Source organism: Numenius arquata, chromosome 15 (assembly GCF_964106895.1).
Source record: "Numenius arquata chromosome 15, bNumArq3.hap1.1, whole genome shotgun sequence".
NCBI classification, from domain to species: domain Eukaryota; kingdom Metazoa; phylum Chordata; class Aves; order Charadriiformes; family Scolopacidae; genus Numenius; species Numenius arquata.
In genome coordinates, this window is record NC_133590.1 from 10,185,590 (window position 1) to 10,329,768 (window position 144,179).

Sequence of the window (144,179 nt, forward strand, 5' to 3'; positions counted from 1 at the left end):
ATAGATGCTACCAGCATATCCTCTCCCATTTTTCATTATTTTTAAAAAAATCTGGATGTAGCCAATAACACACTGTACTGAAAATTTACTTCCATTCCTATGGCCTGTTAAACTTCACCCAGAGATGGATTAGGACCTAAGAAAGCAATTTAGACCATAAACATTGATCTTCTATTGTTATGCACATTAGCAAAATTCCACAGTGTAATTATCTTTTGTTATTCCTGAAACTGAGTGTTTAGAGCATGAAATGGGTGCTGCTACAGAAGCACCAGCGTAAGTTCAAACACCACTCCAGAAGAAACCTGCATTAGTAATGAAATCACGTCGCATTGAAAATGAGCACCACCAAACTGGTTAATATACACAGCAGGCAATGTAGTTAAAGACATAAAGGATTTGCATAGTGATGCTGTCATCGGCTTCTGCCTGACGTTTGGTTCTGGGACCATTGAACTCTTTAAGAGACTTCCCTCACATTCCATGGGCCTTGCCAAAAGTGAAGCTGAGTGAAGAGAGTGAAGCAAAGAAGAGTTCACAAAGTTCAGTATTGGGTGACTAAAAGAAAGTGGTGTGTTATGTCATGTGAAAGACATTACACATATAAAAAAAACTTTGTAAAAATGTGTTTCTTGTTCGTTCAATGCACAGTTAATCCCTTTTCTAAAATAGATTGAAAAGAAAAATCCCTACTGATGATGAACAAATGCCACAGGCTGGGTACAACACTCGGACTTCTGTGCAGACAAGAAAAATGAGCAACTTAAATCCCAAATGGTGCAAATTCCTCATTTCAGGAAAAAGAATCAATCAGTGGCACCATTTCGCTGTGGCTGGCCGATGGGGCACACTGCCCTCCTGTTTAAGCGTATGAGCAGTGACTTTTTCCCCCCACCTGTATCTGTTTTGGCACATTTTGGTGATCACACAGCGGTTTTGGCGTGGTAGCCCCGCCCGCAGCTCGGCTCGCCCGCTGCTCGCCCCGCAGGGGAAAGGAGGGGAGTCCCCCGCCCTGCGCCAGCGCTCCCTGGGCTCACACGGGGACCAGAGGTGCCGTCTCCTCCTCCTCCTCCTCTTTCTCCTTCTCCTTCTCCTCCTCCTCCTCCTCCGCGCTCCTGCCCTGCCGGCTCTCAGCGTGCGGCTGGACGGGGGACCTGCGCCGGGAGCCGGGTGCGCTCCGCAGGGGGGATGCGCGGAGCGGGGCTGCGGGGGTTGCGGGGGCCACCGCCCGGGCTCCCCGCCTCGTCCCTCGGTCGCCCCTAATGGCCTTTGTGTCTCTCCGCAGCGGGAGGCAGCGGCGCGGGGCCGGGGAGCATGGCTTGGGGCGAGTTCAGCCTCCTCCGCTGGCTCCGGGAGAGCCGGCAGTCCAGGAAACTCATCCTCCTCATCGTCTTCATCGCCTTGCTCCTGGACAACATGCTGCTGACGGTCGTCGGTAGGTACAACAGCTTTTGGTGTGGTTTTGTTGTTTTGTTTTTTCTTTTCCCCTCCCGGTTTATGCCAGAAATAATCTCCAGTGACAGATGTACTCCCTGAATGCGTGATTAATGCTCTCAAACCAAACATTTTCGAGCACTGATTTTTATTTTTGTTGTTTTTAAGCACAAATGATGTTCTAGGCGTTGCAAACACGCTGCCATACACATCGAAGTCTCGCTTTATTTTTATGTTAATTGCTGAATGAGGAATGGTATCAAAGGGTCTTCACAATTCTCTTTTTTCCCACTAAACGCAGCTATTGCTTTACAGAATGACAGATAAGAGTATTTTTAGCTCATCATCGTTTTTTTTTCTACTGTGGTCATGCAACTGAAACAACAGGCTAGATAACATTAGAGATGCCTGTTTCCTTGCGATAGTTCCTCTTTCCCCCACATTTGTCTTAAAATGATAGGTTAACAAGAAAACTATCTAACTGGGTTTTAAGAAAAGCACTTCTATGAGTTGGTTTAATAAAATAATAAGTATAATAAGTATAATAATAAAATAATAAATCAAAGATGCAACTTTTACTGGCTTCAGTGACATATGTCAAGATTTAGGAATCTACTCAAAATACTTGGAACCTTTTTCACTGGTGGTTTTAGAAGTCCTTCTATTCAAATGTTGATATGAATTTAAAGAAAAAGGTTCAGAGAAACTAGTGGTTCATGGATGCACACAGGCACACGCGTGAACGCACATGCTTCTCTCGGAGGTGAATCGGGCTGTGCAAAGCCAGCTCTCAGATGATGCTGCAGCGTCAGCTTCCGAATCAGACTCCTGAATTTCTTGGAGGACTTAAGCTTAAAAGCTGATGCCATGATGTAGACCTTGGCTAAAAACATATATATATTCTTATCAAGTCGACTTTGGATTTTTTTCACATGAATATACTTTCTTATAAAGTTATTAACATCTAATTACTTAGTAACATGTATGCTAGAAGCCCTAGAAATTATTACAGTTTGCAGACTTACTGAAGGAGTGGTTTTTTTCAGGAAGAGATGCAAGACAAGGAGGGGTGATTCTGTCACTAATATTGAATAAATGAACCTTTTGCAAATGAAACCTTTTTACAAATTCTGAAATGCTAATTTCTGAGTTACATGTTCATTTAATTAAATTGCAGCTAAAATCCTAAAGCATATAAAGAAGGTCCCTTCTGGATGATCTTTTCAATGTAAACTTTTTAAAAATAATGAGATATGCAAGCATCAACACATTAGTTCTGATTACTTAATACAGATGTATTTACTTAGTTCTGATTACTTAATACAGATACTTAATACAGACCCATAATTATGGGGTTTTCCTTATGGTTGTTACTTATCAATATTTTGTGGTTTATTTTAGAAATGTATTTTACTATATTTTTTACATTTTGGTTTAACAATAGTTTCAAGGCTTTTCTCATCTTTCATGTTTCCACAATCTGATAAATGGAATTTTGCAGTTATGTGCAACAAAGAGACTCTTCAGACATGGGTTTTGATACTTCTTATATTTTGCTTTCTGAATGATGCCTGTGTAGAAAATCTTATATTTATGGAAAGTGGCAAAAAATAAAGACTAATGTAAAAGAACCTTTTTTTGGTTTAAATTGCACTTCTGAGTTATGGGTGTGTTTTTTCCCGTGAGCAAACTTCTATTTTATTTCTGTGTTTCCGCTATTCAAAATCCTTCCTAATGTGCTCCGTAGGAAAGCCTTGTATTTCCTAATCTATGGCAAAACAAACAAGAAAATTTGGTGATTCCATTTGCAAATAACCTGATAGTAAGATGCCAATATTATTCTATTTGTTTTTCCAGTGCCAATAATTCCCAGTTACCTTTACAGCATCAAACATGAGAAAAATGCCACACAAATCCAGACTACTAAGCCTAACGTAGTCTCAACAACGATGGACAATTTCCAGAGCATCTTCTCCTACTACGACAACTCCACGATGGTTACTGGAAACGAATCTGATAAGACAGGACCCAGAGAGCTGCATCACACTCAGACAGAACAAATGATAGTAAATGTGACTCCTTCCCCGTCTGATTGCCCCAAGGAAGATAAGGACCTGCTGAATGAAAACGTTCAAGTTGGTCTCTTGTTTGCTTCAAAAGCAACGGTGCAGCTAATCACTAACCCCTTCATAGGGCCACTGACAAACAGGTATGTTATTTCTGCTACGTTACTCAGGTAGGCTTTTGTATTGATGTTTTAGTCTGGACTAGCGTATCAAAACAAGTATTTTTAATTCTATTGTGGCCCTGACTTACTGGCCTTCTCACTTTATCTAGAGGAATATTCCTGTTCCATTTGAGGAACCCATCTTCTAAATGCCTACACCCTTTCTAAAATAAATTGGTAAACTGCACATGAGCCGTTTGTTACGTTCAGTATCATACACTTTTCCTTCAGCTCCTTTCCTGGTTCTTCTAGAAACTTTTTCTGAAATGGCTTTGAAATTTCTTCAATACAGTTACCTGGAGCCAAAAGATGCTACAGCTCAGTATTTATGAAGCACTGTGAATTGATGATGTATCTGTTACACCTGCATTAGGCAAACGTGATGTTGAAGCTGTAGGCAGGGTTCAGATCCCTCCCTTGCTCTCGCAGCTCTTGGTGCCATTTGGTATTCAATGATTCAGAGTCATTTGAGGTAAGAATCAGTGGGAAATACACGTGGACTTCAGTGAAAAATGAGCAAGTGTCAAACTTTCCTGATGCCATGTTCATCTCTGAGTTCAGCGGATCACAGATTTCCATCAGTACGTAATCTAGCCCAGCCTTCAAATTTTTCTTTCTAAATTCTCACATAGATATGATACCTTGAACAAATATGTTTAAATGGTACAATATAGAAAATCTATTTGAGCCAGGTTCAAGGGTTTAAGCACCAATATTAATGATTTATAACCCCTCCCCCCCAAAATCTGAGCATTAATGATGCTTACATGGAGAGTAAGAATTATTTATAATATCGTTTAAATTTCTGATGTTAATAATTAATTTAATTTTATTGTTAGCATTTTGTGTAACTGTTCCCCGCAGAAGCAGCTGCAGTCCTCCCAGACCAAAGATGAGATCAATTTCTCCAAGAAATAAACTCCAAATTGTATTTAGTCAGGTCACTAATTTTCATATTTCTTACTTAAGCTGTTTTATAAAGAGTAAATTTTCCATTGAGAAAATAATATGCTACAGAACTTTGTCCTTGTAAAACAGTTTTGTTTAAGCAGTCAATGCTTACCATATGTGGCAATAACCAAAACAACCAACACCTTTTAATGCTACATGTTTCGGGTTTTGAAGCCAGAACTACCTTTCTTAGATTTTACAGCTTATATATATTATCTGAGTGTTTAATTTCAATCTGATAGAAGAGCAACCAGCTGGGGGCTAAGCGATGGTTTGACGCACAGTGTTATGAATCCAAAACCTGTATTGAATCTGTGGAACTGATCTAAACACAAAAGCTTTAAATGAGACAGTTTCATTCCCCTCTCTCACCTTACCTCCTACTGCATACCGCCTACACAGATATAAGTATGCCATTGCAAAATTACTTTTCCACAAATATTGCTGCAAGTTGAGGGGGTAAACAGATCTGTGTTATCACTTGGATTTCCTGTTTTGTTTTGTGAGGATACGATAGCTCATCTACAGGCAAAGCAACATAACATCGAATAATATTTTCAGAATAGTTCTTTAAGTATTATTCTAGATTTTCCTAATTGTCTAAATTACTGCCCTACTGATATTTACTTTTCTCTGTTGCCACCATCATTTCCCAATCTGCCAAATCATGAGAAAGGCAGTAATACGCTCCACGTTGTCGATGGCTTTTTCAATAGCACGGTTACGTCGTGCTGTAGGTACGATCTCAGCTCTTTCTTTGGTAGACATCTGCCTAAGTTAAGAGGGTGCGTGTCCCTGCCGGTGCCTCTCCGTGTGCCTGCGCATCTCGGGACCGGAGCCTGGTGCTGCCAGTGCCAAGGCAGGGGATAACGCCTCCCCCCTGGAGCCAGCTGCTGGGATGTACGTGGTACATCTTTAGGTTTGGCGGTGGGGCTGTAGATGTTCCTGTAGCGTCTCCCTTTGCTCTTAGGAGCAGGGTTGGCAACGCACCAGTGTAAACACCAGCACTGTGAGCTGAGGTTTCCTCCTGGAAACATCCCACAGGGTTTTTTGCACAGGACTGAGAGTGTGACTGCACTCACAGAGGCAGGGTTGCGAGCTCAGATGCCCAACGAGTGGGAAAGGAAAAAGCAAGGAGCACATCACCCCAGCATCCTGTGCAACAGACTCTTCTCTCATACAGCAGAAATGAGTGCCTTAGTGGCAAAGTGGCCCTAAATTAGATTTAAGGATTACTGGGGGTTTTTTTCATGCGTTATTTGTATCTTGCTGCCAGGGATCTGCCTTTCTTCTGAGAAATGCTTAGTGGGAACTATCAGTTAACACATTTATCAGTTAACTGTAGAAGTCATTGGAAAAAAAAAAACAAAACCCTGAAGTTGACATTTCCTCGTAACAACATGTACATGATCAGTAAAAAAGCAGTGCGAAAATCATAATTATTATAAATGAAACAGAAACTATATGAAACAGAAACTGAGTTATCATTATAAAGACTCTTCCTTACCACTGATAAACTGTTTAGTGATAATTGTTACTGCCATTATTAGTTTTGCAAAATTTCAGCAAAATATTACAGCTTAAGGAGAATTGGCTGCTTAGTTCAAGATTAGTGTGCACAGTCTGTTAAGATGCCCAGTAAGTTTCTTTTTCAAATAGGTAACACACTGTGTTCACGTTTTTTATTTTTCAATCAGGTATAGTTGTTCAGGAGTGGTTTAGATTTTTAATCAAGTATGGAGTTACTGGCTTCCCGTATTGGCTTTGGGTGCTTGAGTTTGTACAGGACGCAACAAGATGTTCTATTCATACGAGTCTGTGCCAATTATTCCTTTATTTTAGGATTTCTGGAAGTTTTGTATGCTGTTTTTCCCTTTTTTTTATAATTCCTGGAGGTGTAGATTTTTAAAATAAATTTCAAAATTGGTTTCATTCAAGAAGTAAGTTCTGCTAAAAATATTTCATATTTAAAGCCCAGCTCTTTCTGTGGAATACGAGGCAAAACACACACCTGGCTTAGTGAACTGGTTTGCAATTCATGAAACAGCACATTTTACCCTTGGTCTAACAAAGTCCTGGCAAAGGAAATGCCAGGTGATGGTTTTGCCATAGGATGTGACCACACACTTCCCACCGTGGCACCACTTTCAGGGCAGAGCTGATAAGACTTTGTGGCTCAGACACACATGATGTTTTCAGTTGTAGTGAAATTGGTTAAGAAATCATACAAAGAGCACAACACTTGATACAGGGCACTGTGAGGAGGTGACACTGGCGCGGGGAGACTGAAGGCTCTGCCTAACCCTTTCCAATGAAGAGAGTAGGCAAATGCTGTTGCGTCCTCTGTAATTAACTGATTTTCACCATTATTTTTTTTCAAATTCATACCCAGCTCTATGAACGAGGCTGTGAGCCCAGCTGTGCTAGCCCTACAATCCGCCAGAGCCAGTGAACGTCTCCCCTGCTACATCTCTCCCTCCCTTTATTTGTTAGTCTTGTGCAAACCCATATTGGCCTCAAAAGTCATTAAAAAACGAACAGATATTTTCATCATCATTTTTACACCATTCTGGCTACAGCTTTGATTTTGCATGAGAGAGGGAGGGGCTAGGACCATGAGCATGGAGATGGAGATTGCACGGACCACGCTCCCTGTCCCTGCACATTCTTCCCTATTTTCACGCACATTCAGTAATTCATTGGTTCATAACCTCTAGGAAAATACTCTTCTTGCCATACGTCCTCCCCAGTCTTCACTGGCAGCGAAGATGACAGCCGGACTGCCCACCAGGACAGACATAACAAGGGGTGGTCACAGTGGTACTGGTGTAGCCAGCGGATTTGCAGCACTGTAATGAATGGATAATTAGGCTCTAATCATCCACAGCTGCTAACCTGGTCAGTGTAACCTTTGTTTTACTGCTGCACAGGACCCATCAATTGGTTGTCTTATTGCATGGTAATGGGTATAATAGATTTCCAAACGGTCCTTCAATCCGGGGTCAATGTAGTGCTGAAACAGACTAATTTAGGCATTCTTCATCAGTGGCAGCCTTTCCTCTTCAACTAATGACTCTGGCTTTTTCAGAGGTCAGAAATACTTGTAGGAAGCAGTTTTATCTGCAGGTAGCCTCAGTGACACATGCTGCCCTCTGCTTCAGGTTCTCTTGGAGGGTTTTGAAAGGAGTGCCTGAGAAGATAACATGCTTGAGCATGGTAACAAGGAAAAAAGAAGAGACAAGACAGGCTATAGTATTATTTTCTGTTGCACACATGCAGAGGAACAAAATGTAGAGATAACTGTGATGGAGCGTGTCATGTCATGGCTGAGAAGTAGGAGCTGCATATTCTCAGCTTTCAGATGGCAAGAAGATGAATGGCCCAGGACCATTCATGGAGCACTGAACAGTTGTCTGTTACAGGTAGGGCCTCTCTTTCTTGTGATTATTTATGTTATATAGTGTAACTGTTCAGCAAAACCTCTCAGTCTGTGCTCTCTAATGCGTGTTGGACACACCAGGGAATGCAGCTGCAGACTAGGCATTTGTGGGGGCACAACTGCCAACTAATTAGTGCTGCTATTTCAGGAGGAGGCAGGGTTTGCTAAGATTATGCAGGAAAAGACAATCTGCATATCTAACCAAATGTCAGCTGGATGTGGGTAAGACTGTGCCCAGAGCAAGAGCGACCATGACTTCTGGAGGTTCAGCAGTCTCGTGCAGGGGCAGCCCACCAGAATCGGGCATCTCCAATTGTGGGTGAAGCTCCAGGCAATTTTTAGCTTTTCAGAGGATTATAATGACTTGTTAAATTCGAGGCAGATGCATGTCGTGCTGACCTGTATATCTTTGCATGGTCTTATATGATGAATCACTGGCAATGCAGATTTTGCACAGCACTAGCCGTGCCCACGCCAAGTCTAGTTCTGAAATGATTAATTCCTGTGTGGAGGAAAAGGTATGTGTTAGACCTCGGTATGTGTGATAAAACAAAATTCACATAAATATTACAATGAGACATATAATGAACATCGAGCCCTGCACTTCAGAGAACTTTCCATTATCAATGGTCCTTACTTGTATAAAAATCATATTAATGAAAAAAAAAAGCTCAGAATAAATAGGTTGGTTTACCTATGTCAGGATTGCTAGTATTAAAAATAAAAAGGAATTACAGACTCTTCCATTGTTTGATTGACCTACTTAAGCCAATGCTTCCAATATAAATGCCCAATACTGTCAAATTGGACACTGGAAGTTGAAGTCAATCAGCACCCCTTTGAAAAGCATCATCCGTTGTTGAAGAATTCATCCATTAAATAATGTCTTTGCAACTACATTTGAGATGCACAATCCCACAAAAAAAAAGGAAGCTGTGAAAAAAGTGTGCGGAATAGATTATACAGGTTGTCTTAAGAGCTACCTAGGTAGTGGTTTTGATTCTAGGGTAGATTTTTAATGGTGTGAAAAATAGTATATTGTGATTTTCTCCTTGAAATTTCAGTTTCAGCTGCTCAAAAAATGCATTTGCTTTCCAGACAGAATATTTTTTATTTCCTGGAAACTTGAAAATACTTATAGGAACCAGGCATTTCTACAGGCTATTTAGAGTCCTAATGAAGAAGCGGGCTGATGAAGAAAGCTCTGATCAGCTCCATTTTTACTCCTAAATCCGTGGAAAGCAAAAATATTATTCTCAGGCTCTTTGGGACTCTTCCAGTGCTCCTGGCTGAGGCAGAACTCCCAACAAAGCAGATGACAAATTTTTCCAGTAAAAAAGCCGTTAGTTTGACCGTGTCTCATTTATAGTCATTGTCTCATGAGGGTGGAAACAGATGACCATTGAGACACTACTGGGGTATTTCAAAGCTCAGCATGCTCAGACAAATCTTCCTTTCTCATATCCTTGGCAACCCCATGGAGGCCCAGAGGGGCTTTATTGGGAACAACTATGGTGGAACGAGAACGGGACAATCAGATTCTAATGAGAGAAGGATTTCTTCCAGGGATTTCAGATATGAAGTCTGCTGTGTGAGATGAAAAGGCATTTGTAACATGGACAAGTTTGATCATGTGGTCCATAATATGCAGTTCAAAGCCTACCAAGGTACTACACGTTGGGATTTTGCAGTGTGTGTACTCATGTGAGTAAATCTAACTCAAAACATCAGTGGGACAATCCCATAAATGTGACTGTTCTTTTTTTTTTTTTTTCCAGAATAGGCTACCAGATTCCACTGTTTGCTGGCTTCTGCATCATGTTTGTGTCAACAATCAGTAAGTGTCCACATCTTATTTGGTCTGGCCCAAGTGCAACTTTTAAATAAATGATCTATAATAATTTTCAGGAGGAATTCTTCATGTTGATGTAGAGGGCCTGATTTCCAAGGAAAATGTGAGGGTGGCTGCACCTTCTGGATGGTGGTACTGGTGGGGTTTGATGAGTATGCTCTTACGAATATACTCTAAGGAATTCACCGCCTTCCATTCCACCTCAGCGTGCCTCTTAGCTGAATCTTTTTCTCAGGTTCTTGTAATCTGAAGTGGTGCTCAGTTTTAAACTGATAGCCATGGGAGGGCTATTTTGCAAGGTCCTTAACAACGAGCTGTCATAGGGGCTTATCAGACAGATCGTGAGGCTGCAGTGGCTCACGAGTAGAATATGAGTCAACAGTATCATAGTGTTGCTAAACATTGCTGGGGGATGTGCAAACAGGAGCATTGCCTGCAAGTCAGCTGAGATAATTTGTCTGCTCTAATGGCATTGATAAGGCTTCAGCTGCTGCTTTATGTTCGGTTTTGGCATGGCACTTAAAATTGTGGCCCAGGTGGAGAGAGTCTATGACAAAATCAATACCAGAGTCTATGACAAAAAGGAAGGGAACGGTTTTCCATGGCCACTGTACATAAGAGAAGGAATAACAAGCTTAAAACTGTATCATCAATGAGACTGAAGTGGTGGAGAACAGCACTTAGAATTTTAGAGTCACTGACAGCTCTCCATGTTAGGAACACGTTGGAAAATGTTGGTTGGGGTGGAGGTAACAACAATAAGCCTAATTCATGGCAGAAGTGAGTACTGTTGATTTGCTGGCATACTTTCTTCCTTTATTTTTCATAATTTTTCTCTCTCTGCATGGGTAGGGATTTTTGTACAAGCTGGTGAAAAGCCTGAGAGGCACAATGCCCAGGGCAGGTGGGAGAAGTGCATGGAGATCTTGGGTTTGGTTGGTGTGTAACAGCTTTCCCCAGCTATAAGCTGCCTGGTAAAATTCCTTAGGTAGCCAACAGATAGGAGCTTTAAAAAGTTGTTAAAAACTTACTGTAGATTTACCGATACTGACCTTGACAGAGGCTCTACAAGCAGAGATGGGCTTGGGTTTCTGGGACACTCCTAATTTCCAGTGTGGCAAAGAGGAATTTAGCCGGACTGATGAGTGCAGCATCCAGGGGCTCTGTTCCCAAAAGGCAGAGTGCAGCGTGGGGTGAAACCTCTTGGGCAGAGATAGAGAGACACCTCCTCAGGTGTGATTTCTCTGGTGGTCAGCTGTTGGGAGGATCAGGAGCTTGTTACAGCCCTTGGATGGGTGGAGCTGGCTTCCCTGCACCTTCAGCCCTTGCAGAGCTGGCAACACCAGGGTAAAACCTCTCTCCACCCATGTACTTACTGGAGGAAACATCGGTGCGTGCACACATGCAGGTGTGTGTGTGTGTTAAATCCAGCGTTCCCTGAATACCTGGAGCTTCAGGCTGGGCAGCCTTAAATGAAGCAGTGGGAAGAACGGTCTTCTAACTCCTTCTGTGTGCAGCTGAATCAGAGCAGGATGTAATCAAATCCTAAGTAATTAGTTAAAACCCCTTGTGCGCTTGCATTCTGTGTTACCAGGAGGCTTAGACACCTGAGAGCAATTCAACACTGACACATCTAAATGCAATAAGAGAAAATAATGCAGTTAGCATTGAAAGTGGCACAAGTCACTGTAAACACTTGACTAAATTGTATGAAGTTTTTGTTATAGTTTCAAGAAATCTAACTTTTTAACCTAGTTAGAGTTAACCTAATTTTAAAAATTTACCTCTGTTTTTCCTGCAGTGTTTGCTTTCTCCGGAAGCTACACATTACTGTTTATTGCCAGGTCCCTTCAAGGAGTGGGTTCCTCTTGTTCTTCGGTGGCAGGTAAGAGAAGAGATGATAAAATATGGATCACTCATCCTGTCATTTTTAGTCATTTTCTAAATTGTGTTTTGTCTGCAGTCTCAATAATTAATACAAAAATATTTAATTAAATCTATTTCACGTTTTTTCTACCCCTTTCATATAAAGTAGCTCAAAAGCAAATGTCTTTTCAGACTTTCTTGATATTTGGGTTGCAGTAAGGTAGAACACTAAATGAACTGCACTCTCCCTGGGATTTCTGCATCTGTGTCTTCAATACTTTAAATTAATTTTTAGCCATTTTAAAGGTCATTGGGAACTTATGTTGATAGTTATTGTCAAAGGGATAGCAGCTCTGTCTCCTACAGAAATTTCTGTTACAAAATGTTGTTTTCAAGGACTTACTATGCCATCTGCTTGTTTGGACTCAGTTTACCTGTACCAGATTTCCAACACAAGGTTATAATTTTCAAATTAGTAGATGAAATGGAGTATGGGTTTTCAGCCCAAATTATTCAACCATGACTGAGACTGGAGAAAATATGTTTTTTTTCACGTTAGAACATTTCACAGTCTTCTATTGGAAAAACTTCCCATGATGGCAGCAGAAATACGAATTTGGCTTGGAAAAGGAGGTGAATACGGTGTTTTGTCAAGAACGTGTCTTTTGGCTTCCTCAGGAAAGTTCCCCCTTCCAAGTCAGACTGCTCTATAAGCAGGGTTCACGTACACTCTGTAGAAAATTAACAAGAATTTGGCAGCTGGATTCCTCCTATGTTCCTTTTGCAGGGATTTTGTTCCAGCCCACATGTGGACAGTGCTGCTTGGGGAAAAGCCCCAGACTGGGGTTTCAAACCAGGAGCAAGAAGATGCTTAAGATGGGTTTGAAGCTGCTCCACAAGCACCAGACCAGGTTGCTCAAAGCCCCATCCAACCTGGCCTTAAACACTTCCAGGGATGGGGCATCCACAGCTTCCCTGGGCAACCTGTTCCAGTGTCTCACCACCCTCACAGTGAAGAATTTCTTCCTAATATCTAAATCCTCCCTCTTCCAGTTTAAAACCATTACCCCTAATTCTATCACTACACTCCCTGATCAAGAGTCCCTCCCCATCTCTCCTGTAGCCCCTTTTAAGTATTGGAAGGGGCTATAAGGTCTCCCTGGAGCCTTCTCTTCTCCAGGCTGAAGAACCCCAACTCTTTCAGCCTGTCTTCATAGTAGAGGTGCTCCAGCTCACATCGGTTTTCTCCTCTCTTGTTTTAAATTGAATGCCCTGCAGTTGTCCCTCACAGACATTTTTCTAAGGCTTTGCTCACCTCATTGCCCTTCTCTGGGTAGTCTCCAGTCACCCTCACCTTTTTTCCTGTGCTGAACCAGAACCAGCACTCAGAAGAAGCTCTGACTCCTCACAAAGGCAGAGGGAGTTACTTCACGTACCTCACAGGCAAAGGAAGTTTTCTGTAGTATTGCTGTCAATCAGTCGTTTACCTCCCCTGCCTTTGTGCGTGTAATCGTTCCTACCTAAGTGTAAAACCTTGTGTTATCTTCTTTGTACTGCTTCCTACTTTTTCCCCCAAATGTTTCTCCAAGTCTCACAAACTCATTGTGAATACTGATACTGCTCTCTAACTTGTTCTTCAACTGTTCATGCAAACAATTTGATGTTCATCCACGGTTTTCCAAGCGTGTTCATCTGCAGAGGACCTCTTCTCTTTTGGTGCACCTGATGGATTGTATTTGCTTAGTGATCAATCATGCAATATTTTGTTTTCTTTTTCTGGCTCACTATATAGCTGGGGACTTTATTTACTGAGTTCTACTTAAACCTTGATTTGAAAACAGAATTATTAATTTCTGTGAGGACTCTTCTGCAGCGCTTACCTCTACAGTGTCTGAATGCTTCGCAGAAAACACTAATAAATTGGGTTTCATGTTTCCTTTTGTGAAATGAAGGCTCATCATCAAATGCAGAAGTGAGGCATGTGAGCATACAGGTCAAAAGAATCCTTTAATTTTGGATGCTGAACTTGAAGTACTCACTTTCAAAGTAATCAGCGCGGCATAATACCTCGTGCCCACAGCACGGCTAGCACTGACCACAGTCACAGCTGGGAGTGGTCACCAGACCTTCACGTCTAGCGCCCAGAGTATAAATAACAGCAAATACTTGTCAAAAGCTTTGTTTCATCTAGTTGAAAAGCATCATCTAAAAGACTTGTGAAAAGACAGGGACAAAGAATCTAGCAAATGAGGGCATCATTAATTTACCTGAGTAATACTGTATAACAGAACATGGTCTTAGAGACTATTTACATTTGCCAAACCTCCTTTTTGTTTCAAGGTGAATTGCATGTGGAGGGGATATATACACACACACATATATATATGCTTGTATTCATATATAGAGAGATACCTGCTGTCATGTTTGTATAATGTTTAGTAGGGCTGGCAAATGAAATTATGACCATAAACTATAGTACACAGCTGCCTAATTTTGTGTTGTGCTCTTTTTTTTTTACTTTAATTCTTTTAATTTTTTATTTTAGGGATGGGTATGCTTGCCAGTGTATATACAGACGATGAAGAGAGAGGCAACGCAATGGGAATTGCACTGGGAGGCCTTGCTATGGGAGTATTAGGTCAGTAAGATGGAGGCTCTGCTGGCAAGAGAAACCACCCTCCAGCCTTCCCCAAAGCGTGTACTAGTGAGCTATGAGAGCAGCAGAAGAGTTTCATCGAATGCAATGTTATCGTGCCATCTCCAGATTAGATTCATGGTGCATGTTAACCACATTTCTTACACGGATACATATGAGATGTTTGGGTTTTATTTATGTGGAAGAGTGTTTTAGGGAGTGAAGAATATGGTTATTGTCATGATCAGTGAGCTTTGTGTTTAGTTTTTTTGTTTTGTTTTTGTTTTTTTTAAAGAGCTTTTTTGGTCACTGAGTGCCAAGAGTAGGATGCCCAAACGCTTGCAGAGCATGTTTGTTCAGACATGTGGCTTCACAACTCTGTCCATTCTTTCTCCCTGGCAGTTGGCCCACCTTTTGGGAGCGTCATGTATGAGTTTGTGGGGAAGAGTTCTCCTTTCCTGGTGCTGGCAGCACTAGCTCTGTTAGATGGAGGTCAGTAAATTCGAACAGTCGGTATCTCTATGTAGCACATCCCTTTCGTATTCTTACCATCTAACCCCCTTCTTGAAGAAATGTTACAGTATTGATTTCTTTTCACAGCTATTCAATTATTTGTTCTGCAGCCATCCAGAGCACAAGCAGAAGTAAGTATTAAGGTAAAACACTCTAGGCAATGGATGACACTTTGCTTTTCCTAATCCCAAGCTTTTGTTTTGTAGAGTCAGAAGGGGACACCGTTGCTGACTCTTTTGAAGGACCCATATATCATTATTGCAGCAGGTACCAGATCCTTTTTGTTCTGTTTTGTTTTGTTTTTCTTTAAACTATCTGCTGATGTTGTACCTGGCACTCTGGAATGCCTCAGGCTGAGCTGATTTAACAATATTGTCATTTTCATTAACATAAAACTCAAAGAAAAAAAACCAAAACAAACATCTGTTGGTCACACAGGATGAATACATCAGTAGAAGTAGAACAGGCAGAAATTTTGAAATGTAGGTGTCTTTCCAGCTGAGAGGACACTAATTACTTGTGGTTACTTGCTAAGGCAATGAGATGTGGCCAGGAAGCTTTCTGTGAGGCAAGTGAATAGGGCCGAGGCTTTCGGAGGGAGGGATTGCTGGTACATTGCAGATGTAGGGAATAACACTCAACTTTGTTTCTGTTTGAAGAGGGGAGTAAGTTTGTTCTCTAGAGCATGGGTTGTATCTCAGGGTTGAATGGTGAATGGCGTTTGGTATTACACATATCATTTTTCTACTGAGTCTTTCTGTCTCAAGGGAAGTTTGCCTTTTTGCATTGTGTTTCGTAGAATGTTTATTCTGAAGTCTGTAATTAAGGCTGCCCCTTTTCAGATATTTTATGAGCATTGGAAAGAGATTGTAATTTTTACAGTTTTACTCCTTAATTCTAACCTGTTTGTCCAAGAAAGCAATTCTTCCAGGCATTTTTTGGGTTGCTGTTTCTTGGTGTTCTTAGGAAATGACCATTACCCCAACTCTTGACTAGAAACTTGGTTGAGCTGTGGCTAAAGCTATTGCAAACACTTTTGCTTGAGAAATTTTTGGGGCGCTAAAAGACCTTTACATAGAATAGAAGTATTTGGGGAAAAGAGTAGTAAAGAGAGTACCTGTCATAAGAGCCACTGTCCCCCTCCCACCTGGCATCAGTGCCCAGGATTTGAGAAAGTCCCCGTGGTGGGTTACCAGTGGGGTTGGATGCTGCACCCAGGGTTTCTGCCTCCTGGGACAGAGACTGCCCAGTGCTTTGACAGTATGGATGATGCTGATGTTCACTAACCGCTGCCTATTCTCCCCACACTTTATTTCCCTTGCAGACCAATTTATATTTTTTTTTTTTCAGAGCTGAATGCAAAATACCAACTATAAATTCAGCCTTTTATCTGGCCTACTAGTGCGCAGGAGTCCAAATGCAGATTTCTTGATGGACTACACTGTTCAGGTGTTAAGTGCCTCAGTTGGGAAGTTGTTGCTTTTTACAGTGGAAAGGGTCTGAAAGTTTCATTTGCTCTCTCACACCCCAAGGAGTTTGGTGTTTTCCTTGCTCTGTTTTCTAAGATGGGAACTTCCGTTCCTGATGTTAAGGGGGAAGAGTGGGTAAGCAGTTGGTTGGGACGGCAGAGTTAGCTCCGTGCTCTGACACCTTGAGGCAATCAGTCAAGGAACCATGTCACATTTCTCCATATCTAAGCCAGGATACTATGTCTTTTGCTTCAAAAGGATGCTGAGAATGTAAATGTCCCACGCTGTGTACGATGTTCAGATATAACGATTAGAGAGAAGGTTAAAAGTCCATTGGGTTTGCACTACTCAGGGAGATCAGAGGGTTTGAGTGGCTTTTAAGCCAGTTAATGACCTCATTAAAAATTTGACTGCATCTCTAGTGGGCTGATTTGTTAACCACAACTAAAACCCAGGGTCTTTGTAGGCACACTGCAAATGGACTAACAGTTTAAGTGTTTCTTGCACTCTCAATTTAGGTACACTAATTTCACGGTATAAATTCAGATTCAATCTCCTGAGCGTGAGTCATACACTTGAGCCATAATTATCTGTATTCTCAAAGTACGAGCCCTTCCTGCCCAATTTGGCTTATCTATAGCACAATATTAGTCTTTAACGCAAGGCGTCTTGAACTCAAGCATGATGTTCCTCTCTCTCTGTGATGTTTTCCCTTGATGACCCATGTTGCCTGTGAGCTAATAGCGTCGACTGTCGGAACAGACTGGAGGCCAGTGCTCTTGTTCACTCATGGTGTGTCCCAGTCCCTATGGCCAGTCCAACTGCCTGGTCCCCTCCAGTGCCAGCTATAGCTACTGCAGGATGCTCTTTGGCCATTCCTGTTGAACATCCACTCACCGATCCAGATGGGGAGGTCACAAAGATGAGGGCATCAGAGGGACAGGACAAGATGATATGGCAAGCTCACATGAAAACCTCTGCAGGGAAAGGAAATATGAGCAAATATAGACTCTGCCTCCTATGGTGCATTGTGTCAGAGGTGATGCTTCAAGGTCAGTGGCACCAGTACTCACTGACTCAGGCTAAAGAAACATTATTGATGCTCTTTATCACTGCTAGAGGAGCTCAGTGAATGAAGTCGACGTCATTCTTGCAGCCAGACCTCACTGACAGGGATTAAAGCAACTTTACCTGCTACCAGGTGACAAAGTTGCATTGACAGGCAAGTTGGTTTAAACTATCAGATCCAAAAACCAGAGTTGAGACAGATATCATCATGATCACATGGGTTCTTGAGAAGGTATAGAACAGCTTTTCACTCCATACCTGCTTTTTCACAGAAAAATACTAGTGACATCTATGGCACTCTGCCAAAAGTTGAGTGGATTCTCAGCTGCAGAGATGGGTCCAGCTGGAGGGCTGCAATTTCACAGCTTCTGACCAACACAGGACATTTAAACAAGATACAATGTAGGATTTACGCTCTTGAGATGTGGCCCTCTAAAGAGAGGTCAGCTCCGTGCAAGACAGAGATAAAAAATATTCTTATCTTCTTTTGGGGAAGCTTTGCGAAGGTAGCACGATCTCTTTTGGACTTTGCTCTGAGTTTGCAGAGTACCAGCTCAGACTCTCACTTTTCTTTTGGGGTATGTCCTCAAGATCTGAAGTACCTTTGTCACCATGTACCAGAATACTTTGGTCAGCTCTGGTGATGCTTCCTGACATCATGAGAAGTAAATGCCTCACATGCATGCACACCTGTTTCTCATTTCTTTGTGAAGTTTGTTAATAAGACCTTTGCTATTTAAGCTGTCTCTGTTAGAAAGGCCCTGCTTCCTCTGGCTGCACTTTGTGTGGCTTGAAATGTTTTTCCAGCATCAAGGAAGCCGCTGGAGTATGACTGATTTTTTTTTTTTGCTTGGAAGAGGGCAGCCCCAAGGTGTTCCACTGGGGCTCCTCAGGACTCTACCCTAGTGGGAGCTTGCACCAGAGTGGAAAGGTTGGCTTCAGATCTAACCTTTCGTCCGTAGGGTAAAGCAGCACTGACCGGTTTCTGCTTGCCCCGGGAAGGGAGTGAGCCATCTGGCCTGCGAGTTCATTTTAGGAATCGTGGATGCACAGTCTAATATATTCTGACAGGTTTGAGCAAAGAATGGCATCAGTGCTCATTTTGTTTTGAACTGTATGATGAGGAACTTGTTCCAGGAGAAATAATGTTTCTCTGACCTCAGACAAATGAGGGTTTGTTGGTCTTTTTTTCAAATGTAAAATTTGGATGGTAAATGACTGTAAGAGACTAGAAGATTTTCTTAAATTTCAGAGATTATAAATATTAGGAAGAAAAGAAAAGTGGTAACACAAGGTTGAGGCTGTTACTTCTAGCAGTGACTTCCAAACTCCCTTGAAAGCCATTTTGTGAGGGATTAGCAGAGGAGAGGTGCCCTGTTGCCCTGCATTAGGCTTTGACTGCCTTGGGGTGTTTTGAGTAAGTGGGAAAGGCATCTCGAATCCAAAGAAATACCTGGGGGTTTAATAATCCCCATGCTAAAGCTGAAGTGCACTCCTGAGGACAGATGGACTTGACGCAAACCCAGTGGAGCCTGGATCCGCAGGCGGTGGAGCAGGGCAGAGCTGAGCCGGCGGGCAGGACTGAATCAGCACTCCACCGCTTGTTATCCTTTGAATCTGGGGGACTGAAGGTCCAGAAACTCAAAAGAGATTTGGAAGCTTTTGAAATTCATAGGGCTGGGCAAGCTCAGCCAGACTCATGCTTTGCTGCGTGGAATTACTGGCTGCCAGCTACAGGATCTCAGCACAAAATTCCCTTTTGTAGGGACAGACAGCTCTGTGGTTGTCTCCTGGTATTTTTAGGATCGAGACCTCCCCATCTCATCATAGTCAGTCTCAGGTGATGGAGGCAGAGGGTCAGAGCCTGTGCCTCTTACACAGCGAGGCTCCGTTTTTGCCCCAGGAGACTAGATAGAGACCAAAATATTGTGGTTTTAGTTAATCATTTGTACAACAGTCAAACCTCCTGAACTTTTTAAATGTCATCAAGCTCACTGCAGACTTTCACATTATGAAATAGCTTAACCTTTATTGTAGGTTTTCTAGGAGAATAGAAATATATATAAAGAATGATTTTACATTCTGTTCTATTTAACATTAATCAACATCTGATGCATGATAAATAGGACTGTAAAAAAGTGCAGTGTTTTATGTAAAAGCATTCATTTTTTGCATGTTTTTTTGTTCATAGTCAAAAGAAATAATTGCTACGTCTTTTTTTTTTCCCCTCCCCCTCCCCTTCATTCTCTAAGGATCAATCTGCTTTGCAAACATGGCGATTGCTATGCTTGAACCAGCGTTACCCATCTGGATGATGGAGACCATGTGTTCAAAGAAATGGCAACTTGGTAAAGTACAGTATATTATTTGCCTTGCTATATTTTGCCTAATGACCTTTTCAGTTCTGATCCTGTTAATGATGGTCTCCTTATACGCTTCCGGGTAGTCTTCTTTTTTAAAATGTCTTTAAATTGTCAGTGTTACACTGACACAATTGCAAACATCAGCTTGTAAGAAAAATAGGTAGTGGATTGACGTTACGTTACTGTAGTAGTGGTTCCACTAAGGGCCAGCACTCACACTACAAGAAGAAATAGGTGGAGGCAGCCATGACTTGTCCCGGCTCCTTTGGGAGCCCCAGCAGCAAATCTAGCCGTGAGTGTTGGTTGGGGCAGCTGTGAGATGGCCGGTGAGCCCCAGAACCAATTTCTTTGGGGTTTTTCCCAGAGGGCATCCTTCCTCAGTCTTAGCTTGAATTGGCAGGAGTAGGCAGCCACAGAAATCTGCAGCGGGTGCAGTACTTTTGGTGCAGAGCACACCCGCTCCAACACATCATCCCTCTACGGCTGTTCATGGCCACATGCGGACAAAGGATGGGCTTTACTTAAAATGTAGCCACTGAGGGCATGAGGAGCATTTCCCCTTGAATCTGAGAGATGTGACATCCTTCCAATGGTCACTTAATCATCCCATTCCACAGAAAGCAATGGGAGACCCCCAGCTTGGATCACCTTATGACCTGTAGTGCAGTCTCGGGAAACCAGTGTCCACAGGCAAACTGGGAATTTGTCCCATGTATCAGGTTAGACCAGAGAGTAAAATGGGGGCAGTTACTTTCTCGGTGAACAAGGAGGGGAAGAAAAACAGACTAACTTCCAGTGAGTGTCAAACTGTGTGCAGGAGGTTAATGTAAATCCTCTTGGGTGTGGGAAAGAGTTACTGTTAAAAACGCAATGTATATTTGATAACATTAACAAATGTTCATGGATGTGACTTTTCATTAAGGTATTTTTTAGTATTAAGATATGGCATTTGAAAGAAAAAGTCCTTCATGAAAATGATGTTCAGCTAGCGTCCAATGAATATCCCTACTCTGCCTTAATGTAGGTGTCCCTATGCCGTATCGAAAGCACAAACCTTAGTTCTGATTAATGCAAACTGAGTTCTAGGGTGGCCATAGGTAGCAGTCCTTGATGTGCTGCTGTGCTGTCAAACACGGTAATGACCGCTAGCCTGTAGTACAGCAAAATTAACGTGCAAACCTAGACGTTTTAAGCCTCACGAAGAAAAAGAAAGATTGCTTATCTGCCTCCCTCACTAGAGTTTCATATCACTGGTGCAATGGAAATGAGATTTATAATCTCTTAGTTGAATAGAGGTTCCTAGAAGGAAAATACCCATTTTAAATTAAGACTACTTTTACCACGTAATGATATAAGTAATTGACTCAATTGCGCTTTGTCTGATTTGACAACATTAATTAAAGTTTTTAAGCCTCTTAAATTATAACTTGAACTGCAGGGTTTTAGGCAAATGATTATCTTATGCAATTTGGAGATCCAGCTGTTTGAAGCATGATCTGAAGAAGGTTTAAAGAACCTTGATTTGATCAATTAATGTTACTGTGCATAAAGCTTATTTAGAAAATTACAGTTCTGCTTCAGTATTCCACATCTTACACACAAACCTGCAAGTCTTATTTAACGAGCCTTTGCGGTATTCTTTTCTGTATTTTTTTACAGCTGTCAAGGTCTGCTGTATGTGCCCATTTGGTATAAACAGATAGCTCCGAGCAGTACTGAAGTAGCGGTGGTTACACAGGTGAAAATGTTTCCCCAGCATCACCATTGTAACCCACAAGGTTTTTAATCACAGGATATTGCTGTGCTAAAAATTACGTCTTGATTTTTTTTTTTTTTTTCCTTATGAATATCAGAGAGATAGGAAGGAAGATGGATAGGCAGGAAATGAGAAAATCTATGTTGTCTTGGTGAAAGATGAGGAGCATATACACTTAAAGGAAATGTTTGATTTTGTACCGTAATGTCACAGCTGCCGTCTAAATCTGAATTACCTGATTTAACAGTGACCGAATGGAAAGCTTGTCGTGGCATGTGCTAATTTGTCAGACTTTCCCAGTTTTGTCAGGATTCCCAGCTTTATTTTTCTTAAGAAGCCACAAAATTTAACAGGAACAACAGAAAAATACTATGTGTTATTTCTTCCAAGACACATGAACCATTCAACACCATTGCACAAGGGTCCAGCATTAGGCACAGCCACCCCCTTCCTCTGCCTCTCAGATATTTTTCATACAAGGTCTTCTCCTCAAGGGCAGTCCCTGCCTGCAGCATCCTCCCTGGTGCTCTCCGGGCGATGGCACACTGCTCTCTATTAGCATTTCTTCCTTTAACATTCCCCCTCCGGCTGGGTCCTGCCCTGCAGCTTACATGTAGGGAGAGGATGAATCCTCAAGTACAGGCTGTAATTGGCTTTGAAACCAGAGATGTTTCTGGCCACTGTGCAGCTGGCATCGACTCCAGATACAGCTGCTGCTGTGGAAATCTCAGGACTAGAGAAAAAAATGCTTGTCCCAACAGGATCTTTTTCCCAGTGGATGTGGGGGAGATGGGAGGGTCTGGGTACCTTTCGATCAAAGTAGGAATGAATTTACTCGGGTGCTCTCATCTGCAAATCATTACAGATAATTATTTTTTAAAATTTATACCAATGACTGATTGTTTTTAAATTAACTTTTGCTGTAAATACATTGCCTAAATAATTTCAAAACTGTGTTTTTAAGGCTTTTTCACCTTTAAATTACTGATATAGGCTTGGCATTGGTTTCTGCTTGACCAAGGACCATATCATGGCATTACAAACTCGCCTTAAGATGAGGGCTCATGGTGTGCAAAGCCACAGCAGCAGTCCTGCTGATCGCTCCTCCAGGGAGGGATTCACCCACCCCTGACCGTTCTGGGCTTGCTGCATGTGCTGAGCATATGCTCCATAAGCCATGCAACCAAGAAAGAGTTGCTTTCCTTGACCTATCCCAAAGCTTACTGTAGTTAGATATAAACTTTGTGCTCTTTGTTGTTCTGTCCCCTCTCCCATACCACTGCTTGTAGCCAATGCTTAAAAAACTCTTTTCAAAGGCCTCACATCCCTCCTGCATTTCATAGATGATGTCCTTAGATTTCATGAAAAGGCTGCAGCAAACCGGATATTTGATTTCATTTTTTTTTTTTCAGGGCTATGCACAAAGACCCTGTTAGATGCGTTCAAATCAAAATTGCAGTGTCTGGAATTTATTAGTTTCTTCTAACGCTTCACTAAAATCATTGCTGATAAAATATCTCATTCATATTTTTCAGGCGTTGCTTTTCTTCCAGCTAGTATCTCTTATCTCATCGGGACTAATCTTTTCGGAATACTTGCGCACAAAATGGGAAGGTATGCTTCATTTAAAAATACTAATAATCTTCCAGTGTGTTCGTGTACCATTTCCAGTGTTTCCCAGGGCAGTTTATTGATGATGGAAATTATTAAAGTTTGTTCTATACTAGCAAAATCACTTTTTTGGAACATGTTGCTACTTCGACTGTGTAACTCAGCAGTTCAGACATGACTCTGAAACATTCGTGATTAGCTCTAATATCTCTGTGTCACCCATCTCTGAGTGATGTTTCTTCTTTGATAGGTGGCTTTGTGCTTTACTTGGAATGCTAATTGTGGGAATAAGTATTTTGTGCGTAAGTAGATCACGTAACTTTCAAACCGTCTAAATGTTCGTGTGTTCATCTTCAAATATGTGTTTTCCCCGTGAGATTTTGCTGGAGTTTCTGCTTTGTGATATGTTGTTAAACAATGTGTAGTTAATAGGTTCCAGATCAGAGTTTTGAGTGCTTTCAAATTTCAGTGCTTCAATTATTTTAAGGAAGAATGACTCTGAAAGGAGGAGGAGGATCCTTTTTTTGAGCTGTCACTCAAAAGTTTATTTTTGATCATAATATTAAGTGTGTCAGTGCTTTAATGGCACAGTTGTCTGAAACTAGCCCAGAACAAGGATCAAACTCTAACTTGCACATCTGTACCAAGCGTGCCATAACTACTCTGAGAATTTGTCTTAGAAAAAGAAAGCTAACCTCGTTAGCATGTGCAGTGTGACTTAATTAACTGCCTGAAATTTCCTTTATAGGTACCCTTTGCTAAAAACATTTATGGGCTCATAGCACCAAATTTTGGAGTTGGATTTGCCATTGGTAAGAAAAATTACAATGACTTCTTACAGGCTGTTGGTTATGTAAAAATGATTTTATATGGAGTTACATGGAAAATTAGTTTTGTTGCCATTCTGACCTGACAGTAGCGAAGCCTGAGCTGTGGCCCAAACTGGAGGGTAAAGCAAGAAGGATTAAAGGAGGGTGCTCAAGGCAGTTTCAACCAGGCTGCTGTTAGATGAGCTGGATTCTGAAGACTGTCCAGAATTGTTCCATCGACCTAAACAGATCTTTCAAACTGTCCATGAATTTATATCTTCTTTTCAGAAATAGAGCAATGCACTGCCCAAAACCCACAAGTCTTCCCTGTTGTGGAAAAGAAGTTAAATAGATACTTTTGTAGAAAAAAACCAAAACAAAACACCAAAACCAGTCTAAAATTTGTGTTCATCGGTAGGAATTCTCAAGCCCACACACACATACTCTTCTTCAAGTGTAATGTGTGAACTTTGCTTATGCTGGACCACGCAGTCAGGCTGGAGCGGGGGCTATGGCTTGGATTTTAGCGCTTGGCTGGTCAGCAAATGTTCTGGGGCATCTTCAGGCACGAGGGATGTGTAGCTGGGAAAGAAGTTACAGACGTGACTACAAATCCCCAGTATCTCTGCAGTTTTTTTTCAGCTGTCTTGTGCCATTTCTTGCTAGCAATGAAAGCGGGGAACCAAAGACATGTTAAAACCACTGTAGCAATTTTGATTAACTGGAAGCTAATGGAGTCTTTTAGGTCTACAGTAAGCATAAGCTCAAACAAAATAACTTTCCTCTAAATGAAAGGTAACTTGGCTGGTAACGTGAGGTAAGAACCTGAGCACAGACGGTTGCTGGGAAGTGTTTGATGTGCTTTAAGCTCACATCTCTCTTGCCCTCTGGCAAGTGTCATGTGTACACATCCATGCGTGTCCATGTGTGACCTCACTGTAAAGATCATAAAAAACATGGATAACAGTTATTGAAGAATAGGATAATACAGGTTTTTAAGAATTTAAACTTATTTAAGAATAAGCATCCTTTAATAAGTTGCCTTTGCATCCTGTTTTAGCACATAGTTGGCCAAGACATTAAAATGAAAAAAGAACCACAACAAACCAACAGTATTTTCCTGATATATGTTTCCTTCCCTCATGACCAGGAATGGTGGACTCCTCCATGATGCCAATTATGGGCTACCTCGTAGATCTGCGTCATGTGTCGGTCTATGGCAGCGTGTACGCAATAGCTGATGTTGCCTTTTGCATGGGCTTTGCCATAGGTAAGTCCAGCCTTTTCCTGCTTATAATGCACAGTTTAAAGAAGAAAATATACCACAATAGTAGGTGTGAATCCCAGCAGCATTCGCAGGCTTTGAGCAGGGGGTTCTTAGTTTGCACAAGAAATCAAAACAGAGGGAATTGTGTTTAGCATCTGTTCCCCTCTGCCGTGCTCAACTTCATTAGCTCTAAGAGGCTTGAAAGTGTCAGGCCCTGAACACAAATAAGGTATTCCTAGGAAAGAGGCATTGGAACATTTAAAACTGACACCACAGCTGTCCTCTGAATAGTCTGCAAGGGGAATAACTCCCCACTGACCCTCTGCCTCCTTGAGTGAGTGATACAGATGTCCCTAGGAACATCTCTAATTTCTTCGATGAATGTGGAGTATGGAGCCAAGAAAGGTTTATGTCGTAATTACAAACATGTCTTTACATTCCTCAAATCAATTTGTAAAGCAGGAGTTTTGTATATAAAATTACTGTGGTTTAAAGTGACTGCTGCGAATTTTGTGTCTGAGCGATCTGCAGAAAAGGGTTTTTATTTATACAAGGTCCCTCTGCTGGCGGTGCCATTGCAAAGGCCATTGGATTTCCATGGCTCATGACAATTATAGGGATTGTGGATATCCTCTTCGCTCCCCTGTGCTTTTTCCTTCGAAGTCCACCTGCCAAAGAGGAAAAAATGGTAAGCATAACATGGTTTCTTTCTTTTGATTTTGGGTCTGTATTTTTTTTTCAGTGAAACAAATGATAACTTATTTCTGCATCTTTGCCTCTAACTTCCCCCAGATGGGCTCAGTACAGTTTATTTCACCCTCCTGCATCATCTTGGGAATGAGCTCCGCCTTCTTTTTATGTCCAAGATGTATAAAGAAAAGCTTTTTATTAGTTACATGTTATAAAAGTGACTGTGATTAACAGTCTTTAACAGACTTTTTTCCCCATTAACATTCACATTTGCTGTCTGAGTCCATGTAAAAGTCTACTTTCCACAAGCCCTGGAGTTTGGAGTTCCCCTGCTTATTCCTTGAGTTCTGCCCCGGGACACCCATGAAGGTGCCTGCAGGATCCTTTCCCTCCAATTGCTCACTGTTTGCTTAGCTTGTCGCCCTCCCAAAAAAAAAAAAAATCCTGCTTTGGATTTGGTAGTCCTTTTCCTTCATTTCTCCTCCTATAACTTTCTCCTCTTTCCCTTTCTTTCCCATTGCTGTAGCTCAATTTACCCTTTATACAATGACCTTTATCTGCTCCCCTGTGCTGCTGTTCAAGACTTGCTGTTCCCATCAGTTTATACTTGCTCAGGTTCGAAAGCTCTCTTGCTGCAGGAGGGGATGCACTGCTTTGCTCACAAGGTTTCCTTCTGCTCAGCAAGAAGATGGGAAACTCCTTCAGGAATGAGAAGGCAGTGCAATCCCTCTTGTGATTCCAGGGATGGGAAACTCCTTCAGGAATGAGAAGGCAGTGCAATCCCTCTTGTGATTCCAGGGCTGGGAAAATCCTGAAAAACAAGCACCAATCTCTGTTGCAACGTCTGTAACCAGCTGCAGGACTAGCCCGCTCAGTGCTCCCTCCTCACTCATGATGAACGAAGTTGACTTGGGTTCAAAATGTAGTTGCGTGTTGTTTATTTTGGTGAAAACGTAATTTTGCATGTGCATGGTCTTACTACGCAGAGCCACATCTCTGCAAGGCAGGAGCAGAACCTGGTGCACAAGCTGCTCACGCTTTGTACCGGCACGAGTAGGAAAGCTGGAAGGATGAGTCTTGCTGAAACATTGGCATATGTGAGGGCAGAGACCTTTCATTTTGCACATATTTGGACTGCAGAATCCCAGAGATTCCAGCTAATCCCTTCTTATGACCTTTGCAGACTGCACCGATTTGTTTTATTTTTATTTTATTTTTTTACACACTTATTAAGGCTGAGGAACAGAGAAGTTAAACAAGTTAAAGGAAAAAAAAAAAAAAAGAGCCGCTGTTTGCTAGAGAAATGAAGTTTATCATATCTATATCTCCCTGTCAGCAACCAGGGAAGAGTCCTTCATTGGTCACTGACAGAATTTCACGTGTACCATGGTGATCACTGGAGGGGCTGGGTCTCTCCCTGGAGCCCAGACCCCTTCCACACTGTCTGCACACACACCCCCTGCACTCGCCCCCCCGTAAATGCAAAGTGACTCCTGTTCCCAAAGCGGCTGGTGGCAGTGAACTGATGTGCCATCTCTTGGGGGTTTGAAAAGAGCCAAAAGGAGGGTCCCAACTTCATGTTCTTTGCGTAACTAATTAAAAAACCAAACTTAATCACACTCAACATGAAATAAGTTACATAACTGTGAGTACAGACCCTGATTGTCCCATGAGAAATTAATCACAAAGGTTGTAATATTGAGGCTGGCCCCTTTTAGCTTCCCATAGACTATCCCTTTTAGCTTGCCATGGGTGCAAAATCAAAATATTTGAGGCACCACTTCCAGTAGACCCCAGTTCTGCTGTTCTGGAGGTCCATGGAAAGGGGCAGGAAAAGCAAAGCTAGTAAGGGAGGGTCAGCTTGAGGCAGGAGGGCTCCTCTCATCCATTCATCCAGCTTTTAATAGGTGATTAAATATAGAAATATAGGAGAGGTAAATTACTGTATCCAGAGAGCAGGTAGACGTATTTCAACTTAATACTGAAATACTGGTTCCTGTAAGGTAATAGAAAGTTGCTGGTGACATCTTTATGGCCAAGATCCCACCTCACACAGACCTATGGACTTGCTTTAGAATCACAGAATTGTCTAGGTTGGAAGGGGCCTTTAAGATCATCGAGTCCAACCATTAACCCAACGCTGACAAGTCCACCACTGAACCATGTCCCCCAGCACCACATCTACAGGTCTTTTAAACACCTCCAGGGATGGTGATTGATTGAACCACTTCCCTGGGCAGCCTGTTCCAGTGTCTGATAACCGTTTCAGTGAAGACATTTTTCCTAGTATCCAATCTAAACCTCACCTGGCGTAACTTGAGGCCATTTCCCCTTGTCCTATCACCTGTTACTTGGGAAAAGAGACTGCGCCCCCCCCCTCACCTCACTACAGCCTCCTTTCAGGGAGCTGTACAGAGCGAGAAGGTCTAGTGGAGTCTAGTCCAGTTTGGGTTCCGCTTTGAGGGAGGCCGGGTGAATCCCTGAGCGGTGGATGCAGCCCGAGGGCTGGGTGGTGGAAGCAACCGCGGACCTCAGCCAGAGGCTAAGCTGCAATGCTAACACTCACACTCTCTTCTCTTTCAGGCAATACTCATGGATCACAACTGCCCTGTTAAAACAAAAATGTACACCCAGAACAACATCCAGTCCTACCCCATAGGTGATGAAGAAGAAGAATATGAAAGTGATGAATAATATTGAAAGCCATATGGCATATTTTGGTGTACAAAATGCAGTGTTTCATGTGAAACATCTCATCTAGAAATAGGTTTCAGTTGTACTGTACATTTAATAGTGAAATGGTCAAAAAAACCAAAGGTATATTATTCATCGCCCATGGTTATAAAGCAGACTGCTAACCGCCTTATAAGGAGGGGAGAAGCTTTTATAGAGGATTTGTATAGTGTTAATCTTTATTTTCTGTATTTAATTTTATTGAATATTACACTATATTTTTAATTAAATGTGTAGCATAAATCTGTATAAATGTGAATTTTAAATATTTGGTTTTTTTAAAGTCAACTCATTGACCCGATATTTCGTATTTTGTTTGGAGTCATGAGTTATTGTCAAGAGCTTGGGTCTTTCTTTTCTAATTGAAAGAAAGGAATAGAGAAAAAAAAAAAGAGCAAAGCTCAAAGAAAACTTACCCAATTTGCATCCTTCTAAACCGTATCCAAGCACGTACACCCAGAGAAACTGGAGGCTGGAATTCAGAGTGTGGACATCACTAAGAGGTTTTTTGATCAACTTCAGATCACGTATTATTAAAATAAAAGGCAAATCTTTGTCGATTTCAAAAATGAGCTCTCCCTGAACCACTCATGGAATGTTGGGGAGAATAGTATTTGAAACAGAGGAGCATATAGCTGTTAGTCAGTACTATTTAGCGAAGTTTTAGCTAACCAGCTGTGCAATATGAAGCCCCAAAGACACATCACCAGGTAAACAAGTAGGTATGAATGTGCACCCGTCCTTTCCCTTAAAGGGAATAGGAACAGCATAAAAATAGTTATTATATTTCTATCTATCTTTTGAATCTTCTAATTTTACCGTCTCAACTTTATTTTTAGATACATCTTAGGTGACTGGTTAAGAAAAACTGCACTATCACAGTATTTAGTCTTTGCATGAACTGAAAGTAAGCCGGTAACTTAAGCAGTTCAAACAAAAAAACCTTAGTTTACATGATTTGCGTACACATCTACAAATTCAATATATAGTTATTTTTTAAAAAATGAAGTTAAAATATCAACTTGAAAATAATGGGGGGAAAAGAAAAAAAAAAAAAGGACCAGTTTGTTGCCAATATTTCTTAACATTTGGTGGCAGAGTCTAATACAGGAGAAGCGCTGTGTTTGGCAGCCCCCACCTGCACTGAGAAAAATCAGACTTTTAAAGAAAGTGTTTTAAAACAATCCCAGTGTCCTTACCAACCACGGTGTATCTTTTCATTTGTCAAATTAAAATCTTTACGTGCCTTCCTTCATGTAATTGCAGATGTTTTATGTACTACAGCATAGATACTATGTTTACATATAGTTTTGTAAAGTGTATATACTATGGTCAGAAAATATGAAAAACATAGTGGATCAAAGTTCAAGTATTGCTTTGTCAACAATTATGCATTCAGACCGCATTAAAATAAAGTTATCTAAAATAAATTCATGATCTATTGTAATAAAGTAAAAAATAATAATAATAAAAACAAAAAATCCCCCCCTCACGATTTGCCTTATGCATTGCGGTTTACTCTATACTGGGGGAGGGGGGGAAAAATCAGCAAATATTTCAGCTGGTGAGAAAGCACTCCTCATTTCTAATCCATTTGTACCTCAGGACAAACATGTTCACTCCAGGCCATAAATACATGCAACTCCTTTAAGTAACCGCAATAGCTTCCAAAAATCAGTCTCTCCCGGAGCTGCTGGTCTGAGATTTAACTCTTGGGAAATAGATAAGGCCAAAGCGTGCAGTGCCAGGGGACACCCCTCTGTGTCCCTTAAATAAGGGTGAAGGTTCAGAGAAAACATTGTAAGAGGTTTAACTGGTGCTAAAGGCCAAGCAATACATCTCCCGTGCTTGATTTGAAAAATCCACTTACAGGTTTTTATACTGGTATATTTTCTGTTTCATTCTTTTGAATACATGATGGATGGAGAGACTCCCTTCAAAGCTGAGAGCTTTTCGGAGACAGACGTTAATACAGCAAAACCCAAAGTTCTGTCATATGTTACCCACTTCACTGTCACCGAATAAGTGAGACAATTCTGCACATCGATGATTATTTACCTCAGGTTCAGACTTCAACATTGCAGATCATTTGGATACTTTACTTAACTTCTCTTGGGGCAAATTGTCATTTTACTTACCTTCACCAAAGTCTTAATCAAAGTGTTACTCCAACTGTATTTGAAACTAATATACCAATGGAAGAATTCTAAATCATCACACATGTTCATTTATTTGCCAGCTGATTAACCGATGTATTGCTTAAATTCACAAGAGTGCAGAAGTTATGCAAACATAGCATTTTTATATATTTATATTTTTTTTTTAAAAAGCAGCATAGAATGGCTTATTTCATGGCTTAGTTTTGTATGTCAGAGCACATCAAAATTAAGGAAGAGCTCACATTAATCTGCCACATGAAACGAGCCTGACAGATGAGTTGATCGCATTCGTCTTCTGCAGACGGAGCCAGGTTTCTCCTGGGGCCCTTACAGCCCAGCATCTCACCAGGGTTAGCTCAGTAGACCCTCCCCAGCAGACCCACACAGCTCAGCCTGGCTCCTCCAGGCTCTTGGCTCCACTCCTGGTCCCTCAAAAGTTAGATGAGGACAGAAAGGAGCCATGCAGACACCCATGTTTGGGCTCTCTGTGACACCTTTCCCCCCCAAAACAGACATCTAGCAGTTATTCCACATTTTTGATTTTTGAAGGAATAATCAAACATGAACTTTTTGCTGACAGTCAGCAACTTTAGTCACAGAAAGTACACAAAAGCCCTATTCTGTTCTGAAATAAAAGTATTCAAAATATGAAAGAACCCCAATTTTCTGTGTTACTTTAAGGGGGATGAAGTCACAGTTCATTTGTTCCCACTGCTTAGCCCTCCCCTGTAGTTGTAAACTTCCATGCATGTTTTATTTCAAATTTGAGGGAAAAAACAAAAGGCTAAGGAATTATGAGGAAAACCTGATCAAACAATGAGCTAGTAAACCAGTAAGGATTTGTTTAGTTATCCATTAGCATTTTCTGAAGGACAGGACAAGCCAAAGACTTTTTCTTGGACAATTTTTTCCCCTAACGTAACTCTGGTGGGAGCCACTGTCGCCAGTAACTGCATGGAATGACTATTTGTGCAGCGCTTGGAGGTCTTAAAAAACCCCACAACTGTCCTTAGCATTTCATAAGATTTTCTAGCTACGCAAAGATTCAACCAGAATCACCGTTTTGAAAGACATCTATGTCTACTAATAAACTGAGTAGAATAAAAATAAATGCATATGCAAATAGAAAGAATGCATAAAAGCCCAATTAACCCACCAATCAGTAGTTTTATGTAATGCAAAATGTGTGGTTTTCTCCCAAAGATCCTTCCTTTAAGTAGTGGCATTAGATGATAAACTACCATAACACAAATGTTTTAAAAAAAATATTAACACAATGCAAAGAAGTTGATAATTTAGCAAAACTATTTTATTAAAGCTTATTCTCATGATAAAATAATAGCCAACAAAATCATATTAGGCAGATCTTCTGCAAATGTGTGTAGCTGCCACCTATTCAGATATCATTAAGTCAAGATATTCTTGTTTTCTGTGGTATTCTTTATTTTCAGCTATTTACAGTCAAGCATGAAGCAAAGATTACATCAGGAATGTAGTATTACAATTTTCCCGTCAAGATTCACCATTTATTGTAATTAATGCCAGATAGGAGTTTATGTTTTCCTTCTTATCACTAAAATACAATTATTTTGGCCTTTTCCCATTCAGTATATTTAAAAATATTGCACTACATTTAATTTACCTCTTACAATCATCGTTAGCGATACTATATGAGGAAAACTATATCCAGCTTTTCTTGCCCACTGTATTACGCAAGTCAATTTAAAACCTTGAATGCATATTTTTTTTTAAATCAGTATTTGCATTGTTTTCACAGCTCCTTCATGTGTACCAGGGTTTAAGTGAAGTACTTGGATATATTTGAAAACCTCTATAGTAGGCCATAAGAGCAAACACTGATGGAGATTGAATGCAGATCACCACCAATGGTAAGCCACCGAGAAAATGGAGTGGGAAAGTCTTATTACGCATCTCAAGCAAGTATAGGTTAAATAACTTTTAGTCAATAAGGGAAGCTAAATTTTGTGCGATTATTTGCTGAAGCTTAATTTCAGAAGTGTGTCACATGCCTATTTTAGCATGGATAGTGTTTTCCATACATCAACTAAAGTATCAACTGCCCAGAACTCACAAAAAAGTGCAAGTAGTTGCATGAGTGGAAGTAACCGTTTTGTTTCCAAGTTCACATATGCTTCTCCATCTGCAAAAAACACCGCTGCTTCTTTTTACCCATCACAAAATAAACCGAGAAGCAAACTTAATGGAGAGGTACGTTACAGACTGCCTGAAAATTTAAAGGAGTTATTTTACCATCTTAGATTCAACTCCATTTCCACAAAGGCATATTTTTTTTTTCCTACTATCAGTGATAATGATACCAGTACCTAACGTAAAGATGATATTTTATACAACATTTCTATACACAGAAGATGAAACAGACAAGTTTACAGGAAATAAGGACAGGGGCCTTAGCCAAGTGATGCTAAGATCCACGGTTTACACATAGCACAAGACCAGATAGTTCTTTTCAAAAGCTGCTGGCTGAAATTCTTCCTCATCTCTACTGGATGCACGTATTTTGACTCAAATAAAACATGTTATATACACTATACGACATTTTTCTGACAAAGATGATCCTTCCGCTCAGACTGTCCCTTGTCTGAGAAGCCAAATGCAACTTACCACTATATGATTACTCAAAAGTGTTGAGAGAAGATATTTAGCTATTTTGTAAAGTATTTTGTACCTTAAGCTTTCTGAAATGATAAGATAAAGTCTGCAGAAAAATACTATTTTTTAAATTACTTATACCATCATTACATGCTTTTTCCATAGAATGCAATGAAACCTCCAACTCTCGCAAAGAACAATTTTCCTTTATCAGGTTATCAGATAATACAACAACTCTTCAACGTACAATTTTGTTCTGGAAGGCAACCAGCCTCTTAAGCTCAAAAATATTCCCAATTAAATTATTATGAAATATTGGTATGTACTTTGATATCTAGTATTATTTAATCAGGATACAATAGCCCAAATTTCTAAAGAGGAGGGTTTTTTTTAGCATAGCATTACTATATTTCATGTCAATTACAAACTATGAAAAGTTCTAGTATTTAACAAAAATACAGAAAACAAATGATATGCAATGTGAACTTTAGTAAATATTAATAACAGACAAAATGAAAGAACTTTTGTTTGCTTTCATGGTATGTTTGGCAAAAAATACACAACTACCTAGAAGACATACAATAACTGTGATCAACATTTTAAAGCCTGGTCCCTCAGTGACTTCTGCGTCAGTCATCAGCTCAGGCATGAAACAAGCTTATAATTTTTTCACCATACAAAGGAAACTAAACATTTTGAAAATCCGGCCAGTTTCCTGTTGAAATACCAGCTCAAAAAAAAAAAGGGGGGGGAGGAGAGGGGGGAAGGGGGCAAGTAATGCATTAAGGACACTACTACATGTGAAATGGTAAGGGTACATAATTAGAAAAAATAAAAATAAGTTACTAAAAATAAATTTCCAATATAAACCCCAAAATGTAGTTTTGACCAGCCAGTTTAACAAAATGATGGTGCTGTAGCTGGAGAAGAACCGTTATTAGCTGTACTCTTACACAGGCAAATAACTGTGGAGAAGCAGGACATGTATATTAAACCAGTGTTTTAATGTAATTTGTGTGTGTTTGTAATTAAGTGCAAAATATTCTTTTAGTCCATTCCTTCAAAGGCTAAATATGTAAGTATCAGTCTACTGATTGAGGTGGATCAACCGGTTCTTCCAATACAATGTTAAATGTTGGCGCCTCCGTCAGACTGACATCTTCGTTATCCATTTCTTCTGCTATATTGGGTCCCTCTGAATCTTTAGTCACTCTCTTGGACTGTCGCTCTACTGACATGTTCTCCAAAGACTCTATATCCTCAATGCCCGCTCTGTAGTGGATCATCAGCAGCGTAAGGGCCTGCAGTCTTTCCCCTGACTTGGCCAGCGAAGCAGAAATCAAGGCTTTTTTCCTTGCATCGGTTGTCTCTTTTTCTTCTTTCACGAGTGAGTTGTTGTTTTCCAGCTCCTGGTCTATTTCATTCTGCAGCTTATCCAACATAAATTCCAGTTTCTGAAAACGCTCCTCTGTGGGTAAACTTCTGTAGAGATCACGTCCAATTTCTTTAACGGCAATGAAGACGCTGTCATCTAGACCACCCTCCTTTCGGACCAACTTTATCCCAGAACCCGCTGCACGTTTCGAAGGACTGCTTGGCCCACTGATTTCAGTATCGCTTTCGTTATCAGAAGTGTTTGGTGTGTGCTTTGGCGAAGGTTCTACCACCTCCGTGCCTTGCTCAGAAAGGCGAGCTTTGGGGACTTGACGAAGGTTTAACAAACGGGTGCTTGTATTGATGATATGCCTGGTCAAACCTGTAGTTCTGTTAACAGATTTAGATTCTGAATCAACACGAGAGGACACAGCTTGGGGAGCTTCCTGTCCTTCTGCTCTACAACCTCCCACAGTTCGATCAAGTTGCTTTTCAGCTCCTACACAAAAGGGTGTCTCAGTCAGACATTTTTCTTGACATTTTTTATGACAAACGTAAGCACAGAGCATGCACTGGGAAGCTGCTTTAGTCCATACTTTCTTTTTGCAGTAATCACACCAAGTTGGATTCTGAAACTGAGTATCTTGAAAGTTATGCTTGTTCTCTGTAGTAAGTTGTCCCAAATAAGGATCCTCCCTCTGAAGTGCACGAGCTTCTTCTTCCAAGGGACATTCCCTCTCTTTCTCTGGGAGAAAGCATGAATCATCTATTTCACCTTCTTTTAAATATTTGAAGTGTAAAGTTATATCGCCATAACAAAATTTTTCATTGAATCCCTTATGGGTTGTCAAATTACGCAACGCTGTTCTAGTGACTGCTGCTTTAGGTGTAGGAGCATTCAGTTTAAATGTTCTAAAATACTCCATTGAGGATGTAACTAAACAATCTAAAGCAATTTCTTCAAGTCTTATGCTTGCATATCCTAAGCAGATAAAGCCACCTGCTTTGAAAGGGTCTCTGCACCACAGTGCAACATTAAGGTACTTATGGTATCCTTCTACTTCAAATAGACAGGAAGATGTCCTTGTCCTTGGCCATCGGCCTTGCCGGGTTTTATAAGGAATTTCTAGTGATTCCCATGTTTGTTGATCTTCTCCACTATCTTTGCAATTACGTGCATTTTCTGGAAGTCCATCTTTTAACGTATCTTGTTTTGGTGCTGTTACTACTTTTGATACCATTGGGTCTTCTATTTGATCATTATTCTTCTGTACATTCACCTTCTCTGTACATTTATCTGCATTATTTGTTGGTGGGGGCGGCCTCTCTGGTTTTTCAGAAGATACACTTCCAGTTTCTGACAGGTTTTGAGTTTCACTAGTAGGCAAAGTGGTCTTACTTTGTGGCCTAGGTGGCACAGGAGGCTTAGTACCGGATCCTTGTGACGGTTTACCTGATTGCTGTGACGCATCTGAACTCTCGATAGCTTTGGACGTTGTCGCTTTAGCTCCATCTTTTTGTTGCATTTTTGATGTTGTCTGGTAACTTCCTAGGTGTAATTTTCGATTCAGAATCGGAGATATAGTTCCAAGTGGTTTAGCAGCAAGTGTTACTACTGAACGTTTGGGACTCAGAGTCGCTGGCAGATCTTCTTTTTGGTCAGGTGATTCACAAGCCAAGTCCTCAAATTCTGAATCAAAATCTCTGTTATCAACATCAGCTGATAAACTAGCTTGGTCATCTTCTGGCTGTGTCAGGAAAGCAGAGTCTTCCAATTGTCCAAATCCATCCTGCAGCGCTGAACCGTGCTGATTATACCCAACAGGCCTTTCATAAAAGACTAAAACTCTGTCGCCAGCATGTCTGATAAGCTTCAACACTTGGCCAGTTGATGTGATTTTAACACCTATTTAAAAAAAAAAAGACAAAAAATGTTAAATTTGAAACTGGCCAAAAATAGTCAAAAAAATACATTTAGAACTTTAATAGTGGTAATAACAGTGTTGCTCAATAACAGAGGAAGTAAATTATAACAGAAGAGCTAAACTGAAATGTAACAGTTGGATCCTTTCTATTTTATTCATAGAAATATATTACTTCAGGAGCTGAAAACCAACACTAACATAGTTAGTCTAGTTTGCTCTTTGTTATTGCTGTAATCTTGAAGAGTGAACTTGATTTCATATGCTAACATTTTTAACCTTTGTTATTAGCCTTATTGCAAGATTGGACTTTTCAGACGAAGGCATTTAATGAAAGATTAAGTGAATGATAATCATGTGTGGTCATAAATACACAAATGTTTGGTTTTATTATGAGTGCCAGGCATTGCTGTAATCGTCAAGAGAGGCACTCTATTCAAACTGTATGCAGAAGTGTCCTTCCAGTTTGCAAGGTGACACATTTTAAAAGCTGACATATTAGGAAGAAATTCTTTCCTGTGAGGGTGGTGAGGCACTGGCCCAGGTTGCCCAGAGAAGCTGTGGCAGCCCCATCCGTGGAGGGGTCCAAGGCCAGGCTGGATGGGGCTTTAAGCAACCCAGTCTGCTGGGAGATGTCCCTGCCCATGGCAGGTTGGAACTCTACGATCTTTAAGAAACCTTTCAACCAAAACTATTCTATGATATTACTCACTGCCAATTGCTAGAATTCTGTCTCCCCTCTGTAGATCAGCAGCGGCAGCAGGTGAGTTTGGAGTCACGGTTTCAATAACAACATGCCCCGCATCTTCATCCTTGGACTGCACAAAGCGAAGCGCGAGACCAACACTTTGCAGATTCCCTTTCACTAGTTCTGCCTAGAGAGAAAAATTAAAAATTAAGAGCACATCGATTAAACTGACTGCAAGGATTCACAGCTACTAATGATCTTGTTTAAACTAAAATTATACAAGTGATATTCTGAAAAAAGTTACATTAGGACATCCATTGACTTCACTAAGCAGGTTATCACACAATGGATTCACTATCTGCCAATCCAGCCTACACCTCGGGAGAAAGAACAAAGTCACCAGATCTGAAGAAGCAAATATGTCAAAATCAAGGAATTGTATGAGGTGCAAGGAATTGTCAGCAAAATATACATATATGAATGCACGTACAGCTGTTCAACAGTTTGTATACAAACAGTACTGAGCTAACCTGGGCAAATCCAAATCAGCAGGAATGGCAATACATGGCTCATCCTCACAAAAAGCTGCAGCCCTAACAAAGCTACAACAAAACAACCTCATCCTCCTTTTCATTGGGAAGAAGTTTTATTATAAGGAGCACTGTACCATCAATCTCAGTATCACTTTGAATATACCACATTTATGTTACAAAACCTGTTGGCACAAGTAGCTCTTCAGTCATCTATACAAAAGGTGTTTGGAGTGAGAAAACTTATGAACTTACACTTTCCTAAAGCATATTTAGAACAAATCTGAATTAATAGCCTAAGAACTTTCTTCAAAAACTCAGGACCCTTTCCTCATATTTATCTTGCAACATACATACAAAGTAAAATTTAACTTAATGATGTCAAATATTTTCTACATTAAAAAAAAAAAAAAAAGGACTGAGGTACAATCTCTGTAGCAGAGTTTCACCCCACACTCAAACATAGACCTCTTTTACATTTGGAAGTCCCTATCGAAGAAGATATCTAGGTAGAGACCAGTTGTTCACACATCTTACTGTCTAAGATTTTTGGCAACTTTTTTCTTAAAGACTGTCAATTAATTAAAAAATATGCATTTTTTTTTCCTAAGGGACATTCCTTCTCACCATTTTAAATGACTCCCTACTATCGTTCCACCAAAGTATATTCTGTCTGTTTGAAAGGGGAACTCATAGTCTACGTTTCAGTTCCAAGGAGAGAAATTTAATTTCCTTTTTTTGATTCCCAAGAAGAGAGGGACAGATACTGTTTGTAGAAAACCTCTGTAGGAAATTTTTTATTTGGTTTCAATTTACTGAGTGTAGGTAGACAGTCTTCTCCCTCATCCTGCATTTACTTTGGTGTTATTCAATTGTCTGTGTTTGAACTGTCTGAACTTAAGCCTCCTCTTTTGAGGATGTGTTCGTTTGCTTAGTTTTGTACAATGGCTTTCCACAGATGAAGCGGATTACCTGACTTCAGTACAATGACCCTCCCCTTTGCTACATGGCTCTCACTCCTTTCCTATCATCTTCATAGCACCACATCTTGGCTTTTTGTTAATTGTTGTTCAATTATTTTAAATAAAAATGCCACACTAATTAACAGTTTGCTTAAGAACAGGATTGAGTTTGAAGAAGCAGATTTGCATGAACTTTTTTAAGCTTTTCACATTTCCCACAGTGACTTAGAGTTAATATTTTCCTCTCTAACTTTGTTAACATGTCTACTGTGAATCCCCAGTAATGTATGCAAAAATAACAAGATCAAATATAAGCTTAATTGCACTTCCAGGATTCAAGGTTCTTCTATAATGAAACAAGTAAATAGTTGTGTACTGAAACACTGTGGTATGCTTTTGGAATTTTTTGTTTTGTTTTAATTAAGGCCATTCCCATTTACACCAAAGAAACTCTGCTACATAATTAAATAAAAAAAAAAAACCCTCTGAAGTGTTAAGAAACAAAGAAAAAGTATTACAAATGCCTGTGCAAGAGAAATTTTTTTTTAAAATAATGACTCTTCTGCTTCAGACCTTTATACATAATATGGCTTTAAGTTAGCAATTCTTAAGTGTTTCATGTGCTGTATGGAAGCAACATGAACTATTACTACAATTTCAAACACTAGTTGTATATTTTAACTGTCAAAAGCACAAACGATATGAATTTGCTGTGGCAGCATACAAACCTGCAACAAAAACTCCTTCCAAAAATCACTCCCCTATGCTATACGGCTCTGCCTATTGTTATCATCATGAAGAGCAGACAGTAAACTCGCACAAGCAACAAGGATATTAAAAAGGACTGAAAAGGAAACTAGAACCGTTTTTTTTTCCTTAATCTTTGTTAGTCCACTGAAGTATAAAGCCCTTTAGCAAGAGAATTTCAGGAAAGAAATAGATCCTTAGAGTGGTGGAGAGAAGAAAAAACAACCATCAACTACCACAAAACAGAATGATTTTTACACTTAACACTGAGTTATTCTGGTCACTTAATCACACCCCTTTAGAGGTACGCCTGTTTTCATGAAACACAGTTTCTTCTCAGATCTTATGTAAATTCTCCATCTTAATGCCCAGAACTGGAGCTAATAAGACAAGACATTTTTAAAGTCACGGCTCATTCAAGACAGTCTTAGTTTTGCATCTGCAGAAGCAGCATTGCTCTAGGTTTGCAATATGAGATCACTCTTGTGCATCGGTCTTCAAGTAGATCAAAAAAGTATCCAACTACTGAAGGAAGTTGACCATTATAACACTGTTACAGGAGTTACCTCATGCATATCTTCTTTACATTTGGGTATTTTCTTATCCATACAAAGAGTGGCACAAAGAAGCGATAACGTTTCTAAAGACCCGCTCTTCAGAAAGCGGAGAGCCTTATTTGAAAAGGAGGGTCAGAAGGAAAAGAGGAGCTGGTACTGTAACATCCAGCATTTTGAAGAAAGGCAGCAGTGACTTCTCACCACTGTCACTACTTGCAATGATGGCAAAGTGCATGATGAGCAAGATATGGGAAAAGGGCATAATTAGACAGTAAAAAGGAAAAAAAAGGTTACCAAAAGCTCTTTCTTACAGAGTTTGTCAGTACAGACCTTGAGCTTCCTTTGAATCCAAGGACTTCTTTGAGCAAATCTCAATAGTGGATGACTTAACCGAGAAAATATTCTCTACTGTAAAGGACCAGAAACCTCTGAGGTGATTTCCAGCACTTCACCCTTCCCTCCTCCCCCAGGGCAAGACCACATAAAAGAAACGAGGGACAGCTGAGACCAAAGACATTTAGGTATCTCTGAACATTTGGCTCCCATGCAGGGACACCCACCACAGACTACCACGCGTATGACTCGCTGATGGTGAGGAGACTTCCAATATTCTAGCAGTATCTGATGGAAAGCTGTTTTTGAAAGGAGAGAGCCTTTGAAGATAGCAAGCAAAGTTCATCTCAAATTTTTATTAATTTTGGCACAGTCACAAGCTTTCTCACGAAGTAAACTGGTTTTATTTATCAACCCAAACCAGATGAATAGTTTCCTTGACTTTTCTTTCTGGCAACTCGAAGTTTCACCACATAATACCCTAATATCTCAGGCTAACAGGTGAACACTCTTTCAAGCTCTCAAACAACCCCCAAATACTACTCTCACAAAACCAAGCATCTTTGTACACCCAGCACAGCTACTTTATGCCTTTCTGCCTCTCCCTCAAATTAAAACTTGGTAATAAATATGAAGAGCCAAAGATCTACAAGAACGTGAAACATCAGAAAGACAAAAATCAGCTAAATGACACAGGGGTTAGAAGAAAATTGCTGATAATGAAAGGACATTTATTATCAAGGAAGCTTGCTGCAAGGGAGAAAAATTAACAGCTGTGCCTAGGAGAAAGGGAAATTTTAACCAACTAGCTACACCATATTAAAGCAAATTTATTTTAATTTGATCTAATTAATAGCTCTGTTCTACTAGTTCCTACAAAGCTTAGTAGTTCTTAAATAAGGAGCAAGACAAAGCAGATAATACTGCACGCTTGTCAATGAAAGGCAGAGTAATTCAGAGTAATCTATATTGAATGAGTTAAAGCTAAACTATGTCATAGAATGTAGAAAATGTACTTTTTTTAAAAAACAGTAAGCAACCCTCAGACTATTTATGAAATACACATTGAGATTAAGATACAGCAAAACAAGAATGACCATCTTGGGGAAAAAATGAAAAGTAATTTCCTTAGTAATTTATTATCAAGGAAAAAAAACCCAAGAGGAGGACACAAGATGTTCATTCAATTCAAAATTAATAAAACATTTTGTTGTGTGGCCTGACTTTTACAGAAAAAAGCCTATAAGCATTGATTTCACAACAGAGGCTTTAGTTCATTTATATGCATCAGTGTTTGAGCCACTGCAGAACATACCCTCACCGCTACTTTCAGCTCAATATTGGAAGTATGCTCTGGAAATACAATGCAGCAGAAAATTATGCTGTGCCTCATAGCCTTTCCTTACCTCAACCTTGTCATTCTGAAAGCCTAGCAGATGTTGGATGTCAGTGAAAATCAATTTTCCTAACCTTTTTAACATATTGATACTGAACTCCACAGCTACACAGTGATCACTCAGAAGTTTATAGCTTGCTAATATCATTTAAATGGCCAAATATTTAGACAAGTGTCAATACAGGATGCAGTTTTTTAATCTTCAAACACTTCACTAGGTTATCAGTCTGAAAGAATTTGCAAATGCAGAGGTATGATAAATAAACATCCCTCCTATAGGCAACACAAATGTGATGCCATTTCATTTACCACATGCTTCCAAAACTGCACCTACAAAGTTAAGTTATTTTTGAATACAGAGGTAAGAATGTCATCGCTGTAGTCTCATAACTACAGTGAAGTTAACACTAGATATAGCACTTCCATTCAGAATTTTTAAGATATAATAAATAATGTCCATCAATAAATATGTAATTACAACATCTGGAAAAGTATGTGCTTACTGGCAGTGCAAAATCATTCAGCTAAGCTTTAAAAACTATTGGATGCATACAAAAATAAAAAGTCACAAAATTAAGCCACAGCGTGATAAGAGCATAAGACTTTCGCTTTTAAACCAAGTTACTAATTTTCAGCAATAGTAAATTGTTTTTTGAAAGCTTAATTTTACTCTGTAACTAATATTCCATATTTGCTTAACTATTTCTAAGCATTAACATACTAAAGCTTTATTAGAATTTAGTAAGCTTGTCACATTCTTTTGAATAAATGCTAACAGCTTCATCAACCAAGCACATACAAGAAATCTTATTTCACTGACTTTACATCAACTAAAGAATAATATTTTTTACAAGTATTTATTTCCTATCAGTGGTATGTAACACGCTGTACGTATCACAAATTGACATCATGCCAGTGCCATACTGTAGATAAAAACCTCTTTTTTTCTTCCATCCTGCCAGAGTTACTACAGTGGATCTTAGGTATTCTTGTAAGGTAGGGTCTAGTGTGTTTTGGGGAAAAAGAGATGAAGTCTCTGAACGTGCCTGTAAAGCATTACATTCTCCCAGACAACCCTGCATGCTGAGAGGAAAGGAAGGAATATTTCATGTCAGACCCCCCCCCTCCCCTCCCAAACATTAAAGTACAAAACTAGGAAGCAGTTCCTTCTATTCTGAAGGCTTAGATATTTGTATTATTAAAAAAAGGGGGTTGGCATATATCTTTAAAATACAGACTTTAACATTATTATTTTTTTCAACCCTATTATTGAACGCAGTCATTCTATATGATCTGCACAGTGAAGTGATTGCTAGATTATTTATACGGGCTGGAGGAGACAGTGAAAGGAAACAGGTATCACCAACCTCACAATATACTCCTTAGTAACGCTAGACTCAAAGGGAAAAAAAAGGAATTAGGAATTTTTTTAATGTTCTGAGAGTATTTCCATCTATGCTTTAGAGAAGTAGATGTTTTTTTCCTTTGTGGCACAGCCCCAAAGCCCAAAACTACAGAGTCAGAGTAGCACAAGCCTTTTCCAACCTATTTCCCAGCCCTCCTGCCTGTGTGGCAGGATAACCCACATCCTGCATGGGAAGTGTCTGAAGTAGACCTTGACCAAGGAAACCGTGAGGACAGAAACTCTTTCATTTCCCAGGCACAGAGAACTCTCAAAAACAGAAAGGGCACAAAGTTTTCTGATCATTTCAGCACTAGAGCCTTGCTCTTGGGATGCTCTAGTAGTTCAGTAGTCAACAGAATATGCACTGATTATCAATTATAAACTGTGTTCACTATTATGTCTTACATATATGTAGGTGTATTGATACATATGCACACACACAGTCGCACAGAAACCCATTAAAAATACAGTTCATGAACTTGTTAACAAGCCTAATATTCCCAAGAGCGTCCCTGGTTAGAATGCATTCAAGTACACTGCAAAACCAGTTACAGACCCAAAAAGAACAAACCCAGGAATTAACTACCTAAAATTGTACATGTGCCTCTCTTTAATCTTTCTATTCCTTTTAGCAGGCTCAGATGTATGAAAACATACTGACAGAAATGATCAGAAGACTTTTAAAAAGAATCAAAATAAAAGTTACATGAGTATTTCTAGAATAACTAGACTGTACAATGTGACAAACAATGACAAGAAAGGGAAATCTCTATAATAAAATTAATTCTACACAGAAAATTGACTCTTAATGTTTCTTTTCTCCCACCCTAGAAACAGACATTAATTACAAACAACAAGAAAAAGGCTGATGATAACTTAATGGAAAAGACTACATACTGGCTACTTAAAACATCAGTCTACTTCACAATGTATTCTAAGAAACCAACATATACAAGGAAACACAGATACAGAGCTGGAAATTAGTTTATTGATGTAATTAATTTTCTCAAATAGTTCACAAAACGTGTTTCCTAGGATTGCTTGAATAAAATTCTGATTTTTATTGTTTCCAAAATTGAAGCTAAATCTTAAAAGTTGTTACTCTTCCAAAACCTGTATCAAGGCTTCTCTGATAGTTGTTAACATACTCTTTCTAGCTATGTGATTCTTCCTCCACACCAAAGAAACATACACCTTTAAGAACAGATGAGGTTGAAAATTTTTCATCTATTTTCCCCCATTCCAAAGTTTACATTGATTCATTGTTAAATTCCAAAACATGGTGATTTGATTTTCCCTAATTTCTTTTTATATCTTGCCAGATATGTTGAACAAACATGTATTTGTCCTAAATCTATTAGGATGGGGGGCAGGGGGGGAGGGTGAGGGGCTTGTTGCTTTTTCAGAACAGCCTAACATATAAATATATTTAAACATTTGGAAAAAAAGAAGTATCTGAATAAAACTTTCAGTAAGAAATTTTAAATGGAATATATCTGTTCCTTGTGACAAAAATTCATTTGTCAAACAGCCATCACGAAGGTCCAGCTTATCGTTCTTGCACAATTCATTTTACTGAACAGAACTAAGCAACTGCCAAAAAGCTAAGTCTTTTGTTTGTTTCGCTTAGAAGAATTTTGATAAAACCATAAAAAACTTAACATACAAACACAAAATAAGTCTGCTGCTAATAACAGCAGAATGAAGTTTCACCAAAAGTAGATACCACCAATAAAAATAAAACTTCATGGAAAACAGGGAGTGAATATAATATGAAAGTTCTATCAGAAATCTGTCTCCACAGGGATATTATGGAACGTATGTATATTCCATAACATTTTTTTAATGCATTCTAAACCACTTTGGTAGTTAAACCATCCCTTGCCTCTACCCAGTGTTCACTGCAGATTTGCACTTGGTTTCTGGACCAGGCTTATCCTTCAAACTTTGGACTATTTTAATTACTTGCTTATTGCTTTACCTGGAGTTCTGCTTTCCTCCGCTGCAGCTCTTACTCTGCTCTGAAAACCCATGACTCTAGAGAGGTTCTTCCTTACTCACATAGCTGTCCTTGGCAGCCATTCACTTGCCTAATCTGTTGTCCACTAAAAAAGTCAACCCTTTACATAAATCACCTTTCACACCACAAAACCCTGAACAACGCATTCTGTCTTGAACACAACCTTCATCAGTAAAACAATCAGCCCACACTCACAGTCATCTTGAGAATGAACGTTCACACAATTTTTCTAGTACAATTATTTGCATTATCAGAAAATACGTTGTCTCATTTAGTTTTACTCAATACTGCCAGTTTTGCAGTTACTGCATTTTTATATATGTATTTGTGTTCTGTATCATATCAGCTGAAAATGCTTCCAGATTGGAGTCCACATAACCAACCGAAACACCAATTACGAACTGGCAAATCGGGTACCAATGGCACTAGCAATTATTCCTACTCTACATGGCTTTATGGGACTGGCTACACCCTTGTGCCTTTTAGGGTGTCACTGAACAGATACTAAAATCATCAGCTTGTGGACTCTTCATGTTTCCATGTACAAAATTTTACAATATTACCCACTTCTAACGCAAGGGATTGACTCAAGTGTTCATCCACCATCACAAGTACCTCAGCAAGTTTAGTGTGAGCGCCACAGACTTCTCAAAGGGAGCTCTGACCACTGATTAAAGCCAAGGAATTACATAGCCATTTCAAAAGGTAAAATTTAAGGTCAAACATTAGAAAATAAAGCATTCAGAGAGAAGTTAAGAAACAAACACTGGAGTCCTAATAGCACTGGACCTTTTAAAATTGTGAAAACTCAGCTCCAGATAAAAAGATTATTAGTTTTGTAAATTGTGGTTACTATTCTCCCACTCAGCAGATGATGCACATGACCTACACATCACCTTCCCATTTCTTCTCCCCTTCGCTAAGAGCAATAAAAACCAAAACCAATCAAAAACCCTCCACACACACACATGAAACACCTTTGCCTTCAAAAGACTTGTGACATTTACTGGCATCTGGAAATGGCCAGTAAGTAATCAGTTCTTGTGCTCTCCTGTGACTGAAACACAGAAATATATACCCTGACTTTAAAGACATTAGTCTATATTCTGGAGTCAAAGCAGTCGGCAGAGGATGAATTAGCCCTCTCTGGGTTTGGTGTTGAGACAGCACTAAATCTAAGTACAGATAAGCTGGTACTGCCAAGTTATGTCAGGTGTATCAATACTCTAGTGCTGTACTGTAGTGTGAACCTACCTGCAGTTGCCTTCAGAGTGTTGTCTTTTACTATTCTCCACTGGTTTTAATCTCTTCTTGTCCATTCCAAGTATAAGCATAACATAGATTTTTTTTATCCAAGCTATTCTGGAAGCTGTTTTTAAAGGACAGTATTTCCCATGAATGGATGTCACATTTCAGCCACCCCAATTAGTAAAATAAAAAAAAATGAAAAATTAAATGTGGTACACGCTTTCTACTTAAATAATCAAATACCATTAATAAATGAAAAAGCCTGTACAGCAAATGTGTGCCACAGAAAGAGAAGTCAGGCTTATAAGCAATGGACTCACTATCTCCGCTTTCGTAGCAAGGTCTGGAATAGTCACCAGCTTTGCTTTTTGTGCCACATTAGGAACAACAGATTTTTTAATGACAATAAAACAGCGAAAAACACAGAAGTGGGATGTTAGACTCTTTGCTGCTAATTTTTCCAGCTACGTGAATTGTGGTCTGTGCATGGGAAGACACAGCTATCACACACGAAGGTCGCAGCTTTCATGGTTTGGGTTTTATTGGTTTTGGGGTAGGTTGTGGTTTTTTTGTTCATTTTGGTTAACTTTTAGGAAGAACTTTACTTGTGGATAAATTTCTTGAGTTTTTTTACTAGTCATCTTATATAGCAAGCTAGTAGGTCTCTGATTTCTGTTCTATGTTATATCTTGTTAAACAAGTCACAAAATATGATAATAATTTCACTCAAAAATAAGGTACATATTGAACCGAGATCATATTTAAAGTAATAATTCATTAAGGCCACAATATTGCAAGTGTTACACACATGTCTAACTCACCATTGTCTGAAATCAATGTGACAATTCATGGCAGTAGAGTTAAACGTCTGCATGTCTGTCCGATGAGCACTAAAAACATTTGACATGAGCAAAATCCAGAACAGGCTACTTACTGAACAAAATAAGGAGCTACATCTTATTTTCCTCAGTAGTTCTGCACACGGCAGGTACTCTTTTACTAGGCTACTGTGAAAACTCTACTCTCCAGTTGTATGGTGACACAGGTTACGTGACATGCAAAAAGTAAACTGTTTAGCAATTACCATGAATTGCTGCGACTTCCTTACTAAACAGCAATTAAGTGAGCTGAGTTCGGGAGTTAAAGACAAAACAAGGCAGCAGAAAACCTGCATTTAACTTCAAAGTGTCAGAAGCAGGTAAAATGCAGACCTTCAGTTTTACAGGGAGCTGCTCTTTGGAAAGCAATTTAGTGCAAACACCAATGTAGCTCTTCTTTAAGTGCTCTTACTCACTGACATCCTTTTAGTCTTTATTAAAGCCAACTGTGATGATTTCCTTTGGCCCTGAAAAAATGGAAAAGATTGATTTCCCCCCCCCCCGCCCCAGAATCTTACATCACCATTTATGTCTTTGATAGAAAAAAGGCTTCCTCCAATATTGCTTAAGCATGACTCAGTCATAAGTATTTCATAAAAAAACTCAAGTAGTCTAATAGTAAGTACCAAAATAAGGTTACTGAAACTGGGTATTAATAATAGAGAAAGTTCATTAATAATATCATGTGTGACACCAAACCAATAAAAAGTTTACCTAGTTAATGGCTTGCTTTGTATAAATCTGTTACGAATCACTGCAATGCAAATTACAGATAAAGGAGATAAATGAATACATAAGTACATGAGTTTATGCACTGTGAATATGTGCACACGACAGAGGTCAACTCAGGGTTTTATTCATCTCTGAAACGGAAGCAAAAATAAAAAGGAAATACATTCAAGTGTATACATTAAAAGCAAACCCTCTAAAACAGCTAGTAATTACTTATATTTCTCTTGGAAGTACCTAATTAATAGTGATAAAACAGTTACTATTAGTCTTTGTGCAATAAATTCAAAATATTAAGACTATCAGGCAAAAGTTCTTTATAACAGAAATAGTATTTGTTATGGTTATGAGTTTTCTTCTCCACACAGAGAAGCTGCTTGACAATTCTGACTATGGCACCCAGCAGCATTAACCACCCGATTGCTGACATGGGATACTGCCATCAAAACTAAAAATATGAAAAGTTATTATCCACTGCAATTACAGTAACATGCATCACAGATGCCAGTTTCCATGGAAATAAAATATACAATACTACTTTTTAATGCATATAAATCATAACTCTTAGATCTCACTGATGGGTTTAAAAGTCACATTTTCAAGGGCTTAAAAGTTACATTTCTGAAGGGAAAAATGATAATAGAAAGAATAAGCGCATTATTTATAGGTTGATTTTATTCTGGAGCAGAAGGGTTTTCTCTAAAGCAACAGCAATGGTAATTGCAGAGTTACATCTGGAGTAGAGTGCACCTTCTGAAATAAGCAGGAGCTTCATAAATACACCTTGCCTGGGAATCTTCTGTGAAATGACAGGGTTTGAGAGGAGAGCTATCAACTAAGTTCTGAAGCAGCTCTTCCTCACTGCCCTGAGGAAGAGTCGGGTCTGGCAGAGGCAGGGCTGGGACATACCGGCTGTCCCAGGAGAGGCTGAGTGCTGGTTTCCAGCTCTCCCCCAGCCCTGCAGCCTGGCTGAGCCCCTGCACTACCCTCAACTCTAACAGCATTACCAGATTAAGCTTTGTACCAAAGCTGATGAAATCAAGCAGTGTCATTTGACTTAAAGGTGTGACGTATTAAACAGTGACTTACAAAAGTGTGCAGAAGATATGTAAAATACTATACTCTTACAAACAAAGCATTAGAATTTCAGGTAATACAAATTACACTAATCAATAACATCAACTAAGCAACAGGGACCTCACATGTACCTAGGACCAATGCAATTATACAGTTTGAAATATCATAGGACTTTAGTGAACACAGTTTGTTATTTCTGCACTGCATAAACATACTACCTTTTTCACAACTGTTAACATTTCTCATCAATATTAATGGCTAGATGGCCATTAAAGACAAGCACAAGCCTGAATAATATCCTGCACGACCCGATCATTTTTCGGACTCCTACATTCCCACAGAACAAGCTAAACCCAAAGGAACTAAAGCAGATGTCGTAAAATGATTCGTCATCATAACAGCTCTTCAGAGATTAAACAGAAGATCTGTCTGTATCAAAATTAAGTTCCTGTTGCATACAAACCCCCAACCCCACCTGGTAAAACCAGAAGATCTGTTTTCTTCTGAAATTGTATGCTGCCAAGACCAGAAAAGATGGGTATTTGTATCTAGTTTATTCCGAATAATTACCATCAGAAGGCCAAGGTTTTGTGTATAATAATCCTTCTCTACACAGAGAGGCAGCCAAACCAAACGTTGTTTTCAATTAAGTTCTGGACAAAACACTGCAGTATAAACACACAACTCCATAACCAGTAAAAATTTCCAGGACCATACATCTATTTCTGGTTATTTTGTTGAACAAATCACATCAAATCAATTTGTTTATGGTTATAGGGCACAAGCCTCTGCCAGGCAGTGAAACAGCAGCTCAATGTCACATCTAATTAGTAGCACCAAGACAACAGCACACCTAGAAGCCAGATTTTCATACTGTTACCGGTCATCACTTATAAAAATTGCCACAACTATTAAACTGACAAAGATCTTTACACCAACGAAGTCAAATACTGGCAATTCACTTTGCAAAAAGAAATCAATACCTAGATATATTTGCTTTGCACTTGAATATTATAGACTCCCCTTCTCCCCTCCAAACACATGAAGATGCCAATATATCCGAAGAATGATTTAGAAACTGAACAGTAGCTGTAAATTGGAATCAACACGCTATCCAACTTTGCAGCCTGACTTCTACGAACATTTCTGAATCTTTCACAGAATCACAGAATGGTTTGGCTTGGAAGGGACCTTCATGTTGCAGCTTTCTCTCCATATCATCAATGTGATCATGTAATTAGCTAACAAAAATGTAGGAATTTTTTTCCCCTATAATTGGATATCTGAGTGACAATAAAACAAAGTTGGTGTAACTATGTAGATAAAGAGCTGAATATCCTCCATTTCTAGGATATGAAAAAGCTTTATTACAATGGATGTCCAAAAACCAAAACAAACAAAAACCACTTAGCTATGCCACAAAGATTTCTGTTAAACATTTGAGACGGGGATTGTGCATTATCACGAGGCTTAGTCATGATCCTGGCAGAAATCTCTCCCATAACTTACCTCCCCCCCATTATTTCTGGAGGCAGCAGAACATGAGTTTTCCAGAAACCAATCTGGGGTCTCCAGACCTCAAACCACGAACACTGGAGCATCCAAAAGTGCTAAAAAAAAGCTAAACCCCAACAACACTCTTCCAGAAACAGCTTATTAGGATTTAAAAAAAAAAAAAAAGGGGGGGGGGGGCAGGACAGTACCCATAATGGAAGTAAAAGTTCATTCGTTTTGACTGTTTTGTTGGGGTTTTTTTTAAGTATCTTCTGGGTCAGGGACACAATATCTACCAATCCCTCATCTGCCTATTGTAAGGTAAATGAAAGAATGAACAGAAATTATGTCAAGCTTAAAATCTTCTTCTTTTCCTTCAGCACTCACTGTAACTTCCTATACTCTGGTTTTATGCTTTACTATTTTTAAATGAGCAACAGATCTTACTGATAGCTGGTGAAACAGCCAAGAAAAATACCCAGCAGATTTCATAATGCAATGTATTTCCATTTCCCTTTCCCCATTCTCTCCCCTGCCACCAGAATCAGGGCTTGCTTGGGACTGCGACCAATAACCTTCCCCAAAGAATTTACAACTCATTTAATTTAAAAATTAACAAAGAATTAGTCAATACCATAGAAAGCCTGCAAAATAAATACATGTTAAAAAATAATTCATACTGAACAAGGGAGGGCAAGGAGAACATTGTCAAATGCCCATGCATAACAGAAGCTGTCCTGAAATAGATCTTTCTTGTTTATTTAAAAGCCATAAATATTTGTAAGGTGGTAAATCTCTTTCTACATATTACAGGGATGGAATCTGCATCAGTTCTGAAACCATGAGTTGTTTCTTTGATTTCTTAAGTATGAATAATTCAGTTGATAATTTGAATGAGCTTTATCAAACAAAAAAATTGAAAATTGCATCCAAGAAGTTGATGAAAACATTCTATGAGATTTCACTTGAATACTTGATCTCAGGCCGTGTTACTATGCTTTCTTGACCATCACTGTAAGGCTGTTGGTGGAGCAGCCCAAAAAAAAGTCACTGTTCATAAATGGCACATTCAATACTCAGTGTTCAAAGTCTAAGCTTTCTCTTTTAAATTGATGCTTTTTAAAATATTTGATTTGAAAACCTACATGTTTAAGAGATTAGAGCTCTGTAGAAAAACCAAACGTGTAATGTGATGAATGAAATACCTTACAGTAAAAAAGTAAAAAAGATGAAATATCTTATAGCAAAGCTTCAGGATACAAAATTACAAATTTAATGATTAGCTTGCTCCCCGTTTGTTATACAGTCACTTAACTCCCACCATAATTCAATGGAACAAGAGATGTGTTAACTGAAAAAAAATTGTTTTATTTTATAACTTCTGCAACACACTAAAAAGGCTAAGAAAATTCAGAGTTTAAGGGGGAAAAAGGGTAAGAACACTGCATATGTAGAGATGGGGAGGGAAAGGAAGATGGAGATAGAAAAAAAATAGATCGGAATTGAAGAACTGCAGTCTGCAACTCTGTGTGTGAGGTACCATGCCAAAACACTCCTAATTTTCCCATTCCCATGACCTCTGATTATTAAAATTTTAATAATTTACAATAAACTACCAAAAACCCCATAGCTTAAATTCAGATTTTCAACTACTTATTTGTGTACAATGTTACGTTCGGGTACTGATCACCATGCACATATTACAATATATTCTACCAGAGAAAAGTATGAAGAATTGTCTTTTTTGTGAGACAAAAGAGACCATTTGGGGAGCTAAAAAAGCAAACCGATCAGCACGGTGCTTTATTTTTACTTAGGAGTCTGTTAGTCAGACTCATGCCAGAAGAAAATCATAATGAATAAACATATGTGTTCATCATGCACAGCTTGGCCTTCTTGATGAACTCTCAAGGTTCACAAAAATAGCCTTTGACTTATGCACTTTAATACCATTTGAAGAAGAGCACTGCAAGATAATTAAAACCAAGGTAATTCTACACTGCTAAGTGTTGTGGTTTGGGCTGGGCTGGCCACTAAAGCAAACGACAAATACCAAAAATGGACTGCAATTTAGACCTTTTCAGCAGAAGCATCATTGCTCTTTTTTTTTTTGCCCTTTTCATAGAAGCACACATCTGAGTTGAACTGCAGACGATATTTTGCATACAAAGCAGGCTAAGGTTAAAAACAACATGCAAGGATCCTGACATGTATGATGATGAAATCAAGTAACACATTGCTTATAATTATTGAAAGAGAGATGGTTTTATTACGTAAATGTGGTTGCTTCCATGGAGAATATATGGTTTTTTGTAAGGGCCCTTCTCTGTGGCAGCTGACAGTGCTGTGGTTCACAGGGATAAACACAGCACTGATGTGTCTTAGGTAATGATTGGGTAACCATTGCTCTCTTATATTTTGGATTCATGCTGTTGTCTCAACAGAAATTCCACCTTTAAAAAAAAAAAAAGAATCCATTTACTCTATTAACAATATAATTTGTACCCCTGTACTTTGCATTTAGCAATACATAGTGCTTGAAGCTTACCTAGGAATCTGTAGGACTGCCAGACAGCAGCCACCAAGAAGCATGTAGCAAGAAAAAAAAAAAGAATCTAGCTTGAAGAATTCTTTTCAGAAGTTGGTAGAGTTATTCCCCATTAAAACTTAAAAAATAAGAAAAAATGCTAGGTTTCAAAGTCAAAGATCTATTTTCTGCTTTGATATAGACAGAAGGAGGAATTAGCTTGCACCTCTCCTGTTCTACACGTGCTTTGCTGAAAAGGAGGTGGAGGACACAATCAGTCAAGACCTATAGAGCACCTTTCCCAAACTATTCCTCCTGCAGCCACAGCAACATTCTTTGCTTCTCTTCTACTGTAACCCTAAAATATTTACTTCAGCATTTTAGGAGTTATACAGTGGGTTGGGGGTTTGGCAATAACAAAAAAAGATCTCTTTGCTCCACTAAATTATTTTTTGGAAAAAAAAATGTATTCTGTCCAGGACACATTTCCAATGCCTTTAGAAGTTTTTACTTCCAGCTGTCAAAACAAATCCAGAACTGAAACTAATCTCTGTAAAAGTAAATTGTGTGTTCTTAGCTAGAATCAGATTCTTTACTTTCTGGTAGATCTTGCTTACTTTCATTCCAATTATTAGATATGAGAGAATATGGCTTTAATGACCTTTCATAAAATTACTTCCTCCTAGCAGCTATTTTTAAAGCTCAGGAATTGATTACAAGTCTTGGTTACCTTATGTAACCAAGACTGTGGTTCCTAATGCACTTCTACACATCAGTTGGCAAGAATCTGAATGCCTTTGCTCACAAGGGCGGCCAAAAGTTTGCTCCTAGTTATTACAAACATATTTTTAGAATTTATGTTATTTCAGATTCTTTTGCAATAGCTAAAGCTTCAAGGACTGCAGTGGAAATGGAAACATTTATCAAACCTGGCAAAAAACTTTGTTTAAAAAAAATAATTCTCTGCTCAAATATTGTTTGCAAGGAATAAAAATCCATCATAGATGTTTTGGCTAAATACCCATTCTAGCCAGACTGCAGAAGTTTAATAAATGAAAGAAAAATATTACATATTTACTACTTTCTCCCTCCAGCAGGTCTGTAAGCTCAGGCAGAGACTCAATGCAATTTCATTACAGAGTTTTTTAGGCTAAAACTGCCTCCTGCCTGGATTGTCTGCAACACAAAGAAATTCTACTCTGTCTGAATCCATCCCTATAGGGATAGAAATACTCCTAGACTGGTCTCGAGACTAAATCAATCTTTTTATCAATTATTTTTTATTTAACTCGTTGAAGTGAGTTCTTATGTCCTCCCTCCCTGTGTAACAGTATCGTCTGTTGCATACTGTTTAGTGAGGAAAAAAAAAATAAAATTTGAAGAAAAAGACTTTTTTTAACAACTGGCAGTGCCTGGCAGCCAGGGCCCCTCTGAACAGGGTCCCGAGCAGCCTGAGCCAGCTTAGCCCTGACCTGGGTGGAGCTGGGACCAGATTACCTCCAGACATCCCTTCCATCCTAAGTTACTCTGACTCCAGCCTAATAACCAAACAGATACCTTGTCCAGATATCATTTAAATATTATTTGGAATTTTTTACATATGTATATGAAGAAATGCTTGAAATCAAGCCAATTTGTCTGCTGAAGCCAGCTGTTTAGTGTTTCTGATAGTACAGCCACACATTTCCTGGGAGTTTCTAACCTATAGGTAACATACATTAATCAAGTACTTTAAAGATTTCGCCCTAGCCAAATATTTACAGTTACTCTACTCCCTTAACCTTACTCCTCCTGTGACTTTGTTGGTAGTATTATTCTTGTCATCCAGCCTCTGCTCTCTGTTTATGCAGCTGAATGGATGCAGTTACTCATCATACGCCTGGTCTCCTGCACCGAGCTAATAGTCATTATTTGCTCTCCCTTACTACTGTGCCTGCTCTCTCCTTTAATAATTAACAGATATAACATCTAAGTGCTGCTTAGAAAACTGCTTTGGTTAAGTAATAGACTTCCTAGGATCTAGGGTATTTTCTTTACTGAAGCTTTTAAAGAAATTCTCGTCAACAACTCTTTTTACCCCCTGAGCACCTTATTTTTCTTTGTTGACGTGGCTGGTTAACGAGCCGGGCTCTCGCCATGGCTCTCCTAAGCTCCCGTGCAGTATTTCACTCCTGACACATCTTACCCCACCTTACTGGAGACCCTTCTTCAGGTCAAAATTGCATACCTGCAATTCAGGCACATTTACATCGGTCTTAAAACAACAAAACCAACCCTACCAATCAACAGACTCCCCCCTACCTCTCCCGTACCTCCCCACACTTTAACAGGACGGCACAACTAAGAAAATTCAGGAGCATGCTCAAAATTCTCATTTTGTAATTACTCAGCACTGGACTTCACCCACCAAAGTAAAGCAACAGTTCAAAGACATAATAAACGACTACCAAAGCAAGTGCAGTTGCTTCAAGTATCACAATAAATGAAGTTACCTAGATGGAAGAACAGATTCACTTGCACATCACCACTACCTGTTTCTTTTCCATTTTGAGCTATTTTATTGCATTTGCATCATATATATTGGATCTATCCTGTCTTGCCCGCAGTTCCCCCTCCCCCCCGATATTTAACATACAGGCAGCTAGAGCCCTCCAAGTTTTTTTTCCTCATATGTTGATCTGTGAAATGTTTTCTTTCCATAATTTCTGACCCTTTACATAAAATGACTTCCACATCAGCCTCACTGCATAATCTAAATCCATCAACAAGCGACCTACCTCCCTGCCACAGGACGTAAAGTTTGACCCAAGCCGCAACAGCCCCTCAGTTACTTTTTTACTATGCCTCCCAGCAACAGGAAAAAATAAAAGCTTGATGACTTTTTAACAGATAGATCTCTGCGCCACGTACGAGACAGCGACAAAATAAAAATCAATATTTTTTCAGCTCATTTGAGAGACAAAAGAGGTAGGAGCAGCAAGCCAGCCAACACATAGGCCTGAGATCCAAAAATTACAACTAAAAGCGTGTTATACGTGAGTATGTACAATATCCGTTAAGACCTTTGTCACATGGTGGTTTTCAAGTCCCTGAAGGACAGGCTATACAGCTCAAATAGATTTTTGGCTCCACATTTCACAGAAACACCATGTGACTGAACAGCAACTTAAATTTAAACAAGTTACTTGTTACAGGCTTAACTAGTTCACTGAAATCATATAGACTATGTGTATTTTCATCTCTACTATTACAAATGCGCATCTGATTTGAAAGCAGGGAAAATCATTGGTTTGAAAGGGAAAGAGATTACAGTGGAGACGGACCACATTTGTTTTTGTGATGAAGTTACAAACACCATAATCCTGTGCTCACTTCACATGTAGTTCACATCGTTATGTAAAGTGATTGCATTTTTAGTTTACAAGCTGCTGTACAGCCCACTCTTACTATATTCCCACAGATGTGTGATTTAACTACCAAGGAACCTAGAAACAGACTTCTGCAATTGCTCTGATAAAAATTATCTTTGTATTTCTTGACTTCTGTATAGGATCAGAGCTGTAAGCACCGGTGAACTTCAGATAAGCCAAGCCCAATTTCTCAGGGGTCATTTACTGTATTTACAAGTATCTACATATTTTAAACGCACGGTCAATTTGTCAGCCACAAGATTTCCACTGAAGTTTAACTGAAGGACAACTGATGTTTTTCGTTTTTTATATATATTTATATATGTATATACACGCAAATCTATATATATTATGTGTATTTATATATATGCATAAATTATACATACATCTATAAAGTGTATATATAGTTACATATTTGTTTAGATGTTTTTATAATTAAAAAAAATAAAAACCTTTCTGCATATCTGGCCTCAGATTTCTAAGGGCTTTTTTTGGTTTTGTTTTCTTCCATCAGCTAGGGAAAATACATCACTTCAATTAACATCAAATGGATCTAAGGGTGCACAGACATGATACTTGTTCCAAACTAAGCACCTAAAAATGGAAACAGATGACATCAGTAAAGATCTGGAGATACTGACTTTTGGTTAAAATATTTGTAAAGACATTCATAGTTCAAAGATTCTATTTATCTTACCAAAACCTTAATGGAAGTAGCCTTTTAACAGACTGCATTAAGGGAAATGCTCCATTTTCTAACGATGATTCACTACTGATTACTTCCGATATGTAGGTGTCCTGTGCAGACCATCAGTCTGCTATATCTAACCTTAATACACTGGAACGACCTTTTAGTCATTTCTATTTTCCATCATTATATAGCATTTGGAGAACATGCATTGCACTTGCATTACAAAATGCTTGCCTATACAGTTTTTTTAATTACTGAAAGGATTTTTAAAATGCTTGGTCACCCTTAAGAAACAGCAAGAAGAGTCACTTATCCTGCAATAGTTATCATAATGTGGACTTTTGCCCACAAAGCAAGATTTCACTCCTGCTGTTCTACAGACATAGAATAGCCACAGTAACTAGTGAAATGATAACGACAATATAGAAATACTCCAAACACCATTCCCATTCACTGTTGCCTCCAGATGTTGAGCTTCACCCTGAAAGACCTATAAGAGACTTGTAATACTAAGAGACAAACATCTAATTTCTGCTTCAGCTTGTGATTGAAGAGAGAGGAAGGATGAAAGAAATGAATAGTTATTTTGAGATAATGTTCAGTTAAATAATTACAGCATTCTAGGAAGGTAAGACATGACACATGTAACAACACTGAATTACCTTGGGTCCAAGAACCTGAACTATTTAACTCATTTGACTTCATAAAAACAGCTACATTACATAGGAATATATTCAGAATAAGAACTCATCCCACAAAATTAAAGGGTTTCTTTGCAGTCACTTAGGTTTTATCCCTGTATTTTGACACTTGAACCACAAAATTTAAGACCACTAGATATCAACTATTTGTGGTGTATGAAAATTCATTTCCATTTCATTGAAGGCCATCAAAATACCTACATTAAAGAACAGTGGATTCATTAGTTAAATCAGTAATACTAACAATTAATAACATACTTTATTAATTAAGGATATTTTAAGAAATATCCATTGCAAATTTCTCCCTGGTATTTAACCTGATTATGCTTTTCCTTAAACTAATGTAATTGTTAATTTAGCTGGTGTAAGTATAAAAGTAAGAATCAGAACCAAGCAGCTGAGATTTCTTCTACTGATGAGAATGTTTCTATATAAGTCATTTTGAGAAAAGCAAAACTAAGGAATCCAAGGCAATTCCCCCAATAAGCTCTCCTCTTCCCTTCACACACTATGAGAGAGGACATGTCATGGCTCACACCGAACTACTTTTGTGCCAGGAGTTACCAGCTTCCCACACTGCCTTAGCACCAGCATTCTACCACTGTTTGCCTCGGAGATGCCCTTTTCTTATCTTCCCATCTCTAGCTCTTTGTTTTCAGGAAAATCTGTATTTTTGAGACTTAAGCCAAGTTCAACCACACTTGAAAGAGCAGTAAGCTATCCAAAATATTACTGGATACAAAGTCACTTTCAAACAGATGGGCAGAGCAACTATATAAATCAAATGGAACTGACAGAAGGTATATTACTTTAATCAACTGCTCACTAAATTGCAGTGGACCAGTATGCATATTTAATTAACATATACTGAAGTTTCAAGAAGAGTTGAATATGATCTCTTCTGAAAACTCATCAGAACAGAAGGGTAACTGATAAAATCCAGACAGGAGCACAGATGCATCAGGCCATCAATCATACAGAGAACCACAGACACTCACACTTCTGATTATTAAAAGAAAAAAATAAAATCAATGCAAACAGCTGCACTTACGGAACTGTAAGTGTAAATCACACCAAGTGTATAGCATGTTGTAGGCCAAAGCAGATGTGTAAAAGTAATACCACCTTGTGCCAGGTGTCCACAAGTGAGAGCAGCCCTTGCTGACCAGGACGGAGATGAACAGAGGCCCTCAGGTACCAGCAGATAAGCAAAATACCTGCTTGTCCAACCCACGATACAACCACACCTTCCACAGTGCGTTCCTGCTGGCTGCCCATGCTATCTGTGATCCTTTTCAGGGTCCCTAAAGACTTGCAGAGTAACTGGATACCTTTTCCCCATTGATGAAAAATGTGCCTGCTGAGCGGGGAATTGAGGGGAAAGAAAAGACAGAAACATCAATGCCACAAACTCCCTCTCAGTGCGTCCATCACCTAAAAGCAAGTGGTTGTTTTGAATACTTTGATGCATCTACAGGCATTAAAAGTGAGTAACAATAATAGCCAAGGAAACTTCTATTGCAGATGAACTACCAACAAGAGGACATTTGCAGTTACACAGCACCCTGCAACAGCCAACCTGTTCAGGACCCCTTCATTTCATACATCCCTCTAAAGCCTATCCTTAGTGCTGAAGAATCTGCTCACCTGATGACAAACACCAATCCATAAGTACCAATCCATCTACCTCTCTGCTGTCTCTATCTGCCCCCCTTACATTACAGTTTGTGTCACCTAAAACATCTCAATTTCTGATGGCACAGTTCAGCAGCTGGATATATACCATTATGTTTCACTCTGGCCCTTTCATTTTGCCAAAATAAGTTGCTACAGAGTTGATATCACTCCTAGTCTAGTTATGTCTTTTCCAAACTATCAAACGAAAAGTAGAAACCTTCCAGGAGGCCACTCTGAAAGAGGTTTAATTTATATCAAGAAACAGTCTGCCAAAGTTATCCACCACTCTAGCAGGAGTTAAAGACTCATGTGAAGTCTCCAAACTGCCAACTTGGGTTAAAAAGAGAAAACAACAACATAACGAAACAAAACAAGAACAAATAAACCAACTTATTTTTACTAGGATTTCACCTGAATTAGTTAACTCGTCTTGGACCAAAACTCAGAGGAGAATCACTAATAAATGTAATAACATTTCAAAAGCGAGGAGAGGTCTGGACTCATCTCCCCATCCCTCTCCCTCCACTCCAGCCGCCCACCCATCGGGCCGTACAACTTTGCAATGGGATGTAACAAAATAGTTTAGAAAGTCATTCCAGAAATGTACTGAATTACCCAGAAACCACTTTGTTTACTCTGGTCAATAAAACACTGTTATCTCTCTTACAATAGGCCACACTGTTTATACAAACAAAGTTAGCTTTCATGCATCAACCATCTATTTATTTAGCACCATCAGCTATCGCTGTAAATCAATTTCTTTGCAAATGAGAAACACAGCTGCTGTAAAACCTACTTAAAAATCTTTCTCACATCCAATATTTGGACATGTAGCAGAACATATGACAAGACTACAAAAAAAATAATTATCAGCAGCACATCTAGTGACACACTGAAACAACGTGCCTTGTCTTAGATTTTACAAGCATTTTTAAGGAAAAGAGATCTGGTGTTTACGTATTCATTTTATATTTAAAATACAAAAGTTGTAGTTAAAAAGCATGACAAGAAAAGCTTATAACTGCTATTCAAACTGGGTACTATCAGGAGAACATGGAAGATATAGAACTAAAAGGTAATTCAAAGAATCTGTACTACAAGTTGGTTATTACATGAGTAACCTTCAAGGAAAAAAAAACCCACAGTGAAAACGAATGTTGTTTGTCAGCTCTGTGAGAAGCATTAAAATAACAGAAGTAATCCCTGATCAAGCTTGAGATTTTATATGATTTCCGTCCTAGAACAGTCATACAGAGAAGTCTTACAAAGGGGAATTCACCCAACTCCGCCATCTAAAAGGCTTGTGCCTCTCTCAGGACTCTGATGACTCCGGAGGTCAGTCCCACGCTTTCAGAGAACACAACTGCCTGCAAAACAGCAACTTGGAAGACCCCAACCGAACAGACAGTATCACCAACGACAGCTGCAATACTACTGTTACAAAATCTAATAGAGATTTAGACAGGAATTCAGTGGCTTCAAAGCAGACTTATTTCACTACACAAGTCAAGTACCTGGCTGCAGAAGAACTCTTCCTGAATTTGAATAGCATGGATGAGTTCTGTTGGCAGCTTCTAAAGTAAGAGTTGGGGATGGGGAAGAGCAAACGCACACAGAGAGCATTAAGCCCTGCTCATTACAGATTTTGCTCCCTCAAGTTGTTTTATTTACTAATCTTTTCATCTGGTATTTTAAGTTTGAAACTCGGCAAGAGGAGTAATTGCTTCAAACTGGAAGACAGTAGATTTACATTTGATATCAGGAAGAAATTTTTCACCATGAGGGTGCTGAGACGCTGGCCCAGGTTGCCCAGAGATGCTGGATGCTCCATCCCTGGAGGTGTTCAAGTCCAGGCTGGATGGGGGGCTTGGAACTAGATAATCTTTAAGGTCCCTCCCAACCTAAACCATTCTATAATTCTAAGTCAGATTCACTACAAGCAGTCAGTCTCTGCAGAGCTCCAGGGGAAGCTCAGAAGGATCATGGCTTCAAGCTCTGACATTAGGAGAAAGAAGGTGCATGTAAGGAAAGTTATGGAGTTGGATGCACATGATGCATTTAGTGCTCTCTGCTGCCAAATCCATGACAGCTTCCAAACGGTTTACAAGCAGGCAAGAAGTATCAGGTCAAGCTGTGACTACAGCCATGACATCTGGTTCTAAACAACTGTCTGAATATACATGCACTAATAAATAGCTGTTAATGGGTTTTTTTAGGTTTTTTTAATGTTCATATTCAATAGTCTCAGAGCAGTAAAGAACTACAGTGCGTTTCTACAGAAGGTCTCATTAAATCACAGAAAAGCCTCCTGAAGCCCCAAGTCAAAAAAGCTTAAATGTTTAGTATAAGACCGAAAAAATCCTGATGGCCTTCAAGTTTATTTGAAAGACGGATTACAGAATATTATGTAAGGCACAAATCTCAGAACTATTCCCCATTGTATTTACAAATATTATCAAATTTTACAAGATCATGAATTTTCATAAAAAGTGACATTTCCAAAGAGCTCCTCCTGCTTTAATCCTCCTTCTTTCTTTTGATAGGATTAAATGCTGAAATGGCAGGCTGTTAAAAAAGCACGCTGAAATGCCAACTGTGAGGCATTTAACTCCATGTATTTACAAATTAAGGTTTCACAGTTGCTTCAAATTTTGACATTATAGTTGAGTGTCTTCAGGCAACTCATTTCAGAAGGTGCTGGGTTTGATTTACATTATTTCTCATTTTATATTCATATGTTACAGTACTGGAATACCTTAAGTTTCCCTTACAGCCTGATAAAGGAAATTTAGTTTTATGAAATGCTGAGAAATATTACTTTGTTTTTATAAACAGGCATCAACCAAGCTGCCTACAGCAGTTTCAAAGTTACCATTAAATTTACCTATAAAAGCCCATATCCATCAAAATAACCTCTCCGAAAGAAGTGAAGATCATGGCCTGCGTATGTGTATGCATACACATGTACAAATTCAGACTGCAATACTAAAAGATGGTGCCACTGGTCTTCCCCTTCAATTACTCCAGTGCTGACCACAATGTTCAGAATGAACTGGAGAAAAAACCATGCAGAATTCCTAAAAAAAGGAGTGGAGGGATGCTTATCTTAATTCTTTCTATTATTAGGTTACTTCAGAGGATATTTGTGTGCTCTTGAGACAACTGCTGCAAAAGTATAGTCCCATAGGCTATTAGATGTGGTGCTTTAGATGGAAATTTTTACTTTGCAGAATATGAAATGCAGTTTGTTAGTATTTACATAAGGGGGTTCAAAAAAAAAAAACAAACCCCCAAGCCCATAAACCACCCACCACCACCAAAACCACCACCACCTACTACTACCTTTAGGAATACAAAACTGTGGCTACCCCCTACAGTACCACCTTGGACCATGTATTAGCTGAAATCAGAATTTAAAGGTGTTTTCTTAGATTATTGATCTTGATTACTACAAGTCAGATAATGATTCTCTTGTTCTCCTGAACTTCTATAAAAAAAAAAAAACCCAAAACACAGACTTACAAGCAAACTTGCAACAGACACATTGCTAACTGACATTTCAGTGGACACAGCCATCCACAATTACAACACAGCCTCCATTTAATAGCTACAAACATATATCTCATTATGTAGACATATCTAATTGTTTAGCCCTAGAACACCTGTCTAGTAATACAATGCTGCTAATGCTGTCTAATTACTACAACCTATCCATACATAATTAAGTTTTGCATAGCAATGCAGTGCTTAATGTTAATTCCAGCAGCATGTACTACTAATTAAGATATTTAAGTATGTTTACATGTGCCACACGGGATGTGCCAAATCACCTCGCTGAAGTCTTACTGGTGCTTCAGACTGATTTGGTAAACAGCTTAGAAGCCTGAGACACCTTTGTATTATAAGAGACACTTCAATAATGCTCCAGATATCTTCAATAACACAGCATTTTATCAAAACCGATTTTGACACCTACTAACATTCCATAGATAATGGGATCAGATTAAAGTCTCGCCAAAATTCATTATGAAGTATTAAACTTGTTTAATCTTTTATCACTACTACTAACATAATAAAAAGAATGAAAATGCCAGAAGTATAGAAAGTTACAAGAATTTTCCTCTAGAGCGTTGTAGAACATAGTCTGAATCAGAGGATGTGTTGTCATGGCTAAGGGAGACTCAAATTAGAAGCTTTTGAACTAGAACAAGTTTATCCACTTTTTACTTCAACTTAGTCTGTCATTTTTTCTCCATAGTTTCTGAAGTTATTTATTCTAACAACTTCATTTCAAGTAATTCTTATACACATGGACATTAGAAAAGGGATTTCATAATTGAAAGATAGTAGAAAGTATTATTGCAATATTAACAAGGCAGCTGATCGCATTAGAGCTAGAAATCATAATTAATGATACAAGTAAAATTTTTGTTTGGAAAATACCACAATGTCTATTGCTTCCTATTTAACTAGTCACACAGCTACTGTTTCTCAGAAAAAAACCTAAGCTCCAATGTTAAGTGTGTTAGCAACACTTTTTATTTTATTGAGGGTCTTTGGCAATACTCTTGCTACCCAGCAAGATCTCATAATATTTTGTAACTTTACTTGCATATTTAACCTGATTTCCGAAGGAAGATACAGTGAAATCATGGAAGTATCTGTTGAATGTAAGTTGAGAAACAAAAAGTAGTTCTGCAAATGGCTCATTTTCAGCTTCCATATTCTACCACACCAAGATTTTCAAATGCAGGATCTTAAAATTAGGCTGCCTGTCTAGTGGCCTAAAGTTCAAGGTGACTGAACACAGTGAACTCTTCATACTGACAGCAGAGCCAGAGATGCAGCAACTCCCATCAAGGAGTCTGGCAGGCAGTGTTGGAATGATGCTTAACAAAGGACTGCAACACAGAGCACAGAAAACCCTTCTGTACATTGCAGGCCGGATTTCCAAAAGCTTAAGAAGTTTTAAAAACCTGCCCTTTCATTTAAGATGCTGAAATAGGAGTTCTTGAGAGTCTCACCCTGAGAATTTTTCTGTAGTTTTAAAAAGGAGCCGTTCCGCCCTCCATCACTTTAGTCCTACTGCCATCTGCTGTCACAAACACACCAGTGCCACACTGTCTGCCGTGTTTTTTCTTTCCTCTTCTGTTGTTAGAGCGTAAAAGAATACATTCCAGTATTACTACTCAAAATTATCTAAAAACAAGCACAAATTAATTTTTCCAGAGAAGTGTAATGATAAACAAGCGTACATCCACCTTCATTGCCAGAGCACCAGCCCTGCAGATACGTGCCTGGTTTCACACACAGCTTATCCCAACGTGGAATCATTCACATGAGCAAGTATTTGCAGGATTGGGTCCAGATCCCAAAAATCGTTTTTTCGAACACTGACAGTATTGCTCATTTCTTGAAAATTTTGAAATTTTTAGGGAAAAGTTAAGACTACGAACTGCCCAGACTACTAAGGCTGAACTGCTCCTACCTTATCCTTACGCGATCGTGCAAAGAGGCTTAATTCTTTAGATTAAGACAAACCAGGAAAAGTTAAACAAAATTAAAAATTGCTGCATAAAACAGATTAAACAAAAAGGTCTGAAAATCTACCCAAATCTACCATCTACCTAGTGCTTCAATGAAGCTGAGCAAATTCTAGAGTTAAACTAACTCAGCAATTCCTCTCAGGACCATGGGAACACTTTATGCCACCACCTCTACTGCCATCCCAGCCTTCTCTCTCCTTTCCACCAGCACTAGAACTATCACACAGGAGCCAACTCGGCTAACTCCCAACCACAAACACCACTGACCACCGTAGAAGCAGGTTGAGAGGGGGCCACGACAGAGAGAACTCTGAAGAACATAATCCTGAGCTGCCATCAGTTTCTATGATATCTGGCTGCAGATCCACGCTCCAGCAAAGTTCTTCTCTGAAGTGTCTTGGTCTGCACTGCGGCTGCAGGCTCCCCGCTTGGCATTTCCCTGCCACACTCAGAAAGCTAATTGCCACCCAGTGTTATGGGTGCCAAAGAGAACACAGGTGAAACTCTACCCTCCCTTCAAGCTTTTCACTTGACTAAGAATACAGCAGCTAAGACAACAGGAAGAGGCTGTCTGTTGCTCAGCCATACACCCTTTTTGGAAAAACATAATATACAGAGTAAGATGAAAACTAGTATCATGGCATTTGTCACGCAGCATTTTAAAAACAATGCAAAGTGGAATTTAATGACAGAAATTGAACAAGATGCTGAAATTCTGGATTCTTGCTGCTCCAGTGGGAAAACGATGGTGGTCTCCAAGTGCTACTCCAGTTAGATATAACAAATAGATATATTTGCACTCAGACAGCAGAGGGTAAAATACAGGACAGTGATTTTTGTTCCAGTGATTTCTTTGCATGAAACCAATTCTTAACATGAAGTCTTTTTAAAGCTTCTGGGTTGGTTTGGGTTTTTTTCCTTCTTCAATAAGCACATTACTTATTGCTCAGCATAAGCCCAATTCAATTTTATGACTACCACAACATCACTCTACTGTGAAACTGAAAGGCTCAAAGGCTCTTTCATACACTGCACCTCTTTTTTGAAGGAAAGAAAGGTAACTCATCCTCACACACACACAAGAAGGCAGTTTGTAGGCTGTATGCTGCTAAACTCATGTTATCAGGTATGATAATTAGTAAAAGATTAACTTGCAATACCACGATACTGCTACTTTCTATATTTGCAGACACTTGAAAAAGCACTTTTCTTTAGCAGACGGTAGGATTCATATGCTCTGGAAAAAGTTTTCACAAAGTGCAGGGGGAAAGGAGGAAGTCAGTCCCATGAGCTGCCCTCTGATCACATCTGTCTTCAGCACTCACACCAGAAGGGAACACACTGCTGGTCAGCGAGAGGCAGGTGGATCTTACTCACCATTTTCTAAACATGGCACCACCCAAATACAACAGGACTATAAAAATGCATCTTTTACATTACTTGTTTTAATGCAGACAGACGGTCAAACCAGGTACATTTTCAAGCACAGCTGTGATAACTGAACATGTTATCCATACATGTCAGTTTGTCAGTGAAATACTTTTAATTAAGTAGTAAATAACTGGTCTGTTAAGTTTTAGGGGTTGTTTTTCGGCTATATGACCCATTTGATTGTCTAAAAGATACACTCTTTCTAGACAATGTATTAAGAGCATAAGACATACCGCAATATGCAAAGATTATACCCTTTTTTACCGTTTTAATAGAACTTCTTGTTTTTTCTTCCCAAACGTTACTGCTCAGCTCCATTGTGCAATGAACGTTTCCTTCTCTTTCATAGGACCCGAACATAAGTAACCTGAAATAGAAAAGCCTACAGTAAGAATTGTAATGCTATTACATATACTCCAGATCTCATAATAGACTCACCGTTCTTCATTTATACACTCCATTATTATTATCAATGTGTACACATAGAGAAGTCCACATAGAAAAGATTTCCCAGACACAGCTTTCCACCAAAGGAAAGACACTGCCACCCTCTAGTGGAATAAATATCAAATATCACTTAAAATCTTCACCTTGGTTTTTTTGTTTACTTGGGGTTTTGGTGTTGTTTATTTTTTCCCACTGTTGTCTTTCCCTTTTTTTTTAATGAGGTGTTCAATCAGCAGACTAGTATTTTTCCACAAAAGAACTACTTTTCTTTTTTTTTTTTTAAAAAGCAACAACAGCCACAAGAGTCTTCCACTCTAGTCCTAAACGTCACAATATACGGCAGCTCTTCTTGGTTCAAGAGAACGTTACTGTAGGCTAAAAATCACAGTTTACTACTGCTTATGTTTCTATTTCACTAAACTGGGATCCCCCCATATCTATAATTTTTTTGGTGACATTCATAACAAAAGAGTGGTTCTTCATGCATGATACCCTAGTCCAGAAGGCTACAAAGCTTTTGAGGTAGATATTAGTACTATAAAAGAAAAAAACAATAACCTCTAGGCTGTAGAGCAGCAATGCAGTTGTACACAGCTTATCTCACAGTAGCCGGAAGCAGACAAACATTTTTGAATAAAAACCTGAAACAAATCTCACTCTTTCAAGAGTTCCAGTTTTTAAATCCCTCCCCCAAACTTTCTATATACATTTGACAAGGAGAGTTCCTAGGCTTCCATACAAAGTATCTTATTTGTGATTGCAATGTATTCCACAACTCTTTAAATGTAAATAAAAAAATATAGACAGAAGCTGTCAGAAAAACATGCCAATTTTCTGTTTATCTTGATGTTGTTCAATTATGTTTCTAGGTTAAATATTTATGATTGAAAAGTACCCAGCCTTCCAGATGTCAGATATGTAGTAAACATACTTTGAAAATTAAGTAAGGCTATTGAAAACAACTTTCACCAACAATTACAATTGGTAAAATTAATCCAGTCCCAAGGGAAAACAGCTCTCTGGCTATGCCAGCTCTCTAGATTGCACTACAGCGAGGAGAGTTAAAAATAAATATTTCTTTACTGTGTGTCTCTATGAAGAATTTGTTTAACTGTTTTTCAGCCAAGGACCTGAATGCATGGGGAAGATGAGAGGGGAAGAACTACATTTAGGTGGGTACCCAGCACATTTGCTTTACCAAGTGTCAATTGGTTTGGGTTCAGAGTCTGAGGCTCCATCCTGATGTGACCCCGTCTCCAGATGTGATGTTCACGTGCTCCAGTGGAACACCCTGAACAGCAGCTGCACCCTCCTTTCCAGCTCGACCTTCAGCACTCATTTGTCTAGACACTATTGATTTGATTACTGTAAACAGAAATCCACCCTTAGAACCAACTGATTAAGTACTTTGTCTGGACAAAACTAAGTTTGCTGAAGGTTATTTGAACTGACAAACTCATGCCACCTTTGCTTATTTTTAAGCCATCCCCAGCAACTCTGTGGCTTTTCTGTTCTGCTTTTAGGAGTTGTTTTTTAGTAACAGCTTTTCCTCTGTCTCCCACAACCCGTCTCACATTGAAATCAGGCAGTTTATTAACGCTTTTCAACAGCTGGTCACTGACTGTATACATTTCATCTTCTGGTCACCTAACTTCACAGAAGTTCAGAGGGCTGATGACTAGAGGGCTAGAGCACCTCTCCTATGAGGACAGGCTGAGAGAGTTGGGGTGGTTCAGCGTGGAGAAGAGAAGGCTCTGGGGAGACCTTCTAGCAGCCTTCCAGTACCTAAAGGGGGCCTGCAGGAGAGATGGGGAGGGACTCTTTGTCAGAGGGTGGAGCAATAGGACAAGGGGTAGTGGTTTAAACTGAAAGAGGGGAGATTTAGATGAGATATCAGGAAGAAATTCTTCACTGTGAGGGTGGTGGGACCCTGGCCCAGGCTGCCCAGAGAAGCTGTGGATGCCCCATCCCTGGAGGCGTTCAAGACCAGGCTGGATGGGGCTTTGAGCAACCTGGTATAGTGGGGGGTGTCCCCGCCCAGGGCAGGGAGGCTGGAACTAGATAATCTTTAAGGTCAAGACTTCCTTCCAACCTAAACCATTCTATGATTCTAAGTGGGAAAGGGAGGTGTGAGCAATTATCCTCAAGGCAGACAGGGTGGTAGAAATTCTCCTCCTAGCTTTGCAAAGGGGAGGGAAGCAGAGTGAGACAGAAGCAGAGGAAAAAAGCTAGCAGTGAAGCTGATAGACCAAAGACACAGTTGCTGAATGCAGTTAGAGAGATTCAAAGAGATGCACAAACTCTGCAGGGAATTTTCCAGCAGTACTTACTGTCCCTCTAAAATATGAGCACAGCAAGCTATCTAGCTGTTTTGTACCGGTGGCAACTAAGACAGAAGAACAAGGACAGGAGGTAGCTCACAACAGGAAGAAAACATAATTTTCAGCCAGAACCTTAACATAAGAGTCAAATAGAAAACAATTAACCGTAATGAGATTTTACCTTAGATTAGGTTACCAACACCCAGATTTGACAAACTTACCGCAAGACAACAGAACTACACATTTGGACTTTAAAGAGCGGCACTGGCCCGTGGATGCTTCATGCTGGAGTTTGGAATTTAAGTTCCCATTTCAGAAAGACAAAGGGGAAATTAATTGCTACTACAATAAGGAAGTTTTTGTTTGAATAATACTTTCATTAATATGCAAACAGGGTGTATTCTGTAACACAGCTGCAGATAAAGACTGACGTTAAGATTGTGTCACAACAGACCCAAAACAACTGGATATTGAGGAGATATCTATATCCTACAGATTTAAAATTTGTAAATCACTATGAAAGGGTGTATGAAAGATACCCTAAAACGAAGTCGGTAAGCCCAGCTATAATTAAATCAATAAGAAAGTGGGATTAAACTACTGTCCAAGTAATTAAAACATGCATATAGAAAGTGAGTTTCTATTCCTTCCTCAATTCTAAATTGAATGGTTCCTGCAGCAAGTGGGCACAAAGTAGAAGAGAATGATTCAAGAGAGCAGCCATGGATATGAACACCTGGAAAATCTGGGGACTGGTAATTGGACCCAAGAGTCAGACATCTAGAATGAGAGGTGTTTGTTGAGACATACTTTTCAAGTGTGTGTCCAGAAATTCCCGGCTGCATAAACCAGTCGGATTAAGTCAGACCTGAAGCTTAAAAGGCCTGACAAGCCAGCAACTGCATCCTCTCCCAGCCATCTGATACACATCTGTGACAGCTGAAAATACTGAGGGGTCAAGATGATGATGTCAAACTGAGCAATCTCGCTGCTAAAATTAATGGAAAGAAACACAACACTAGTGGTATCTTGGCGATGTTACACAGTGTTTCAAGATTCAGGAACTAAAGAGTATTTTAAAAAATTACTTTCCAACCCAAAAACAACTGCACGCATCTTAAGGTAGTTATTCTTGGCCTTCTTATAATGAAAATGAACACACTGCTGGACTGAAATTGGAGATTACCTATAAAGGGAGATCACGAGTTCCCTTATGCAATACGGGCAGAGAGGAAAAGCTCCTGGCAGGCAAGCAGTGCACAGAGTCATTTAGTATTCTTGGGTCATTCACAGAAAACATATCACAAAGCCAGGGAGACAGGTAAACAGCAATTTTATTATAAAGAAAATAATCACTGCTGTGGCCCACACAATCCTTAGAAGCAGAGGAGTATTTTCTGGAAATCCGTAGCGCTGGTAAACCACATTATAGAGCAAACACAGTTCACAAACACTTGTGCAAGGCTACAGAAAAAAAAAAAGGTGCAAAAGGGAGCTCATATGGTAATAAAAGCAATGAAAAGAACAGGTTAAGAAAAAAAAAGTCTTGCTGCAAACCAGAGTTTAGTTCATAAAGAGCAGACGGCACATGACTAGATCAAAGCCTAAGCACTACTAGGATAAGATCTAACATAAACCAAGAACTAAGAGGTTTAAAAAAAAACCCCAAACAAACCAAAAAGCCCACACACCTTTTCACCAGCTTTACAGAGAAAGATTTTCTCTCCAAAGAGCGAAGGAAGTAGACTTTATTTCTTTCAATTATTTTGTTCAAGACAAAGAAAACAAATATTTCCTTATAAAAGTTATTTGGATTAATCTAAGTAAGACTGAGTGAAACAATTATTTCCCTTTGCTTACAACACAATACAATAGGATAATTACAACATTTATACTGTCCTAGAAAGAGATTCATAATTTGGTGTGCCAAAAAAACCAACAAAAAACCTCCAAAAAAACACAAGGCACAGATCAGCTTGCAACCAGGCAAAATTCAAATGAAAGGCAAATACATGTGCCCACACACAGCGTAGAATTGCCTCAGAAACTAACTGCAACTTTCCTTCATTTTTGCTTTAAAAAAATATATTTCTTTATTAGAGCTCCATCATAACACCAAAGCTGCTACTTCTTGAATCAGACAGGCCTACAGCTATAATTACTACAAACTCAAAACATGTACTTGCTTAGTCAAGATTGAGCAAAAGACCACAAAACATACCTTGTACATTCAATTAACGTGACTCTTAGTCGACCTTCTGTCAAGAGAGAATCCTGTATACAGAGGTCTCGATCTTCATATTCATCAGGTGGCAATACTTGAAATGGAAAAAATGGCTTGAACCTGAAAAATATAGAAGAGAATCATCTTAATTCAAATGATGTAAACAACACTAACACAGAAATTTAAAAAAAAAAGGTAACAGGATTACAATGAATCTTTAGCACTCCTAAAGAGAAATACCCAACATTCCTACATATTCATTGGTCAAAAGGAACAGGTAGAAGCTACTAAGGCTTTGTGAATGCAGAAGATTGGAGAATATATAAACAAAGATTGCTTCACAGGAATAGATTTATTTTTTTTGAGTTATATTTACTAGTGCACATAATGTGGAGAAAACTGGAAGCTGATCACATCAGGGTATGTTTGTGTTAAATCATGTTTGCAACCATAAAAGTCCTTTTAAAGTAAGTATCTTATCAGGTCTCTATTTTAAGTTTTAAATTAATCTGCATAAAACATCCCAGCATTGAAAGGTGAAAATATACTAAGACCCTAAAGCGTAATTTTTTATGACACTGCTGTACTCAGAGGACTGGTGCATCCTAATGAACAGTACACTTTAGTTACACGGATTGAAACTTCTCTCACTTCGTGAAAAACATTCGGTTGCCCTTTTCAGCCAGTCATCTTGGACTAAAATAAAGATCCAGGTATTCTAAATATTTGCCCTTGAGCTTTATTTCCCTCATCACAGCATGTGATTCACGGGAAAAGCAATTCATGTTCAAGATGCTAAGTGTTTTACACACGTTATCTCACCACATAATTCACTCTCTTTAATTAGAATACGCTGAGTTATAAATACCAATTTCATTTTTAAGTGATAGCACTTCGGTGTTGGACACCGCCGGGATCTGAGGGGAAGAAGGAGGCGGAGAGGCTGCCCAGCTGCAGCCCCATCACATGGCAGACACACACGATCCTAACACCAAGGACCACAACCCCCGAGACAGAAAAATATCACGGAATCTGCACTAGCATTTATGTAAATCATTTGAAAAAATGACTTGAAGGGTAGTACTTCTTTCCATTTTTATTTATTGCTCCCATTTCCTAGCACTGCCCCATGCCTTGGTTTCCATCCCCTCTCACTGGCACGGCCTCCCAGGGATTATTTCTGCGGAGAAGCCTTACAAATAGCAGGACACGAGCCCCACTGCCTGCAGGATGTATCTGCCATTTCATGAGAAAGAAGTCTTTCATAAGTGCTGTTTGCTCAACCAACAGAGGCATCTGCTTGTCACATTCGGAGATCACAATATGTTCAGGAAACAGTCACATGGATCTGAACTGAAGAGTTTCACAAATTCAAATAAATAATTAAGCGCCCTTTAACTGTCGGCACACTCTTCAGGAGGGAGCCCGGCGCTCCGACTCAAGACACTACGTTTCTGTACGAGCATCAGCCTCCTAGAGCCATGAGAAAGACATTTCTTTTGTTCTCCCTGTGAATAAATACAACTCAACACTCCAGTTATTTTCCTGAAATCCAATTCAACTTCTAACTTTAATTTGCTTCCAAGTTTCTCCCTCATTAACTCCTTCAGGAAGAAAACAAAACTGTTTTGAAATTGGTCAAGCCAGAATATTAAATTTAAAAAATATATGTAAATTGAATAAAGTATTTAAGTCTGTGTATGAAAAATATGAAACTGTTAAATCACAGTGCCCATGGTTTAGGCTTCTGAGTATATGAATAAACAACCAATAAACAACCAACCCAAAATATCTTGTCTGTGTCCTAACTGGTTTGTTATTTTGCTCATAATCTTCCTTATAGTTCTTGAATTATTAAAGGAATAGTAAACATCCCAAGAGTGGGAAAATGCCACCAAATGACCCCAGTATTTTCAATCTCTAAAATCCTAAGACTTGTTGTCACTGGAGGGCCTGGCCACATTCTCGCTCAGAGCCGCCTGGAGCCAGCACAGCAAACCCCTCCCCACACGCTTCTCACTTTAAGGACAAGCAAGGGTACTCTCTTTTAGGAATTATTTTTCCCTGCCTTGAAACACAGATTCAGCTCATTTTATTAGGCAGAAAAAGGATCAGTTAGACAACTACACTGGAAAATAATACCAACTTTTGAGTGACTAAATACTTTTACTTTTTCTTTTTCTTTTTTTTTTTTTTAAGTTATTTTTCAGCACAAAAACAACTTTTCAATTAGTAACAGCAACTGTCCATGTAAGTTCTCCCAAAAACCTATTAAAAAAAATGGGAACCACAAAGTAATGACGCACAGCACCAGGAGCCTCAGTGAGCTATTGAAACAAGATTTCTGGGGGGTAGGAAGAGAGAAAGAATGAGGATCCAGTACCACCCCAGTAACCAGAGAGATCACCGTCACCTCTCTGAATTTCTGCAAATGCCGGGCTTAAAGGTGTTGGTACTGATGAGGCCTTTCCCTTCCACACACCATAAAACAGCCTGCAGGCCATTTAATAAAAAACACAGGCCTGGAGGAATCTAATTTCAGTATTAAAAATAAGCAACAACAAAACAAAAACTCAAAATAACCAACTAAAATATTCCCATAAGGATGCAGACATAATATCTACATATTCGAACCAAAAATGTCATCTCTCAAGTAACTTCCGAAGAAAGCATTAAGTACAGGACACACGCAACCTTTTGCTACAGCACAGAACAATGAAATAATCCTCAAAACAAGCCATTTTTTCCTGTTAGATTAAGATATAACATTAACTATTATTTTGATTTCTATTTTCAAAATATTTTTTTAAATTAACACAGTAATGAATTAAAAAGAGGAAACACTTCTAAAGTACACCAATGCAGTTAAATACTGTAATATGCAAAACACTTAACAGTGTACGCTGGACTTTGTGCGGCGCTAGGTAAATTTTCTGTAAATATGGGATAAAAAGCAGTCTCAACAACGTTTTTAATTCACAACAATTATTACCAACGGAACTAATTTGCAAAATCCCTAGCAAAACACCCTAACACATTTCCATTGGCATTAGAAACATACAAATAGCTAAATATCCCACATTAAATACATTTTTAAAGTTTACGTGCTGCTCTGAAGCTTACCAATTTTATAAGATAGTACTTATCTATTTAAGGTTGTTTACTAAGAGTTTGTACATTTCCAAAATTCAACATCAGACAAATGACTATTTCAAGTAGATTTCAATTATATATTAAGTGAACTGTTGACAAACTATTTAATAAATACAAGATAACCCAAATCTATTTGGACAACTTTCCTCCCGGGAACTGCTGAACGAATAGAGACCCCGACGGGGACAGTGGGTGATACTGATCCCTGCTGTTGTCAAACCACACGTTGGCCACCTGCAACCCACGCACATAACAGTCGGGCATCGCAAGGTCTCCCATCTTTTTCCCCATAGTAGGGACAGCTTGTGAGCTACCCTACCTTTTACCAACAATGTCAGGCACTCCGAGGAGTGCATTCTTATGGAGCCATCGTTGCTGCGATTGCGTTCAGTGCAGCAGAACAGCGAGGGACGTTCCCCTCTCTGCGGAGAAGCCAGATTCCCCACCTCTGCAACGGCTAATTTCCCTCCTTGAAAACAAGCACGTTGCCAGACAAAATGTAATCACGAAGTTTGTTTCATAAAGCATTTACGGTAGGGACAACAAAACACACTTTTAATCTGAAAGCAAAGCTGTATTTCATCACATTAAAGTACCATGAGTAGGCTTTTAGCCAATAGTGCCAATAAATTCAGCGAACGAGACAAGAGATACCGACTGTATTCCCAAGCCCTGCAGACTAAGGTACCTTCGCTGATTCAGTATCCTCCTGTCCCAAACTTTCCTATGTAAAGGAAAAATAAGTTTCCTATTATCCTGGGTTTGTTATTATAATGTAGAACTTACTTTATTAAATACCTTGTATAAATAACCTTGCTGTAACTTCTGTAATAGCTTTTAAACTTCTGTAATACTTTAAGATTGTATTTTGCTACCCTCTAATATTTAGTCCATCTTTAAAGAGTATAAGTCTATCAATAAATGCCTTAGAGAAATTCATTACACTGGTGAAAGGAAAAAAAAAAAGTGTAGCCTACCAGTAAACCTCTGTTCAAAAAAAATTTCTAAAGAAACCTTGAGAGCAAAATAAATGCCTCAGTTAATCTCAGCTGGTCTCTGCTCTCATCACAGCAGCCATCCCAGGATCTGGTCAGCTCCAGTAGGATGCTCCTGGGAAATCAAGGCTCGCACTTGGCAAATTCTGAACAAGGGGTGGTGGGGGAGAAGGAGTTCCTATTTGGCTGTCTAGATCTTTAAACACTCATCCAGTATTCTCAGCTTCTTAACTTTAACCAGTAACCAAAAAATTTAGTTATGTAAATTGGTGGACCTCCATCAGCAGAGAACAAGCCCGTAACAAATGGTTTGCAATCGGTTCATTCCCTGCTGCAGCCCGAGAAAAAGGGTTTAAGGCACAACAATGGTGTGGGGAAATGTAGGAGTTGCTCCTGACAGTACAACAGTTGAGAAAACGTTGCCAAAAGGTACTTATAAGAAATATAGTACCTCTCTAAACACTGCTGAGCTGTTCCCAGGTTCTCAGAGGCAGATTTTCATTGCAACTCTAGTAGACCCCTTTCCAGTGGGATCTAGTGCTGCCACCTCCTCATTCAGCAAGGTCAAAAAGCAAAGTTCATGCTCATGTCACAAACCCTTGACCTATAACAGGGTTACACCACCTCAATCCATATATCCAAAAGCCTCCTTTTCAATTCCAAACCTGTGAAATGATACTAAACAACTATCAAAAGACAGATTTTGGGGAGGAGAGATTTTACTGTCTTTAAACCATATTTGTTAAGCCTTTGTAAACTTTCCATCTCTTCCAGAGGAAAAAAATAGGCACATCGTAGCTATATAAGAAAATAGACAACTTACACCTCTGCCTGAAAACTGCTTGGATATGGCACATAAGGCACTTTTAAAGACTATTTTTAATATTAGACACTTATAGTGTGTTTTCAGTTTGTTTTTAAATTACCAGTCTCCCTCCGCAAAATTTTTCAGCTTGTTTGCCCAAAGTCTAAAATTCAAATAGCAAGCCATTAAGGAAATATTAGTTAAAAACCAGCATTTTAACTTAATAATATAAATATGAAGAGGAATAGCAATCAAACATCATGTGAACTTTTAGCAAGAGGAAAAAAAAATTCCAGTAAAAATAATATTTAAAAGAAGCTGTCAAGTAGCAAAAGTGTTTCTCAACATATACCACAACTCAAAAAAAGTCATTTCATATGAGGAATTCAGTCAGATGACTATATTGGAATATAATTAAGAGAAAGTTACTCAATTAATATACAAGATTAAAGTTACGCTAAAAGTAGCATAATACTGAGCTCTTCCACAGACAAAACCAAAAATGTTTCCAGTCACTGCACAAAGTCAGTGCGTCCCCTTCATGCGAAAGGCTTCCTCGCTCCACAAATGATGCTGTTCTTCCTCCCAGGTGCCAGTTCTGTAGAGGAGGAACTCACCCACTTGGAACAAGACTGTAATTCACTGGTTTAGTTTTAGAAATGCCTGACCTATATTCCCATTAATTTGTATTCACTATTCCACAGTGATTGTTTTGTGGTCCTTTAGCCAACTTTAACAGAGGACAGGAGTTTTTTATACCTTAGTTTAATTAACCTATTACCTAAATTAACTGCTCCCACCAGTACTTACTTAACTACAATATTTTTAGTTGCATGAAGAAATCTATTAAATTGATTTTTTTTTTTCCCCCCTGGTTCTTATCTGGCCAAAGATAACCAAGTGCTTATGTGTATCTGTACATTGCATCTGTTAAGAATATCCAGAATCCTGGTAAAAAAAAGTAAATGTTAAGAGTTAAACACAGACAGGAACAAACTTCAAAAGCTCTCAGTGCTCCATTTCCTACTTGGAAGAGTAGAAAGACTTACAGCTTCACTCCTAAATGCAGGAAGAGGCTACGATTTTGTAGAGCTTTTGTGGAGAAGTGAGAACACTCTTCTAGAATAAGTTCTGGAAACAGTTTTAAATTATTCTTTAGTTTATAAAGGCAGCTTGATATCTAGAACATTGGCCTAAAAATTACGGGTATCTGTTTAAGACCACATTAATCACTTTTATTACATGAATTCCAGTACTACTTTACTACCATAAAGATTAAATATTGTCAGGTTTATGAATTTTTAATCGAGTTACATTAACTGAACATTTAAATCTTAATAAACAAGGCAAAGAGACATAAACCCCAGAAGAGCCCACCAGCTAAAAATACATCTTTACCATAAAGCTACTTTGTATACATTGCAAGTCTGAGAATTTTATTTACCATTCTTTTGTAAAAATTAAATCTAAATTTAAAGTTGGGCTGTCTTTACTAAAGCATCAATTTACTTTTGTAAATGCAGTTGTATTTGAATATTCTAGTATCTGAAATATTTTTGAAAGAATAACTGCTGAATTTATTTTCAGTTTTGGGAGTAATCAAACGATTCAATTAACATCAGAACAGGTTCAGTCATTTTTAGATTGCCCTTTTTATCTGATTCACAAAAATACAAGTCATGAGCTTGTCAAGTGTATAAAATATCACTTTTTTGAAATTTAAGACATTAGAAAGTCCTCTAGTCTTACATTGTGTGTAATTTAAGATGAAGTTTACATCTACAAAAATTCTAAAATATTACAACCCGCTCCTAAAGAGGCATGATCACATTAATAAGATTTTGAAAGTACTTATCAGCTAACATTTAAGTTAGTGTTAGGCGTTATAATGCAAACAGCTTATATCATTCTTTAGATTGAAGATATAAAAATAGAACTCATCCTTATGTGGAAAAAAATTAGTAGTACTTTTTTTTGTTTTATTTTTTACAGAGTACTTTAAAAACTACCACCACTGTATATTTTGCAAATGCAATTCTCCAGTTTCCACTGATTTCACAGGGAACAAAGCTGCAGAACTGTGTCAGTATTTATATTCGAGGGACTTTAGTAATTCAAACTATACCCTTATTCAGTATAGAAATCTACTAATTTCAGCTTTACCTACACCCATGAAAATATGGATTACAAACAACCTGAAAAACATTGCCATAAGAGAGTAGGTTTATTTTCCAGGAAATTTTATTGAAAACTGCAAATCGGTTCTAGCACTCCACCCACTGTGTTACAGCATATTCTGCCACAGGCATGTGGGAGGCTCAAACACATAAGTTCTCAATATATGAACAGTCACTTTTAAAGTCAAGACCTCAGGAAAAAAAAAGCAAGGATTTTGTTATTCATTTTTCTTTCTTCAAAGATGTTTCACACATTTCCAGATTCTTACACTACAGTCTTTCTTATGGTGATATCAGTACCTCTGAAGCACCTCTCAAATCAGATACTCAAGAGAAACACTTTTAAAACTTTAAAACCCATTCTACAAGAACAAATAAACACATGTAAATAGTCAAGTAGTTCCTTCCAAAAAAGATAGATTTTTTTTTCCTGCTTATATGACAGAAGTCATTGTAAATATGGCAAGGAGAGTCTTAAAGATTTGCCATTGCCGTCCGTATTGAAATACCCATGGGTAAAAAAAAAAAAAATCTTGAATCAGGCTTATCAAAGCTACTTTATCAGCACAAACAAAATCAATTTGACCATGCACAGACCTTTTTACATTTCAAGACAGAATACTTGTTTCCCAAATTTTAAGTTCCATAAAAACTGTCATAGTTTAGTTAACTCAGTGCAGTCAACGCTTGTTTGATCTCAGAGTTCTCATGTGTTTTTTTTTTTTAAATTGTATGTGACCTAGCTGAAGCCAACTGTTGGTTCAAATTAAGAGAAAGAGATCAAAATCCTGCTATATTTCAGTCTCAGACAGGACGAAGACAAAATTTCCCTGTCTAGCCAGAAAGCCTGAATCGTTGTGGCTCTGCTCCAAATAGGACAGAAGATGCAGAATACACTCTTGTTCATGTGGAGCTGGCAGAGAGGCAGTTGTGGTTCAGCAACCAGCTTTTAGGCATTCAAGGAGAACAGCAGCAGGGGAAAAAGAGAACACCAAAAAAACCAAACAAATAAACCCAAGCCACCGCAAAACTCTACCTTTAGCCAATTAGATTAGAGATTGGTTCCAGTAAATGAGGAGGTTTCAAGTCTGTCCACAAACATCATCTCTCTGCAATCCAGGTCAGAGGAAAGGGATGCTGATGTTCTATGAGAAGTCTAAGCTCTGGACATGACTCATTCACTGAGCTCGAGTTTTAGTCCTCTGCTCTAAACACTAGCTGTGTCCATAGGAGAACTAATGACATCCTCTTGGACAGAAATGACTGTCTCGCTGCTGAAAACACTGACAGCTGTAAACCAAAAGTGAAAAAAATATTTGTATCTGTTCTGAATTCTAGACACGATAGCTTTCCAAGGTTTATCCTCACTCCTCCAGTTAGTTTTTAAAATGCTCGAACTACAGAAGCTTCTCCTCAATCTACATTTACTGAGTCACTTTTGACAAGCAGAAGATAGTCTATCTCCACCACTTTAGAAGACTTTATAGGTGTAAATTGGACTATCTCAGGATTAGTACTACCATTTTCAAAGCTGAGATGACTGACAGTTCACCTTAAAATTGCAAACAATAGTAATTAAGGATCTATTTTACAGACAGCTCAGCTATTCAGATTGCAGTGGTGGGGAGGCCACTGATGGGGACACACCATGGCATATACTTGCCAACTGTCCCCCAAGCAAAGGTGTCACCATTTGTGAGTCACAGCATTTTATTAATGGGCCCCTGCTGTAAACAAACAGGATCATATAATGCAGCAGCTCAGTCTAGATACGACCTGTGGCACCGCTGCTGACAATCAAATACAGCTTGCGAGATTAGTTACCAGGAAGGATTCCTGCACTTTTGCAGATCCTGCATCACTGATGGCAAGTTACAGTTGGGAGTTGTGACTACGTCTGAAAAAAGCAGATGCTCAAATTACCATAATCTTCTCCCACCATCCCCATAACGAATTTGAATATTGGCTCTAATTTGCCCTTCTTTTAGAGGAACAGGGGGGAAAAAAAAAGGAAAAAAAAATCTGTGTTTTTGTAGTATTGTTTTAAAACAATACCACTGACTAACATTGCTGTTCCCACCCCACCTCCCCTTGTAATCCACTGGGCTCTTTGCTTGGCAACATTAAAATTTGTTTTGTTTATTCCACTATATTGCATTAAGTTTTGTTAGCAAGTAGGCAGAGTTATTCTTTAAAAAAAAAAAAACTAACTGTTGAAGTTTTCAGAGTTACACTGCATCATTTCCACTGCTTAATTACTTAGGAATTATTCACTAAGCCAGATCATTCACAGTTGGCGATTCGAACACCACCACGAAGCCTTCTGCCATGTCACTGCAAGACTATGATCTTCAATTTCTACTCTTCCTATTTTAGCTCAGGCAAACAGGAATAATGGTTTAAGTCATTTACTACACAAGTGAAGTTCATGTAAAAGTCTATTTTCGTTCTCACCACACAATGGTTTACATTTAAAATACTCTATGATTTGACAAGGTATTTTCAAAGGTTTTAACATCACTTAAAGCATTTTACAGATGTGGTATTAGTTATTGTAAGTATTAGAATCTTCGTTTCAGTGGCACTGGCAAACAACACAATCTTGTACTTAATGCCATTACAAAAAGTAGATCGTAATATTTGTACACATTTCCTTCTGAATGGGCATTTTTCATAACTATGTTGCCATTAAAACTGATACAGGAAAATAAATTGAAGCTTAGCACTAAGTTAAGAGTCAGGAAAAAAGTATGTAAGTGTTATGATTTCCATTTGATACGCCGAGATAATTTAAAAGTATTGGAGAGAAATTAAGGAATAATTTTGAAAGTTTACATCTCAAATTGTCCCTCTAAGTTTCACAGTTTAAGAAACATAAAAGTGCTAAAAAAAGATTTCCTGAATGATTATCCTAATTTAATTTTATGCTAGTCATATCAGGGAGTTAATTACTGTCTGTGAGTACATGCAACAGTCTGATTAACTTTATCAGCTGATCTCTGTAATACACTTTATTGCAGACAGATTTTTATGACATCTGGTAAGTCTTCAAAAATGTGAAAACTGCATTGCTGTAGTAGAATCCCTGTATTTTCCATTGCACAAACAGCTTTAATGGAGAGGGCTGGATGCACTGCTCCTCACAGCCCCTTCTGCTGAACTATAGCATAGCTGCAAGCTTAACAAGGGAGTTAAATTATAAATTTAAATTGTTCCTGTGTAGTTTTAACACTAACACAAAGGACAACAGCTAGCTGGGGAGGAAAGGGGGGGGGGGGGGGGCCACCAAGTAGCTCTCCAGAGCCCAACCCAGAGTTGAAAACAGTTTTTGCCTTTCTCTCGTCTCACAAAAAAAATAAGGTTTTACCTGTCTTTTCTACTCTGCTACACCTAGCATCTCCTTGGCAGTTTTCATAGCCACAGACAGATCTAAAATGCTGGCAGGCTCCAGCTGGGTCCTGCAGTAAAGAGACACACTCCCAAGTCCCGAGAGGGCTTATTAAGAGTGATGCACCCACGTGGCTTTGGGCAGGTGTGATGCAGACATCTGAGCTACCAAACCCAACACTGAATATACCCAAATTGCTGGGTAGAGCAATTTAAGAGCACCTGCATCCACGACTCCGCGCACACAACCATTTCACTGCTGGTTGGGTGCCCTAACTGTACTGGAGAAACTTTCTTTGCAACACAAACCTGTCTCTCAACTGAAGTCTTCACTGCAGATCTTTTTCCATTAATTTACTAGATACACTGGCTGGCACCACTGAACATCTTGCAGGTCTGAATTCTAGCCTACATTTGATTGGTTTGTGGAAAAAAATGCAATTTGTTAAACAGTGAAGGTAAATATTAACAGGAAAAGCTTCCAAAACTTGTGTGGATCTTTCTCTTGTGTCTCAACCAAGATGAACACCATTCCAACAGCAAATTCTTTAGTTTAACCTGAAACCTCAGTGACTGCAACAGAAACTACTCACATTTTGTTATAAATTGTCTTCAGCTTAGTATGTCACAATTAACCTGACAAACATTTATAAAATAATGACTCTCAAATCTCCTTCACACAAACTGGCATCCACACTCATTTCCAAAATGAGAATTTATCCACTGTTATGAACAAGCCCTCTTCAGCCTTCAAATATCAGAACACTTTCGTAGAACGTTTTTTTCTTAATTATATAAATATTGATATTCATGTATTATGCAAAATGGAACCTGCTCAAAGAACTAACTGTTCCCAGCTAATATTTATAATATTGGGTCATCACTTTCCTCTGGACAAAAGCACAATTTGAGATCATCATGCTAAAGGTTTTCTAGTTCTGCAATTAATGGATTTTAGCAGACTAGGGTGGCACAAATTATCTATTAAATTAACCAACTGCAAAGGTATGTAACATTTTCTTCATACTCATTTTAAACAATAAAGCTTTTTAATCCTAAAAGAAGTTTTAAAGTCTTCTATTATTCTCTAAAGAGCAGTAATATCAAGAATAACCAAATGTTGAAATAGTTTTAAATCAAACAAGTGTGAACATGAACTGTAAACACAGGAGCATATCGGGTGACTTCAGGCAATCTCTGCAGGAATGCAGAATAAGCAGTTTCCCCATAGAGACCCAGTAACATGAAAGGACTAGCTCCCATGGCGAAATCGGCAGCCTGAGACTAAGCCTTGCCGTCACTGGAGCACCACGCTGTTCTACCACACTGATTACTAAAAACTACTGTCCTTACCCAGGCTGCTTATTTCAGAGCTTTCTGATCAAGTATAATTTATTATTAAAAAGATTAACTATTTCACACTCAATATATATTGAAATCGGTTCTACAAGAGACTCATACATTTTAACATCAAATGAGTTACTGAGAGCTGTGTTCGCTACCCACTTGTACAGGTAAATTCTGTGCCTTTCTTCCTTAAAGTAACCTCCTTCAAAGAAAATCCAGTGCTCAGTTTTGTGCTGTGGGTAAGGAACATCAGTTACACTACCCACAGAAACTAACAATCATAATACAGCCTGTAGAAGGCGATTTGGAATAGCCCAACTGTAGTGCTTGAACACACCTACCTGCTCCAACAGACAGGCTCCGAGCCAAACTGGGACATTTGTTAGATGCCTACAGTTCAGTAATGTGGTTAACTTCTATATAACTTCATATAACATCTATATATGTTAACATCTTATATATGTCCTATATTTACTTTGAAATAAGTTACCTTTCAAAAAATAAAAAGCACTACTGCTTATTTCATATTTTATTTAAAAGAACCAAAAGCTATACAAATTATGACAACTGAATAAAGAAAAAAGTATTTGTTCTCACTGAGCAGCAAGATCAGCTCAAATGTTCAAGATGAGAGTTCAGAGGAACAGAAATGCAAAGTCTCAATGCTAGCGCATGCAAAACACCACGAAGTACCAAATAAAGTGTATCAGCTTTTTCAGAGCTTTCATTAGCTATCCACATGAAAGAAGTCCACTGCAGGACTAAGATCAAGATTAATTTTTAAATACAAAACAGAAAAGGTGTTGAATGAGGTAATTTTCATTATTATTGCACGAAGAATCTTTTATATACTGTTTCAAGAAAGAGAAGTTGAAGGAGATTTTATTTTCCTGTCAGATGACTTGACCTTAATGCTTACTGGATTGCTATCTTCAGCAAACGCAAACAGTAATCACCAAAACTTACTCTTTTATGTCTTTATCCATCTCTCCCTCCAACTGAGATTACTATTTTATTGGTCCCCGGCTACACCTCTGGTCTTCAAGTTTCTTCACTAATCCATCTCAAGTGAGCCCCATATCAGTTCCTCACCCTTGCAGGTAAGGAAAGAGAATGTAACATCGTTTGACTAATTATAGGAAAAGGCCCGCTCTTAACCTGAAAAGAATGTCACCTTTATACTGGGAAATATCCAGTATGTAGCTGATAATTCATTAAATCTGATTTTATAATGAACACATTTCAAACTAGTATTCTTTCAGAATTAGATCTTTCAAGTGTGAAAGTCCATGAAGTGCTGGAGCTGGGGAAGAAGGCTAAAAGGTTTCAAAACCCCTAGAACCCATAGGTTTTGAATTTGGTATCTACATAAGGAAAGTTATGTACATATTTTGTACCACATACTTCTATTTAATCTGAAGAAACATGTATTTATTCATCCTCCAGATACAATGTATGTCTGAGATAGACCACTCCCGAAATAAAGGCAGTAAAATGCTCTGCACTATGAAAAGCTTCCTTCTACACACGTAGCACCCTTGAAGAAATGAAAATATTTAACGTTCTGGGGTTTGGTCTTGTTTACTGTGTGTCAGGTTGCCTACCGATCCATTTATCTAACTCCTGTATGAATAAGAAAAACTACTTGTCCATGCACTACAAAGATAATCTTCCAAGCGTGAAGCTACTGTCTGCAGACAGATCTACTGATTCCAATTATCACCACTTTGCCATTAGCGGAACAAGTCTTTGTGCTGGCATCATTCAGAGCATCACCTCTCTGGAACAGTCTGAAAACCCACAAGCACCACAGCACTGCTTCAAGCTTTGCAGAGCAAAAAAGGACTCGGATCCTGGCGGGGGGTTATTATTGCTTCTATATTCTAGAGGTTTTCTGCACCTAGACGAGGCACGGCATTAAAAGAAAAAGAAAACAAAGCCTCCTCTTTCCTTTCAGCAGCAACAGGAATGAGAGCTTGAAACAGGAGTGCCCTACAGATTTAACCAGTAAGAGAGATTCATATCACAACTGCAGTCAAAATCCACTCAGAATCTCCATATCCTCTCCTTTTGCAGAAGCTGTAGAGAAAGTGGGCATCTCCATGGGCTGCTGATTTCTGAAGTTAAGACATGCTCACAATCCCAATCTCTACAATTATTTCTGGTATTTCTGACTATAACCTCATCATATGAATAATATATACTACTTTAAATTTTATACTTTTCCCAATACCTCTACAACCATACTATGAAGTCATTTCTATTATAAAACACACTTGAAATCAATAACTACTTACATTAATTCTTAGCTTAAATTTTGCCAAAAATAAGAAACTGCTGTGTAACTCCCAAATTGCATTCTATAATGGTAAATTAAAATATGTTTGTCTAATGGTTCTTCCCAATGAAATTCAATATAGCCCCAGTTTCCAAATAAAGCATGAAACTATTCAACATGACTAAGTATATTGCGAATGATCAGTTCCAAGGATAATTCACGCTGGAAGGGATCTCAGGAGGTCATCTAAATACCTGATATAAAAATGTTAGAAGTAATCCTTTGTGAGATTACTTCTAAAGAAAAGAAAGCTACTCCACTCTGTGGGAGCATGCATTAAAATAAAGCCAAGTATAGTTTCTCAAACAGGCTAGTATCAATACAGAATATTCATTTTAATTTAATTTTTAAAATGTAGTACACTGAGAAACCAAGTGTTCTTAAAATACACAGAACTGACTCACTGCTTAGGCAATACGTAATCTGCTTAGAATCTTGGATGAACTTGCAAGACCTTAAATTTAGAAAAGAAAAAAACAGCAGCTGTCAGATTTTTTACATTGCTGATTAAGAAATACTAGGAAATTAAATTCTGGAGGGAGACTAGACTGCAAGTACTTCCTCCTCACCCTTTACACTCACACACAAAGGGCTTTGTATCTTTATTATGGCAAAGTGCATTTTTATTGTCTAGAAAGAGCCCAAACCCCAAAGCTCTCCAAAACCTACACAAAACAAGAACAGGACCTGTTCGAAACAGCAAAACTAAGCTGACTGTTCAGACTAGGCTAGACAATACAGCATTATTAGCATACACCTGACATATTGGGGGGAATATCAAGGTTGCCACCAATAAGCAGCTTAATAATAGGTTAACGAGCAAGGTACAGCTCATTAGAGAACTAAGAGATGAACCCATGACACCTGCAACACCACAAGCAAGCAAGGAGACAGACACCCGAAATAGTCTTTACTCCGTGTCTCTAAAGACTAAGCATGCTATGGTAATGCCAGGAACTACAGCTTAGTGTTAACAACCACTTTATCCTACTATTAAAAGGACACGATATAGAAAGTTAAACCCAATATGAGCAGTGATTATAGTACTTCTTTTAAAGAACTGTTTGACTGCATACAATGAAAAACCAAAGGTTGAATTCAGGCCCCTAGATAAACTACACTTTGTGCTGATAATTAGTATCCACCACCCTTCTCTAGTAAGAGAAACCTACATGAAAAATACAGTGTCGAGTGCCAACAGGCAAGACTGACTGAGATTTTGGGAGAGCACGACACAGCTGAGGGATCAGTGGCCGCCCTGCAGAACACAAAGTCAAGGCTTTGCATGCTCATGCTGAAGCTCCACCCAACCGGCCAACTTGTCTTAAAACTGTTTATATTATATCTTTTTTAGCAAGTTCAGAGGAGGGCCACAAAGATGATCAGAGGGCTGGAGCACCTCTCCTGTAAAGTCAGGCTGAGAGAGTTGATGTTGTTCAGCCCGGAGAAGTGAAGGCTCCAGGGAGCCCTTACAGCAGCCTTCCAGCATCTGAAGGGGGCCTACATGAAAGCTGGAGAGGGACTTTTTACAAGGGTGTGTAGTGATAGGACAAGGGATAATGGTTTCAAACTAGAAGAGGGTAGATTTAGATTAGATAGGAGAAAGATATTTTTCACTATGAGGGTGGTGAGCCTCTGGCCCAGGTTGCCCCAGAGAAGTTGTGGATGCCCCATCCCTGGAGGGGTTCAAGGCCAGGCTGGATGGGGCTTTGAGCAACCTGGTCTGGTGGGAGGTGTCCCTGCCCAGGACAGGGGGTTGGAACTAGACAATCTTTAAGGTCCCTTCCAACCTAAACCATTCTATGATTCGATTCAAGTCAAAATAGAGCTATAGAATATGTAGAGCCAAATAAGTGATACCTCACTAAGGTAATGAAGAATTGTAGGTAAGGACTAGTTATAAAAAAAAAAAAAACACCCAACAAAAAACACCTCAGTTACCTAGTTTCTCAAGAGTACACCAGAATTCACTTATATTGGAGAAGAAAAAAATTGTCATTTTAGACCTTCCCCACCTCTGAACAAGAAACTTCCCCAACGGACCACATTTTCAGAAAAGCTGTCTGCATTTCTATTACACAAAGCAACAACACATACACTAAGATTGAAGTTAGCTATAAAAGTCATAACCCTTGCTACTACCAACTGAATTGCACAAATCCTTTATCAATGACGACTAAAAAAACCCCCTGCCATTCCCTGAGTTTTACCAGCAGCCTTGCTTCCAGAGATTTAACCAATATCCAGTATATGAGATAGCAATTGCCATTCAATGGCAGAGAGGTTTCAAAATAGGGTGTTTTGCCAGAAACAAACACGGAATCACAGAATCTTCATGGTTGGAAGGGACCTTTGAGATTGAGTCGATCACCGTTGCTTAAAGAGCCAAAGAAAAGGGATTACATACTATTAGAATAAAACACAAATTACTACTTATTTGTTTAGACATAAGGTGCATCCCTCCTTTCTCCAATTAGTAGACAATTGCTTTTATGGAGAAAGTTGTACATGAAATGCTAGGCAAACTTTAAAATGCACTTACTAGTCTACATTGCCTCCCCCCATAGACACTTAAGAGCGCATCAGGAACACAAGATGCCTTCTGCCACTTCCAAGCCACAGTTACACACATCGCACAAAAGTTGCCCCTAATAATGGATGATACAAAAGATGATCTTATTAATCACTGCTTTCCTGCATAAAATTGTATGTAGCTGTAAAGAATACAAAAGTACGTGTGCAGTAATCTGGCTGTAGCAACAAACAGTACACACGTGAAGACAACACTTTTTAAATGCTGTATTTTACAATTAAATAACAGAGGAGGGAGGGGATCTGATTTACACAAAATTAGGATATTCAAAATCAACTATAGGCAAAAGTTCTCTTCTTATGCCATTCGCTACCACATAATAACATCTAGAAGTTGCCTAATACAAAAGACAAAGAAAACAGCGTATTTTAATTTTTAATGCTACTTAGCATCTTGAAACAAGATAAAACTCCTTTGTGAACTTCAATCTGGAAACTCACAGTGTAACAAAGTGCTCCCTTTTAACCAGCTGAAATGAGAACTCCAGGCACTCCAAGTGCTTTTGTTTACAAGGTTGTAATTACTGCCATTCAAAGGTTTATTTACAAAGTTACTTGAGCAAGAGTAGGGAGACATCAAAAAGGTTTTGAACTACACATGGAAGCAAATACTGACTATGTACTTAAACAAAAAGCATATAGGCCATAGGAAAAATGGGGAGAGGATAAGCACATTCCCTGTAGATGAGAAATTAAGCTTCAAGAAAGGTAACGTGTTATTAAGCAGTTGTGAAACTCCTGACTTCTTCCTATACGTTCTTTGCTAAGGAATATATTAACATACCACAAGCCCAAGTCAATATATTCTTAAAAATTCTATTGAAATACCAAGTTCTGCTTCTTATCAGCAGGGGGCTTGTTTTTCCAAATCAGTTCTCCATACCACCTAAACCATTATGTCTCAATTCTCAACCATGCCACCACCTAAGAGTGCATTGTTACTACTCAGCTGTTACCAGGTTTTACTGTCTAGGGATCCACCTGCACAAACTCACCTGAGTCACACTGGTGGAGAATACGTGTTTTCAGTCTGTGTTCTACAAAACCTTGGGCAGCTGTGGAAAGCTAAAGGTTCACAGACAGCTAAAGATGCCCATGCAGGGGGTCTGTGTTCCCACTTGACGCTTTAAAGGCAAAGTTCCAGACAGCTAGAACACCAATAACCCAATCTTCCTTCCTTAAGACAATTTCATTAACGCACATTAAGCTTAGTGTCCTGCCTCCCCCCTTAACACAGCGGGTCAGAATGACATGCTCAGAACATGGCATTAAATTTAAAGGTCAAAAGCACCATATATAGGGTTGGACACTGTTTCACTGAACATTTGCCACCCTGTGCTACCAGCCTACTATCTAGAGTGAAAACCAGTTATGATACTGCATTTCCCTCTCAAGCATTCACAAATTCCCAACTCCTTAAAACTTAAAGAGAGCATTTTAAAATAACAGTTCATTCCTCTTAGTTCTATAATAATTTATGCTTCCTATATTGTCCTCAGTGTCAGTTACCTTCTACCCTTCTACTCATTTCTGTCCCAAACACTGTGCTCTGCTTCTTTCCTTTGTTTCCCCTCCAGTTCCTTTAACATGTCAGTGGCTCACACATGCCTCATCCATTCTTTCTGGCACAGAAAGTTTGAGAAATATGTGGAAAATTCACCTCTAACTAAATGATGAGAGCACCCTACTGCCCAGGTGCAATTTTCCCAGAGGAAGAATGAAGATGCCTATCTTCCTCAGCCGAAGGGGAGGAGCACGTCATTACTGGTTCCACAGGCACCCTAAAATTTGTCTAGAGAGCGTAAAGCTCTACTTGCTCTTTCTAGGTACACCAGGAGTGCTCACTCTGCACCACCACTGTGCTATCCCAGCCAGTCCTTCAGTCTCTTCCCAACATCTCTTGACAGTTTCCCTGCTGCCCAGGGATTGCTCTCTTCTGGACAGCAATTCAATACCGCAAAATTTGAAAGGACTACCATGTTACTCGAAGAAGCTTCCCAAATCTTGCATATTTTACACATCCACTTTCATAAGTACTCTTACAAATTTGATTGCAGAAGAACTGGCTGAAGTCTTCAAAAATTACATCACTGCAAAGCTAATTACACTTCAAAATTCAAACAGGCTTTTTCAGTTACTCATGTCTGATGAATTTCAGAGAAAAGGCTTATTGCAGAAGAATGTAGTAAACAAAACAAAAATCCTTACTTAACACATAATACAATCTACAAAGAATAAACAAAAGAGAAAGGAAAGACTAGCATCCTAGGAGTGGTAAAACATGACAGAAAGGGAACGTGGTACCTGAACAGTGGTAAGACATTCAATATCTTTTGATCAGAAACAAAGGTGGAATCTATTTGCCACTTCTGCTATGGAAATATCACTGCACATTTCATTATATTCACTATATAATGCAGTCTGTGCTACCATGTGAGCTACCCTGTGAGCATTTATAAAAGAAAATATACTGTCTTACAAAAAAACTCATGAGGTCTCCCCAAGTTTTACTTACCACAATAGTGGCAATACTTCTCTTGTCAACTTTTAGATTACCCTGAAGTTATTGAAGAAATTCAGCAAACCGGAAAGGAAGAGGACACCATCTATCATGCAATTCCAGAATATTCCCTAGAGAGTAAACTTTATGCTTTCTCTAATTAAGCAACAACCACCTTGCCTCTATAGAGAAGTATAAGCCACAAGTTTTGCCCAGGTGGCTCACCAGTGGCAGAAGCTTGGGAGGACACCCCAGAGCCACACACTGTCCACAGCATTATCCTTCTACCTTTTACAAAAAAGCATATCATGGTCCTGTCGTTGGACACCTGACAGGATGCCAAAGTTTTCTGATACCTACTAATTCTGCCATCTAGTTACACACAGTTACACACAGGCTTGTCAGAATCTCACTGTGCAATGGCTTCGTCACCTACTATGAATGGAAAACGATGCTTACCTTCATGGAAAGCTTTTGGTATCATAGAATAGAATCATAAAATGGTTTGGGTTGGAAGGGACCTTAAAGATCATCCAGTTCCAATCCCCTGACCTGGGCAGGGACACCTCCCACCAGACCAGGTTGCTCAAAGCCCCATCCAGCCTGACCTTGAACCCCTCCAGGGATGGGGCAGCTACAGCTTCTCTGGGCAACCTGGGCCAGTGTCTCACCACCCTCACAGTAAAGAATTCCTTCCTAATATCTAATCTAAATCTACTTTCTTTTAGTCTAAAACCATTATCCCTCACCCTATTGCTATATTCCCTGATAAAGAGTCCCTCTCCATCTCTCCTGTAGACACCTTTTAGGTACTAGAAGGCCACTAGGCAGCACAGACAAGCAGTGTACAAGTACCCCTACAGTAGAAGGGCCAACAGAAACTTCTTTTTGCCTATTAAGAGCAGAACACCAATACTAAAGCACATCACCCAAAGTAACATTGAGGGCACAGGACATCTTACCTGATTTTATAATTGGGTAAGGTGTGCTTGCGCTTAATAACTTTCTTGAACTGGTTCACAATGACAGAAGTGAGCGAAGGCAAGGGCCTCCCTTCCAACTGAGATTTCACTTCAAAGACTATCACAGGGTCATCCATAAAAGAGAAGGACCAGTGCGTGAAGGGCAGGCGTGTGAAGACCAGCTTCAGCTTCCCCGTCACCTGGGAGATCTTGACAAAGAGGTAGGCCGACTTGCCAAAGACCAGGTCGGCATCGACGGCCAACTGGAAGCCACCATTGTACTCCAGGTCTACCTCAAAGCCCAGCTCCTCAGGGCAGCCCTCTTCATTGCAGACCACCGGCCGAATGAGCTTGACTGCTTTGAAGACGGGTAGGACATTGCCAAGAGAGACCTCCCTGAGGCTGAGCCCCTCCAGCACCTTCCCCTGGAGCACCCTGGCCTGGAGGAGCTCCTCAAACTCCACCTTGATCTTCTTGATGACCCAGTTCCTGACCAGGGCCGTGTCCCTGAGCTCCCTGAAGAGGAAGAGGAAGATAGCATTGAGGAAGTGGCACGTCTCCTCATGGGAGGAGGGGGCCGGAGGGGGCTCTGGCTGCTGCTGCTGCTGCGGCGGCTGCTTGGCGCTGGGCTCTGGGCCCGGGGCGGCGGCAGGAGCGGCGGCGGCGGCCGGCACTGAGGCTGGGGCCGGCTCCGGAGACGCTTGGCTACCGGCCGGCTCCGAGCTCTGTAGGTAGTCCCTGATGCTCTGGTCCGCAGCGACGCGGGCGTAGACGAGGCCGCCAGAGGCTCCAGCCGCCCTGCGGGGCTCCGGCTTCGTCCAATAGAGGAGCAAGAGCTGGAGCAGGAGGGTGAGGAAGCAGCCGGCCAGCGCCGAGAGCACGATCACATAGATCAGCAGCATCCTCGCCTCGCCGGGACGCGCCCCGAGCGTGCTGCCCTCACCGTGCCGCCGCCATGGCGGGGGCCGCGCCCGCAGGCCGGCGTTTAACGGCCGCGGCCGCCCCAGGCTGCCTCATCCGGGTCCCCCCACCGGCCAGGGGGCGGTGCCGGGGCCAGCCAACGGCGGAGCGGCCCTCCCCTCCGCCCGGCTCTCATTGGTCCAATCGGGAAGGCTTCTCCGGGCACGTCACGGCGCCGCGCGGTGTGTCGCCTCGGCGCGGCGGGCGCATGCGCAGTCTGGCCGGCCGCGCTGTAGGCAGCCGGCGGGTGAGGGGACGGGGGGGGAACACCCCTGGGTGACACCCCCCGGTCTCTTCGGCGACCCACTCCCGCGAAAACTTCCCGCCTGCGGGAAGGTAGTGCCAAGCACAAATACAGGCTGGGCGGCGAAAGGCTGGAGAGCAGCCCCGAGGAGAAGAACCTGGGGGTGTTGGTTGATGAGAAGCTCAACATGAGCCGGCAGCGTGTGCTGGCAGCCCAGAGAGACACCCGCAGCCTGGGCTGCGTCCCCAGCAGCGTGGCCAACAGGGCGAGGGAGGGGATTCCGCCCCTTTGCTCCGCTCTGGGGAGACCCCCCTGCAGTGTTGCCTCCAGCTCTGGGGGCACCGACAGCAGAGGGACACGGACCTGTTGGAGTGGGGCCAGAAGATGATCAGAGGGCTGGAGCACCTCTCCTGTGAAGGCAGGCTGAGAGAGCTGGGGTTCTTCAGCTTGGAGAACTGAAGGCTCCTAGGAGAACTTACAGACCCTTCCAGCACCTAAAGTGGACTTATAAGAAAGCTGGAGAGGAGGTTTTCACAAGAGCATATAGTGATAGGGTGAGGGGTAATGGCTTCAAACTGGAAGAGGGCAGATTTAGATGAGATAGCAGAAAGATATTTTTCACTATGGGGGTGGTGAGACACTGGCCCAGGTTGCCCAGAGAAGCCGTGGCTGCTCCATCCCTGGAAGTGTTCAAGGCCAGGCTGGATGGGGCTTTGAGCAACCTGGTCAAGTGGGAGGTGTCCCTGCCCAGGTCAGGGGATTGGAACTCGATGATCTTTAAAGTCCCTTCCAACCCGAACCATTCTATGATTCTGTAAGGTGACCAGTTTCATTGGGCACTTGGTTGCCCAAGGAAAATAAGAGGAGTGATGAGAGACAAAGGACATTTAGTGTCTTCAGAAATTGGCAGGTGGATGCTGTTTGTTTCAGGAAAATTCCTCCAGAAGGGGCAAAGACACAACATCTCTTTTCATGGGAGTTCTGTCACCTCCTAGAACCTCTTCTCTGTTTCCTGCTGATGAGAGATACTTTTAGCTGATTTTGAATATAGTACCTAGATGACATTTTATCAAGGTCTGTTATTACTGGTGATAAGACATAAATCTGTTTCCATCCTCTTCAACTATTTACTAATGCTTAAAAGCTGTCATTGAACAAATGAAGTAAAAAACACAGCCAAACACGTGGAGGAAAGGAATACGAAGAAAAGAAAGCTGAGAACTAGGCACAACATCATGATATTTCAGCCTGTGATGTGCGTGAAATGGCTGTCGGCTTGTGTGCAGGACTGAGCTACTACAACAGCGTGAATACCCCATCCCTGGAGGGGTTCAAGGCCAGGCTGGATGGGGCTTTGAGCAACCCGGTCTGGTGGGAGGTGCAGCGGTTTCTTTGTAGGACACATTTCGGTTTCGCTGAAGTTGGAGGTGCAAGGAGAGGAGGACGTCTCGCCTCCCAGAGCACACAAACCCCCTTCCGGGGAGGCAACAGATATAATCCGTGCAGGGGGCAGGGCGAGTGGCAGGAAGAGCGGACATTTATAAAAATGGCTTTAGAAGCAGTGAAGGAGGGTAGAACGAAGAAACACAGCATGAGGCATGGCTACGATGAGTGGGAAGAACATGCGTGGAGACTCTTCAGAAAGAGTCCCTTTGAAATTTCGGGAGACTAAACCGGAAGACCCATTATATTCAGATTTGGTTTACAGGAGTGTCATTTAAAATAACCATATTTTTACTGGAAATGTAAACATACTTCCAAAATAACTGTTATTCTAATTCAGCAAACTCGTTTTAAGGCCAGATCAAAGCTGTACGTACTGCTGCAGAGTGCACTCTGACTGACAGCTGCACGTTGTTGTGTTTCCAGGTGCTTCCCTGTGTCAGGGGTAGTCTTTTCTTTCAGTCTTGAAATAGAAGTTTTATAATTTCTGAAAGACAGCCACTATTAAGACAAAAGTTACTTAAAGGATAAAACTTATTTTTTACACCTGTTTTCATTTTTAGATAAATATCTAGCTAAAAAGGTTCTTGGATAATGTTATATTTTTATAGAATAAAAGAACACTCAGACTCACACTGTTGGTTGGGTTTTTTTCCAATCTCCAGAACTACTTAAAAATGCAAACAACAGGAGAAGAAAATGTGAAATTTAAATGCCAGGAAGATAAAAGCCCTCTTTCCCCTCCCCCTTCGTAAAGTATGTGGGGTGGGAGGATTGAAAAGCTCTTAATGATGCAGCGCTGTGGTTTGAAACTAGAGATTCAGAGTATGAATTTTTTATAGGTCTTGTGACTGAAAGTTGAAATGCCTGGGTGTTTAACGGGGCATTTCTATAGAAATACCAGAGAGGTCATTAGTGCAACATTTGAACTGCTCTGTTACGGGCCTTTACCGTGGCTAATACAGGCGTATGCGGAAAGAATGGAAAGGTTTTGGATTTGCAACTAAATGGCTTTTCAGATAAGGAGTAATATATTCAGAAAGGCAATAGCCGCCTTGGTTTTGGGTCAGGAGGAACAGCAGGAGAAAAAAATAAAAGTCACCTTGCAGATGTCTCAATTGAGTATTTTCTTCTGTTAAACAAGCAGAATAGGAAATCTGGCATATTTTGTGCACCTGATGGCAGCTTAAGAGCCTCTGAAATGTTCAGCTCAGTAATCGCTTTTTCCTCTCCCATGAACGTTTTCAACAGGAGCCATGTTATCTTAAAGACACATTATAAAGCAAGAATCATGTGTGTTTTAGCATTTTCAATGAGAATGAAAGAGTAAAGGGAAGTAGCAGAAAATGTGTTGACATGAATTAAAAAAGGATGTGCAAAAAGTATTCTATAACATAAAACAGGACTGAAGTAAGAGAAAATAAAATTGTTTAAATTTGTCAGGTAGAGGAGAAAAAACGATTCATCTTAATACCATCTAAAAAGGGTTTTTAAGAGCGTATTTTACTTTGGCTTCAATTTGGAAGTTGCTATTTGCATTTTCTGGAATTCTGGATAAATGTAAAGGTGTATGCAACCTCACTGATTTCCACCCTGGTTACAAAGAGCTTTGTAAAACTGTGTAGAATATACTCTACTATTTGCAGTTTGAACAGCTGTAAATGATTAAATAGGATGCTAGACGTGCAAAAACAAAGACCCTATATGTGTGTATATATATATTTTCTTTTAAAAAAAAGTATTAGGGGAGAGTTTATTAAAAGGGCCGTTTTACCTATATTTAAACAAGGAAAATACTCTTTTGTTTTGCACACCAATTTAGGATGTGACAGCAACAAACCTGTAAGTCTAGAACTTCAAAACCAATTTTCAGCGTTTTGCAGGAGATTGCAACAGTGCGAGTGTACAAAGATTGCAAAATATGTAGAGCCCGGTAATTTAATAGAGAACACATAGCATAAATTCACAGAAGGGACTTCTGTTTGAGCCAATTCTCCTGTTCTACACAAAGAGGAGTGACACCCTGGGAAGATTTGTCCTGATTCATCCCATCTCATGACTGGTCCAAGGATCTTTGGATTTAGGAGCAGTTTTGTGACAGTAGGGCCAGGCGAAGAGGCACACTTTAAAGTTCACGTCATGGCACTGAGGAAAGAAACATCCCTATCACAAGCTTAGGAAAGCAATTACAGGTGTTCCTTTTTTTTTTTTTTTTTTTTTTCAAAAGTCAAAGAAGTCTAAATAGATTATTTTTCAAAGCAGGAAGTGCATGGGTTGTTTTGTAACGAGTGGTTTTAGTAATTTTCTTCATCACTAGACTGGAGTCGTTGCCTGCTTTTGTAATATCTGTTGGCAAATTTATTTCATTCTCTCCTGGGCCCCCTATTGTTTTTGTATTACGTGTCTTAGAGACCAAAATTAGATTATCATTCTCGTGGTGCTGCATGAAACAGGATTTAGAAAGTGATTAGGTAAATTCACAAGGAAAAGAAAAAATCCATTGAAGACTCTGAAATACAGAGATTGCTGGAAGTTCCACTGATGACAGACTGCCGGGGGATGTCCTTTTCTTTCAACACTCTTCAGGCATCTAGAATTTCAGAGAGGATACACTGCATAGAGAGCAGCTTGACTGGTCACATTCTGAAGATATGTTTAAAAAAAAAATAAAAGAAATGCAGCGATCACGACTGCTCCAACTCCTAGTTGTGAGCTCTGCCAAGCACAATGTCATCTTATTGGCAGGTGATCCTACATTTTGTTGGAGTAAACCTCATTAAAAACACTGAGACTTTGAAGCATGTTAGATTTCTTTTGAAATAATCTAAATTCCTTTCTTTTTTTTTTTCTTTTTAAATCCTGCAGGTTGCAGTAGCAGTTTGCCCCCAATGCTGGCAGAAAGGGCTCACCTCGCATCCAGCTGGTCCCTTCTCAACTCACCTGGAGGAGCTCGTCTGTCACAACCCCTCTGAGCCCACTCCTTGCCCAGAGGACGGTCCATCTCTTGTGGCTCAGTATTCATTTCCAAATCCCTCAAGTACATTTCTCTCTCATGAGCTGAGTTCCTCCAAAAAAAAAAAACAAACCAGTTTGGGTGACTCAATCATATTTCAGCTGCATTAGTTCCATAGGAAACCATCAGCAGCTCGTGAATTGTTGGATCCATTGAGTTGAATGCATCCATTTATCCTCCTAAAAAGTCTGACTTTCCAACATTTAGTTATTTTTAAGGATGGAAACTGAGAATTTTAGGGGGTTTTATTCCTATCCTAGAAATGACTCACCATGTGAATTCAGAAAAGGATGCTAGACCCATGTTTTCAGGATTGGCATGCACTTTAAATGCTGCTTTTTGGTTGGATCCTACCTGAGACACCTAAACCTCAACCTCAAATTTTGAAATTCTGTGTGCAGTGGCAGAAAAAAAAATATCTCTATTTGCTGCCCAAAGTTTCAAATGCCCTAAAATGATGGTGCCTTCTGAAAAAAAAAAAAAAAAAAAAAAAAAACAACAAAAAGAAGGACTTTTAACTTTGTGTCTCAATTTACGAATCCAATATGATCTGTCTCACAGCAGGGATCCTCTTGTCGGTTATGAACAGCTTTGCAATCTTATATGCAATGAGTAAAGCCCTTGAGTGGGTTAGCAAAGTGGCTGAGAGCCCAAACAGTTTGGATCAGAACATGTCAAAACAAAAAGGGAGCGAGGGTTTGCACCCAAGGTTTAGTTTGGCCCAAATACAAATCCAGTCTTTTGACTGAAGCTCATCTTTAATTATCATCAAAAGCATGTTCTGCTTGTTTAATCAAGAGCTTAATATTTTGGATGTCAAGGTGCTTTGGATACTTACTTCAAGAGGCTCATGTTCAGGCTTAAAGTAGCCTGTCTTTTAATTAGGGATTCTGTTACCCTCTCCCTGGCTTTTATTATATCATGAAATGAGATCCTCCACTTAGGAACTGTAACACTGAGATAACTTTCCCAAGATTTAAAAAAAAAAAAAAAAAAAAAAAAGCAAAGCCATTTTAAATGTAAATATAACAAATTCAGGCTTTTTATATTACTGGTATCCAAGGCAAACTGAAGATTTCCTTTATTCCCTGCCTGCTGTTACATCTTAAGTCCAGAAACTGCTATTTAAATCGCAGGCGCAAGTGAGGTTTGTCACACGTAGTTTGCTTCTTAGTGCGTTTGCTTGGCTGACTTCTGGTATGCATGCAAATGCCAGCTTGCTTAAGCTGTAGAAGGTGATACGTTTGGGATAGCTGTTATTACGTTTGTCATTTAGTGTTCGCTCAAGAACCTTCTCCTTACCTACTCTGAGGCGGATTCTCCATCCCTCATAAGAATCGCAGGCAGCCTCCCCGAGGCCCTCTTGCGCGCTCCCACATTGTCTTTCTCAGCGCTTGTTCTAGCTTCTAGATTGTTCTAGCTACTTCCCCTACTACATTTCGAGTATAATTACACTGTGATCAATATGGTTTAGATGTTCCACAACCTCACATTATTTTTTTTTAATACCTGGCTCACTCCCTGAATTAGTCTGAAGCCGCCTCTGGCTGACGGAGAGGCTTCAAGAAGCTGCATTAAAAAGCAATTTTGAGTTTGTATAAGGGTTCAATGGCTAAAGAGTTAATGCACACACTGCAGGGATAAACGCAATTTTTGAGATGAGAGTCCCTGTGAGGCTTTGTGCCGCACTTGCCCTTCATTAAAAGTGTAATTCCTTGCACGGGTCCGCAGGGGGATGGTTACTGGGCTGGGGATTGTGCCTGGGGTCCCGGCAGCAGCCGGTCACCGGGTGTCTGCTCTCTCTCTGGATAAGCTCGGCCAAATCAGGCCACGGCGAGAAGCTTCCTCCCTTCTGCTGGAGGTTACCACCCCTGCGGTAAGGTCAGAGCCGAACACGCGTCCGTGCCGCAGCCCTTTCGGCGCAGAGACTCTTGATTAGCCTTTATGGCCATGAAGGAAGTGGGGGGGGGGGGGGAGAAAGAGCTGCAGGGGGGGAGTGAGAAAGGACCGTCTGGCTCTTCAACAATCCGAGCCCCAGATCCGTGCCCTGGTCTCGGGAGAGCGCTTACTTGTGCAAATACTCGGTAATCCAATTTCACCAGCTACAGCCCTGGGATCAGTGACGTGCCATGGCAAGGGCTTGGGTTTCTGTGGCTGCTCGCAGCTCCCCTGTAGCCTGACACTGGCTCAGCTGGAAGGAAAAACTAAATAAGGGGACAGCAGGGAATTTGAGGGAAACTGCCCCAATTCTCCAAGCTGGAGGGAGCATCTCGGAAATTTTAGCCCAGATCCATGAGGTTTCTTGGAAGATTCTGGGATTTCTCTGGTATTCACCTTTGCCCCTCTGATTGCCTCTACATTTGACACATGGTATCAAGCCACTAAAAAGGAATAAAAAAGGACTTCAGCGGTCGGCTCCGCTTACTCTGTGGAGAGGGTTGGTCTGTGTGAGTGCGGTGGGCAGACATGCCCGTGTACTGCCGCTCCGGGACTCCTTGGGCTTCACAGTGCTTATAGGCATCCCTACAGGGCTGTACATCAAAGCTGTCCGTCCAAGTATATGTAAACGTGTTGTGGAGCTGAATCTTTCCCAAATGCCTGACGAGATCCTTTCATTTTCCCTCCTGTTTGGTCAGCCCCGGCCTGCCCCAACCTAACAATTTAAACTAAAATGAAAATAACTTGTTCCACGCAGTCGAAGCGTGGATCAGGCATTTTGATGTAAATAAATCTGGGGGAAAAAAATATCTATTTTAGAGGGGAGTCTGACAAACACTAAGTAAAGAAAGAGTTTCCTCAGTTCCCACCGCAAAGCTGGAAGGTGGGCGTTTCAGTTCCTTGTGTGAGCTCAGGGCCATTTGAGCATGGAAAGGTAGATAGGCTTTTGTTGCATGACCTTTCATGTTGGAAGGAAGCTCAGGAAAGGTACACAGAAACACTTATTTACATATTCTCATTTCTGTACCTTCCTACTAACAGGTTTTCACTTCGGTCTTCCCACGCCTGTATTGATGCTTCTGTCTTCAGAGAATGAGAAGATGCACGTGGACTCCCGTGGCTCATCTTTACATGTTGTTTTATTCCCTTCACAACCTATTTTTGCACAAACTCAGGTAGCTTTGTTTCAGGAGGTAGCCCGAAGACCATGCTTAAGGACAAATAATAATCATTGCACACATATCTGGACTACGTATTTTAATACATATGCATATGTAATACATATATGTATCAATCTCAGCTACATATTTGTAATAACATAAGTTACTCTGTTCAATATGTAGGACAAATAGCTGTATTACTGAAATCTGTGTAAATACCATTAGTAACATGTTTCAGCTGAGAAAGCATAACGTTACAATTCCTGTCTTTCTCCCATTAGAGTTTATTTAATAGTCTGGTTTCATACTACGCTGTCTGCACTGCTTCTGTTCGGGGTCTGCTCAGAGCAAGGCAAACACCAGCCAAATTTAAACTCACCCAGAATCATGACCTCATGTTTCACACTCAAAAAGTGACATTTGAAAGGGCAGAAGCAACTCGCAGTTTCACAAGCATTTTGCAAGTTGGAAAACTGTATTCTCTCTAGAGTAACAGAGAGATCTGGCCTTATCCTTTGACACTGAGTCTGAGCCATAACTTTTTCACGCTTTCTACCTTGTTTGTGCATAAGACACTACAGGGGAATGGGCTAAGTGAACTGCCTACACAAGGCAAGTATTAAAAATAATTAAGAAAACTAATCAGGAAAAATATTAGGAGTGGGGGGTTGTTCTAATGTTTGGATTATCAGTAAAAATAGATGAAAACCTCTGGCAGAAATGTGATTTAAATCAGTGTTCTTCATCTTCACTTCCACACTTCTGACAGGGAAAAAAATTCAAATCCTTCTTAACTGAAGAATAATTTCCCCATTTTCAGACAAACTGTACTCTCGTAGCTTCATTAAGCCGGAAGGCAAAATTCATGGGTATTCATACAGTTCTGTTCAATTCTGGTCGATTTCCATTCTTTTTTCCCGAGCACTCAGAGATGCTGAGGATACTGGATTGACTGAGAAGGTGAAATTCTAGTCTGCGGGCTAAAAAAAGTGAGGAACTTGTCTGTTGTCCTCAATATCACAGCAAATTAGGAATTCCTCCCACTACCAGCCTACAACTTTTCAGTTATTCCAATAATTTTAGAAGCGTGTCTCTAAAACCACAGCTGCCTGAAACGCAGCCTATACACTTCTGTTTGAATTTACTTACTGAGCTCTCCGTCTAACAAATGGAAAAACTGAAGTAAATATTTTCAATATGAAATTTAAAACTTCTCTGAAATAAGCCCTAAAGAAGCTTGGCTTCCTGAATAATTTCTGCTAAAATTTGTCATCCGTACAAGGTTATTTAATCCGAGTCAATATTTAAAAAAAAAAAAAAAAGCCAGGAAGATGAAAACTGTCATATAAAAAGTGAAACTGAAGTTCTGTGAGGGCTGCATTTCCAAATACTGTTATTTTTATTGGAATGGGTAAAGCTTAGAATATGGTAATGAAAACTTGGAGGTTTCTTGCCAAGATTTTGACTTAACCACTTTTGATCAGCAATGTTTTCTCAAAAGCATTTTAAGAAAAGCAGCCCATGTAACTACATGAGCACCAGCAATACATTTTCTGCCTTCGGTACTGTGACCTAATCAACTGGGCTTAAAGACAAATAAAATCTTTAATGCAGTCAATACAGTTTTTGTTTGAATGCCATGTGTTGAAACTACTCCGATTTAATGGAGGGAGCTGCGGACGCGTGCACTGCCAGCCGTATGAATGATAGCCCTTATTTTTATAATAGGATTGCTGCGTTTATCACCCCAATTACAATGATCCCAAGCACTTCTGCTTTAGAAAAGGCAGAATGTATTAAACAAAGGATAGCTACAAGGGCAAAAAACTGCTAAAGGAATACTAAAACGCACATTTATGAATTTTTAAGAGTTGAAAAACCGAATAAACATCCTCACAACAGTTTTTTAGTTCCACAACCTGTATGCTCCTACATACCATCTCGTACAAGTGGGAGTATTGTCGGCTTCTACTAGTCTGAGAGAGAAATGTTACCTAAGTGGAATATAATCAATGCACATCACGTAGAGTGGCTATAATAAAGGTCTCCGTAGCAACATTAAGAACAGTTATTTTTAAATGTTCTACCTTAGTCTCACGTTCATGTTTTTTTAAATACAACTATTAACTGTTTCCACTGCAGATGCTGCCGTGAGCCATCCATCCAACAAAACTCCTTTGTCGAGGCTTGAAAAGATGATCCCTGCCTTGTTTTTCTGCAGATCACTGCAGGCTTGCTTTCCTTTGCAGTCAGCAAATACCCACTAAATATTGCATAATTGTTTATCAACACGCAGCTGGTCTGGAAAACGAACCTGTAAGAGCTCCCTCTTCTCTCGGGAGGAGGAGGAAGGGGCATGGGAATAGAAAGGATCTAATGAGCAAAACCTGAGCAGGTTGTAGACAAAAGATCCCCCAAACTGGTAGCACACAAGCCGTGGAAAAAGAGTAGAAAAGAAGAGGCTGGAGGAAGCAGAGTCAGGAAGTAAGGTTGTGAGAAGGAGGAGGAAGAGGAGGCTGGAAGGCATCTCCCCGAGCCCCCATGAACATTACTGCAGGCGCTGCAGTGGAGGAGCTGCTGTGGGAGCAGAGCTTGGTTAAGACAGGAAGAACAAGAGAAAACAGTTGGGTTTTATCTCAGGCATCAGAAATGGCTGCTTCTGGAGGAGGAGCAGGAAGGACGATAATATTTTTCTGAGAAATGAAGCAGAATGTGGTTTTTTCCTCAATACCCCCTCCTTCAGACCTGTCAACCCTTGCTGATTCTAGCGTAAAGACCGAGTTAAGGCTGGCATGGATTCCCAGACCTCCTCATACCCAGCATTTTTTCTTCATTATCTCAGGGTAATCCTGTTGCTTTCCCCTGGTTTCTCACCCCTAAAGAAGGCAAAGCAGTTCGCAGGGGGAATGCAGATTTCAGGCAGGTAAAACAGGTAGAGAGTGGGCTAAGCTCAGCCCCGTGCTTGGTGTGGTAGTGGGGCTTCATTTCTGGAAGGAACAGAAAGCTCTTTTTTATAGTTAACTTCTTAAGAAACAACTAGCAAGGGCCAATAATAGGAATAATTTATACACTGCTGTACACGGGAGTGATATAGGAGTAATAGAGGCATATACTGCAAAACTCTTGGATTTCATTAATAATATATAAATGCACATGCTGGGGAGAAAAAAAAAAAACATCCTAAGTTTGTTAATAGACTTCTGAGATACTAATTTTTGTTTCATTAGCTTAAATGCTTAAAACATAGTCTGGCCATACTGTTTGTACCGTGCAGAAATGATCTGCTTTGGAGGGAACACGAGCCAGGGAGCGTGAGAGCGTACTCATCCGTTCTCTGCTCTATTAACGTACATACGCTGCGGCTCGATCTCTGGAGCAGCTTAGGCACAAAGAATGTCAAAGGCAGGGGAACATGTATAAATTACGTGGTAAGAAGGGTGGCAGGAAAAAAATGAGTGGGGTTTTGACAGCAGGCCTTGTCATGAACAGGGTGTCCATGGATAGGTAAAAGGAGCGAGCTCTGTCCCATGCCCAATCTCTTCAAGCGAGACCAGAGGTCTTTAACAGAGATATGGAAAGAGACGCATTTGTGCAATAGAGTTGTCTGGGGTGGGGGGAGCTGGTATATTTGGGGGTTCCTCTCTTTCCCTTCTATTAGGAAGGGAGCAGAGATTTCTTCAGCTAATTACAGCTCCGTTCTGAATGGCGACTGTCGAGGAAGTTCTCCGTCTTCGGGGCTATATCCCCCTTTCACTTATTCCCTACGCTGTTTGACTGGGAAAGCCTGGGACAGAGCCTGTGGATAGCAAATTTGGCTGAGCTGCCCATATCTCTAGGAAAACGGCAGCCATCAGGAGCTCTGTGAATGCTTAATGTAGTCAGTACGGCTACTAGCCAAACCAGGGGGGTGAGGAGGAGGAAAGTACCTGAAGATTTAGGACCAACTGCAAGGTCTGTTGAGGATCTGTGCCAAAGAGCAACTGGACAGGCTGCTAGCTGAAGCCTGTTACACCACCGTGGTTCATAACCAAGGTAATTGTCTGCATTTGATTTTACACAGGAGATTTGTGGGCATTAATACTTCCTCCACACCAGTTGCTCAGCATATCTGATGCTGTAACGTGAGCTCGCCTGCTTTCTCGTTGGTTAAAAGGGCACCATCAAGGACGTTTTCAAAGTACATGCCAAGTTATTTGTGAAACTCTCTGAGAGCAGTGAAAATACTGCTTTTCCACAAGGCCACGTTCTTTCTTTCCTACAGTTATTTTCACCAGCCTGACCCTTCCCACAGTAACTTTCTTTTTAGCATCTTTTATTGGGAAAATGCATTTACTGGGGGAGACTGTTCACTTGACACAGGATAGGTGCCATTAAAAGCAAGCACAAATTCAAATTTAGGTGAAGGAGGAGGTCACAGATGCATTGAGGATTTAAAAACAAGCTATTGCTGCTCTACCACACACCATCAACTTTTTCCTTCTACTTCCCCTACTTTTAACTTTTAGTAGTGTTAGCAGTAATATCATGGTCTGTGGCTGGTTTGCATTTTGTGTTTTGTTTTGTTCTTGTTTTGTTTTTTTGACACAAGCATTATCTGCAGAAATAGGTTTTGGTCGGAATTCAGCAGCACAGCCCTGTCTTCCCTCCCTAATCATCGTTCTGGCTCAACCTTTTGGTACTGTGTTATTCTGTGCTCAGCTTACCCACCTCCCAGGGTGGTTTTGCTTTGAATCTGCCCCATCTCGACACTGAAGGACAGTGTTATAACAATTTGGATATCAAACATGGACAGAAGGACAACCCTGTTAGACAGCAACACCAGGATTCCTGCCCTGACTCACCACAGACCTCAGCTGAGTCGCTTTGTATCTTCAGAAGATGTGTTGTCACCTGAATCCTGTGAGAAGATGGGGCTTAACTCCTCAACCTTAAAGTCACACCTGTGAGATCGGGATAAACACACTGACTAAAATTGCAAGCTGTTTAGATAGGTCACGTGGGCACATCTGGGGCAGCTGGAATAAGTATCCTTAACCCTCATCCGCACTAGTGAGCTGAATACAGCTCTTGTTGGAGGCCACAGCTGCAGGAAACTGCGTTATGCTCTATCGAAGGACCACAGGGTGAGTGAGGGTGCTGCGGTTGCTCACACTACATTTTCTTTCCCTGTGGGTTGGTGACTCATCTTTCACACTTCCTTATTATCCCATTTACCGACAGTACAAAATACCCTTTTCTAATAGGGAAGCATTTAGAAGCACTGGGTTTTGGTAAACAATATAAAAATGATTCTTAGTAGCCATTAAGATTTTGGGTTCACAGCTTTTCTGAGGAATGCTTATCTTTATGCAAGCACATCTCCTCTCAATAGCCCACTGCTGACACATGGGACCCAACTGTTAATAGTTTCAGCAATACCACTGATGTACTTAGTGCTTCTCTAGTCCAGAATTCATGATGGATGGTGAGAATTTGCAATATCTGGTCCTTAGCATCTGAAGATTTCATGGTCAATAAATTTCCTGCGTTTCTTTTTTCTTATTTTTGTCTGAGAAGAAAACTTCCACTGACTTTTCTGAGACTGCCTTGGTTCATTCTGCTCTAGCTGGTGCCTGTTTGCTGATTAGCTCATCTAAGGAAATTAAGTCCTGAGCTGGTCTGGCAGACAAAGCGTGTGTTCTTGTGCACTATGGTGAAGAAGGTGGAGAACTTGAAAAACATAGCCTGTTATTTGTAAATGCAATAAAGATGCCAAGGAATAACTTGCAAGATTTTGCTGGACGCATAGATCCAAACAGGCTGTTGCTAAAGAGATATTGTAGACCAAGATGGCTGAGTGGATGAAAAGGCACATAGAGCATGGGCATAATCAAAGAAAATACATTTTCCTGTAGGTAAGAATGGAGAGAACCCTCTGTCTTCTCGTGTTACTGATACTGGGGTTTGTGACTTTTCCTTCCTTGTTGTTGATTGGGAGGTTTGGGGTGGTGGGGTGTTTTTGTTTTGTTTTAAACTAAGCCTGGAATATATTATTTCAGGACATTACTTAAGTGGCTCAGGAGTTAACCACAAAGAGACTAATAGCTGCATCCCTCAGCTTTCCTGTGGCATTAAAAGCCTCACTGACCAACCAGCACAATAAAAGTACACTATCCTTTGTACAGCCGCTTCTGGAAATTCAGGAGTAATCCTGGCTTGAGACAAAATACAGTCTAAAGCTTCATCCCAGTTCTTCCAGGACATGGGGCTCTGAAACTTAGTTCTTCTGGAACAGCAAAAGATGCAAAGCCAGCCCATATTTTCTCCAAAACAGATCAGCATCTGCATGTCAGCCTGTAAAACAGAACAGCGAAGAACATGAGATCATTAGATCTTGCCAAGGTTTGTCCAGTCAGGCTTCCTGTAATGTGATACTAAATCTAGCAACAGAGGAATACTGGAAAACCTAAGTGCAATTCCTCCACAGGCGATAATATGCCATTATATCTTGCCTGAATGGTTGGTTTCAGTACTGCTTATTGATGTTAACAGGAAAACTTTGTAGTTGTGTATGCAAACTCAAGCACTCATTACAATGAAGAGGACTTTCAGCTTCTTCCGTTTTTGACCCTAGATTGATCCTCCATAGAGCTAGAATCAGCATAAAGAGACTTGACCTCATGCATAAAAATATGCAGCATCAGGTGCCTTTTTATTCACCTATGGCTAATGATGCAACTGCTACCATCACCAGGCAGCACAACCTGCATTTCTTAACAGTTTTTGAAGAGCGTGACCACTCAGTTGAGTCCCCTCACCTGTAGATAAGTAAAGCTACAATGAACTGTTTTCTAGAGAGGTCCTAGGAGGACAGCTGAGAGAAAATAAAAGATAGCCAGCAATTGTCACACTTGTCTGCATTCAGAAGAGCCTGGGAGAGGTCCACTTAAAGCCAGTGTTGAATCCAGTCACCCCCACTCCTCTTGGGGGATCCACTTGTGGTGATACCACCACCAAGCAAGCAACCTATTTCCTGGTTGTCTCAATAGCTGAGACTTTTCTGGAGAGATGCACATTTTTTTTTAGCATAAGTTAATAGAGAGTTTTGTACCTTATCAGTCCCTCTGTATTTCTCATAGGTCTTCACTGGAAGCTGTGTTGGTACCTTTACGTGGGCTGCAGCACAGACTTAGGGTCAGGGCAGTACTTGCTCCTTGAGATATATCCTTACACATTGATTGAATTTCCACCATGTAAAGCAACAGAGCTTTCCAGGACAGCGATGAAGAAATCCCATAGGGAAAAAAAGGCAGCAGGTCAGGTATTGTTTCACCTTCTACAAACACTATTTTCTTTTTTGGTGATATAGTCAGGAGAATGAGGCAAAGGGCAAGCTCTAGCCTTCCTGAGGTGATTGTATTGCTAACAGTCACCCCTACTTTGGCCTGGTACTTGCCTTCCAGGTGCCTCCATGAGACCAGATACCAATAGAATTTTATTGTTTCAACCATGCTTAACACAAGCTAGCCTTGTCAATGGATTTGAGCAACGCTATAACATTAATTTAATTATTTAATTTTTTTTGAAAGGGGGGAAATTGTCAGGAAAGAAAGAAAACCCTATTTTCCTCCAACAAAACTTGCTTTCCAGGAAGCTCAAGGGATTCCACCTTTATTTCTTGCTACAAGAATTCAAAAAAATTAAAAATGGAGACACAGCCAACCGTTGCTAGCTATACAAACAAACCAGTTCCCTCTTCCACACTTATAAGACTAAGTTATGTGCCCTGTATCTCCAGCAGCAGGTAGCTGTCATGGATCTTTCTCCACGGTGCAAGGAATCTCAAGTCTTGGAAAAAGACCAAGGCACCCAAGCAGAAATATGCCGTGCTCCAAGGCAGTGCAGCACAATATGACCAGTCCACAGCCTTTTTTCTTTTCAGCCAGCAGCCACTCTCCATATATATTACCTCTTCTGCAGTTGGGTCACCTAAGGACCATATTGCTGCCAGGGATTTGCAAGATGATTAATAATAATAATAATAATAATTTTAAAAATATTTAATACCCCAACCACCCCTTTTGAGGTTTCGTTTCTTAGTGAACTGCCAAAATCCTCCAAATCTCAACCTCTGAGAAAGCAAATCTTACTATTTGCTTTGAATTCAGCCGAGTTTAATCCTATTACTTTGTATTAACCCCTGGTGGACTTACACTGCCTCATAAAGACTTTGCTAGAGACCAATATTCTCACTCCCTTCTTCCTTCCTTTCTGCCACCCTGCTCTGTCCCCCAACCCGGCACCAATGACATAAAGATTTCCATTTTTAACTCCTCCCTTGCAGCCTGATATTTTTCTCAGATGTTATCCTGACATCTGGTAGTGGTGATCTGCTCACTCTCTCCTGGCTCATAGGATGTTTCACACCCCCTGACAGCAGGGTACCCAGGTAGTAGCTCACATGTGGTAGCTCAGAGCATCTGTGGAGACGGGGCACTGCTTACTTTCCTCTTCCGTGTCTTTAGCAGGAACCAGACTTCTAGATAATGATGAACTTCTTGGTCTGTTCAGCACATCAGGAGAGAGGTGGTCATTTTACTGCTGCAGTATTAGTAAGTTCCTTGGATATCTTTTGGGAGGTCATCCCAAATTTTTGTGTAAGGAGCAGAGTCCAGATTTTCTGAAGATACCCACCTCTGTTAGAAATTCATATGATCTACCATATGATTGTTAGTAAGTACTAGTTGAGTATAGTTGCATGTGTTTGGTGCTTTACCATTAAATAATATGAGGTTGCTGCCATCTGTGTTCTATTTGTAGTCTTAGCATCTCTTAATCCAAAAAGAAGACTAAGCATTACCAAGTAAACAAACAAGCATTACAAGAAATGGAAGGAGAGCAATGACAGCCATCCTGACAATCACAAAACAAAAAATGACATCCTAGAAATGTAAGTCATCATAATGTCCTTAAGCAACCATCTTAAATAGACAGGTAAGATGTTTTATTAGGCTGCTATCTCACATAAGAAATCAGCAGGATCTGAAGGGCTGGCTTATGTACCTCTGCTTTTTAATTTCAATACATAAGTTTTTAGACTCTGTACATTTTGACATTCCTTGAAGCATCCATATTCTAAATGCTAACAATGAGTAATCAGCAGGGGTTTTACTCCAACACTTCCCATAGCTTTGAATTAAAGGTTTGTGCAGAATTCTCTGTGCAGAATTTGTCACTCAAGCACCTCCATATAGTACCCTGGCTCAAGCGCAAATCAAGTTGACCAGTGCCACAACCCAGGCAAGAGCATTACCAAAGCCCAGGGCTCAAAAATGAGTGAGCTCCTGCAGTCTAATGAGTTACTTACTGAGCATCAGTGGAGCCAGATGCTCTTGGCCTGTCACATATTTGAGGAAAAATGTGTTCATTTAAATGTCAGGAAAAAAAAAGAAAAAGATTTAAGATAATGCATTTTGGCCGTGTGTTTGTGAGGGTCTAGAAGTATGCATGTGGTTGAACCCCCAGCCTCGACAAACACACAGTAACTCTCCAACCAACAGTAACTTGATTATCTCTCCCAACCCTGAACTGAACCACAGCAGTCGCTTCAGACTAGAACTGAGCGAGAGGCACGGGGCTGTCAGAGAGGGTGTAAATTTAACTTCTTAAATTGCGAGCCAGATCAAGTGAGAAACAGTATTTTACTGAGGATTTACTTGATGGAGTCACAGCGTCAGCACTTTCCTAATGAAAAGCCTATTGTCTCCAAGGGAGGGCTGAGCATTTCCTACTGCACGTTTAGTCAGTAAAAAGTATTCCGTGCCCAGCTCACGCTGGGCTGTCCCCCTGGCCGCACACTGGGCTGGTCGATACTTTTCTAACACACCGAGAAAGAGAAGTGAGGTCTTCTCCAAGTTCCCCGAATCATACAAACCAGCTGATTCACTCCTCGGTGGCCCAGTGCGTGTTCTCCATCAGGAGCAAAGTCACTCCTCAACCCTGGATCAGCAAGAAGTGGAACAGGGTGGCTGCAATCCAAGGCAGGGCTCCTGTGTCTGCTTGCTCAAGGTCAGGGAGCGATCTGGACGCTTGAAGTATGCGCTTTGCTGTATTTAGCACATTGTGGGTTGGAACAGCATGATAACATGAGAAGAAAAGAAAAAACAAAATTGTGATGTAGAAAAAAAATCACTCATGATGTAGGATTGCCAAGTTGGACTTGGACTACCTAGATCTAGTGGCCATTTCTAAATCTCTGGAAATAATGCTAGGAAAGTTTTAATTGGTGTCTGTGCTGGGAAACTGTATTTCATACACATTTCCCTTAAAAATAGCATTGTTAGCAATTCCCTCACCTCATCATATACAACCCACAAAAGCTGTATGGCTCTGTGCAGTGCAGATAGCCCCTTTGCTCAGACAGCGTTGCCAGAAGAGGCCTAAGAAGCCAAGTAGATAAATAGAAACCATCCGAGAGCTACGAAGCCCTTTGAAAAAACTAGTAAAACAAGCTGCCAACCTGCACAGGCAACCCAAGTTCTTCCGTTAAGACCTTTACCTTCAACTCACTTCAAAATACCTGGCTGAGTGAATTAAGCTTCTTCCAAAGGCCAGCCCCAACGGGAGGGAACATAACTTCATTGTGTGGGTCAGAGCAGAGCAATAGCTTCAAGGACAAGAAGTTGTGGCACTAGTCTTGAAAAGATTATTTGGGTGGGTATGGTGTTTTTCTTCACTCTCTGTGGAGTGATATTTATAGAAACTTGTTATGGTTTCAGCTGGGATGGAGTTAAAATTCTTGCTAATAGATGGTGTAGTGCTATGTTTTGGATTTGGGATGAGAAGTAGTGATGATAGTGCACTGATGATTTTGGTTGTGGCTGAGCAGTCAAGGCCTTTTCTGCTCCTCACACCGCCCCGCCAGCGAGCAGAATGGGGGTGCACAAGAAGTTGGGAGGGGACACAGCCAGGACAGCTGACCCCAACTGACCCAAGGGCTATTCCATACCATACGACATCATGCTCAGTATAGAAAGCTGGGTGAAGAAGAAGGAAGGGGAGGACATTCGGAGTGATGGTGTTTGTCATCCCAAGTGACCATTATGTGTGATGGAGCCCTGCTTTCCTGCGGATGGCTGAACACCTGCCAGCCCGTGGGGAGCAGGGAATGAATTCCCTTTTTTGCTTTGCTTACACGCACAGCTTTTGCTTTACTTGTTAAAGTGTCTCAACCAACAGGGTTTTGTTCACTTTTACTCTTCTGATTCTCTCCCCCATCACAACTGGGGAGAGTGAGTGAGTGGCTGTGTGGTTCTAAATGCTGGCTGGGGTTAAACCACGACAAAACTGTACACAGCTTTTTGCATACAGAACACTTTTAGGATACATGTAACTAGTAGTAAATCTGTATCTCTCTATAACAACCCAAAATTACTATTGCTGTCTCAGCTTGTGGCCGCTGGATGTCACTACTGATCCATTTCAGAAGACCAGCAGATTTTTATGAGAGCAAAACAAAAACTGTCCTAATTTGGAGAAAATGAAATATTATTTTACTTATTATTGTTTATGAGAACTTGTCAGCTCATTTTCCTAAGTCAGCGTAGCACGCCTGTCACCTTGTCTGTAACTGTTTGCTCGCACTGCCAGACAACTTCCTCTCATCGGGGAAGCGCAGGGAAGGAGAAGAAACTGCAGCTTCTGGAGCAATGACACAACGTCAAGGCCAGCGTGGAGCAGGAGTACCTCCGTGCAGCCTGGGCTCTTGAGCTGGGGGATCCCAAGAGGCAGGGAGCTGTGGGTGCTGGGACCCCAGGAGCCAGCTGTGGGTGCTGGGACCCTGCTCCGTGCTTTCCTGGGGCTGGTGCTAAGAACCAGCTCATCACCACCCTCTTTCCTTGCCTCTTGAATGGGAACAGTACAGATCTTCTTATTTTCTTGGAGATGAAAGACTGATCCCATGTATTATAAACTTTAAAAAGCAGTAGAGACAAAGCATCTGGCAGGTCACTAAAGATCTGTTCTCTGTAGATCCGTCCCACTGTGTTGGACACTTGCATAGGCATCAGGTGAGAGGTGGGTCTGCCTCTGAAGCCTTGCAATGAAAGAGGGAGCAGAGATGAGAGGACAAAAAGATTATTTTCTGTGATATCTTTGCTCTGCTCTGCTCTGCTCTGCTGGCTTCCCCACAGACAAGAAGGGAGGCGATCTGATAGGAACAGCTGAAATGGGGCACTGGGGAGGGAAGAGAGAAGATGACATCAAGATTCGGATGAGACTGGGGTTTTATGGCAAGGAAGGGGAAGTTAAGGAGATCCTGGAACAATCACATAGAAAACATAATGAAACCAGGAATCAGCCTCGCTTTCCTGAGACATCAGGCCAGATCACATACATTTACACACTCAGTGCACTGCTCTGAAGGGTCTGACACCATTCAGCAGCCCAACCAGTGGAGCGCTCTGCTGAACGCTCTGCTAGTCCACCCTGCCCCACCTGAGTCCCACCTCATGCCAAAGTTGCTCAGCAGTTCCCGGGAGAAGGTCCTTTTCCTCGTTCAGTATAGCTTCACTAAACTTTCATCATTCAAGCTGAAAATTTCTGTTATATTTTTTGCCTCAAGCTAAAAACAAGGGGATAAAACTATTAATCTGTTTTTAAAAAAGAAAATTGAAAGAGAAATCATGCATACTCAGTAGAGACTTCTTGAGATTAGTAATTGGACTCTTCCAAGGTTTATCCCCTTTGGGCAGGAAGGAATCCCCAAGCCATTTAAAGACTCGGTGACAGCTTGGGGGGAGAAAGGAGAACAGGACCAGACAGCTACAGGGATGGACAGTTGATTTTATGTATAAAGTGGAATTAAGCTGTTACAGATAGCCCAAAACTATCGCCTTTGAGCTCCTCCTTACCACCTTGAAGTGTTTTGAGGGTAATTTTTGGAGAGGGTATGTTCCCCTTGTGAACCAGTTTGTGGTGGGGTGTTGTTCAGGGTGGGTCAGGTATTTTCAAAAGCAGAGGACTTCTGAGCTCTGGAGTTCCTGAGCTCCATTACAGAGGAGCAGAACACATCCTTAGAGCCTCCTCACCCAGCCCAGGAGCTTGGTCCAGTGTGGATTACATCAGCTTGATGAATTCCTTGCAGTGACATAGCCAGATAAAGATAGCAGTGACTAACACCCAGTTATCTAACGGAGCTGTGGATCTAACGGGACTGAGCTGGGGCTCTCCCCGTCACCAGGCTCTGCAGCAGCCTACCAGCCCACTGAGCTCATCGGAAACCCGAGAAACTCGTCTGATTTCTGCTGGGAGGTTCGTTCTGATTTAATCAGTCTGGTGCTTTGCCAGGGTGAAAATTTCCTCTCTGAAATTTCCAACGAGTTTCAGTGAGAGCTGAAGGATAACCCATGGATGTCTTCTGCACAGCTCCTCTTTGCCTCCTGTTTCCTTACATGCGAAGCCATGTGAATGCCATGGGGAAATGGCACTACGTGCACAGCTGTATTAATGTCATGGGAAATGAAAGAAGTGCTTAGGTGTAACAGCAGAGAGGGTGTACAGAGCAGGTACTTCACTAAATCAGCTGACTTTGCTCAGAAAAAGAAGCAGCAAGACCATGCATATGGGATCTGTCTTTTTCCTCTGCTAGTGGAAAAGCTACGCTCTTTTTTAAGACAGGCTATCCAGTCAAGTACAGCTCACTTTGCCAGCGTGACTGGGAGTTTGTCTGGAGGGAGGAAGAAAAGCAAAAAAAACAAAATCAAAATGCCATTTTGACCAAAATTGCTCCATCCTTCCAGGCCCTGGATTTCTTTTCATACCCTGGGAGAACCAAGCAGGCAGCAAAGCTCAGCCATTGCACCTCAGTCCCAATACACTGCAGTGCCTGTAGGGTTAGAAGCTTTGTAATACAGACATAAACAAGGTGAGTGTGTATTTGGAACCAAAGCCAGCCACCCTTACGCCATCCTAACATATCTTTCCACTCCACACATCATCCCGTTGGTTTCAGAAGGATTACTGGCAGAGTAAAAAGCTGCTCGGCCTGAGAGAGGGAACCTGATCCCTTGTTTTCAGCTGAGGATGTAAACTTTGGGGCATTTCGATTTCAAAGAGCCTCAATTTGGCTCTCACTCAAGCTAGGGGAAAAGGTGGCTGTTCTATAAAGCAGCGTATTGCAGGAAAGTCGTTTATCAGTCCAAACCAAGAGATTGAATATCAAATTTAAATTGTCTTTTTGTCCCCTTCATTTCACAATCACACTATATATTAGGCTAGTAAAGTTGAATTTTCCTAACAAGAAAGCAAAGAGGGAAGGAGCTGGCCAGAGCTTTCTGAGACACATTGGCAGGATCCTTCCTTCCCCACTCCATCGCCTGGCAGATGGCTCCCCAGATGCCTTAGCACCAACTTTCTCCCTCCTTTCCTGAACTTTTGCTTTGTCCTGTGGAAACTCAGATGCATATGATAATATGTAAGGAGTTCTCACCAGCTCTTTTTATGACCGCTATGAAAGATGCCAGATGATTATCTGAGACCTTCCCACCAAACCCACGGCTTCAGGGGGACGCATGGAGGCTGGCAAGATAGGGAAATTCTGCGGCCAAAAGCTTTTGGAGAGAGCAGTTTCTCCTCCCACTTGCAGAGACCACACTTAAATATTTGTGGTATCATAAATATGCTCTTTAGCGTGTGCCCTATTAGATGTCTGGAACACATCTGGGTTTGGTGGCTCTGGACCCTCGGGCTTGTGCAAGGCAAGGTAAGAAGTGTCCAGCGTGTGTGTGTGTGTGCTGGGGGTGTTGGATGGGTGTCTGCCGGGGGTCAGGGCCATTCAGTTTGACCCCATCCTGCTACTAATGTGACCTGCCACCTCCATAGCTGTGGGAGTCTGAAAATAACAGTTTTCTATCACTAACCTGGATGAGTATAGCTCAAATATTACATATGGGGGGGAAAGTTAGTACCATAGGGAGAAGACAGGAAAACAGACCTCTAGTGCCTTATAGGCTATGTAGCCACTTACGCATGCATGAAAAGGGTATAAGATACTCTCAAATTTGATTATATAAACATAGCTGATAATGCCCTGCTTTCCCTCGATACCATGATTTTACGTTAAAAGGGTGTCACTTACATAACATGCTGCTAAAGCCTCAATCAGAAGTCTAAATTCCCTTCTTCAGGCATCTTAAAGCTCCTCCTTGGAGAGGAGAACTTCTCTGTTCCCCCATGCCTTTGCTCTCCCATGCTGCTCATGGCTTCCGAGAAGTCTCTTCAGTCTCACAAGCTGAGGTCCTTCCTAAGAAAAACAACGGTAAAGCCATGCTATAGGCTTTACTTGTAGAGGTTCAGTGTAGCAAGACAGCAGTCCCTCGGGGGAGAGAGATTGAGGTTGATTTTAATGATTTCCTTCGTGTCGAAAGGAAAATTTAAATAGATTGCTGTGCCCTGAATGTGAGAGCAGAAGAAATGATTTCTGTTTAAGTAGGTGTTAGGAGGTAGGAAAGAGCGTTGTAATAACAACCCGTCTCATAAGCCGAGGAAGTGAGATGTTGAATCTGTACCCCAACAAAGAGCGAACCTGAGTCACAAGAACACTTTGTATTTATAGGGCAGCTTTCATCAGAGAATTTCAGAGTGTTTTACCAAGCCGGAGAGCCAGGGGTAAACATACGAACTTACACCGGGTCCAGCTTTCCTCGGTGATGTCATGGAGCCAAACCGTTAAGGAGCACAGAGCAAGGGACTGTTTCAGTATGAGTAAGAGGACAGAATTTGGCCTCACATGCTTAACTTTCACATCGCTTTTGCCTTGTAAAGTAAGGTTTTGCTCCGCTTTATAGATGGGTAACTGATGCACAGAGATCCCAGGGAGTTTGTCCAAAGTCACAAACTGAGGAAGTTAATGAAAAAGGACCCAAGAGTTTTGACTTCGTGCTCTAACCCCAAGGAAAACTTAATTTGGCACTAGCAGCTGCTTGATCTTTAGGGCTTCTGCATGAACAGGGAGTAGTTTGCTTAATGAAATAATATCCCAGACACATATGAAGAGCAATTACTTGCTCTCATATAAACTCTCATGTATTCATCTAGAAAAAATGTTCATGACTCAGTCATCTGGGATGGTTCAAGCTACTCACCCTCCAGCATGAGGCGTAGGCATTACAGTGGTGAAGTTAAAAAGGAAGACACATGACCTCAATTACTCACAAGGAGTCAAATTATGATCTCAGATACAGTGGTATAAATCCAGAGTCATTCCCCCCTGAAGTAATTGGCATCATACTGTATTTCTCTAACATACGGGAAAGCAGAATGCAGTCTATAATCTCAGTATGTCCGTAGAGCTTTATTCAGGGAGAGGCTGTGCTCTCCAGCAAGGGATGTTTGTGATGGAGAAAAATAAGGCTGGAAAATGTACAAGGTAGAAAAATGTGCCAAGCTTCCCTAGAGGAAGAGCAACAAATTATTACCTGGTTTTAACAGTATACTTAATAATGATTTCAATTTTTTAAATTAGGTTTTCTCCATTTTTTAATAAACAATATAAATTCACTGTTATACAGAAAGATTTCGTAAGGGCCTGTCCAGTTGAACTCTGTCTTTAATTCCTCATTTTTGCTCTGGATATCATAAATGATGAGGAAGGAAGGGTTTGACTGTTAAGAAGGTGAAGAAAATGATGGACTTACAAATTTACAGATGGACTGTGACTACAAACACAGATCTAGAATTAGGGACATTGCAAGTTTAGGGAAAAGAATGATTAATGTAACGACCACAATGAACTGTCCCGGTGGGACATCTGAAATTGTATGAAACTGTTTCCATCAGTGCAGAACAAAGGACCTACGGCTTGAAAAGCAGGGACACTGGATTCAGCACAGCAGGAGACCACATAGCAAAATATTATAAATAGACCCTCTGTTTATAGTTTCTGAGCTTTCAATAACTGTGATATTCTCAGCCTTATGGTTCTAGCAATTTGGAACTGATAGATGAGGACTTTGCCCCTTTGGGACTATGGAAAACCTGGCAGAAATGAACAGAGGAAACGCATTATAGGCACCTAACAAGTTTCCAGCACAGCAGGCAACCCAGAGTTTTCACAAATATGCATGTTTTTAACATCTTCTAAGCCTACAGAAGCTGTCCAAACACATGTCAAATTATATTATAGGCAAATCATACCAGCAGCATGCAGAGGGACACCCAGGGGATCTTCCTTAAAAACTCTGGGTGTGCAGGACTGATGGAGTGCCTCCACAAAGCATCCCGCCTGCTCCCACTGCCGGCACTGGAAGCAACACAACATGCAGCTCCAGTGCGTGTAGCAGTTCTTTATGGGCATATATTGCAATTTCTGGCTTGTCTTCCAGCTGTTACCCAATTCAGATTCCTTCCTGAAAAAATCTTGGCACATACATCTTTGTTGATATAATTTCTAAGTATGCAGAAGACATGCATGCGCACCAGCAAAGCTACAGATCTTGTAGACTTAGGAAAGCGATACCTTTATTACATGCATGAATGCAAAGTAGGTATATTTACATATGCATAAGATGCAGATGTTTTTAAAATATGTGACAGCTGCTGTGCACTGGAGTGCAGAGCAGGGTCCGGGGGTACCATTAGGAGACACTTGAGTGAAGGTGATTAAGAAACTGTTTGCACTGGCACCGCTGAAATACTGGAGCCTTCTGCCTCTTTTCAGAGCGCGACATTGTGACAACTTGAAATGTTTTTGTGACAGATCCAAGAATAGTAAGCCTTTCCCAGCACCAAGTACAGCTGAAATGACAGTTTGCAGTCACTTGCTAGGTGTAATTAACGGCTATCCATATCTGCATCAGTCAAGAATTTCACTGTGGAACTTCCATGCATTTGGTAATCCTGCCAGAGAAGGATAGGTGAAGTGGCACCCAAGTAGCACCCAGCCCAGCGTAGCCAAGTGTGGCCACCTGCTCCGTGACCACAGCTGTGTCCTGGTTTGTACTTGAGCCAAGTATCCTGTGTTACTAAAATAAGAAGTCCTTTTGAAGCCTAGTCTATATGCAATTTTATACAGTTTCAGTTCAGGGGTGATTTTTTACTGAAGTAGCAAAGCAGCCCATCCCTGCACATCTGCAGTGTGTGCAATGGTATCAGCAAAGAAGGCGCTGTACCAGAACAGCACACACCAACCTCCCACGATAAGCTCATCTTCCCCCCGGGGAGGCAGTTCTGCTTTCCCCGTGGAGGTGTAGATAAAATAGTATGACTTGGTAGTGCAAACAAATCAATGATCAGGAAGTTTCATGGGAGTCTCCTTAAGCCTGGCCGTGTTGCTGCTAGCTTGTGGCAGTGCTGATGGTGCGGCTGAGAGAGCAGTGTGCAGCATGTACACTGTTGTGTTAATATTGCTCAAAAAAACCTTCATGGGGTCTTCAGAGCAGCCTCAGGGAGGAGGGACGTTGCCATCAAGGTGATTACCTTCGTCTGGTTCTTCTTTGAATGAGGTGGGAAGGAACTGAAAAATCACATCAAGTATCTCTACTTAAAAATTCCTGAGTGTGGAGGTGCAAGGTGGTTGAGATGCAGGTCACGATTGAGGAATGGTGTTGATCTCTGGTGCTTTCACTGAGAAGCTGCCCCACAAGACTCACGTGTTGCAGCACTTGGTGGGCATGGGCATCCCTGGAGGGGCACAGGTGACATGCGGGGTGTCCACATGGTGGGCTTGGGTCCACCATCCCATCCATATCAGATGAGGTAGGAAGGGCAGGTGCATGTTGGTAACCTGCTGCTTGGTTAGAGGAACACCACTCAGCTGCCCCACAAAGTGCTGTTCTTCTGGCCTGGGAGCCCAATGGGAGGTGATTGTGGTGCTTTGGCTAACCAGCAGCATCTAGGTCTCCGAGCCAGAGAGAGGTGGCAGGATGCACAGCATATTCATGAGACTAAGGTGACTGTGAGGCTGGAACATCTAAAGGACCCTGAGAAATTTAAATGTACCCTGTGAACACTGAAAGCTTGCTGACAGTTGCGGCTTTGTGGCTGGGAGAAAGTCAGGCAATATAGGACAATCTTCACAAGTGGGGGCGGTTCTGGTCTTTGAGAAGCTTTAAGGAAAGGGGTTCTAGCTAGTGATGCATGATGCATGTCTGGAGGTGACAAACCTCCCTTACTTTTAGCTTAGGGAGCTTGTGTCTCCTGATCACAGACACTATCCCTTCTATGCTCTGATGGGAGCACAGGGATGCTTTCAGGCTGCACCGTCCCAGGCCCTGGTCAGGACCGAGTGTGCAAGGCTATATTCGGGGAAAGTCAAATCCCTAAAATTACATAAAGATCACCCTGCAGCCCTATTTTCCAAAGCTTTGGTATTGATCTAACTCCTCTCCATCTGAAAGCTATCTAAAACACTCTGGTGAGAGTTGTAGGGCTGCGGCAGAGCATTTTGAACTGCATTTTCCTCATACTCTGTGGGTAGAGAAATGCTTAATGGGTATTTATTTAACATGCCAGAGCCAACAGGTGCAGGTAATTTGGAACTGCTGAGGACAAATCACCACCTATAATGTTAAGACAGTTACTCCAGGGAGGGGAGAGGGAGGGGGCAAATGGCATATATTAGCATAACTATCTCCTCACACATCCTCTCTTGTCTTTGCATAATATCCAAGTCCTGTGGGTCCCTGCCAGCAAATTAAAGCAATGATCCTAGCCCCATGTGCCTATTATTATTGATTCATATAATATTTACAGTTAGTTGTGTTAAATGTGTCCTTCCATTGCGAGGAAGAATTACTGGGCATACAGGGGTGTAAGACCGCAGTGTCCTTATTACGCTATAGGAGTTACACATAAAGGCATCTTCAAAATGTCTTTTCTTTAAGCATTTCAACCACTTCATGGAAGCCCATCTGGAAATAAATGTAGCTGGTCTAATGTATGTAATGAATTTAATGTGCCGTTATTCCACATTAAGGAAAAATCTAATAGGATGATTGAGTGGGGCCAAACTTCTCCAGGAAATTCCTTTATAATACATGATTGAATTATTGTTTTTATATTAGCGCAGCCAAAACATTCAGTGTCCTCGACAATACAGGATGTGTGCCGTAACTTTTTTGCCACTAAGCTAGGCATACTGTATCTGGACGTGTGCCCAGCTATTTGAGTATTTCCATTTGAATGATTTATTTATTTTCCAAAGAAAGTCTACATAAGTTATACCGAACTCGGCAAATTTCTTTGGGATCAGACGACAGAACTAGATGCCTGGCTGCCAAATGAATGAAATCTAAGGAATCCAGAGGCAATTACAGCAAAGCTGAGATTTTCCTAATGGATACCTAAAGGTTATGCTCATGAAACTCCTAAACCTTTTCTCAATAGGAATTGGGCACCCAACTCCCTTTGCAAATCCTCATCTCAAGTCTGCATTCAAGCCCCTGAGTAAGTATCCTGATTTTCAAAAATGCTGGCCTTCCAGCTGCAACCACATAAGCTAGGAGAGGCTGCTGAACATAGCACATGTGAAAATTGGATTATTTGTTTATAAGCCTAAATATGATCCTAAGAGCCTAACTTTAAATACCTTTTAAAACCTAGGACCAGTACTTTTGCCTATTTAAGTTGCACAGAACAAAGCGTTTATCTCACTAAAGATATGAAGCTACTAGTGCATTGATGTAACATAAACACACTGAGAAATTGGTATAAGATATTCCAAGCTGGTAGTTCAAGCTGCCTTCCTCCCTTCCCACCCAAAAGCTGCTGCTGTTGTGGTACACAGGAGTAGGGAAGCAAATAATTTGAAGGGTTTTTTATAGAAATACATTATGTATTTGAGACATCTACCTGTACTCTCAGGGGTTACATCTATAAAATGTATGTAATTGTTACCACACATCATGAGAATATGCTGGTGACTTTGAGATATCCTAGAAACCCGTACATGAGGAAGTATATGGCTATTTACAAGAGGAGACAGGGAGGACAACTCCAGGTTTTTCAAAATGCAACTTGGGAAAAGGTGGTGTATATTAGTGTAGTCTTCTAACCTTGTCTACAAGATCTCATGGCTCATTTCCCATAGCAGTGGAGCCTCTTCCCTTCTATCCTCTTAATAGGGGAGAGCAATTATTTTTCTTCTGTGAACAAAATATTTGCCCCCCAAAAGTAGTCCCAGGTCAAATTAGTCATATAGTTGCAGCTGGAAACTATTTTTGGCCTAGGTTTACAACACTGCGGAGGATATCCAGATACTTTACCAAATATTTAAGGCACTCAGCCAAGGTGTGGGAGATGCAGGTTCAGATCTCTCTGGGGAAGTGGATTTGAATCCACCCCCTGGGAGCTAACTATCATCAGCATCTTGCTGTGTAGGGAATGGCGGCGTGAGAGAGAATGATTCAAGGAACCTGAGGTTTGACCAGCTACTTGTCTCACTTGAGTCGCGTGTCCTTCCACAGCTCCCGAGCTGCAGGGGAGCTGGGATGGGGTACCGAGCCAAGCAGGAGGCTCGGTTTGCCCTCACAGGGTAAACCAGACCACTTTTATGTTCGACCATCATCTGTTTCAGCCATGCAGGGGCGAGGTTGGGCTTGCCTTCCCCACACCCCTCTCCCAGAGAAACCATTGTTTGATTTCTGTGTTTGATTCCCTATTAATCCTCCTTACAGTGAAACTCAGAGGTTATCTACCACTGAGCCAGGATCCTTACTTATCCTGGCAGGGATCAGGTTCTGACCTCTGCAACACCAAGTAAAAGTAAAGAGGGGGTAATATTTTATTAGCTTTATTAGTAACACGAAGTGAAAGACACCCAAGTGGGTAAAAGTGGAGTGATTCAGTACCCACTCTTTGCACAGAAAAAGGCTTGACCTCTCCTTGTGATAACATTTCATGTGCCCCACAGCCTTGCTCCTCAAGTTTATCTTGAGTCAAACGGCTCACCAGGTTAACCCATACTTTCTGTGCAGGATTCTGAAGCCAGCCGCGTGTTTATCATCCTTGAGGAATTCAGCCCATAGAGGTTTGATTAATTTTTTTCATATACACATAAACAGATTCAAGATGTTCTTGTTCAGCCAGAGGATAAAGGTTTCTCCTGCTATCTCGGTTCTCCATCAGAAAAATGGTCAGTCCCAATGTGCCAAGATTCTCCCAAAGGCATAATTGTCATCATCTGTGTTTACTAATGCAGGCTTACAAGCATCCTGAAAAACAAGGGCCGTGTCCTTTCCCAGTGTGAACTCAGATAGTCTCAGGCTTGACCTGTTCCTTAAGAGTACCTACAGCCTGAACACCTCCCAGATAAGACCAGAAGATCCCATCCATGTTGCAGAACTCTGGTCAGCTTTGATCAGTGACCCAGCCTCTCAAGAGCAGAAATGGTAAACCCATGATTCCAGTTTGGACAAGTATGGAGCATGACCTAAATCTCCTCAGTTCACTCGGAGTCTTCACTTTCCCTATTAAGTTGTCAAATCCCGTTGTCAGACACTGCATAACTCCTGGTGGGGTTTTGCACTGTTAGTGCCACGTGTGGGTGGATGTTAAGAAGAGTCATTATTGTTACTGAATCCTCATCTGCTATACAAAAGCACTACAGTATCACTGAAGCCTCATCAGAGGATCGAGCTGTGGATACTTCCACACCGAGCTCCCCGGGACATCCCAGACCCGCTTCTCCTTTCCTCCGAGGCAGAGGGCAGGCTGTTTGTCCAGCACAAATCCAACAAAACTAACAGTCTCTAAGTGACTTCACTGATCTTAAATGAAGAAAAGATTATTTGGTCTAAGAACCAAAGAAGTGAAAAATTTCCACCCTTCCGCCCTTCCCTGCCAAACCCCAAGTATTTAAATTGAATGCAACTGCAACTGGACAAAAAAAAGTCCTGAATATTTTGATTATCTGGGATCTCTGCCTTGTTACTAAGAAATCATGTTACAGAAGATGAGAAGGAAAATACATCTTAGAAAATCCTTGATCCCAATGCTACTACTACAGCCTTGCCCTTATGTCAGTGTCCTAACAGGACATGAGGTCATCATCTGAGGATGAAAGGCTTTTCTGCCCAATTCTTTTTTTAATTCTTTGTGGAAGCAGGAGGTGCCTGCCTATACAGTCTACCCCAGCATGCCTATACAGTCTCGTATAGCCTGCCTATACTGTCTTGTTTATGGTCTGATCGTCAGCACAGCTGTGTTTCAAGCTGATAGCATGTGCATCCAGGTTCAGGATCTCTGCTCTTTTCTTCCTCTTTTTTTTTTTTTTTTTCCTTCTAATTTGCAGCATGCACATCCACACTTCAGAGATACTCAATTATATCAGGTTCTGAACTTTCCCCATCATGTGCTATCACAGAGAATTGTGCAAATTTGAATTCTTACTTCTGAGAGCCAAGAACTTGTCAAAGCACTCCTCTGTACGGCTCTCTACTGATATGCTAGTGATGTGTTGCTGTAAGGATTCTTTCAACTTCTTGGCTGAATAAAAGCTTAAAAAAGTGATTATTCCTAAAATACGAAGCATCCAGTTTACCAAGGATGCAAATACTATTCATTTTAAAGAGCAAGAGATGGACTTTGAATATTATTAAATGATGAGTGGTTTTAGAGAGATTGTGTTATTTAAACAAGAACATCTTTCTATACTCCAAGCAGCCTGGCAGGTCTTAGGTAATCAGCATTTTTGATATGCTCCTCTACACAATAAGCGTCCCAAACAGAGCCACAATACCTGCCTTACATTATATTTAATACATACAACTGCAGCTCTTCTTTTTTTTTGTTGCATTTGCTCTTTTGTTTCTGGAAAGCTGATGGAGAACATGGGGAGTGCTAACATGGAAAAGAACAAAAATATAGTAGAATTGTTCCTCAGTACCGTTGTTTCCAAGATCTTCTGTGTACAGTGGTGCGTCCCATACCTATAGATAATACTTTCATAATACATTGATTCAGTTAACACAGCCACCAAGTGTATGCTGGCTGCACACATGTATTAGCAGATAAAAACAAGCAGGAAATACATACCTAGTTTCCTTCCCTGGAGACCAGACTTACAGCAAATCTGGTCAGAAAGCTGTGAGAGTAAGTCCACCAAAGCTATGCCAGAAAAGGACGTATCCCGCTGCTAATTAATGTAGGAAGAGTGTATCTGGGAGATGCCACTTGGCTACCAAAGACAGACTGGTGATGTGTAAAACATCACAAGTGGTTACTTATGCCCTGTGTCTACGCTTCATTTACTCTGATACCTTGGAAGCAAATAGCCTAGAAATAGAGGCAGCCAGGAACCCACCCAGAATTGTCCTGGGAGGCAGGGTCTGCACAATCTGGCTGCTTTCAGTTTTCATGGATGCTAAGGTAATACCAAAAAATGCCCTGCTCTGCAACCTGGTGCTGTTCCTGCTGGCAAGGAATCGAAGAGGTGCTGTAAAGCCCAGGGGCGAAGAGCTTCTCTGCTCACTGGCACCAAAAGAGTTGGTGGAGGGTCCTTAGCAAAGGAAGATTCAGGATGAAGGTAAATTTCCCACACATGAAGAACCACAAACTCTTACACAAGTGACAAATTTAGAGTTCATCCCAATTTACCATATTTTTAACATGTTTTCATGTTAATAATATAAAATGCTAGAATTTGGGATTCTCTGTAGCATGTGAATGACTTTCCATATAGAACAGCCGGGGAAGGAGCTTCTTCACCAATTGCTACAGCTAGACAATGCTAATAAATGTCATTATTAATATATTTGCTTTATTAAGCAAAATAATATGAATTCTTCCCTCATAATTTTTTACAGTAACCCCTCCCTGCACAGTGCTGTAGATGACGAGGATTGGAGGTCTAATTATTGGAACATGTGCTTTAATGTGTTTTAATGTCATGTTTTCCTTTAATTGTATTATACCGTAAGCCTGCTCTAGAAATAACACTATTAAAGTTTCCTTTCAAAACAAAGATCAATCAAAAAGACAAGCAATTATTTCATTATCCTTAAGAAGCTCATAACATAATGAAAGGAATGTTAAAAATAAACTAAATGGGTGTACTTGATTGAAAGAATAGATCAGTCCTAGTGACTTTTTCTCAGAGAGTAAAAAATTATCCAGGATTAAGTTTTCACAGCTTTGAATATATTATGGATTCTCTGTTTCTGGTAATTAAATAGGGAAGGCTTTCTCCAATAATAAACTAAGAATGAAATTAGCAGCAGTTGTATCTGAATAGAAGGAAACGGGCTGGATTAAAAGCCAAAACTGCAGTTCTGCAGAGCAGGCAGGGTTAGATAAACTTTGGGTTGACTGAGTCCTCTCCAGCCTGGCCTGGAGGACACTCCACGTGTGAGATAGTGGCCTGCTGTGCCACCCAACGTGGCACCATTGTTGGTTTAACCAGTTTCTCAATCTATATAAGTAGTTCATCCTGCTTGAGGTGCCTGTGTTAGCATTAATTAAAGTAGACTCTCTTGTCTTGTGTTTGCTGAAGCAAACCCTCTGCCTGACCCTTTTCACCCTTTTTTTGCTGTTTCTTTCTCTCGGAGACGCCTTGCTGTGGCAATTTCTTTCACATGTTGAAACTGTTGTTTTTCTAACACAAAATACTATATGTTTTCAAAAGCTTAGTATGGAAGATATATTTCTAAGTCACATTTCTTGCCAGAGGAGTAGTGAACACTAAAAGTTGGCTGTAGACAGTGGTAGACTCGGGATTTGGTAGTTAACCAGTAAAAATATTAAAACAGGCAAAGTCTGTCATCACATAAGAGACAGCTTTCAACTTTACTAAATGTCTTTCTACTTACAAAGTTAATGGAAACCAGTCACAATGATAAAATCTGTGACTGTCTTAAATAGAAAGAATTCTTGGTTCTTTGTGGTAGAAAGACGACTGGAATTTAAATTCTTGGGCTTTCCCTCCTCATTTTTAATTCCTTTCATTTGATTAAAAGAAAGTTTTAAAAATGAACAGTCCAATGCAGGAAGAAAAGAGAAACATACATCTTAGGAAGATAAAAACCCAACCCTTAAAAAAAAGAATACCCAAAGCTTGCAATTATGAGAAATCCAACAGCCCTGAAGCATGCAGACCCAGAGCAGCTAGAGAAGGTAAACAAAACCTTGGGCAAAGAAAGGCGAATGCAGGAATGTTACTGGAGGATGCCCGATAAAAACATGATGGGAGAAACCACCATGCAAACCACTTGCAGCTCAGGGAAAAGAATAGCAACCAGGCAGAGATGGGAGTTGCAGATAACAACACGCAGAAACTTTCTGAGAGAAACTGGGGAGAAAAATAAGGGCGATATTGACATCAAGAGGAATCTAAGAGATCCAGATGTGCTGAAAGGCCAGCGGAGAGGAGAAAATCATGAAGGAAAGAAGTCGCGAGAACACGCAGTCGGAAAGTTGCAATAGCTCTGGAGAACCCCACCGATTACTGAGCATTACGAAGGGAGGAAAAACACAGCAGGTCTTCTGCCTCACCTCAAACATCCCTGCCTGAAGACTGAAGTTGGACTACAACGTAGTGCTGCTGTTGCAGCCTTACTACGGGTCAGCTCTGGCAGAAAACCTCACCTCTTGCAAGCACTTTGTGAGAAGGGCTGTCCTGTTAGTTGTTTTTGGACGCTCCAAGCTGGGTCCCCTGCTCAGGCTCTGAGATGACTGCAATGACCCAAACAATGAGTAGCAGAGTATAACCTAAACCTCACAGCGTCAAAACTGAATGAACGGACTCTTCTTAGCCTCGAAAAGATAATGTTGGCCATTGCAAGGAAGCCAAAACACAAAGTCAATTGGTATTTAGCGCAGATTTTTGTCTGCCCTCTGGAATACTCTTTCAGAGTGATGAAAGGGGAACTAATATTTTCAACCCTATGAAAACTTCTATTGTAAAAATGGTCTGGTCTGTGCTAGAATGAAGCCGTGGCTCTCCGATGTTTTACATGAACAACCAGAGAAAGAGAAATACCCTGAGCACAGCACGTATTAGCCCAGTTACCTTGACACCTGCCTTTTAAGACCTACTGTTAAGGCTAGCTCTCACCTATCTCAAGTGGATCACCATAAGGTTGTCTTGTGGTTGAGGTCTATTCTTCATTTTGATAACAAATTCCAGAGAAGTCTTCCCCAGCCACCGTTAGAACCAACATGGTCCCTTACCCTGACAAAAAAAAAGCTTTAATTTGGACCAACAGATACACAGACATTTCTCCAAATAAAAGGGCTTAACTGATTTTTTTTTTTCCCAGCAAACTCTACTTCCAAATGCACATGCCCTTGTAGGGTCTGGTCCAAACATGTCAAAGTCAACTGGGTGGATTGTGTTTAATTGAAGTAAATCCTTTCTGTCGCTGTTCTGGTCTATTGGAGCAAGAGAGAGCTAACCGTGCCTGCTAACTCACCCATTCTAGGTGCCTGTGTCATGGTGGCACAAGTCATTCACTGGAATTCCTCATAGTCTCACTCACGGGAGACTGTGTTTCTCCATGAATGAAAGAAGGCACCTAGTTGGTTACCTACTAGTTAGGTCATAGAGATCAATTCCAGTCTGTTTTGCCATAGACTCGGGGTCCTTCAAGTTCCATTATAAAGAGCCTCTAATATATCAAATTAACACAGAAGAACTGAAAGCCACTGCAGTCATAACTGTTCCTGTTGCAGGAGCCTGAGCTTCATTTGGGAGGCCAAAACATCATCTGAAAGCTGAAGATACGAACCTCTCAAAAGGGCATTCACTAAACATGTAACTCATCCTTGTCTCTCCTCTTCCTCGTGCCCTCCTCTACTGTATCTTACCAATGTTAATGTTTAAATGTTAAAAAATGCTGGTTACCTGTGCAAAAGCTTACAATTTCACTTTAAAAAGTATCTCAGCCAATGGCCAAGTGTAGCAGAGGCACACAGGCCTTTAGGCTGCCACATAGCTCTTAAATTATTCCTCTTAAATGTTTAAACTTAGTAATTCCAGTCAATTTTGAGAAATATTGATAGTTTTTCTAGGTTTTAGTAGTAATGGACAGTACATAATTACTAAAAACGTAATATTTTTACACCTGGGCTCTTTTACTCCTGTGCAAAATTAAATGTCAGCAAAAGAGTGATTCTAAAATGAAATTTTAAATAAATGTATTATTACGCTGAGAAGGTAGTATGGTGATTTAGTATGGTGACTAGTCACACCTGAATAACTAAAGAGTTTGTTTTTACAGGGAAGCGCTAAGTTTACTAAAGCAAAGGGAAAGTATTTTATTACAAATAGGTTATCTTAGCTCTTTCACTCATTTTGGTGCAGAACTTCATATGGAAACTGGGATTTGATAGAAGTGTAGCTGGGGAAAGGAAAAAAAAAGGGGGGAGAAAGGAAAAACAAGTAAAAAGTAATCAAAGCAAGGTCTCTAAACATGAAATGCTGTGGAAGAGGTCCAGAGCAGCCAAGGTCCTTCCCCCACAGCTGCGGGTCCAGGCTCTGCAGTGAGACCCCATGGGGTCCTGCAGGGGTTACAGGAGCGGTTGAGCCAGCAGCAGGGTCAGGGACGCCCCGTAGCCCTCCAGGGTGAGGTGTGCGACTGTTCAGGGCCAGAGCATCTCCCTCTCCACTGCTGTCAGGAGTCAAACCCCTGCTGCCAAAGGCTGCTCTCCACCCACTATAATTTACAGGACTGGAGAATTTATGATCCCTCGTTTTTAATTCTGTTTAACCAGTGTACACCAGGTGCTGAAGGAACGCAAGAGAATGTTATATTTTTTCATATAGAAATATCTGGAAGGAACCTAATTTCTTGATAAAGCAAATTCATAAGATCTATTTCATGATTCCACAGTTAACCAGAGTTCAGGGCTTTGCAGTGCAGGAGGTTGTTCTTATTCTGCCTGGGAAAGGGCCTGTTTTCCTTGTAGATCTTCTTAGAGCTGGACGGCAGGTTTCTCCTCGGACACGTCCACCGTGTCCTCCTGCAGGAAGGAGAGAGATGTGGTTCCACACGGCTGAACTGTTGGTGAGGGCCAGAGGATGCTTGCCTGCTTTTCTGACTCCAGACCAGAATGTGTCACTTATTTTTTCCATTTTTCTTTCTATTTCAGTCGCACAAAAGCTGTGCAGGAGGTATTTGAGAACCTCTGCCCAATAACAGCAGAAAGATTCTGAATATCTTTCAGATGAAAAGAATGTGCATTTCCTCTGCTACCTGCTGCCCCCTCAGCTTCCCTTACCTGTGTTACTCAAACAAGGATTCAAACCGTTAGGAGAAAAGTCATCCTCTTACAGAAAAATTTTCTGCTTTCTCCTGAAATGGCCTCTGTGTTATTTTTTGTAGCTTCCTTATTTTCCATCAGTGCAGTTTCCCTTCTTTGCTGATTTCTTGCATCAGTCTATTCATTAGATAGGAGGATGTAAAAGAGAATTAAAAAATAAAGCAAAAATAAGGGTCTGTTCCCAAAGCCCATGAAAACAATGGAAGTCAAAGAAACTGGCATTGACAAAACATTTTATTTTCCTCAGGAGAGTAAGAATGATCCTAGCCAAAGTTTTATAGAACAAAGACTCCAGTAATACATCCAACACAGCAAAACGTAAATTGACATCACATTTAGGTTCTTCCTTCCTTGCTAATAGTGACACTTACCTCAGATTATATTTGATGAGTACAGTGACAGTCATCATTATTGTATTAACTGTATACAGCATGGTCTTTAATCTTTCTATGGGATTTTAGGCTGACTACTGTACATATAGTTTCTGACTGCTGAAAGCTGAGGGTAACCCCTAAAAAAGATACAATCTCTTTTTTTTTCTTTAGCTTTGGAAATTACAAACAGAAGAGCCTGTGATGTAGAGACACACACAGAAGGAAATGATCTGAGAGAGGAGACTTTAATAAGCTAAATAGGTTCAGCCTAATGTACATTCATGTCTTCATTAATTTAGTGGATGATTTTCAGAAGAGTGAGCCTCTCTTCCTCTGGTGATGGCAAAATGCAGCTAAACTCACCCCCTGCTGATCTGCTATGGGCAAAATCATCCAGAAATCACTTAATCTGAAAGCAAAAATCCTCTTAGGTATTTTCCCAAAGACTTCCTTGAATAAGCTAAGCGTAGGCAGTCGTCTATGGAAGATAACGGTTTAGCTGAAGATTTTCCTGCAGCACAGCCCTTGCTTTGCTTCTCTTCCCCTCAGCTGCAAACGATGCCCTCCCTCCTCTAGCTCTGAGGAGGGAGCACTAGCGGTCTGTGCCCCAAGTAGCTTACAGCTGGAATTCAGATTTCATAAATCAAGTTAGAGGAAACCTCATGAGAGGCAGCCGTCACATGGGGTCACATAAATGAAAAAACAGCTCTTAAGAAGCGGGCACGTCTCAGGATATTGGTGCCAAAACCCCACTCACGAGGAGCTGACTGAATGGCGAGGACATCTCTGTTTCCATCCCGTCTGCTCCACAGCGCTCAGTCGTCAACAGAGACCCAGCTTCTCCCACGGCACACAGAATAAGCCAGGCACACAGAATAAGCCAGGCAGGCTTCTGTGAGAGCTCCAGCCTCACATGTCACCACAGCACCCTGCGCGCAGTGGAGGATGCGCTGGAGCTGCGGAAGGCAATTCGGAGTTGTATAAAGCTCGTACGTTTAAAAAAAAAATCCATATTACAGTATGGGAATAATCCACTTTGGCTGAGGAAAAATTAATGCAAAATAACAGTGTGTTCAGATGCTTTTATTTTTTTGGAAACTACTCAAGTTTTGGGAAGTAGCTGCCTCTCCAGCATATTCGCCCAAGTATAGCTGTTGGTTTTGTCCAGAGGTTGTGGTCAGGAAGCTTTCATTTGCGGGTGCTGTACCATAAGTCTGGAGGGAGTCCTTTAGATAGGGTACTTCATTCTCCTTATTATACTTTGAGCATAGCAAATAGACTAAGCCACATGAACTACCTTAAATAAATAAGGCCTCTTATCTCACTGGTAATCTAAGTGCTATAAACTCTATTGCTTAACACCATCCTAGATCTGACCTACTTTCTTTTGGGAAGCCTGGTATCAGAAATGGATTTCAACTTCCCAAGTCCCAAATATTGCTCTTGCAATTAAACATTCTTTTTTTTTCTTTTTTCTTTTTTTTCTACTTTTTTTTTCCCTCCAAAGCTGTTTAAAAGATCCTCTAATTAAAAGGCATCGCATTTCGGTATTGATTACCCATGCCGCTTCTAACTGATATTATTATTTTACCTTGTGGTTTTAATAGTGTGCTTGACCTCTGCATTTGGAGGTTCACTTATTGCTTACAACTTTTTATTTGATTACCGTGACTTTTTTTTCTGATTTATTATTCACTGAATGTCACCAAAAATTATTTATCTGTAGCACTTGCCTACAGTGAGATAAAAATATGTTTCTGTGCAATGCATACCCCCGTGCTGGTCTTTGCTACATGACAGTAAAGCAAAGATCCTTGGTGTGATCTGATACGGTAATCTGTGTGAGCTGATTTCTTTTTTGGTCTCAGTTGATCAGGTTAAACAATATTGAGAAAGACTTTTTACCCTTTAGTATCTTGTTTGCCTCTGGAAACTCTGCGTCTGTTGGCAGCAATGTTGGTACCAGGGATTGACTAGTGAATTAGCATTAAGCTTCAGTAGTAAAAGATGAGACATTTTTTCTCCTCTCCCAGTCTTTGAGTGATGTTGCTGGTCCAAATCCATTAATGTTTTTGCTGCCATCCTCCAGCAATGTGGGAAAACAAAAGACAAAGACTATTCATGTCAACGAGAAATCTGGGAAGAAAAAAACCACCAGGCTTTCATAATCAAAGAAATGTCTCTGTCCTTATATAAAATAAAGCAGGAGCAGAAAATGAAACATATTTATGATTCCCCAGCAATAAACATGCCTGTAGTCTGAAAAACAATATCAATATACACAGATAATCAACGTGTCATTTAACTGTGCATGTTTCAGTTGAAAAGCAAACAGCTTTGAGAGCTCACTGAAAAAAACTCCCAATTTGAGGCATTAAGAGCATGTGTTCACACTGCCACATGATGGATGCATAATGATTTCCTCCAGACAACAAACCTTAAAATATTTTAGACCTTATTGTGTTACTGGTGTTTATAGATCCTACTGCAGTCAAGCCTTAGAGCCCCAGGGCCCCAGTTGTGCTGTGGATGGTATAAACTGAGCAAAAAGACAGACTCTGTGACCCGCATACTGCAGTCTAAATGAAACTTCGTCTGTCACCTGCTCTTGCCTCCAGCCCAGGGTTTGTGTTTTCTCCAGCCTGAATCTTCAGTGTGTAATCTCTCTGAGGTAGGAGTGACGCGTTGCTAGCACGGCTGGATGGCACTGGGGTTTCGAAGGGTTGTTGAATAAACAACAATACACTGAGCAGAGCTTTATATCTGCCTCTTCTTCTTCTTTTTTTTTTTTTTTTTTTTTATTCCTTTTTGAGACTGGACTCCAATGGCTTTTGGGATATTTACACTGAGATTGTTTTTTTGGAACCCACAGAACTACAAGCCATAATCACCAACAAATTTTATTTTGTGTGCTGTTGTGTAATTCCATTGTAATTCTCTGGAATTCTATTGAAATTCTTCTCAGAGATGCCTCTGTCCTTTGCTGGATCTGGCCAAGGAATTGAATGTGGGCTAGTGAGGAGCCATAATATGATGGTGGAACATGTCCATCCACACTATTGTTAGTCCAGGCAGCCAGCTTCTTTTTCAATGCCTTTCTTAAAGGCTGTGGCACTGAATGAACCAGCCCTAGAGTCAAGTAGGACATTAGAAGCCAATACATTTTCTGTTATCTGACTTGCGAAAACATTTTCTCATATTTCTTTCTGCCATTGTTTATTTTTAAGGAAATAAAGGTCTAGGCAAGTAGCAATTCTACTACTATGGATCAGTTAGGCTTTAAGCTTACGCAGTCAATTCTAAAAACTATTTCCATTTCCCAGGCAGATCCACCTGAAAATTAATTGGTGTCAGCTGTCTTTTAGCACACTCAACTTTGGATCAAAGTTGTCTCCTCCCTGCTTTGCATCTTCTCCAGCACTCTGAGGACAGCAGGTGGTTAGAAATCTCCACCATCCATGGCCTTCCCCGAGTCCCTTCACTTTTACTGTTGCTCCTTCTCCCCTTCCAGCCTCTCACAGCCTGTATTGTCACCTGTAACTTCTTGCTAGATGAGCCCTGCAAGGAAAGCTTCTTCCAGTGAACATCTCTTTGAGAATTCAACTCATAATCTGTAATAAAGGTACATCTCCTTCCCTGGACAAGCCTGGATGGCATCGCAGTGCCGTTGCTGCTCAGCTAACACTGGCACAACTCCACCTGCCTCCACGAAGCCTCCCCTGGTTCCTGGAGCTGATGATGATGAGGAGGAGGCTGAACCTCGCCTGGCAGTGGAGGTGTTCACCCTGTTCCCACCACCCTGCTTTCATCTAGCTCCTCCAGCCAGTTTAACTCAAGATCTCTCCGTTGCTCCCTGAGCAGGGCTGGGAACCCCATTACCAGGGCTGGGAACCCCACCACCACCATTCTCCTCGCAGCATGGTTCAGGCAGTCTGGCGCTGCGGTGAGGTACAGTCCTTTAAAAATGTGACCTAGGCATGTCTTAACCAAATACCTGAAAAATCAAGGCTCGAGAGAGCCCTCTTTCTAACTCTAACCTGAGACTGGTGCTTGCATTTGTTACAACTGTGACTTGGGTTGCAGGTTAGTCCCCTTGGAGGATCTCTTGCATGAAGCCCCAGCCCCGCTGCTGGCCTGGCCAGTCCCATGTCCCGAGCTCTCCCCTGCTGATTCGTGTGGCAAACTTCAGCCTGAGTACCGCTGCCCTGATTTTTGCTGCTTGGTTCTGCCCCTGCCCACTCTGTCTTTTACTGAAACTGCCTGTGAGTTGTTCAAACCCACAAAAGTCTGCTTCGTTTCTTCACCCAACCCCGTCATGATCAATTGTTTCAGCCGCTTTGAGATTTCTGCAGAACGTATGCCAGTTTTATTTCCAAGAATGCAACATCACCAACATTTTTCAATTATTCAGATAGGTTTTAGCTTGTCATCGTCTCCATCTCGCTGGAAGGAATTATGCACGCCTGCCCTACCTCTGATCTCGCTGACACTAATGTGATGACATTGACTTTGCAGAGGTTACTTCCAATTTCGGCAGGAAGGAGAGAGCAGGATCCGTCCTTCGCATGCCGCCTCTCCTGCCATGTGGAGCAACGCTGAGCTTCTCAGTGCATCTGGTTTCAAAATAAACCCTCTACAAGAGACAAATATGTTAAACCTTTGAAAGCCTCATTTCCAGGTTTCAACAACATTCTCTTCAGAAACGAGCACTTAATGGAGTTCATTTAAGGTTGTTTAAGCCACAACTTGCTGTCAGCACTATTTACCACTTCAGTGGCTCGGCTAGAGCCTCAGCTGTTGTAAGCCAGTTCAGTGCTAATAACAGAGTCCTCCTGATTTACATCAGCTGAAAATCTGACCGAGCTTCTGCCAGGCTGACAGCCTTCCTCTGCTGGGTTCCAGTAGCTGTTTATACACTCACTCGGTGCAGACAGTAGTAAAAGCAGTTTTTCTTCCGACACTCCTGTCTGTGCCCTATTTTTAATGTAAGACCAAACAAGCGCGGCAGATGTTCCAGCGTGGTGTCCTCTATTGACTGGGCACCTCAGCTGGGCAGATGTCAGGATTCACTTCGATGGCCCCAGAATGCCACTGGATCGGTTCATCAGTGGCCCCTTGTGCTCCTCTTTCAGGGACTGCAGTCAGGGTATTTTCTCCCCAGTCCTGGTTTCTCCTTTGGGAACTAATAGAGGCAGATCTCTTCATTGCACTGCAGTCCCCTGCTTCTTCTGCATCCCTTGGCTTTGCTCATCTTTCTTAGCTGGACAGAGAGGAGGGATCCTCCTTTTTCCAACCATTACTTTTTAATTCTCTGCTTTTTTTCCAGGCAGGACAGTTCAGCTCCTTTACAGCCACTGGGCTTTTTACTTGTTGCTGCTGTAGTTTCTATTCCTGCTCCTTTTTGACTCCTCTAAACTCAACTCCCACAGACCCAAATTAACTTGGGACCACTAGTGGATGTAAAGTGGGACATGAGCCACCAATGTGTGCTCGCAGCCCAGAGAGCCAACTGTATTGTGGGCTGCGTCAAAACAAGCATGACCAGCAGGTCCTCGATCTCCACCCTGGTGATACCCCACCTGCGAGTACTCTGGAGCCCTCAGCACAGGAAAGACATGGACCTGTTGGAACAGGTCCAGAGGAGGCCATGAAGATGATCAGAGGCTGGAGCACCTCTCACATGACGACAGGCTGAGAGAGTTTGGGTTGTTCAGCCTGGAGAAGAGAAGGCTCTGGAGAGACCTTATTGTGGCATTTCAGTACTAAAAGGGGGCTTATAAGAAAGGTCAGAACAAACTTTTTAGCAGGGCCTGTAGTGATAGCACAAAGGGTAATGGTTTTAAACTAAAAGAGAGTAGATTTAGACTAGATACAAGGAAGAAATATTTTACACTGAGGGTGGTGGAACCCTGGCACAGGTTGCCCAGAGAGGTGGTTGATGCCCCATCCCTGGAAACATTCCAGGTTGGATGGGGCTCTGAGCAACCTGATCTAGTTGGAGATGTCCCTGCTCCTGGCAGAGGGTTGGACTAGATGGGCTTTAAAGGTCCCTTCTAACCCAAACTATTCTATGATTCTATGAAATCTTCCCAAAGCCACGGTGCTGACCCATTTCTAGTTATGCAGATTAAAATTATAAACATTTTTTACTTTAAGCCATTTATTGTTTTCCAAGGTTCTGCACTGATTAATGCTGGATCTGGAGCCTGTAGAAAACATACAGTCAACTTACACAGCCAAAGCCCTGCAAAATGGCAGCCATCTGCTTCATGGTAAACTGGCAACACAACAATAACTTTCAGTAAGCTGAGAAGTGGATGGGTTTAGTGAATAAAACCACTATGCCTTCTGTCTTTTATTTCGATAGTAAATTTAATTTTATTATCTTTCCCCCAATTTGCCACAGAATTTTGCTGAAAGCCATCATTACTGAATTGCGACATGGGAGGCTTTGACCCTCTGAGTTATTAGGTTGATAAAATTGCAGTTTTCACCTCCTGCAGAAGCCCAGATTTTTTAACAGCGGGGAATGACCGCCTGCAGTCAGATCCAGACATCCCATTTTTGAAAGCTGCCAAGGGATTGCTAACTTCCATAGCCCATCCCCATTATTTACTAGGTGGAGAATGGTGGCATCACCCAATGGGTCATGCTGAGGGACTGGGCTGGAGCAGAGGGCACTGGGAGCTCAGGGACATGACACCAGTGGCCCTGGGGACACGTTAGGAGCTGTAGTTTTGGAGAGAGAGCTAATAACTTGCCTGGGAGTTAACCCAGCTCTTGGGGTGGAGCAACCAGGATGTAAAGGGATGTGGGGATCTCTCAATCCACCACATGGTCCCAAAGTAAAATGGTGAGAGGCAATTTTCAGGATCACTGAAATCTTTTAAAGAGAGAAGAGTCAAGTCCCCAAACGCACGGGATTAGCTTAATAATAAAAGCACCATATTGCGGCTCTGTCTTAATTTCCCTTCTGAACTCAAAAGCTTAGAGTTATTTTTACTAACATTTAAAGATATTTTTCTCAAAAAAAAAAATTGTTTTAAAAACAAAAATATGAGACTTTCTCCTAATCACATGCTTTCAGCAGCTGAAGCATTAAAGGAAAGTGTTATATATGGCATGAAAAAATTGTGGGAGCTGACAACAAGAAATCTTTCTTAAGAGAGAGCTGTTCCTACCAGAACATTTGTGATTTCTGAATTTAATCTTAATGTACAGATCTCACATTTTTGTGTCTTTATGAGCTGATTTTAAAGGGCATATCAGGATATTGTGCTCCAGCCCTGTATGTTAATAGTTTCCTGCCTCCCTCCAGGAAAAATGGAATATTTCTTCTCTGAGCTTTTCACACACTCTTCTGCCAAGTCAAAGCAGAAAGGAAAAACTGTGTACAATATTTTATTAGGCCAAATGTCAATTTGTTTTTCTGAAATCTTTTACCAATCTTCCTGGCATTTAATATTCAAGCAGAGGGAAAAAAAAAAAAAGGCAGAAAAACAATAAGTCTTTCATTTCATGCAGCAGTGCCTGAGACATCCAACAGGCCATGATATATAGAGCCACATTTCTTTCATACGTAGGAAAGGGGGCAGTTAAACACACTAGAGAAGGTGGATAGCATCTGGGTAAAAAGGAAAGGGGTGGAATCTCTCTGTATTTGTGAGCCTTTTAAATCAGTTTTCATTAATCTCTGCTGAGCCTGGCTAAAGGCAGTGTACTTCCCGTTTTGTCGGACCTTGGTCTTGCCCACAAAAGATGTTCTTTTTCGAGATGTAAAAAATATTTCCGTTTCCACTCCACTCGGAAAAAGTCCCACATTTCCAGCTCAGTTCACTCTTGCTTCACTAGACAACGCAACACTGATGTAAGCTGAACCTTTTTGCCTATCAGCATTTTTTTTTGGTATTTAATACATGAAACTCCTGGTCAGCCAGGAAAGCCCAGCTGGGTCCTTAACACATAACATAGGAGCCCAAGAGTTTGCAAGCTTAGTTTCCATCCAGTGCAGGGGCCAGAGCTTAATCACTGAGAGATGCTCTTGAATCCCAGCCTCCCACACCAGCTCTCCTGGCCATGTCCAAACTGTACCCTGGCCATACCCTTGTATTAAATCTGGACATCCCAAACATGTGCCTCAGCCTCTCATACATTTTTGCTGTATCCCAGTGAACCCCAGCTCACACAGAGCAGGGACAGAGCCTGGGAAGACCCCTGCCTGGGTGGTTGGAGGTGCAGAGCCACTCCGTGTGTACCTTTATGCCTCTGGGATCCAGCCTTCAGCTCCAAGGAAAACACTTACTGTCTGCCCAGGGAGTCCCTTCCATAAAAGAAAGACAGAACTGGTTTTGCTTTTCTGTTTCCTGGGGGTTGTGGAGAGACTCAAATAAGCCATGCTCCTAAGCATTTGAAACAAAACCTCATTTTTAATCCAGAATTTGCTTTTGACAGGGACAGCTCTGTACCCACAACTACCTGCCGGCAAGATTTTTGTGACATTAAGAGTATGTCCAGCAAGGCTCAGGGATATCAACTGCACATTTAAATGACTTCTGTTGGTTGGAACTCTTTTGTATTCAGTCCCATCATTTTTAAGCACAAAAAAGGAGCCTGGATTTTACTTAAAAGGTCTTTACTCCAGTGTTTTGGTGTTGTAGCAGCCTCTGAGATCACTTTAGTCCCCTGGGTATTACAAGGGGATTCAGTTTGGGACCTTAGCCTATGTCAAGAATGTATCTGGGAAACAGAATTCATCCTGTTTCATCTTGAGTGTGACACAGGTGTTTTGCATTAATGCCATGCCCAAAATAGAGGATTCTCCCCAAAGCCCCATTGGTAATGAGCTATTGGCACCAGCTGGTCTGAAAACATGCTCCCTTCACCTACCAAACCCAACTGCTGTCTGTCTGTTGGGCTGCGAATTGCTGCTGCTGAAGTAGAAGTCACTTACTCTGCCCTGGGAAAACGGGACTTGCTGCTTTGCCTCTTGCTATTTATTTCCCCTGCTGTCGAGAGGACGCTGAGGTATGCCAGGGACAGCACAATAACACAGGGTATCTATTAGCATATCTATTCACGTGCCTATGTGTTATTCCTCCTGCTGTATAGGAGCATTTTCTCCATTGAGCCCCAGTCAAATGTCTACAGGGCTCTTGCACTGAAATTCCAAATAAACCTATCTTCATGGATCATCTTAATTTTTTTGCAAGGCTCTACAGGTAATACCTCCTCAGAGGGAAGCAAGAGGTACTTGAAAGTAAGAGGTTCATCCAAGGGTACAGAGTAAGCCAGTAGCAGAGCCTATATGCTGGCTTGAAAGCTCATTCAACATATTTTTTATTTTCATAATATTGTATATTAACAACTATTTAGGAAGAAATTTATGACTGTTAATGTTCATCTGGTTAATACAAGAACAATCATATCATCAAGTAATGCAGTTGACTTGATAATGTTAAGAGATTCCTGAGATTGAATGTCAGCATCTACAAATCTATAAAACCCCTAAGATTACCTACGCTCACATGCCAGGGCTGCTGCATGGTGTTATTATGTCACTGCAGCAGTCCTCATTCTGCCATAACAGCTATTTCTTCATCACTTCTTCATCGCTCCCCCTTCCTGCTGCCCATCTAAAAGTGACAATTGATGCTAGGTCCCTGGAGACCTTCTGTAAATCATCCCATAACCTGGAGGGCAGGCAGAGGCAGACACCTCTGTGCAAGTGCTGACCTGGAGGCATTTCCCTTGGTAGCACAGAGGACATTTCACCAGCCTGCCAGGAGGATCCACTGACCAAACCTCGTTGGAGAAGGGAGTTTTTCAGAGTGCTAGAAGGAATATACATACCAATGACACAGCGAGTAAGAATTCACAGCTTTTTCTTTGAAGTATCACCAAAATGTGTCCATAGGGTGAGATGCTCCTTTGCCTCATGCTCTACCCTTCTGAAAAGATTTCACTTAAAAGTACAACTTTCAAGAAAGAGCTTTCTGCCCAACTCAGGTCTTTTCCATCTGGTGTGGTCTGTGCAGGATCCATTAATTTTTTAACCTTCTTGGCTATTAGCCCATTGAAGTGATCTGGCTAGGATAAAAGAAAACGGTGAGATTACATTTTCCCCTTCTGGCATACTCACACTCTTTTATTCTTTAGTAATAATCCTGTTTACAGCAGAAAAGTTCCTAAGGAGCTACTGTATGTTAGACATAGCCAAAAGATTAGCCATAGGCAAAACATTGCTTTGAAATAGATTTCAGCAGAAATTTATTTTTTATTGAATTCAAAAATCTCTCAAAAATACCTGCTTTCCTCTACTTGGTTTTTTTGGGGGAAAAAAAAATCACTTTGGGGAAATAATTAATTTCAGCTAAAATATGTTTTGTTTTCTGCTAAAAAAAAATCTGGATTTGGCCAAAAGAAATATATACTTTTAACGGAATGTCAGTGAGCTCTCCTGTACATGGATAAGTAATAAGAAGATGGCACATGGCCCAGACAGTGTGCAGTCGAGGTGATCTTTAGGCATTTTTAAGGCCTTAGCTACCGCAGAAATCAGCGTTGATTCAAGCTCCCTTTTATCTTTTCTTTTTTCTACGCCTTCAGCCCCCAGCTAAAGGATTATCACAGCTGATTCAGGGCGGAGGAAGGAAAGGTAGAGCTCACTGGGTTTTGGCAGTGGTCTCCATCATCGCCCCGAGAAGAGCTTTTCTGGAATGTCACGTTCCTGCAGGAGGTTAAGAGCAACCAGGCAGGAGGTGGGGTCGAGCCCCTGCCTTCTCCTCAAGACTTCAAGTCTTGTGGTCTTCATTCTGCCTTCCACAAAGACGCAGACTTTGGGTCTGCGTTCAGCATGTGGACCTCTCCAAGATCAGGGAATATGAGAATCCTGTGTTTTGGTTGGGTCTCCCCCTGTTTAAAACCTACTGTCATTGCCTTTGGTAAATTGTGATCAATGTGTATTTCATAAACCACAGGGAATGGTGCAGCTAGCCAGTACCTTTCACCAGAGGCTCTCAAAGTACTTCACAAATAAATAGCCAGGTTTTACAATAGCTTCATATTCCAGGTTTTCTAGATAGTAGGCAAGCTGACGTCTTGGCCACGAAATGGCTTTCCCCCCGTCGCACAACAAAACTGCAGCAGCTTATGAACAGAACTTATAAAATCTGACTCCAGCTCTAGTTTTCTCTCTCAAACAAGATTTGTTGTTGCTGCACTTCTTATCCATCCAAGGTTCCCATCACCGCTAGCCGGAGATAGACATGATCATTTACACCACTGCGCTTTTTTTTTGCCTCCAAACTTCTCCCCTTCTTTAACGCGGATAAATAAAATGCATAAACTTGGGTGATCAGAAGAGAAGCTGCGTGTGAGGGCGACGAGGAGCGACAGGTTCGGACACCAACTGCAAACACCAACTTAGCGTTAGCTGCTCCTGAGCTGGTGCATCGCCTTTGAGAGCTCCCTTGGAGGTCACCTGCAGGTGCACGCCTCCTTCCTATACAATAAATATATATAGGTACGTATATATTTAGTTATTGTTATCACTAACTGCCACAGGACGTTTGCTGAGTGACGGCTACTGCTATGCTGGTGGTAAAGCTGAGAAGAAGAGAGGCAGGAATGGTGGAAAGCAACAGGCTGTGTCTGGAAAAAACGGAGATAAATCCAGTCCTGGTCAAAGCAGATTTAATTTGGAGTGAGAGGAACAAAGCTGAGCCCTTTCACAGCAAAGTCATTTTGTTGTTGTTGTTGTTCTTGTGGTGTCCTGAGTTCCTGCCCTGCTGTGGCAGGATCAGGTCTGAGGCCAAATACTTATTAATAATGCTTATTAATTAATAATGACACTGGCGCTAGTGGAAAAATTCAGGTCTCATACTCACCATTTGCTGCCAAGCTCGTCACTTCCCAAACTTACTTCTAAAATTAGAAACAAACAGGCCCCTTCTAATGGCAATAAACAGCATTTTAATTGGACTAAAACCTATAAATCTGTCAGCAACCAGTTACTCTGGCTCCCTGGTGAGATCAGCAGCTTTGAATGCCCTTCTGGGTCTTTCCCAGAGGGTAACGATGCAATCTGATGTCATCACACCAAAGGTGTGATCAAACAAGGCCGCACGGTGTGGTAGCTCCAGCACAGGGCTGCTGGGACCAGTGAGCCCAACTGGGCATGCTGGAGGGAGAGTGGTCCTCCCGCCTGGGAGGAGCAGGCAGCAGGGCAGGAGGGAGAGACCCGTGCTGCAGACCTCTGATGGTGTGTGGCCCATGAATACACCAAGAATTAATGGAGTTAATACACCAGATACCTCTCAAATCAGGGCCACGTGAAATGCATATTACAGTGCATTTTCCTTAGCTAAAACGGTACATATTCACCTCTATTATTTTATGTGATGGAAGGCTTCTAAAGTGAACCCACTTGGCTCAAAAAGATGCCAAGTATCAGCATCATGAAATCAGAGAAGGACATGCTGGGAAAGACCTTCTAGAGGAGGCTCCCCTACCCTGTCAATTCATGAGAGACTCATTTTTCTTTCCTATTTCAGGAATGGTGGGGGCAGAAGCTGGACAAGCTCTGGAGCTTCTCCAGACCCCACCATGGTGCCAGGGTTTCCAGGACAGCCCAACTGCTGCTTCCTGGGAAAGGGACTGTTCTGGAGGTGGAAGAGCTCCTCGTGGGCTGCAAGAGCTCAGGCGGGTGAGACACATCGGGGCTGTCAGGTCAGGTGATGGGGAGAAGAGTGGCCAGGCCATCTCCATGCCTGGATCTCAGGGAGGGTGGGTGGGTGGTTGTCTGTGTGCAGATGAACTGTTCAGCTTTTAAAATGCAAACCTGAACAGAGGAGGGAACAACCCCTTTCTGCTAGAGCAAAACTGGGAAAAATCATCGTACAGTCTCCAGAGCACTAGAAATAATCAGCAGTAGCTAGGGATCCGTGCTACTGTTTACACTTCACTCACTTTTTATTGCTTTAATTTTCACTCTTGAAAGAAAAAAGTGTATTTCACTACACAAAACTGAGTATTTTACTCTAAACTATCTTGATCTGAGGCTCTCGCACAGTGCAGGAGGAGACAGCTCTTTTTTGTGCTTCCCAGCAGCCATGCAGCATCACTTGTCATGACCCCAGGATGAGCTGGGACCGGGTAACCTCCACCAAGTCATGGCCATTTGCACCACTGGGAAGCTAATCCCTACCTGCAGATGTGCTCAGTGCCTGGCTCAAAAGAAAAATAATAAGTTTCAGCAACATGCCTGTGAAACCAGCTGATTCTCTAGATCGTTAAAATACTCTGTATTTATAAACAAAAGAGAGGTTTAGGCTTTCCTGTCCTAGAAAAACACACTGGAACATTTCACCACCATTTTCGTTCACTTTAATTAGAAATGAAAGGGGGAATGTCAAAGAGCAATTATACAAAATATATACTGTGCTGATTAGGGATTTCTTTTCTGTAGCGTGGAGAAGGCAGCTTGAAGTTCACATGAAATCTCTCTCCCCCTCTAATGAGATATGCCTTATCCAACCCAGAAAGATACAATTAAATCAGGAAAGAAAGCAGCCACTTTCTCAGGGGAAAGGGAAAAGAAAAAGGGGAGTAAGGAAGAGTTCATGTTCAAAGGTGAAGTATGAGGGGCTGATCCTGCAGATCCTGAGGATGAACCTGACTCAAAAGAAATGTCCTGATCAACTCTAGAGCTTTAAACAAGCCCACAGCTTAACAAGGCCCAATCCTGGCCCCGA

The 144,179-nt window shown here is 40.8% G+C and overlaps 2 protein-coding genes across 2 annotated transcripts; one reads left to right on the forward strand and one right to left on the reverse strand.

The window, feature by feature from the left end:
* Positions 1–1,314: 1,314 nt before the first annotated feature.
* On the forward strand, positions 1,315–29,708 carry SLC18A2 (solute carrier family 18 member A2). The gene is made up of 15 exons (XM_074158889.1): positions 1,315–1,435; positions 3,292–3,643; positions 9,830–9,888; positions 11,705–11,788; positions 14,315–14,407; positions 14,807–14,896; positions 15,005–15,048; positions 15,124–15,184; positions 19,707–19,802; positions 23,109–23,187; positions 23,435–23,486; positions 23,933–23,996; positions 25,144–25,263; positions 25,815–25,948; positions 28,534–29,708. The coding sequence occupies exons 1-15, from the start codon at positions 1,315–1,317 to the stop codon at positions 28,642–28,644; spliced, it is 1,560 nt and encodes a 519-aa protein (XP_074014990.1). The 3' UTR covers positions 28,645–29,708.
* Positions 29,709–33,158: 3,450 nt separating this feature from the next.
* PDZD8 (PDZ domain containing 8) lies at positions 33,159–92,966 on the reverse strand. The gene is made up of 5 exons (XM_074159086.1): positions 92,065–92,966; positions 71,806–71,928; positions 67,081–67,183; positions 37,482–37,644; positions 33,159–36,753 (listed from the first exon to the last, which is right to left on the reverse strand). The coding sequence occupies exons 1-5, from the start codon at positions 92,964–92,966 to the stop codon at positions 34,556–34,558; spliced, it is 3,489 nt and encodes a 1,162-aa protein (XP_074015187.1). The 3' UTR covers positions 33,159–34,555.
* Between the last annotated feature and the right edge of the window lie 51,213 nt (positions 92,967–144,179).

What these genes read in the sequence shown, in the direction of transcription:
- SLC18A2 (XM_074158889.1), top strand. Translation starts at nt 1,315, where the DNA reads ATGGCTTGGGGCGAGTTCAGCCTCCTCCGCTGGCTCCGGGAGAGCCGG. An exon ending in CATCCAGAGCACAAGCAGAA is followed by an intron (nt 15,049 to 15,123) that starts GTAAGTATTAAG and finishes TTTGTTTTGTAG; the next exon opens with AGTCAGAAGGGGACACCGTT. An exon ending in ATATATCATTATTGCAGCAG is followed by an intron (nt 15,185 to 19,706) that starts GTACCAGATCCT and finishes TCATTCTCTAAG; the next exon opens with GATCAATCTGCTTTGCAAAC.
- PDZD8 (XM_074159086.1), bottom strand. Translation starts at nt 92,966, where the DNA reads ATGCTGCTGATCTATGTGATCGTGCTCTCGGCGCTGGCCGGCTGCTTC. An exon ending in ACGTTAATTGAATGTACAAG is followed by an intron (nt 67,184 to 71,805) that starts GTATGTTTTGTG and finishes TTTCTATTTCAG; the next exon opens with GTTACTTATGTTCGGGTCCT. An exon ending in CAGAATTCTAGCAATTGGCA is followed by an intron (nt 36,754 to 37,481) that starts GTGAGTAATATC and finishes TTTTTTAAATAG; the next exon opens with GTGTTAAAATCACATCAACT.